This window comes from Ascaphus truei, chromosome 2, assembly GCF_040206685.1.
Source record: "Ascaphus truei isolate aAscTru1 chromosome 2, aAscTru1.hap1, whole genome shotgun sequence".
Taxonomy (NCBI): domain Eukaryota; kingdom Metazoa; phylum Chordata; class Amphibia; order Anura; family Ascaphidae; genus Ascaphus; species Ascaphus truei.
In genome coordinates this window covers 181,528,855-181,673,033 of record NC_134484.1, presented here as the reverse complement: position 1 = coordinate 181,673,033, position 144,179 = coordinate 181,528,855, and the positions used below count along the sequence as shown (strand labels likewise).

The following is a 144,179-nucleotide window of genomic DNA, read 5'->3' as shown; positions in this document are numbered from 1 at the left end:
ATTTCCAATCCGAGTTCTTAAAACTCTGCGATACCCATGCTCCACTACGCAAAATAAGGGTACGGGGGGCCCACCTTCCATGGGTTACACCTGACCTTATAGCACTCTACCAGTTCAGGGATGCCTTGTGGCAAAGCTACAAAGTAACTGGCACTACCAAGGATCTCAATCACTACAGATGCATGCGGAACATGTGCACAAGGCAAACAGGGCATGCAAAAGCACAATATTACTCTGACAATCTCCACCAGAATATATCAAACCCAGCTAACTTCTGGAAGGTTATCAATCATATATTCCAGCCTCCTAACCATCAACAACCAAGTAATATCACAAAGGGGGATATTACTCTGACAAACCCCACTGACATCGCAAATGCATTCAATGATTACTTTGTGGGGTGTGCCACTAACTTATTAGCGAAACGCAGCACAAACCCCAAACACGAATCTCATCCTGGGAGTACCCCTATAGCCCCAACCCCTCCCAACACTGCCCACAATTTTCGATTTGGCCCAGTATCTGAAGAGGAGATTATACAAGCGCTCCTCAAACTAAAACTAAGCAGCCAATGTGGACCCGACTTACTACAATCTAGGTTCCTACGACTTGGTGCCCCAGCCATTGCCAAACCAATTGCGTCCATAGTCAACTCTATCCTGTCTGCAGGCCATATCCCTAAGACCTGGAAAACTGCCAGAGTTGTCCCAATCTTCAAAAGTGGGGACAAAAACACTGTCTCAAACTACAGGCCAATCTCACTTCTCCCAATTCTATCCAAAGTCATGGAAAAATGTGTCCACTCCCAATTAAGCGATTTCTACACCAAGACAAATTTCCCTAGCCAATTCCAGTCTGGGTTTCGCCCCAAACACTCCACCGTAACTACCCTGCTAAAAGTTTGCAATGAAATCCAGTGTGGAATGGAACGGGGACAACTCACTGGTGCAGTATTCCTAGATTTTGCAAAGGCTTTTGACACAGTCGATCATGCTATCCTGCTTAACAAACTCCAGAGCTCTGGCATAGGGAAACATGCTTTAAACTGGTTTCAGTCCTACCTATCAGGAAGATCCCAACATGTGTCCATCTCAGGCTCTAACTCCAACCCCCTGGATATCACCTGTGGTGTCCCGCAAGGCTCTGTTCTGGGGCCCCTACTCTTCTCAGTGTTCATTAATGATCTTCCCACAGCTTGTAAGGAAGCCTCAATACACATGTATGCAGATGACACAATCCTATATGCACACAGCCATAGCCTCTCTGACCTTCAACACATACTTCAGTCTGACTTTTTGAGACTCGAAAACTGGATTTCCCAAAACAAACTGTTTTTAAACACTGACAAGACTGTAACAATGGTATTTGGGACCAAGACTACATTTGTAAAGCTTCCAGTGACTGAGCTCCTGATTAGAACCAACGCTAACACCACCCTAACACCTGTCACTAGTTTTAAATACCTGGGCTTATGGTTTGACTCCCACTTAACATTCAGAATGCACATTGATACCCTGACAACCAAGACCTATGTCAAAGTAGGGGTACTTTACAGGAACAAATCCTCCCTAAGTCTCCTGGTCAGAAAGCGTATCGCACAGCAGATGCTAATGCCAATTATTGACTATGGAGACATAGTATATGGCTCGGCTCCTCAAACCCACCTTAGCAAACTTGACACCCTCTACAATTCAATTTGTCGTTTTGTTCTCCAATGCAACTACAACACACATCACTGCGAAATGCTCAAAGAACTAGATTGGTCAACACTAGAGTCTAGGCGCAAAGTTCACCTTTCCTGTCTTGCCTTTAAATTCTTCATGGGCAAGCTACCCAGCTACCTGAACAAGCTCCTCACTCCTACCACCTGCAGCACTTATCACCTGAGATCAGACTCCAAAAGACTATTCATGGTCCCAAGGCTCAACAAAGTATCCGGACGTTCCTCCTTCTCCTTCCGTGCACCCCAAAACTGGAACAACCTACCAGAGACTCTCACATCCACCACCAGTTTAAGTTCTTTCACATTTTAACCTGGTCTGTAACTGTTTCATACGCTCATAATATATATTTTCTTTAACTGTGCACGCAATGTCTTGTATATAATGTATACCTTGTTCATTTATGTAACTGTACTTGTAACCATGTACTATTTTATTCTGGAAGCTAGAGGATCACGTGGTTATGTCTTAGCTCAGATAGTGCCAACTCGCCCTCTTTCCTAATCACGACAAGATCTGTTTCTTTTCTTGGTTTTATTGAGGGAAAACAGGATAAGGTACAGTCTCTTGTGTAGAGGTGTAGGTGTCTCTGTGTGTGCTCAGTGATCAAGGGAGGTGAAAAGATTCTCCTTCAGCACCATTACAGGGTTTTACAGAGAGGTACTCACGAGTCCTGGCAAATGGTGGAAAGGATGAAGCAGTGTATGCTGGGTGTCAGATAGTCTGGGGACAGACCATCTGTGGGCAGAACAGAGGGGGAGACAGCAGACTAACCCATTTGGGAGAAAGGCTGGGGCTGCCATGGCAACTCACAGGAGTGCCTGGAGAAGCTGCAACATGTAGCAAAATGTAGCATCTTAATGCAGCAGACTGCTGGAAAGGGGGAAATGGCTCTGTATTATCACACAAGCATTGGAGTTGCATGTAGAACCAAATACATACAGCTGCCACTAAGCATGCTGACAAGCAGGGCTGCAAGGACAAGGGGGGGGTGAGACAGAAATGCAGACAGGGGTATTCCTGTTCCATGACACTCCCCGTCTGGTATCTGTAGATACCACTATATGGTAGGTTATGTGGAACATATGTGCAATGCATACAACATAACAACATAATAATGCAAAGTCCATGTCCACATAACGAGGTGATACCGGCCGGCACCACTGGTATTGAAATCCCTTGGCAAAGTCTTTTAGCAAAGGATATTGGATGGATGAACCGCTCCAGGTTTGCTGGTTTCACCACAATGTCTTTCTGTGAAAGTCTCTGGCACTGTTTCCTTTCGACTTTGTGAGAGAACAGTCCCTTTGACTCTGTAGCTTTCTCTACAGAGTGCATCACCTCGTGGATGTGCCATTCATGGTAGTTTGTCATCCCATCACCTGGCGTTTGGCGGGAGGAGATGGCTTTAGGTTCCTTGCGGAAGCGGATTAATGTCCCTGGAGGACTTGTCGTCAAGTCTTGTCCAGTGAGGAGGGTGTCGTTCAGGGAGACTCCCTGGAGTTGAGCGCTAGGGTTGAACACTACCCGGATTTGATCGGGTTCCTGAGGGTGGTAGGCCCCAGGTGATTGGAGGTACCGACATTCTTCGCCTTCCCCCATTAGAGGTGCTGGCTTTGCGTGGCCGGTAAAGAATATCTTCTGGATGAAGACCACAAAGTTGTTTTTGGTCTCTGATTCCCTTTGTAGGCCGCAGAGGTGCGAGGTGAACCTAGAGATGGCATGTTCTCCATTGTTTGGGAAGCGCCTCCTTGGTGAACGGAATGGTAGCGGAGTCACCCGACTGCATAGTCCGTCTTTAGAGAGCTCCTTGACAGTTAACCTCGGGAATCCTCTATCTTCCCTCGATGGTGTTTGTTTGTCATCGTTCCTTGTTGTCTGGAACGCTCTGCACCGTAGTTCATCGGTACATTTCTCTTGCACGAGAACATCTCCGCGTAGTTTGGTGAAACGCTTTTGTGTTTCTTTGTTGACTGCCATCGGGAGGTTGTTTTCTCCCTGGACATAACGAAGAACAGTCTCTTTTGTCCTTGTAAACCCTTTTGGGAAATGTCTCTGCAACTGTCCCCTCTTGTGTGTTTGAACGAACAGTCTTTTTGACACTGTGGCTTCGCCTGTGGGGCGCAATCTTTTGCGGCTATGCCAGCCGTGGCAATTGGTTGCTCTGTTGCTTGATACTCTGTGGAGAGGAACAACTGTACGTCTTAATTGTGCCCTTGCTCGCGGGAGTATTGTCTGATTGTTTGTTGTTTTTAGGACGATCCTTTTGTCGGTCACCTTTGGGAGGTTACTCTCTTCCTTCGGTGGAGTCGACTCATCATCCTTGGCTGTCTGGACTGCTGAGCATCCTAAGCCATTGTCGCATCCCATCGGCGTGGGGATGTCTTTGTTGGTCTCAGGGGTATGACCTTGTCTTTTCTCTTCACTTGGCCCTTCGGTCACTTGGAGATGGCCAAGACATGGTTCGGAGAAAGATGTGTGTCCACATTCTGTCACCTCCGTTCTGCGGGCATCGACGTAGTCTTGCCCGTGCTCTTCGTTAGTGCACGAGTTGCCCACTATCACCCATCCTAGGTCGAGTCTTTGCGCGTATGGCGCGTTGTGGGGTCCGTTGTGCTGTTTACGGACTTTATGTACTCTCATGATGTCCCTACCGAGCAGCAGCAGGATCTTGGCGTCTTGTTCCACCGGCCGGATGTGGTTGGCTATTCCTTTGAGGTGGGGGTAATGGAGTGCCACGTCTGGTGTGGGTATCTCGTCCCTGTTTGTGGCCATGTGGTTGCACTCGATGAGTGTGGGAAGGGGCATGTTCACTTTGCCGTCTATTGAGCATATGGTGTAGCCATTCACTCTTCTCCCTGTGGTCTCCATTTGCCCTGCGCACGTTCTGAGAGTGTAAGGAGAAGCACCATCTTGTATGTTAAACATGTCGAAGAACTCTGACCTGACCAGTGATCGGTTGCTCTGGTCGTCGAGGATTGCGTACATCCGAATAGCCTTCTCAGGTTGTCCCTGGGGGTGCACTGCGACAAGGCATATTTTGGAGCAGGACATTTTGTCACCTTCTTTTCCGCAAACTTCAGTGCGCTGAGATGTGACGGATGTTGACTCTCCTTCTTCTTTCTCCCCGCCATGCTCCGCTATGGAGGATGGGTTCTTGAGTTGGTGGAGTGTCATCGCCTCTGGGTGTAACGCTGTCACGTGCTTGTCACTCTCGCACACTGTGCATTTGATCTCTTCCTTACAGTCCCTGGCTAGATGGGTAGTGGAACCGCAGCACTTGAAGCAGACTCCGAATTCTCCAAGTAACCTCTTGCGTTCCTCTAGGGACTTCATCCTGAACCCAAAGCACTTGTTGAGTGGGTGTGGTTTCTTGTGTATGGGACATTCCCTGTTTGGGTCCCTTGGTTCCCTGTCTCCGGCGACTGACTGATCGGGAGTAGTTTGGGTCGTGGGAGGCACGTCCGTCCTGCGGGCCGAGACGGGTGTTTGGGGGTTACCATATCTCGTCGCTGGTCTCTCGTTCTTCAGGCTGCTCGCACTGTATGTGGTTTGCGCACCTAAGATGAAACTGGGATCGTTTCTTGTCCTTGCCGCTTCGCGGATGAAGCTCACGAAGAATGAGAATGGGGGGAAGACGACTTGCTTCTCCCTTTTGTATTTGGAGCCTTGTGAAAGCCACCTTTCTTGGAGGTTGAAGGGTAGCTTCTCCAGGATGGGTCTCACTCCACGAGCTGAATCTAGGGCGTTGAGACCTATTAAAGAATGGTCTTTCCTTGCGAACTCCAGTTCTTGCAGCAGGTCTCCAAGATCCCATAACTTCGAGTAGTCTTTATTCGTGATCTTGGGGAAGCTCTCGATTCTTTTGAAGAGTGAATCCTCGACTGCTTCAGGGCTGCCATAGGTCTCTTCTAGCCTTTCCCACACTAGGTCCAGACCTACTTGGGGTTGATGTGCGTTTGCCGTCCGAAGTCTCTGCGCTTGCTCCCTGGATACGTTCCCCAGGAACTTGACTAACAGGTTGAGCTCTTCCCTTGCTGAGAAGTCCAAGCTGTCGATTGCATCTTTGAACGTGAACTTCCACGTCCGGTAGTTCTCAGGGCGGTCGTCGAAGCTGATGAGTCCTGCGTGCACCAAGTCGCGCCGGATCATGTACTTGGCTATGTCTGTCAGACCTGAGACATCGGCGCGTTTGCCCCGTTCTGAGGTAGTTGCTGGGACGGTCTGTGCGGTCGCCTCTTCCTTGGCGTAGACGCGTGATGGCTGCTGGCCAGTGTGAGGGGCTGTTTTCTCCCGCGTGGGTGTACCTGGATTGCGAGCCTGTTGTGGTGCATCCGTGTGCGCGCTGGCGTGTGGATCACTCTTGTGGCTGTGGCTATCCCAGGCAGCATGTACCATTGCAGGAGCAGCATTTTCTCCTCGTGGGCCTGGCAAGTCTTCGTTGTCTGTGGAGTTGCTCCATCCGTGTTGGGATGGTGCGCTGGTGTTTACACTGAAGAGGCTCCTTACATAGTCTTCAGTGCGTTGGGCTGGATCCTCTGAGGCAATCCGTCTGTAGGGTAGCTCCCCGCCGTCCTGTCTCGCAGCTGCTTCTAGGACTTCGGCTTGGGCTATGGCGGCAGCGGCGTCTTCTTCTTTGCTTAGAGCCTCTAGATCCGCGTCTAATTCGGCCTTTCTACGTGCATTGGCAGCGGCGGTGGTAGCAGCGGCGGCGGCATTGGCAGCGGCGGCGGTAGCAGCGGCGGCGGCATTGGCAGCGGAGGCGGTGGCGGCGACCTGCTCCTCCTCTTCTATGCGCGCCTTTTCTGCCCTTACGGCTGCTTCTCTCCGACCATATTCGGCCCGGGCACGTGCGGCCTCTGCAGCGGCTCTCGCCTTGGTAGCGTTTGTGCTTGCGCTGGACGCGTTAGACTGCGCTGATCTTGCTGATCTAGATGAGTGCCTGGATATGCTTGAGCGCTGCGATGCGGTCTCCAGGAGGAGCTCTTTTCTCACGCTTTGAGCGTCTGTGATGGCGGCCCGCACGCGGCTGTCGCGTGCGAGATCAATGTTATTTTGTAAGTCTCTTTCTTGCAGGCTTTCGCCGGTGTTGGTTCTGGTCAAGTAGGTGATGTATGTTTCTGACAGCCCTTGGTAGCACGAGTGATCAGACTTTATTTGAATAATTGCCTGCGCGAGCTGTTGTGCATTATCGCCAATACTAATGACATTGCGTAACTCCAATGCGGTTGTTTCCCAGGCCAACTCTAATTTAGCGCGGTGCGCTTCAATGTCGCTCTCATATTTTTCGCGGCCCTTTTGTGTCAGTGTGACTGTCCGTTTGGGCCTTGCGCCTGCCTGCGCCTGTTGCAGATGCGCAGCGGTCTCTGTGTCTGAGAGATCGCTTTCCTGCGTGATGTCTGGTGAGGCTCTGAGTTCTGCCATGCTGTAGGTGTGTGTAGGCCTTTTGCCGGTGCGTGTGGCGTGCGGTCTTTTACCTTGTCAGCGTAGGGCGTCTGTCTCAGATGGTGCCGAGCGGTGTCCTGCAGCGTGCAGCGTTGGGGTAGCTGTACTTACAGGTGTCCGTAGGCTCCTCACTGTGGGGCTGAGCAGCGGGTGGACTCAGACAGAGAAAAAGGCAGTTAGGAATTGTGAGAGAAGCACTGTTTGTTGCAAGGCTGCTGTGCAGTTTGAGCTACAGGTTGTCTGTGAAAGCTGCAGACTGTGTGCAGTTGCAGAGGCTGCTCTGTGTAATGGAGTCTGGAGTAGCAGCTCCTGTAAGTGTCTGTAAGGCACACGATTATCTTTTCACTATTCTGGAAGCTAGAGGATCACGTGGTTATGTCTTAGCTCAGATAGTGCCAACTCGCCCTCTTTCCTAAGCACGACAAGATCTGTTTCTTTTCTTGGTTTTATTGAGGGAAAACAGGATAAGGTACAGTCTCTTGTGTAGAGGTGTAGGTGTCTCTGTGTGTGCTCAGTGATCAAGGGAGGTGAAAAGATTCTCCTTCAGCACCATTACAGGGTTTTACAGAGAGGTACTCACGAGTCCTGGCAAATGGTGGAAAGGATGAAGCAGTGTATGCTGGGTGTCAGATAGTCTGGGGACAGACCATCTGTGGGCAGAACAGAGGGGGAGACAGCAGACTAACCCATTTGGGAGAAAGGCTGGGGCTGCCATGGCAACTCACAGGAGTGCCTGGAGAAGCTGCAACATGTAGCAAAATGTAGCATCTTAATGCAGCAGACTGCTGGAAAGGGGGAAATGGCTCTGTATTATCACACAAGCATTGGAGTTGCATGTAGAACCAAATACATACAGCTGCCACTAAGCATGCTGACAAGCAGGGCTGCAAGGACAAGGGGGGGGTGAGACAGAAATGCAGACAGGGGTATTCCTGTTCCATGACATATTTGTTTTACTCTGTGCCCAGGACATACTTGAAAACGAGAGGTAACTTTCAATGTATTACTTCCTGGTAAAATATTTTATAAATAAATGTTGCCAGAGCAACTAGGGGCGTGACAGACTGGAAGGAAAAAGGGCTACATAATGTATCCATTCCATCTGCACTGGGAGTAAACTGTAAGGAAAGTAACATCCAAATACAGCTAGCAGGCAGAACTGCCAAGAAAAGGGGGGCTGAAACAGAGAAGGCAGACATGGGTATTTCTGTACCATGACACTCCCCGTCTGGTATCTGGAGATACCACTATTCTAGATATATGTGGAACATATGTGCAATATAACATAACATAACAATGCAAAATTCATGTCCACATAACGATGGGATACAGGCCGGTACCACCAGCTTGAAGTCCTTTGCCGTCTCAGTAAGGTAGGTAGGCGGATGCACAACTCTAGGTTAGCTTGATGCACCACAATGTCTCTCAGAGTCCACAGAACTGGTAGTCAGTTCTTCCTTGTTATAGTCCGATTTAGGCATTAGGAGGATAGTCTCTGTAATAGGTCTTAAAAAGGTTTTAACGATCCCATTCTGGGTCACCCGAACTTCCACCTTGCGGACCTGTTCATCTTCGGTTGGGATGGTTTTGATAATAAGTCTGTCGATAGGTAAATCTGCCATCCTTTGGTCTTGGCTTTTGCCTCGCAGCATTCGGCACCTAACACATTTGTGGAGATTACTGGCCACGCACCTATTCATGCCCTAATAGCGCCTTCGGTGAAGTGTCGTCCCTGATGCATGACTTGTTCGTGGTAGTAGCACACCAACAAAGTAGCGATGTGATGCCGGCCAGGGATGATAAGAGGATTGCTTTCCTCCCTGCTCAGTTGGGACTTGTTGAGGCAGCCTCCTACTCTCATGAGGCCGTCATCGTCGATGAAGGGATTCAACTTCCAAAGTGGGCTGTTTTTGGAAACACTCTTCCTGCTCAGTTGGGACTTGTTGAGGTAGCCTCCTACTCTCATGAGGCCGTCATCGTCGATGAAGGGATTCAACTTCCAAAGTGGGCTGTTTTTGGAAACACTCTTCCCTCCACGAATGCAATTGATCTCTTCCTCATACGTTTCTCTCTGAACATGACGGAGAACAGTTTCCTTAGCCCTTGCGACTTCCTCCACGGTGCGCAACTCTTTGCAGATGTGCCAGCCGTGACAGCCGGTAGTTTTACCATCTGGTGTCTGACGGAAGGAGAAGGCTATATGCCTGAGATGGGCTACTGCTCGCAGAAGGGCTGTCCACCTTGAGAAGCGATGGAGTCGATGTGATCCAAATGCATTTCTGTGAAATACATTGGTGAGTAACACGGATACTTGTGGGGGCCTTATCTCTGTATCCTTCTCGGGATCCACAAGTTCAAAGTCGCCAACTGGGGTTGGTGGCATTTCCGCGGGCTGCGCAAGAAACGTTGGTCCTGTGAGCCATGACGTGTTCTGCAGTTGTGATGCGGATACTGATCTGGTGGCGTGATCTGCAGGATTTTGATCTGTGGGCACGTGGTGCCATTGTTCTGGTTGGGTTGACTTCCTGATTCTTTCTACACAGTTGGCCACGTATACGTAGAATCTCCTTTTCTTGTTGTATATGTAGCCCAGTACCACCTTGCTATCTGTGTAGGATCTGACGGCATCTGGTTTGCTGTCCATCTCGTTCTCGATGAGCACCGCCAGTTCTACCGCTAACACTGCACCAGTGCAGTGCACTGCATTAGCTCGAGTCTGGGTATAGTATGGTCGGGTTGTGGCGCCAGCTTAGCCTTGACAAGGATGAACCTGATGTGGTAACTTCCAGCCACGTCCGTGGTTTTTAGGTAGGCCACTGCTGCTATAGCCTTTGTGGAGGCATCTGAGAATACGCAAAGCTCTTTGCTGTGTGCGGCGGTGAGAGATATAGGTGAGTAGGGGCGTGGGATCTGAAGTTGCTCGAGGGCCTTCAAGGAGTTTTTCCACGTCTCCCACTCTTTCCGTTTTTCTGTGGGTAGTGGGGTGTCCCATTCCTGCTTTTCGAAGGACATTTCTCTGAGAAGAGACTTCCCTTGTATAGTGACAGGAGCCACGAATCCTAGCGGATCGTAAAGACTGTTAACGGTGGACAGGACTCCGCGACGTGTGTAGGGTTTTTCTTCGATGGCTACCTGGAACGTAAAGGTATCTGTTTTAAGATTCCAGCTTATCCCCAGGCTCCGCTGTATGGGAGGCGTGTCGGTCCCCAGATCCAAATTCTTGAGATCATTTGCTTGATCATCTGCGTGGAACGCCTTCATCACTATAGCACTGTTGGAAGCTATTTTGTGCAATCTTAGGTTGGCATTTGCTAACATCTTTTGTGTCCTTTTGAGTAGATCTATGGCTTCTTCTTCGGTGGGAACTGATTTTAATCCGTCGTCCACATAGAAGTCTCTTTCGACGAAGTTCCTGGCGTCTTTCCCGAACTCTGCTTCTCTGTCTTGGGCCGTTCTTCTCAGGCCGTAGGCAGCCACCTCAGGTGATGGGCTGTTCCCGAAGACATGTACTTTCATGCGGTACTCCGTGATTTCGTTTTCTATGTCGTCATCTTGGTACCACAGGAATCTTAAGTAGTTACGGTTGTCTTCTCGCACAAGGAAGCAGTGGAACATCTGTTGAATGTCTGCTGTTATGGCGATTGGCTCCTTGCGGAAGCGGATCAACACTCCCAGAAGACTGTTCGTCAGATCCGGCCCGGTGAGGAGAACATCGTTTAGGGAGACTCCCTGATGCTGAGCACTGGAGTCGAATACCACTCGAATTTGGCCAGGTTTCTGGGGGTGGTAGACGCCAAACGACGGGAAGTACCAGCATTCTTCGCCTTCTCTCTGTGGGGGCGCCGACTCTGCATGGCCGCTGTGAAAGATTTTCTGCATGAAGGCCACAAAGTGTTCCTTGGTCTCCGGTTTCCTTTGTAGGTTACGGCGAAGCGAAGCGAGCCTAGACATGGCGTGGTCTCTGTTGTTTGGGAGGCGTCTTCTTGGCGAGCGGAAAGGTAGTGGGGCCACCCTACTGCCTAATTCGTCCTTGAAGAGCTCCTTATCCATTAACCTCAAGAATTCTTTATCTGCCATTGATGGCGCCTGTTTGTCGTCGTCCTTTGTTGTCTGGAACACTGTACTCCCTAGGTCATTGAGGTATTTTCCTGCCACAAGTGCGTCTCCATGGTTCCTTTTGGTCTTGAGCTTCTCGTGGACCTGGAAGTGGTTCGGACAGGGTTTGAAGTGGGATGTACGACCGTTCTCCAACAAGTTTGTTCGTAGGGCGTCTACGTTGTCGGGTCCTCGTATCCTGTCTATGCATACTTCTCCCACTACCACCCATCCTAGATCGAGCCTTTGAGCGCTTGGGTTGTTGTGGTCTCCATTTCGCTGTTCGCGAATCTTGTGTGCTCTCATGATGTCCCTGCCAAGTAGCAGCATGGGCTGGGCGCCTTTGTCTAGTGGTGGGATACGATCGGCAATAGCTTTTAGATGGGGATGGTGTCGCGCCACGTCTGGTGTGGGGATCTCGCTCCTATCTTCTGCCATGTGATTGCACTCGATGAGTGTGGGAAGGGGCATGTTCACTTTGCCGTCTATTGAGCATATGGTGTAGTCATTCACTCTTCTCCCTGTGGTCTCCATTCGCCCTGCGCATGTTCTGAGTGTGTAAGGAGAAGCGCTGTCTTGTATGTTAAACATGTCGAAGAATTCTGACCTGACCAGCGATCGGTTGCTCTGGTCGTCGATGATTGCATACATCCTTTTAGCTCTTTGGGGTTGTCCCTCTGGGTGCACTGCTACCAGACATATTTTAGAGCAAGATCTACCGTCGTTTCCTTCTCCACATACCTCTGTACATTTGGTCGCTACCGACGTCGTGGGGGGTGTATCTCCCACTTCTTCCTCCCCGCCCTGCTTTGTCGGAGGTAAGGGGCTTTGCTTGATTTGGGCTTCATAGCTTCCGGGTGTAAAACGGCTATGTGCCTGTCGCTATCGCATTCTGTGCATTTCATAGCCTCTTTGCAGTCCTTGAATAAATGAGTTGTGGAAGCACAACATTTGAAACAAGCTCCCCATTCCCTGAGTAAGTTCTTTCGCTCCTCTATGGGTTTCATTCTGAATCCGATGCACTTGTTAAGCGGATGCGGCCTTTTGTGTATAGGGCATTCTTTGTTAAGTTCCCTTGGTTTCTTGTCCCTGTCGGCCGCCTGGCCGGAACTCGCGTGGGTCGTAGGGGGCACGTCCATCCTGTGGACAGAGATGGGTGTTCTGGTGCCCTTGTATCTCGCTGCTGACCTTTCGTTCCTCGGGTGGCTGGCACTGGATGTGGTCTGCGCCCCTAAGATGAAGCTGGGGTCGTTCCTCGTCCTTGCTGCTTCGCGAATGAAGCTCAAGAAAACTGAGAATGGGGGGTAGGCGACTTGCTTCTCCCTTTTGTATTTGGAGCCTTGTGAAATCCATCTTTCTTGGAGGTTGTAGGGTAACTTCTCCAAGATGGGTCTCACTCCACGAGCTGAGTCCAAGACGTTGAGACCTGTTAAGGAATGGTCTTTCCTTGCGAACTCCAGCTCTTGCAGCAGGTCCCCGAGCTCTCGTAACTTCGAGTAATCTTTAGTTGTGATCTTGGGGAAGCTGTCGACTATTTTGACGAGCGAATCCTCGACTGCTTCGGGGCTACCGTAGCACTCTTCTAGCCTTTCCCACACTAGGTCAAGACCTACTTGGGGTTGGTTCGCGTTTGCCGCCCAAAGTCTCTTCGCGTGCTCCCTGGATTCGTTCCCCAGGAACTTGAATAGCAGGTTGAGCTCCTCCCTTGCTGAGAAGTCCAAGCTGTTGATTGCGTCTTTGAACGTGAACTTCCACGTACGGTAGTTCTCAGGGCGGTCGTCGAAGCTGATGAGTCCTGTTTGCACCAGGTCAGGCATCGGCGTTTATTCCGTTCTGAGGTAGTTGCTGGGAGGGTCCGTGCGGTCGCCTCTTCCTTGGCGCGAACGCGTGGCGACTGCTGGTCAGTGTGAGGGGCTGTGTTCTCCCTTGTGGGAGATTGTGAGCCTGTTGCGGTGCATCCGTGTGCGCGCTGGCGCGTGGATCACTGTTGCGGCTGTAGCTGTCCCAGGCAGCATGTACCATTGAAGGGACAGCGTCTTCTCCTCGTGGACCTAGCAAGTCTTCGGTTTCTGTGGAGTCACTCCCTCCGTGTTGAGGTGGTGCGCTGGTGTTTACACTGAAGGGGCTCCTTACGTAGTCTTCAGTGCATTGGATTGGATCCTCTGAGGCTATCCGTCTGTACGGTTGCTCCCCGCCGTCCTGTCTCGCGGCTGCTTCTAGGACTTCAGCTTGGGCTATGGCGGCGGCGGCTTCCTTCTCTTGATTTAGGGCCTCTAGGTTGACGTCCACCTCTGCCCTTTTTAGTTTCATAAAGCAAGAAGAACAGGGGGAGCACAGGTTGAGGAACAATACAAATGTTTTTAATACTATGATGATTTAGGTCTTAGACTGTTGTGTATAATGAAGTGAAGGATGTGTAATATAATCAACACTTACACGGCCTTGTGTAAATGCTTTCACATCAAGGTTTCTTTGCTTTGCTCTTTCTGTCTTGTGTGTTCTCTCTTTCGGATCCTCTCCTTCGCTGGTCCAGAGGAAAGCTTCTCCAAATCCTATGGCAGGGCTGACTTTATGGTATTGTCCTCAAGATGTAGAAAAGAGTACAAGACGAATACCTGAGGGACAAAACGGATAAAGTAAATGATAACTCACACAGATAGTTTCCACTAAATCAAATGCAGAAAAATCTGCCTCCACTCACACGGGCAAATGTGAGTGTCCTCTGAGGGGAAGTGTCTTTAATTCACACTTCACTGCAGAGCTATCATGGAGTGTTCCTTTTTGAATGGGAGAAATTGGAGGTGAGTAAGGGTAATTGAAAGCAATAAAAAATTATACTCACACGGCCATGTGTGAGCATACAATCGAATTGGTTTATCTTCCTCCCTCTTTGGAGCTCCACAGGAACTTCAGCTGGGTGGGAATCACTCAGAGTGTTTGTAGTAAACACAATGGATATGAGGTAGAGTGATCGTAATCTTTATTAAACTAAACAGCTAACGATATACAATACCACACAGATAAAACAAGGGGGTTAAAAAGCTCTTAGTCAAAGACATAAGAGTTTGGTAAAATCAGAGACAGCCAGTCTTCAGGAAAGATCCTGCAGGATGCTTAGGTGCGCAGCTATCTCTCCACGTCCGGGTGCTGTATTGCGCTCCTATTTCCTGCTCCTGACGGTGGCTGCAGTAGTCCAAAAGTACTCTGGGATTAAAGCAACGCGTTTCGCCCTTCTTGGGCTTCCTCAGGCTCCGTAGCTACAAGCCCAAGAAGGGCGAAACGCGTTGCTTTAATCCCTGAGTACTTTTGGATACTACAGCCACCGTCAGGAGCAGGAAATAGGAGCGCAACACAGCACCCGGACGCGGAGAGTTAGCTGCGCACCTAAGCATCCTGCAGGATCTTTCCTGAAAGACTGTCTGTCTCTGATTTTACCAAACTCTTATGTCTTTGACTAAGAGCTTTTTAACCCCCTTGTTTTATCTGTGTGGTATTGTATATCGTTAGCTGTTTAGTTTAATACAGATTACGATCACTCTACCTCATATCCATTGTGTTTACTACAAACACTCCGAGTGATTCCCACCCAGCTGAAGTTCCTGTGGAGCTCCAAAGAGGGAGGAAGAGAAACCAATTCGATTGTATGCTCACACATGGCCGTGTGAGTATAATTTTTTTATTGCTTTCAATTACCCTTACTCACCTCCAATTTCTCCCATTCAAATAGGAACACTCCATGATAGCTCTGCAGTGAAGTGTGAATTAAAGACACTTCCCCCCAGAGGACACTCACATTTGCCCGTGTGAGTGGAGGCAGTTTTTTCTGCATTTGATTTAGTGGAAACTATCTGTGTGAGTTATCATTTACTTTATCCGTTTTGTCCTTCACGTATTTGTCTTGTACTCTTTTCTACATCTTGAGGACAATACCATAAAGTCAGCCCTGTCGTATGATTTGGAGAAGCTTTCCTCTGGACCAGCGAAGGAGAGAAGATCCGAAAGAGAGAACACACAAGACAGAAAGAGCAAAGCAAAGAAACCTTGATGTGAAAGCATTTACACAAGGCCGTGTAAGTGTTGATTATATTACACATCCTTTACTTCATTATACACAACAGTCTAAGACCTAAATCATCATAGTGTTAAATACATTTGTATTGATCCTCAACCTGTACTCCCCCTGTTCTTCTTGTTTTTCCGTTACTATTAAGGATCCTTGGATAGGTCCTTTTTGGGGTTTTGAGCTGCAGGAAGAGAGTTGGAAGTGGATGGGAATCTTATTCACTACATAAGGTGAATTTGTTCTATTTAAGAAATTCTATTTTCCCTTAAAATTATCAATTTTCGAGGGTCGCGCCCGGGCATACTCTATCACCATTCTTTTTAGTTTCATGACTGCTTCTTTCTGAGCGTATGCGGCCCTGGCACGTGCGGCCTCTGCGGTGGCTCGCGCCTTGGTGGCGTTTGCGCTTGCGCTTGACGCGTGAGATTGCGCTGATCTTGCCGACCTTGATGAGTGCCTGGATGCGCTGGAGCGCTGTGATGCGGTTTCCAGCAAAAGGTCCTTTCTCCTACTCTCAGCCTCCGTGATGGTGGTTCGCATGCGGCTGTCTCGTGTCAGGTCAATGTTACTCTGTAAGTCTCTTTCTTGTAGGCTTTCGCTGGTGTTGGCCCTGGTCAGGTAAGTAATGTATGCCTCTGACAGCTCGTGATAACGCGAGTGATCAGTCCTTAAGTGCGTTATTGCCTGCTGGAGCTGTTGCGCATAGTTGCCAACACTAGTAACATTGCGTATTCCCAGTGTGGTTGTTTCCCAGGCCAACTCTAATTTAGCGCGGTGCGCTTCAATGTCGGTCTCATATTTTTCGCGGGCCTTTTGTGTCAGTGTGACTGTCCGTTTAGGCCTTGCCTCTGCCTGCGCCTGTTGCAGTTGCGCTGCGGTCTCTGTGTCTGAGTGATCACTCTCCTGCGTGATATCTGGTGAGGCTCTGAGTTCTGCCATGCTGTAGGTGTGTGTAGGCCTTTAGCCAGTGCGTGTGGCGTGCGGCCTTTTACCTGTGTCAGCGATGGGCGTCTGTCTCAGATGATGCCGAGCGGTGTCCTGCAGCGGCGGCGTAGGGGTAGCTGTACTCACAGGTGTCCGGTGGCTCTGACCCGTGTCCTGGCGGGTGTCCGGTAGCGTGGCCCTTGATGGCGTTAGCCGTGGGGACGTGCGCAGGGTAAGGTGAGATGGTAATCCCTCACTATGGAGCTGTGCAGGGGGTGAACTCAGAGAGAGAAAGGCAATCAGGTTTTGTGTGTTATGGACTTTGTCTGCAAAGCTGCGTGTGCAGTGTAAGCTGCTTGCTGCTTTTCAGTCTGCAGAGACTGCTCTGTGTTATCATAAAGTCTAGAGTAGCAGCTCCTGTAAGGCTGCGGTCCCAGTACAGCCTGTGCGCACGGCGAGGCGTGCACTGTGCGTGTAAGCACCGCCCCTCAATGGGGCTGGGCCCACTACGCACCGTCACGCAGAAGGTGCAGCCGCGCCGTGCTGCAGGGTTTTCCCAACTCAATGAAATTGAGTTTACTCCATGCGACGGAGGCGTGGCCACGCCCACACCGGCGGTTCACCCAATGAGGGCGAACAAGCCGCATGACGTAATGGCCACGCCCCCGCAAATCCCCAACCACGCCCCCTACCGTCGCAAGATTCTCCTCTCCTCACAGACAGCAGATCGCGGTTAGCGCTGTGACTCGCGCCGCCCCCCCCGCCGGGCGCGCGTGTCACAGACATTACTGGGACCGCAGCCTAAGTGTCTGTAAGGCACACGGTATCCTTTTCACTATTCTAGAGGCCAGGGTCATGAATGGGATGATTAACCCAGATAGTTTCAACTCGGCCCTCTTTTCAAAGCACAACAAGTTCTGTTTCTTTTCTTTACTTTATTTGGGGAAAGTAGCATAAAAGACAGGCACTTGTGAAGAGATGTTTGTGGTTAGATAGTGTCTCTCTGTGGGTGCCTTGTAGTTAAGGACAGGTGAAAAGGGTAATCCTGCCACTAGAGCAGTTACAGTAGGGTACTCTCTCAGCCGGTGGTGAAGGTGGAAAAGGAAGTGAGGGGCAAAGGTCACACTAAAAGTGAAGTGAGGCTGCATAACTGTCAGCAAGGACAGGGGGGAAAATGGGAAAGCCCATTAACTGGAGGACTGGAGATGTTATTAGGATAAAATCAGAAGGACTCCTATTTGCACTCACTAGTACCGGAATGATCGGCCAGGAACAATTCAATCCTTGGGGTCTCCCCCATAGCCGTACAAAGAATGTTTAAAATCAAAGACTGGAGATGTTGCCAGAGCAACCAGGGGTGTGACAGACTGGAAGGAAAAAGGGCTACATAAAGTATCCATTCCATCTGCACTGGGAGTAAACTGCAAGGAAAGTCACATCCAAGTAAAGCTAGCAGGCAGAACTGCCAAGGGAAGGGGGGCTGAAACAGAGAAGGCAGACATGGGAATTTCTGTTCCATGACAGGGGGAGAAAGGGAGGAGAGCGAAAAGGCAAAAAAATGGAGGAGAGGGGAGGGGGGTGCAGTTTGATTTAATTTGTTTTCTAAATATTTGTAATGTGTCCATGTTTTTACGTTTGAAAATCTGGTCACCCGCATAGGCGGCCTAATGGGAAATCCGTCACTGTGTCTATGTGCTGCTAAAACACAGAAGTGCCCTTGTAATTATAGTGGAGAAAAAACTAAAACCAAAGGGAAGTTACACCTGCATGATTTTGAATATAACATAGAGATACAGAAACAAGCAGTTATATTACACATGCCATAAGCGCATATCGTATCCCAACTTATCCCTCGCTGTATAACTCCCAGCCCTCCCCCAGCCCTCCCCCAGCAAAGCTCCCAGCCCTCCCCCAGCAAAGCTCCCAGCAAAGCTCCCAGCCCTCCCCCAGCAAAGCTCCCAGCCCTCCCCCAGCAAAGCTCCCAGCCCTCCCCCAGCAAAGCTCCCAGCCCTCCCCCAGCAAAGCTCCCAGCCCTCCCCCAGCAAAGCTTCCAGCCCTCCCCCAGCAAAGCTTCCAGCCCTCCCCCAGCAAAGCTTCCAGCCCTCCCCCAGCAAAGCTTCCAGCCCTCCCCCAGCAAAGCTTCCAGCCCTCCCCCAGCAAAGCTCCCAGCCCTCCCCCAGCAAAAGCTTCCAGCCCTCCCCCAGCCCTCCCCCAGCCCTCCCCCAGCCCTCCCCCAGCCCTCCCCCAGCCCTCCCCCAGCCCTCCCCCAGCCCTCCCCCAGCCCTCCCCCAGCAAAGCTTCCAGCGCGCAGCGGGTTAATAACTCGTCCTACGTCACGCTGCACACGCTCCGCCCCTTAGCACGCGCATTTTGCGACGCTTGTAGAGGCGGCAGCTTGCCCCGGGCTGTGATTGGCTGCTGCCCTTGGTGACGTCGCCCTCCGGAGGGCAGTGCTGACGGTTGGTGGTGGCGGCGGCGGCGGCGGTCATGGCGGAGGCGGCGGCTGGAGGAGCCGGGCGGTCCCCGGCGGGCGGAGAGGCGGGTACTGCCGGACCGCGGACCCCGATGAGTGCGGCGGAGTATACTCGGCGGCTGCAGGAATGGTTGTGGCAGTGTTACTGCGGCTCCCTGTGCTGGCAGAGCTGCGCCACCGCAACCATCGTCATGATGAACGCGGCCTCCAGCGCCGGGGACCCGAGGAGACCCCCGAGCGGCAGAGCGAGCAGCGCCGGGCCGGCGGGGAGAGGTGGGGGCACGGCCGCCACTACTAGTAATAATAACACTACTACCGCTGCAGGTGACAAACAAGTAACAAAACGGTCTCCCCCTCCCTCCCTCCTCCTGTCACTCCCCCCCCCCTCCTCCTGTCACTCACTCCCCCCCCCTCCTCCTGTCACTCACTCCCCCCCCCTCCTCCTGTCACTCACTCCCCCCCCCTCCTCCTGTCACTCACTCCCCCCCCTCCTCCTGTCACTCACTCCCCCCCCTCCTCCTGTCACTCACTCCCCCCTCCTGTCACTCACTCCCCCTCCTCCTGTCACTCACTCCCCCCTCCTCCTGTCACTCACTCCCCCCTCCTCCTGTCACTCACTCCCCCCTCCTCCTGTCACTCACTCCCCCCCCTCCTCCTGTCACTCACTCCCCCCCTCCTCCTGTCACTCACTCCCCCCCCTCCTCCTGTCACTCACTCCCCCCTCCTGTCACTCACTCCCCCCTCCCTCCTCCTGTCACTCACTCCCCCCTCCCTCCTCCTGTCACTCACTCCCCCCTCCCTCCTCCTGTCACTCACTCCCCCCTCCCTCCTCCTGTCACTCACTCCCCCCTCCCTCCTCCTGTCACTCACTCCCCCCTCCCTCCTCCTGTCACTCACTCCCCCCTCCCTCCTCCTGTCACTCACTCCCCCCTCCCTCCTCCTGTCACTCACTCCCCCCTCCCTCCTCCTGTCACTCACTCCCCCCTCCCTCCTCCTGTCACTCACTCCCCCCTCCCTCCTCCTGTCACTCACTCCCCCCTCCTCCTGTCACTCACTCCCCCCTCCTCCTGTCACTCACTCCCCCCTCCTCCTGTCACTCACTCCCCCCTCCTCCTGTCACTCACTCCCCCCTCCTCCTGTCACTCACTCCCCCCCTCCTCCTGTCACTCACTCCCCCCTCCTCCTGTCACTCACTCCCCCCTCCTCCTGTCACTCACTCCCCCCTCCTCCTGTCACTCACTCCCCCCCCCCCCTGTCACTCACTCCCCCCCCTCCTGTCACTCACTCCCCCCTCCTGTCACTCACACCCCCCTCCTCCTGTCACTCACTCCCCCCTCCCTCCTTCTGTCACTCACTCCCCCCTCCCTCCTCCTGTCACTCACTCCCCCCCTCCTCCTGTCACTCACTCCCCCTCCCTCCTGTCACTCACTCCCCCTCCCTCCTGTCACTCACTCCCCCTCCCTCCTTCTGTCACTCACTCCCCCCTCCCTCCTGTCACTCACTCCCCCTCCTCCTGTCACTCACTCCCCCTCCTCCTGTCACTCACTCCCCCTCCTCCTGTCACTCACTCCCCCTCCTCCTGTCACTCACTCCCCCCTCCTCCTGTCACTCACTCCCCCCTCCTCCTGTCACTCACTCCCCCCCTCCTGTCACTCACTCCCCCCTCCCTCCCGCCTCCTGTCACTCACTCCCCCCCCTCCCGCCTCTTGTCACTCACTCCCCCCCTCCCGCCTCTTGTCACTCACTCCCCCCCTCCCGCCTCTTGTCACTCACTCCCCCCCTCCCGCCTCCTGTCACTCACTCCCCCCCCTCCCGCCTCTTGTCACTCACTCCCCCCCCTCCCGCCTCTTGTCACTCACTCCCCCCCTCCCGCCTCTTGTCACTCACTCCCGCCTCCTATCACTCACTCCTCCCCCTCCCGCCTCCTGTCACTCACTCCCCCCTCCCGCCTCCTGTCACTCACTCCCCCCCCTCCCGCCTCCTGTCACTCACTCCCCCCCTCCCGCCTCCTGTCACTCACTCCCCCCCCTCCCGCCTCCTGTCACTCACTCCTCCCCTCCCGCCTCCTGTCACTCACCCCCCCCCCCTCCCGCCTCCTGTCACTCACTCCTCCCCTCCCGCCTCCTGTCACTCACCCCCCCCCCTCCCTCCCGCCCTCCTCCTGCTGTCACTCTCTCCTTTTTGCTGCTAGTGTTGCAGGCCCATCTGGCAGCGTAGGGGTTAATTCCTGTAGCACCTCCTCACACACCCCTCATCCCCCTGTCACTCGCTGCTGTCACCGCCCTCTGCTGCAGGGAGTGGAGAGGGCATAAGGTTTATAGGACGGTCTGTGATATAAAGGAAAGAGCGACGAGATGGGTGGATTGGCAATTTTACTGCATCAGTAACCCAATTACATGGAGTCCTTATGCTATTGCTGGCGCCACAAAGTTTCCCCAAAATGCATCACAACCCACAACTAGCTCACATATGCTGTTACATGGGATGCTTTTATTTGGGTGGGGCGGGGGGGGGGGGGGAACAATGAAGCCTTTGAGTGGTGGGGAGTAGGCGGTACAGTGCGGCCACTCACAGTCATGTAATCGCTACGGAAAGCGGAGGGTCGTCTTTGGATTGCGTTCGCGATCAACCCTAGCAAACATGCAGGGGAAACAAGGGGTTAAAAATATTGGCGCTACTCGACTTCTCTTTCTCTCCGTGCCTGCGCCACCTCTCCCGCTGCCCTAGGTGCAGTTTGTGTCTGTTAGTAATATGCAATCTCATCTGAGCTTGCTCCCTTTTTTTTTGTAAGCGATACCTCGGGTAAAACTGCGTTTTGTCTTCTGTTGCAGGTCGTGAATATATTATTCCTACCTTGGCGCAAAGATTCAGGGCCGAGATGGTGGATTTTTTCATCCTTTTCTTTATAAAAGCGGCTGTTATTTTAAGTATAATGCATTTCAGTGGAATAAAGTAAGTAGATAGTATAACTTCTTTTTAAAGTAGCTATTCACCTTCAAACCTTTCAGGAAAGATGTTCTGTGGCAATGAGATTAGCCGTGGCAGTAAACATACGGTGTGCTATCTTTCTTAGAGGTGCAATATCCGTTACCTATAGTGTTGGTCACGGTCAGTCTGGCAGTTAGTTACAATGATGTGCGTTTAATCACCTTGCGTTGTTGTTTATGCACTGAAGGTTCTTTCTCAAGAACTAGGACATTCCCCTTAAAGCGGCACTCCAGGTGCCATTTCTTGCTTTGTTTATTTTAGTTATAGGGTTGAAGCAGGGGGTCTCCGGAGAGGAACTACATTAATTTCAGCCCTGGGGACCCCCTGCTTCCTGAGATACTGACCTCTGTATGAGGTGCCAGTATCTCCTTCATGTTTAAATGTCCTTTGTCACGCAGGCCAATAGGAAGTCACAAGGGATGATGTCACGGCTTCCTATTGGCCCGCAAGACGCTGGATGTTTAAAGTCACCATTTTTATGGCCCCAAGAAGCACCGTTGGAGCTGCTACGGAGGTAAGTATCTCAGGAAGCAGGGGGTTATCCGGAGCTGAAATTAATGTAGTTCAATTCCCGGAGACCCCATGCTTCAATCCCATAACTAAAAAAATAAAATAAAGCCAGAAATGCAACCTGAAGCGCTGCTTTAAAAGGTTTATCCATTTTGAAGATACTTTTTGGCACCAATGAGTTACTGAAGAAGGTAAAGCAAAGTAATATGTTCCCTAAACAGGGTTTTTTAGAGGCCTATAATGGTGCTTTTTGCAACCATGTATATATTAATACTTGTTTGTGCTAGTTGTACAAATTGCAGTTAATTCAACAATGGCAATTTTAGATCCGGTTTCAGTAGCCAAAAACATTACTCTACAGACTTTTAGCAAATAATGTGAGTTTTAGAAAACTATCCTCTAAATTTATCACACAACAAAATAGAACAAATAATTGACGATCAGTGTCACAAACTCCTTGAGTTGTATAGTGACCGTATTTTGCTGTCCCCAATGGCAGTTAAGCGAACATTTTCCCTACTATGCTCCTTTTTCCTTCCCATCCTATCTTTGCTCATCATTTCTCTTTTTTGCCCTCCCTACCTTGGAGTCCTTCGGAGAGATTTTAGTCATAGCAGCATTCATGAAAAGCCCCTCCCCTCTACCCAGAAATTGCCGTGTGTACCTAGCCGCATTGTGGGGCACAACAGCCGCAGCATTTGAGTGGCCGCACTGCCCTGGGCCCAAGTGCTGCACTTCTGGAGTAGCTCATTGCCTCCAACACTGTGTTTCTCCAGACTTCCTGTGGGGGGCGTGGCTGCGAGGCAGCAGTGCAGGGATCTTACCAGCTATGTTTTCTTGTTCGCCACTGGCGACCGGAAATGTTATGCACAGACTGCATTGTGAATGTATGCAATGCAGCACTTCTTTAAAGCGGCAAAACGTGACATCTTATGGGTTTAGGAAAAAATATTCATCTGTTCAGTAGTATTAGATAACAACAATGGCTTTTAATATTTTTTTTTTTTTCTTTTTTAAATTTTTTTATTTCAACTCTAAAACTCATTAAAAATGGTATGCAAAGCATCCTTTGATTTCTATAGCAGGTTTTGGCCTAACTCCCAAGCAGTGCAAGATATTTGCAACACTTTCCTGTTTGGGATAATTTGTTGCAAATGTTCCCACTAATATGAGCTGCAAACTGTAACAGATAATGTAACCTTCGTAATATCAGGCTACATTGTAGCTGCTGAGTTACACCGACTGAAGAATAGATTGAAACAAAAAGGCAGCCATTATGTTAGGCACACAATAAGGACTATTACCGATTTATTGCTGGAGCAGCAAACGATTGCCAGTTTAGGTAAGGAAGTAGAATGATTAAATAGTCACATGCTTTACATACACTGTACAAATAAGAAAAAAAATGGGGGGAGGGGGCATTTAGTATTGCTGCTTTAAGTTGGAGGTATTGCAGACTGTTGCATCTTATCGGAATCAACACTTTGCAAGCTCAACTATACAACCTTTCATTTCTGTTGCAATGCTCTAGGGATATGACCTTACATGCAATACATAAGTAAGCACAATACCAGCACGTCTTATTAACCATCGTGTCTGTTAATTGCTTCCATTCATTATCACAAACGCTTTCCTCTTTCTATATTCACTGGCATGCAAAGCCTGACCATCATTATTACTCATATTGTCAAAGAAGGCTCTGTTTTTTGCATGTGGTTCAACATTAACTTTCAAGAATACATGTTCTTCAGATACTACTTTTGTGGTCCTTAGAATCTCCTGTTTAACAACACAAGTTGTAGATTTCCCCCCCCCCCCCGTTTCTCCCCCCCCTGTTTCCCCTCCCTCCCCCCCCCCCCCCAAAGGTATTCCCAACCTAGAGGTAGCTTTCTCCAGAACTAATATGGCATACAGTGCAGGTAGTTTTGTGTGGGATGTTGAACATGAGAATTTCCTATCTCTGCTTTAGTCTATTGGTGAGCGTGGCCTCTCTCCTTCTTTTTTACAGGGACCTTTCCAAGTTTGCGATGCATTACATAATTGAGGAAGTAGATGAAGACACGTCAATGGAAGACTTGCAGAAAATGATGATAGTAGCTCTTATTTACAGACTTTTAGTTTGCTTCTATGAGGTGGGATATTCTCCCTACACGACAGCTTGTTCAAAATGCATTCAACATATTTAGTGCCCCTATGATCAGAAAACTATTGGATTTGTTTATGGCGTGATCATAACTTTGGCATCCACATCTGACAATGTTCTGAAAGGCCCTAAGGGGTGGTCAACCTCTTGTATTATTCTGTATACCAGTTATTTCTTTACTGCAGTGTATTTGATGCAGGGCCCGTGGCATCGCATCCTGTTATGTTTTGTTCTAGTCTGTTTTTAAATACTGTGCATGCCATGTATTCGATTTGTTCTATACTGATATCATTGTAAACCTCCTGAAAATGACCAGTTACTATAGTGAGAGCAAACACCTTATTATAATGTGCCTTTTCATTGAAAAAGAACCCTGCAAACACATTTCTGCACAGAACGGAATAAAACACACACATTGTTTCGGCGCTTTTATTCCGTTAACTGCCCAGAGGTTCAATGTAGCCTATATAATGCAGTGTTAGAAGTGTGAAAAGGAACAAAAGCGAGCACGTTGGCCACAAATGAATCTTCAGACACGATACCTTACTCACGAGAGCATTTTCTAAGCTTGATCTTGACCAACTGTATATTTCGGTTCCTAAAATAACACAAAATTGCAAAACGTGTGAATATTAAAAAAAAAAGAAAAACCCCAGAAAACTGAATAGGATTTTTTTTTTTAATATTACTAATTAAAATTTGATCTTTTAAAACTGTATCTTATTCACCCATACCTTTTCGTTATTTGTTTAACCCACAAATATCAGCACATACCTATATTCATTCAGCTTGAACCATACAGCATAATAGTTCAATACACAGGGAGACAGTAGGTGAAGTTTGTAATGGTGTGATACCCACATTTATCAAGTTAATAATTTTAATCTAAGTAGGAGAACTTTTGATTTGTCATCTACTGGTATTTTTTTTGGGTTCTGTGAGTTTGTCATTTCCCCCCCCCTTTGGGTAAAGTATGTATACTAATTGATTGCCCATATTCTCCCTTTTTATTATTTTTTGCCAGATTATTTGCATTTGGGGTGCAGGTGGCGCAACCCCAGGAAAGTTTCTACTTGGGCTTCGAGTTGTGACATGCGATACTTCCGTGCTGATTGCTCCGAATCGGGTGCTGGTAATGCCTTCTACGAATGTGAATATGACTGCGTAAGTGAACATCCGTTCCTCCTATGAAATTTTTTTATTCACATTGTAATACATTTTTGTTTGTTTTTTAAAGACAATGTTCACATTTCATACAGTGGGCTCTTTGTGCTTTTGACTTCCATAACCTTTCTTCTTGTATAGCGACGACAATGTGTTGCAGAAGTAAACGTACTCATCGTGTCTGCCCTGTAGAGCTTACAATATCATTTTTGACCTCTTGAAGGAGAGAATGACTTGCCCAAGGCCAGATGGAGAACTGACACTAAGGGGGTGTCACTGAGCTACTTATACTTGACACAATACTAGCTTCCCTGAGAGGGTTGTCATTACAAAACATGTTGGGCAACTCTAGCTCCATTGAGCTCAAATTGAATCCTTGACAGGAGGCTGTTTTGAAGCATGTTGAAATATAAATGCTTGTTGTGGACTTGTTGATGTACACACCAAGTGTGTCGCCTTTTAGCTAACAATACCTTTTTAACAGGAATCCTGCTGCATTGAGCAGCTTGTGTGGCCAATTCTGGGCTAAGACGTAGAGATTTTGGGTTCACCATGTTGAGCCAGGACCAGTATGAGACCTGTACATGTGTATTCCAACATTACGATGCACGGTTAAGATTTCTTCTTAAAATTGACAGTAACTTGTTGGACAGTCTAAATTCAGGAAGCAACGTACATTTACTATGCTTAAAATGTCCCTTTTTTTTTTTCTTTGTCTAGATCCACGATACGAGCTGTGATCAAGAACTTCTCCATAGCTTTCTTCTTTCCGGCATTTATTACATTGCTGTTCTTTCAGCATAACAGAACAGCCTATGACATTGTGGCAGGCACGATAGTTGTAAGAAGGAACATGAGATGATGCAGACAGTCTTCCTAGCGTCAGTACTTTGTGATGAATCATTTACAGCTGAATTCCTCTAAGAGGCAATTTATTCTAAAGGTGCTAAGTGAAACGTAATCTTGGTCAGCCTTGTACATAGTCATTCTACGTAGAAGATGATCTAACAGGCTCTGCTGTTGAATGCATGAGACCTGTAAGTGATGGTAACAATTTCAGATTATCAGTATTGGAAGACAATTTTGTAGATTGCATCACAGTGTTGCAGCTCTGTACATAACAAATCTTTGCAAATGTGGATTCTGTGAGCATTTCCTTTCAGATTGTTTTGCACAGTACAATTGGCTAAAAGTATTTTATGGTGCATTTCCTATTATGTTATGGAAGATGATTTTAATTGAACAATGAGTGAGCTGTTAAACTGGACATAATTCCGCGAAGTCATTGCTAATTCTAAGATTTATAAAACAATCAACACTTATATAAGCCTCAAGTTGAAATTAAACCCTGTTCTGTTCAACCATGGTTTGCACATGGGGCTTCTTAATATGATAGAACAGTAAATTAACATAAAAAAATACATCCATAATCTGAAATCAATTTGATTTCCAATGACTTCATGGCACCATAAATCTGAGACAGGCTGTGTTGACGAGTTAGTGGTATAAAATGAATTTAACAGGCTGGTGGCATATCGGGCACTTGTGACAGCTAACTCTCACATTTTCACAGACTCCATTAACCACAAACCCAAATATTGCACCCCCCTTAACAAATGGTCACTTGTTTCCTCTTTGATTTGAAAATATGTATTATGTTGAGTTAATGATGGAGGAAATAATGCATTGTTTAAAATTACTGATTATAAATGTTTTTTTTTTTCTTTCAAACTTGCTAAAATGCAAACAAACAAGTCCAGGAAAAGGAAGCAAGGCATTAGTTAACAAATACACATTTTACCTTTTGGTTGTCTGTTTTTCAATGGGCTTGAATGATTTGTTGATCTAAAAATGCACATTGGGTGGGACACAATTTCTATCCTATTAGATTTCACTTTCCCTCTACAACTTAACACCTGCTCTTCTGATCCCAATAAGGATTGTTATGCTATTGGTAGTCAGACAAAAAATGTCATTGACTAGAGGAAGGCAATATATGTATACCATGTGTACTGGCCAACTTTTGACACTTATTTTAATGTTTTTCCAAAAATATGTATTTTAAGTGAATTCTATTTGTGGGAGGGACTACATGAATAATTTAGCAGCCCACACACTAGTAGCAGTGACAAGTGGCAGATTATGAATTGTGTGTGGAGTTAATAATGCGTGCTGTCTAGGAACCTTTATCAGAAAATTGTACTGTTTCAAACGGAGGCAGGCTACAGTATGTATTGATGCAAAAAAAAAATATGACACTGATAAAGGTGTGCGTGGTACGCTGTTTTTTTTTTTTTTTTGCTCAAGAATATGCACCAATTTCCCACCAAGGAATCTTTGATACATAACTTGTAAAATGCTAGTGGGTTACTTGCAGTGACAACCTTATGTACAGTCATTTGATAATTCCTGGTGCAAACTCATTTATGGTCCGACAAGATTTTCGGGATGGTGATAAAGCACGCAGGTGACGTCAAATGTCTCCATTAACTGTGATTACTGGGCAGGAAAATATGACTTATTGCACATATACATACAATATACATTGCTCAAGAGGCATTATTGCCGTTATCCAGCTGGCACGGCTTTCCTTGTACTGCAAGACCCTACATCATACAAATAGCATTATGTATCTAAATATCTCATCATGGAAAAGCTTTAGTGATTAAGACGGGTGTTGTATGTTCATTCACTTCACTTCTTTTTAATAGCTGGGCTGTGCTGTGCTAAATACACTTTAAGAAAAGCATGAACACTTTTTTCAGTATTTAAAAAAAATTGTGAAATTGACATCTGACAAACTTTGGTATATCACACAGCAATACATAAATGATTTTTCATGACAAACATTTTTTTATAGCATGAACAATTTTGTACAGCAGATCACTTAACACCCCTACAGTATTGTGGCATAAATAGGTAATGGTCCACCCGGTTTATTGAACTTTTCTTTTCATATTAAAAGCATAAATATAAAGTATCTAAAAGATGTAAAACACAGTTTGCCAGTCACTGTTGTCTGTATTTTCCTCCTTAAATGGTATTACTTTTTTTTTTAAATTAAGTAATAAAATAATTTAAAACATTGTTTGACTTTGTCTGAAAAATATTCTGTCAATGATTAATATAAAAACATTGCCCATCAAATTTGTTATTTTACACGACTGTTCTCTTAGATAACATTTAACTGGCCTGCCGGAAGCTACCATTTGTTGTTTTTAAATGCTATGTATACACTACCCTCAGTCAAGTTTTATAGATTTTATATTTCCAAATGCATTTCAATATACAGGGTTATCAGAAGGTTTGAGACTTGTTTGTATATACAATTGTAGATCCAATATAGGCTGGGATACCGAATATTCGAGCGCTTCAGAAGGGAATTTAGTTGAGCTTTAAAAATCTCATACATTTCTTCTTAATGTAATAACACAAAGAAACCTGAAGTTTCAAGCTTTGTACACTATACTGTAATTTTATCTATGAGAAACAGTAACGGTTGTCAACTAAAAGGTATCACAACTTACTGTACATGGGTCTCCAAGACCAAAACCATTACAACTTTGATCAAAATATAATGGTATTTTATTCTTCATGTAATAGACACATTATCAACACTGTAATAAAATAACATCCTAATTTGCTAAATCTAGGGTCCGTCAGCACTATCACTACACATATATAGAAGTTAAAAGTGGTGTTTGCAGGTATGAGTCTCTCTAAACCCTCGCCAGATACAAAAATAAAAGCATACCCGCATCTCTCATAAACAGCTAGAATAGCAAATAATGTCAAACAAAAAACAGTTTAATGAGAAAGGACAATAAATCTAATTAAGCAAAACTTGCTAAACGGGGTATTGTCAGAAGGCAATCGCCCAAACAAATACTCCCCCAGAGATGGGTATAGCCAGGAGGAATGGGAAAGGGGACAGGCAACACCCCTCTACATACTAGAAAACATATAAACATTCCCTCCTCCTGTCTCTGTACGTTCTCCCTACCTACCAATTAGATTGTAAGCTCCTCGGGGCAGGGACTCCTTCCTTAATGTTATGTTTGTCTAAGGCACTTATTCCCATGCTCTGTTATTTATATTATCTGTTATTTATTCGATTACCACATGTATTACTACTGTGAAGCGCTATGTACATTAATGGCGCTATATAAATAAAGACATACAATACAATACAATAAACAACACAAACAAGTGCTACACAGTGCCAGAGGGCAAAATCGCAAAAAAAGGAAAACACAGTCCAAAGTCAAGGGTGGTGGCTACGTCTTGGGCACTCAGCCCTTTTTGGCCCGTTCCCTCATCAAAGTGGTACTTTTTTTCAAGAGGTCAAAAAAAAAAGTTCCGTAGCTAAAATGTGACATTATATACTTAATCCGCATGAAGGATCATTTCATCAGCTGCTCTGCACAGCATCACCATAGTGTCCAGCATGTAGGACTTGGCATCTTTTTGTGCTTGTTTTATAGTATGCAGATTTGTGTTACCGGTCCCCTTTGTACCCTCTCCCACGCCTCCTGGGTATACCCCTCTTTGAGGAGTATTTGTTTGGGTGATTGCCTTCTGACAATACCCTGTTGAGCATGTTTTGCCTAATTAGATTTGTCTTTTTCATTAAGCTGTTTTTTTGCTAGGCATTATTTGGTGTTATAGCTGCTTATGAGTGCTGCGGGTTACGCTTTTATTCTTTTAAGATCCTAATTTGATTCCACACCAGAAACCTGCCAAGGTAATCTGCCCTAATCAATAAAGAGTTTCATATTTAATAAAACAGGTAGAAAATTATTCAACATATGTATTAAGTAGGTTTGATCTCAAAAATAAAAAAATGTCCATAAAATAGTTGGGGGGAAAAAGGAAAAAAAGAGGATAGAACGTATCTTCCTATCTAGCACATCACGGTTAGCCTTCAAAATACATTAAATGACTTAAAAACTGCATCCGGGAGAAATATATATTAAAGTAATCTGTGCAGCTTTTTAAAATTTAAAACGTATTTGAAAGTATGGGTTTCCTGGAGCTGAACCGCGGCTCTCCCAGCGACGAGGACTACCCAGGTCCTGAAATAGTCCCTTACAAAAATTCTTATTTCGGAGAGAAAATAGGGCTGATTGGGTAAATCTTACTTTTATAGCCCATACAAGCTGAAAGTGGGCTGGGCACTCTTAAATAAAAAATATATATATTTTAATGGCAATAGAAAATAGCTATAACACTACAACATTTTGGTCTACAGATTGGACCTCCATGGCGAATGTCCAATTTGTGGACTCAAATCATCGATGTTATGACTAGTTTCTATTGTGACCATTAAAATATATATATTTTTAGAGTGCCCAGTCTTGCAGCTACCGTTCTTTGGTTTTGTAGAATGCCGAGATATTTGATTTTCTGAGCTGGAGGCACCTTCTACTTTTTATGAATAGATTTTCTGATATTTTTGAGTGCCAGGGCTTACTCTAATTTACTAAATTACTTTAGAATTATGAACTCATGTCATTACTTTTGTAGCCAACAGAAAGCTGTGGCATTGCAGCTTGATTGGGTGACCCAGCAGAAATCTGTTTTTCTTTGCAGATACTAACAATAAATAAATATACATCTTGACAATCAGGGGCTCCCTGGAGCTTTGAGTGCCACGGCCCAGCTACATAGGGCCCCCTTCTTCATATAAGAGAAAATAAAACTAGGGGGCATTGCTACTTTAAATTTCAGACAAATGGCACATTCAGCCAACACATGCAGCAGATTATTCAATAACTCCCTTAATGCTACCATCCGCAATCTCCCTCCTAGTTTCTCATTCTCTCCCTACTAGTTTCTCTGTTTCTCTCTCCTCGTTTCTCAATCTCTACTAGTTTCTCTTTTTCTCTCTCTCTCTACTCGTTTCTCTCTCCCTCCTAGTTTCTCTGTTTCTCTCTCCTAGTTTCTCTGTTTCTCTCTCCTAGTTTCTCACTCTCCCCCCCTAGTTTCTCTCTCGCTCTCCTAGTTTCTCACTCCCCCTAGTTTCTCTCTCGCTCGCTCTCCTAGTTTCTCACTCTCCCCCCCTAGTTTCTCACTTGCTCGCTCTCCTAGTTTCTCTCTCCCCCCCTAGTTTTTGACTCGCTCTCCTAGTTTCTCTCCCCCCCCCCTAGTTTCTCTCTCGCTCGCTCTCCTAGTTTCTCACTCTCCCCCCCCTAGTTTCGCTCGCTCTCCTAGTTTCTCACTCTCCCCCCCTATTTTCTCTCGCTCGCTCTCCTATTTTCTCTCTCCCTCCTATTTTCTCTCTCAATACGTGTGTAAAAAAAATAATTCAAAAGGAGAAGCGCAACAGAAAAGGGTGTGTGCGCGCGCGCACACACACACACACACACACACACACACACACACACATTTAAAGAATGCTAAAAAAAAAAAACTCATTTATTAATTATTTGATAACATTTAGTGAATCCAAGAAATTCATTATTTTAGTAATTAAACAAAAAAAATAAAGGTCTCACTCTAGTAAACGTATATTTTGTGTCCACAACCCGATTCCACCCACTTTTTTTTTTACGGCATTTTATATACAGATTTTGTACTTGATGAAATCTATAAAATGTTTATGGTTCAGGTATGACAATTTAAATCATGTGAAGCACTGATATTAGTAGGCATCATATTAGTAAGTATATAAGGGTCCTCATTACACACAATCACTGATCCCATGATGAAGCAGTATCTCCATGAAACATGCCGATGTAATCCAGGCTCACACCATTGAACACTGATCCAGAGCCCCACTGTTCCTTGCCCGTTTGTAAGCTACGCCCTAGGTCACTTGTCTCTTGCCATAACCAGTCCCGTAATCTCTCCAGATTAACAGAGCAGAGAAACAAGACCATCGGCCCGTTCACAAATTACTTTGCTAAGGGCATTAGGAGGCCTCGAAGGGAGATGTTCCTTCTCTTCCCATGCCTTGGAAGCAGAGTAATGTAATAGGCCGAGGAGGGTCATCCATGGTGCACACAACCTGCAATTTTTAAATTATATATATACACATCTATATAGATATATATATATATCTATATATCTATATATATAGATATCTAAACTTCGAGATTGCTACTCTATAACATTCAGAACCAAGGGTAGGCGTTGTTACACAGCTTTAACCTCTTCTGAAAGTCACAATCATGGAATCGCTCCTGAGCAATATATCACCACAATGATGTGAAAGAAATGGGTGTGTCCTCTCCCTTTTAGATTGTGTATAGCGCTCCACAAGCTATCTACCCTAGAAAACAAGCACCTGTAGAGTTGCTAGACATCCCATATTTTACAGAATTGTCCCCAATTTCATAGATTTGTCACGCTGTCAGACTCGATGGTCCCGTATTTTATTGACGTGAAATGCCTCAACTTAAAAATGGGTACTGAAATCGGTCATAAAAACGTAATGATTTCTACTTGCGTAATAGTTATCTTTTCCGATAGACGTCACCTTACTAAACTATTATCATAAGTTAGGACACTGCTTGGTCATCTTACAATACCATGACACCCACCCCTATCGGAGTTACTGTTTCTCCCACCGCTACTTGTTAGATCAGTGTGCGTCTTTCCCCGTCCGGAAAAGAGCAGAGACAAAATCCCCCCCCCCCCCCCCCAAAATAACTGAACATAGTGGTCAAGCGGGAGATACCCTTCAGCTCCGAGCATTTGCAAATCATTCGTCCCTCATAACGTCACACTTTCATATGGGATTTCAGAAAAGAAAAAATTTAAATGTGGCAACACTACGCAAGCGTGACATGTGGAGCGGGGCTGAACAAAGGCGGAAGCAGCATGGGCAGGTATATGGACTGCAAGAAGGGGACGAGGCGGCGAGAGAGGAAACGGGAGAGCAGAGAGAGGGGGGGGGGCAGAGAGAGAAGGGTGGGAAGGGCAGAGAGAGAGAGAGGGGGGGAAGGGCAGAGAGAGAGGGGGGAAGGGCAGAGAGAGAGAGAGGGGGGAAGGGCAGAGAGGGGGGGAAGGGCAGAGAGAGGGGGGGGGAAGGGCAGAGAGAGAGGGGGGGAGGGAATAGAGGAAGGTGAGGGAGAGGGGAGAGGCAGTCTCCCTCTCCACCACCCTCGGGGCACTTAGCGGGATTCTGTTTCCTTTTCTCTTGATGGGGAGAGGTGAATGGGGAATAGAGAGGGAATGGGGGAGATACCAGCAATGTTTACATATTTTTAATATAAAAAGCTGAAGAAAAATAAATAAGTGTATACATAGGTTATAGTGACTATTTTATGGTTTCCTGGTGCAGCCTGATTCTTGCAGTCGGACCTGAGAATTGGCCCCCAAGCTATTCGGAGTTTGACGAGCGTGCTTTAGGGCAACCATAATAATACTAGGAAAAATCACCAGCGCAAAGAAGATGTACAAAACCACCCCAGCATGTTTTGCAAGCAATTTTGATATTTTTGCATTTCTGAATGTTTGGCAAGTTAACATCTACAAGTTCTATAAAATATTGCCAAAGTAAAATTGTCAAACATTTCAGCAAGAATAATTCAATTTACATCAGAGGAAATATCGGTTAAATACCACAGGAAGGAAATAATACAACTTCAGATATTGCTACATGTAAAGCACCCATCTGTTTGCACTGATGATTTTTTACATCAATGGGAATTTTGGACCAAAAATAGCCTGCAAACTACGCCTACTGACTTCAAGTCGCAAGCTGAGGCAGACGGGGCAAAATTGATATATACTTGGTCCCCTAGTGAAGCACACTTTATAGTCAGCTTTTTGGGAAGCCATGTCACCACTGGCTGAGAATTAACTGCATTTCAATGTATAACTGATTTGAGTATTGGATTTTTTTTTTTTTACAATAAAGCATAAGATTTTGTTAATTAAATTACCGTAGTGCTGGGACAACAGATATGCTGTCTATTTTGTATTGTTTAGGTCACTTTTGTGGTGCGTGACTACAATAGAGTGTAACAGGACAATTTGGTTTGTAATTAGGAGTGCTATCAAGATTTGAGGGGGTGATACAAACAATACAGATTCTGCTGCTGTGCAAATATTGGGCCAGATTCACAGAGTTCCATTAATTTAAGGCTGATCATGTCACCAATATCAGTAATAGACATTATTTTCCATGGAGGTTATCGCAAAACCACAAAGCTAATTATATGCAACAAAAAAAAAACCAGTACCTTTCTCCCGCACGAAGGACCGAAACGTTGGATATGAGGTTTTGTTAATACAATATTTTTTTGACTACCTTTTGGAGTGCTGCCTCTTGATATTCGTCTCTAACACGGTATCGTATTGCCAATTTATTCTAGATAGGATTTGCACCCATCATCTTGATTTCCCCGACGGAGTGCCTACTGTTCTTGTTTATTCGAGAGCGCGCACGCACACACACACACACACACACACATACACCTTAACCGACCTGTGTGGATAAGCACTATGGGGACAACCTCTTTTACATCATTATCACGGATGTCTGTTACACTTAACACAATGCCATTTTACGGATCAGGACTAAACATTACATTATTGAGTTTTGAAAATGCACTTAATGGCATAATGTGACTAACTTAGGTCCACGTCAGCTTAACGCGCTTAAAGCTGCAATTCAAGCAATATCCTACATGTGGTTATTTTTTATTTTTATAAATCAGTTCTGTACTTAGGGGAAATACTTGTAGCATTTAACAAAAAAAAACACAATTTTAAAGAAATGTTTAATGTATTCTAATGTAACAAACATTGTTGTTGCTATAGCAACCATTTACAAAGTCACATCCCCTTCTGAAACACCTTTTTGAGCCCTGCCCTCTAGCAGTGAGCCAATTTTATCCAGTGCCTGCCTGGTCACATGATCTTCCACATAGAACTTTGTCAGTGCAGAAGATTACCCAAGATGCATTCAGTGAACTCCTAGTCAAATCGTCAGCGATCGATTACAGAAGAACGGAGCGATCAGCATCGTAGCTAATTACTTGTCAGTGTGTAGATTGTATTGATGCACATATTGAAATTGTTTTTGTTTTTTTTAACGACAGCGTTAACTGAACTTTGTGGATCTAAGCTATTGTGCCAAAATCAAAGTACTCATATGGCGCTTGAATTTGATGTATATTTCAGAGGAATCAGATGAGGTGGCACAGAGAAACCTATACATTGCCTGCTTTCTGGAGGACCACCTGCCAACAAACCCTCCTCCACAAGCTTCTCCAGTCCGTGTCCAGGGGATTCAGATACATGCATGCTATACCATTGATCAGCATTTCCATCCACGCTCAATCTTTTGTTTACATGGCAATCGAACATGGAATCCAACATAAACATTCCACACATCCCCACCAAGAAATGGGAAGCTCTTCTTTTACCCGTTAGCCAATAACTAAAACTATCCTCCTCAGGTCAAACATTCAATTGTTACAAATAAAAACTTTGCTGCATTCCTCGGTAAATACTCCCACCACATAGAAATTAGAAAATACATGTCAGGCACCAGCTTCAACACGATTGTAGAGTTAAAACAAATTGTATTTCATCATTTTTATTGATGGCATTTATCCCATGGTTTAACATGTTAATTATACTGTAATAAACATGGCTTTAATATTAAACTTACTTATTATCCAAAGTCACCGCAGTCCATTTGTGTAAATATAAAAATATATATACTTAATACTTTGTACAATACTGGTTTTTGGTCCAAAAAAAATGGATCAGAAAAGCCAATAAACTGACACTTTAAAGAATTCCCAATTTTCTTTAAAGACTAATTTTTTTATGGATTTAGGCAACTTTGAATAATGAGATTTACATAATAAAATCTGAGACAATTCTAAACAAAAATTTGCTGTAACACAAAAAAAAAATTAAAATTTCAAGTTCACAGATTTAGGTTATGCCGAAAGGTACGCAGAGAAACAAAATTGTATTTACATGAATATCATAAAATGAAAAAAAAAAAAAAAAAAGGCAAGACCGATGAGAAAAGTAGAATGAAAATATAGGGAAAAAAAAACAGCATATATCTATTAAATGATGGAGTACAGATCTAACCAGTCCAGAGCTAGGACCATCCTTCAAATCAATCTTCCGCTATCAGAAAAGGTTTGATACACAATACACAACTTCACACATACACCAGCACAAACGCGGCATAGAAATCAGTCATCATTCTCTACGCTATACAGAATCTCTCACTGGTAATTACAATTTCAAAGCGTCGGTAAAATAGTGGTGCAGATGAAAGAGGTATTATATGAAAGCCATTCGCTGTGCGGGCTTTATACACTTATATAGCCAGACCATGCCAAGTCAGTTAATGAAGGAGTTTGCTGGAATCTGATATTTTGCTTAAGAACCTCCCCGTCACCAAAGTTTGCTAATTACAAAAATAAAAATAAAAAAAAAATGTTTCAGCAAATGTTAAGTCCCTGGGCAGATCTGACTTCCACTAACACACAGCATGAGGTACAATCCAGTATTTGCACAATGCAGGACACCATTCCGTTTAATACAACTTCTGCTCCTAATACATTTACTTCCTTCGTCTAACAGCAGTCTTGATCTTCCTTTTGGAAACTGTAGACGCAGGAGCATTTCTTCCATTTGCTCTGAAAATAAAACAAAAAAAGTTTATATTTATACCGTACGGGACATTTTTGTTCACAAAATGTATATTTCTTTTAATTCCCATGCAGGGAAAACTGACAACTTGTAAGGTACATCTGTAAGCAACACAACACGGTTCCTTGAAAGATACTCAAACGAACTTCAGGACTATTTATATGGCAATAGTGGTCAGGATCTTGGAAAATATATTTATCTTTATGTACAGCAGTAAAAACCAAGTAAAAAAAAATTGGTAGATTGCAACATTCATGTAAGGCTGAGGCCCCAGTACCTCCGCTGCACGCGCGCCCGCGAGACTGGCGGCGCGTGCAGCCGATTCCCCGGTCTGCAGGGAGCTGCAGACCAAAAGACCGGAGGTGGGGGGTCGCGTGGCGAGGGAGTGACGGGGGCGCGGCCATGACGTCACCCGGCAGGTTCGACCTCATTGGCTGAACCGCCGGGGGGGTGTGGCTTAGCCCTCCGTAGCGAGTCCTGCTCTCAAGAGCAACTCGCGCCACAGCGCTGCGGCCCCCCCTCGCAGCGGGCCCGGCGCCATTGAGGGGAGGGCTCTCGTCCCTGCAGCGTCCGCCACAGCGGGCGCTGCAGTAGCCAGCCCTAAGGATTGGTTTGGGAGATCAAAACAGACATGAAAGGCAGCAATAGACCTCTTACCCCATGTTGAACGCTGGTGTCTGGTTAAACATAAAGCTAGGTGTAGGTGTCGGGGCAGGGGCAGGGGCAGGCTGCGCTGAGACTCCTCCTGCATTTGAACCAAAAGTGAAGACTGCAGATGAACTTCCACTGGCGAAGTTGAAACTTGTGTTGCTTCCAAACGGAAAACCAGGACCTGAAAATCAAGGATGACAGGTTTTCCCAATGTGTGATGGAAATCAAACAAGATGTCGCACAACCAATATGTACAGGTTCCTTCCAGAAGTAATTAAAACAAAAACGCTATGTAGCGATAAGTTACTTGGGGGGGAATTTCTTTTTGATCATGCCTAGTGCTTAAAGTTTGAAGCAATGCCAATGCAAAAAGGACTATGAATACTATAAAAGCTACAAATCTTCTGCCGTGCTGAGTGTTTAAGATTTGGCTCATGTGGAAGTACAGTAGATCAACACATTTTAAAGGTGTTCTGTTAAGAGTATAGTGCCACAAAGACGACCAGTCTACTTTAAGTCAAGGCCCATCATTGCACAAGGTCAGAAGGTAGTAAGGTGTTAAATATTTAAATCCTTAAGAGAAAATAACCGGTCTAAAGAAGTTCAGACCCATAAGGTATCAGACTTATTTTCTGTTAGGCCTACTTATAATGTGCAAATAAATATATCCTATATACTTTACAATAACCGACTTCTACAGCAAAATACCAGTCGTGGTATTTTTCTTACCTTCTTCACTGTTACCCTCCCCCCCCTCCCAAATAGCATATGTTCATTAAAAAAAAATAAAAAAAAATAATACTCCTTCTTGAACATTTGTTGTAACTACACTTCACATTTGTTGTGCTTTAAGCTGCTTGGCTCCTTAATAAGCAACGAGCGGTTTCTTGCATTTTATTTGCAAAACAACTAATCTGCACTCACTTGAAGAATGCCAAGAAGCATTTAATACTTACCAGTATTAGGAGGGGCACTGGGTCCAAACGCAGGCTGGGTTGATTGCTGCCCAAACACAGGGGGTTGGATGCTGCTTGTTACAGAGCCAAAGACTGGCGTTGAACCAGCAGGAAACATTGAAGTTGACGTAGAGCCAAAAGCCGGAGCACTGGGCTGACCGGTGCTCTGCCCAAATGCTGGCACTGGATTGGCACCAATAGTCAGACCAGAAGGAGCAGTGGGTATTTGACCAAAGATAAATGGAGAAGAGTTGGTGCCTAGGAGAAAGAAACAGGGATTCCATAACGAATACACTACGAGATTTCTATCACACAAGGGCACAACACTTGTGCGCTATGGTGACATTTTTCAGTCAAATGAATAAACCCTCTTTACCGAAAATCAGCTGAAAGCACAGACTAGTCGAAAGGGAAACTTATTTATATTTTCAAAACTAGCCAAGAAAAACGCAACACAAAAAAACCTCGACAATTACTTTAAATTGTACATAGACCATTCTGGACATTTTCAACAAGACTAAGGCAGGTATTCAATAAAGTTAAAAGCGAGGTAATGCAGCTAGCGATGACGACGCATTCATTTGAATGGTAGTCAATGCATTATTAACCGTTACCCCGATCCTTACCATATTACAAGCCAAAACTCCTCAAATCAGTGTTAAAAAAAAAAAAACTGCATTCAGTCTCCAGGACAATAAAGTTCTATCAATTATAACAATTCAAGTTAACCCTTTGAGTGACCGAGGGGTTGCGGTACCCGAGTTCCACAGCCCCTGGTAAAGTGCGTTCACACGGCAGACGACCATTCCAGGAAACTGAAGGAATCCGCCTATGTTTCAGTACTGGGCAGCCCACGCCCAGCCCAGCGATTTAAGCAGGAAAAACAAAAGTTTGGCCACGACAATCACAATGCCACGTGGCACCCGAAGTACCAGTCCCAGTCCCATGACGTGGTAACTATGACCTGTAACACCCAAAGGGTAAATAGATTGAAGCGAATGCAAGGTAGATCTCCCAAGCTTTAACGCACTGTGGATTTAATGGTCTTCTCAGGGAACCCTAGACACTTGATTTTAAGAATGACAAGGGATTTTACAAACATGAGAAAGCACATTAGACTACATACAAATATGCTTGGTTAGCCACAATGCATGGCCTGGCTGGAGTTACCGTGAGGGTTGACAACCATTGGAATGATTTTGCAAAAAGTTAGCTTCTAAATGTATTAGGGCCATGCCACCCTCCATTGGCTGATGGACTCTCCTTGGCATTTACTCTTTTTACCATGTTTCCAGTGCCATGTTCTCAGCCCCTTCATTGCAGCACACAGTTATACTCCAGTTTAGCCATACTCTTTCAAACGGTGCTATAAAAGTGCCATGTTATGAGCATCTCATTTATGTATTCATAGGCAGTAGGTTTCAATGTATATCATTTTTACTGTACAATGTTTTACAAGTGCTTTTGGGTCATGATCCAAATCTGAGTCGGTTCTGGACGCCAAGGTTAATCTAGAACCGACAGACGCCAAACCTTTTGAAAACTTGACCCCACATTTAAATAAAAACTTTGTGCACACATCATAACAGCAGCGCAATGCTCGATTGCTGCTGCCTGGAAAAAATAGTCAACCCCATCCCCGATCTCCCAAAATATTAATGAAATTACGGAGACAGTCACAGCATTCTTAAAACACAACAATCATTTTACAAAATCTGCGACTCCTGAATCAACTAGAAAACTCTTTGGATCTCCCTGTTGCCTTGTGTGGATATCTCCCTGCGTGGACCCTCCACCGCTGGTTATGCAGACCGTGAATCCTTTCCAGCACATCTTACACAAAAGTACAATCTGCTGTTTTTAGAAGTTTGGAACTGGCTGCATTACCTAAATGAGCCTATTTTTCCCGCTGTGATACAGGTTGATGGAATATTGCATTTTTGTTAGTCCCTCTTTATTTTGGTTTCCATCCCTATTCCCTTCAAAACATTTTCAATAAAATTAGTTTCAAACCCCCACCTTGCCAAAAAAAAAAAAAAAAAAGACAAAAAACAGCTACAGGACAAACTGCTTCTTCAACATGGAATCCGGGAAAAATGCAAATAAATGCACAAAGCAGCGCACTGCCCAGGGACACAGGTGTACAAAAATTGAAAAAAGGTTTATTTATCCGTCAGACATGACTTACCTCCCTGTTTGTCATGTCTGACGGATAGATAAACATTTGTGCATTTATTTGCATTTTTCCTGGATTGCTTGCAACTCATCAAGCGGCTGGACACGCCATCTGGATTATCACAAGCTCTAGGAGTGGGTAAGATTCTTTGATATTTACCAATATGGATCACCTTCCTTACTACTGATTGGGGTGAGTTCTGGATTCATTATACAGCTATTTCCAATGAGGTACAGCGGAGTGTGTTTTTACATACCTTTTCTGTTACCTTCAGGATACTTATGCTACCAGTTTTGATACTTCACCCACGCCATAATTGAGCAATATGTGTTATTCTCATCAATGAATTTAATACAAATTCTTCTGGACTGTTAGAGCACCCATTATCGCCATATGCTTCAACATGGATACTACCCTAAATAAACTATGTAAAACGTTTTTTCTGTACCTGTAGCATTTGATGTGTTTGTTGCGCCAAAGTTGAAGCCTGGAGCGGTTGTGTTTGTGTTTGTACTGGCAGCTCCCCCTCCAAACATAAATGGGGATGCAGTAGCTGTGCTGGAAGAGGTCACTGCTTTACTTTCCTGGGTGTTGAAGACAAAGGATGACTTCGCTTCAGGTGCACTGCCGAAAACAGAGCCGCTGCTCACAGTGCTACTGGGCTGTGCAAACATGAAAGTGCCAGTTGGGGGGAGATTGGAGGCTGCAGCAGAGTTGCCAAACATGCTGCTGGAGTTTGCCGACGTGCTCACGGGAGCCGTACTGCCAAACACGCTGCTGGAGTTTGCCGATGTGCTCACTGGAGCTGTACTGCCGAACATGCTGCTAGTGTTTGCCGACGTGCTCACGGGAACCGTACTGCCAAACACGCCACTGGGGTTTGCCGACGTGCTCACAGGAGCTGTACTGCCAAACACGTTGCCAGAGCTTGCAGGCGTGCTCAAGGAAGCCGTACTGCCGAACACACTGTTGGAGATTTCTGAAGAGCTTGCGGGGACAGCAATGGAAGAACTGCTGCTCAGGAAACCAAATGTCTGCTTCGATGCTCCAGTATCTGATAGGAGAGAGAAGAGATACCAGTTATTAGCTCACTCTGGATATTTAACATTCACACTTCGCCCACATGAATATATTAGTATTGCCAACTTGGGCTCACATGATTGTTGAACACAAAAGGTGAACTGGTGCTCAGCTGCTCAACTACAGGACGGACTAAGGCTGAGTCCCCTGTGCCGCTGACCGTGCTCATGCCTGGAGAGCGGAGACGTCACCAACTCTCCAAGCATGAGCGCCGGGTGTCTTTGCTATTTCGCAAGCGCACTCTGTGTGAGCGGGGACATAAAAATTGAAATAGCTAGAAGCAACCTCGTCAAGCACCTCACACTCAGCCTTACATTCAAATCACAAGGTATATCCCAGGACAATGTTTTTTCCCTCCGTATAACAACGCAGATACCACCATGTCTCATAGTAATCCAAACTATTACATTACATACCTGCTGGATAGAAGTTATTAAATCATAGTTACAGAAAAAGGTCAATTAGAAAAGCGGTCGCTGCATAGAAGAAATATTTCAGTCATCTCACAGGTACCGTTTTAACAACGGCAGGAACAAGATGAGACGCTGCATTTTCACATACTCTGCTGATATTACCACAATGGCAAACATCATGGCAAAGGGATATTAGCACCTTCCCTGCCAGCAACATAATACTCTGCAAAGCTGAACCTGAAGGAGCTACTTAAGGGCCTATATGAACCAGTTAGAATCTGTTTTTAAGACGTGCAAGAAGGTAGGTGCAGCCTGGTACAGTGTATTAAAGGTTATGCCCGCTAGTCACCAATACCCATCAAGATGGCGACCAAATGCCTGGTCCGCGGTAGCCCTCGAGCCACAAGATGGATGCCGGTTTAGGCATAATGTGTAATGTGAGGTTAGCCATCTGTTGCAAGTTAGTGTGTGATGTTTGCATTTGTAACTTGGTGTTTAAGTGTCGGTGTATTTTTTATGGGATTCATGGTGTGCTGGGCCCTTGATTAATTTAGCGAGGGCAGCCCACAATGAAACCAACTGCCATCCTTTGTACAGGACCAGCCCACCTGCTGGGAGGACATAACACCCCCACATGTGGAGGTGTTTCACCCAAACAGCGTGGAGCAGACATGAGGTATCGGGGCCTGGGAGATTCGCCCTCCATATGAAAAGAAATTTCATTTATAAAATGTTAAATATATATTAAACAGATTTTGAGACAATAAAAATGTCGGGGGAAAAAACCTTACGTTTTTAACATTTTCATAAAGGGTGAGAGTAATGGGATGAGGGGCGTGTTAGGGTGATGGATGCAGTGTAGGTGAGAAATGTTCAAGTGCAGGCATGGGAGCAGGGTTTAAGGGTTGCAGGTGGGGAGAGAGGATGGGTCCCATGGGGAGGGTGTTGAGATGGAGGGTTTAACAAAAGGAAAGCGAGGAGTTCCTACCTTTCCCTGCTGTGGCCCACTGGCTCCCCCCCCCCCTCAGCTCCTCTCCCTCAACAGCACTGCAGCAGCTTCAAAGCTACACCTCTGACGACTGGCATTCCGTAATATTATAACAGGTAATCTCCCATGTCGGCACTCTGGGAGGTTATGTTATTGTGATATTACCGACTACTTGTTTATCGCCCAAACCTAACTGGCCCTAGGGAATTATGCCCTGTTTGCAAAGTTGCTTCGCATCCGTGGTACCTAAACAAATGTCACTTCAAGGTTCTATATTGACTACCCAAATAGTAACGGATGCATATCTGATGCCCCGCATTGATCATCTGTTAGATGAGCGTGCAGGGGCTAGATATCTGACCATGTTGGATCAGTTTATGGTACTGGCAGATCCCATTGAACAGAAGCATTTGAGAAGTTGGTGTGCATCACCCCGAATGGCCTACACGAGTCTGTGTAATGCCTTCCAGCGCCTGGTCAGTCGATTACTGAAAGGTATGCAGGGGTATGTCAGGGCATACCTAGACTATTTTGCACACCTAGTGCACGTAGCAGCAGTACTAGACCAGATCAAGGAGGTGGGCCTCGCCCTTTAAGCCCCCCAAATGTCAACTGGCCAAGATGGAGGATCCATATCACAGCAGACCTGTTCCAGCAGCTAGCTGATCTCTTTGGACCCCTCCAGTGTCCTACGTGCCCTGATATCCACATTTGTGAGTTTCTAAATGTATTATTTCAATAATATTTTTATTAGTAAAAATTACTTGCACTAAGTATTTTCCTCTTATTCCTGAGGTAAATATGGAAGTCTCTGCATTTATCTAGACCCACAGGAAAAGGGTAATTCTCATTAATGCTGAAAATCATGCGACACGAGTGTATCAACTATAATCTATTCTAAAAAAAACACTATTATGATACTCTATTGAAAGATTTGTATTTTCTCTGCGTTTATCTCCATACATTACCCCGGGAGGACTTGCGCCCTGTCTCTCGCTCGTATGGGCAACTCAAGACTGAACCGGCCACAGTGTACGCCATAATCCGAAGCCAACTCCCCAAAACAGGTATTCGCTTTTCTGAGTCCAGCCAACTAACGGCTTGTACTATTGATCTATTGGTATGTCCCTGATCTGCAAGTCCTGTTTTAAAAGAATCACCCACCCGGCTTGTACTATTGATCTATTGTTATGTTTGAATATCAAAAGGTGGGGGTTTTTTTTTTTTGCTCTCAGCCCCACCCCCCCTCTTAACTGTGTGCTGCTAATTGACCAACTGGAACAAGCTGATTTATTGGGGCGGGGTGAGGGTCATGTGACTGCTTTGGATGTATAAAACTAATAACCCCCCTGCATTGGCATCTTAAGAGTGATGCATTTAAAGTCATCATTTTAAGTGACAATACATAGTTAGACTATTGTTTGACTAGAGGTGACTGCATCTTTCTGCAAACTCATTTACTCAAGGCAACAAACGGTGAGCTTATATGACCACACTATGATCCCATGCTTGTTAGCCTGCATACTTTAACCCCGCCCACCTTTACAACTTATTTGTAAATCCAGATACAACTCAAGTCACTTAACCTATCGCAACTCATTTCCCAACCCACACGGATAAACCTGAAATCGCATAACCATTCCTTGCTAGACTGGATTCTCTCCTCAAACCCCAGCAGAATCCAATCCTCTGGCATCCTTCCTGATATTTTCAGTGACCATGCAATAGTGTACTGTGTAAGGAAAATTAAACCGTCCATTCAAGACCTAAAGTTCTCCTCCCTAGAATATTTAGAAACTTTAACCCACAACAGTTTCTGGATGACCTTACCAACTGGACAGGGATATTGTAGAATATATAAGAAATGGGCCAAGATTCACATTTAGGAAGGCTAAAACTTTAGCATCACACCTGGCACCTAGCCATTTTCAGTCAAACTCTAATAAAATAAAAGGGATCCCTAAGGGCTTTTTTGCATGTGGAAATTGTTCTATGTGTAGGTATGCCCACAGTACCAAATACGTAAAATCAGAATCTAACACAAAAAAACATTTTATTAAGGAGTTTCTAAATTGCAATACGTCCTTTACTATATATCTTTTAAGATGTGGCTGTAATAAAATGTATGTAGGACGCACAATTAGACCTGTCAAAACTCGCATAGCAGAGCATGTAAGACTTATCAAAAGGAATGATACTACCCACCCTGTCCCTAGACACTTCTCTAGATGCCCCAAAGGAGGTATAAATAATTTCTCCTATACTGCTATTGAGCATATACCTTGTCATGCTAGAGGAGGACATAGGGAAGGTGTATTGAATAAACAGGAAATGTACTGGGTGTACACCCTGAACACACTTCATCCGGCCGGAATCAACCAAGACTGGGAGCTCAAGCACTTCTTGGTGGGGTGATGGCCCAGTATGATAGGTGTTCAGGGTGTGCTTACTGTCCAAATTATGTCTATTTGGGTATCATTACCCATTATAGAAAAATCATTAATATAAAATATCCACACTGTGTATTATAACATTTATTAAGTTTTGAGAATTAATTCTATGTTACATTATTCATTTATTTCTATGATTATGTAAGCTATAATTCCTATCCACTTTCTTTCAGATTGAATTAATTGATTAATTATTATACAATTTATTAATGTTTTATTTATACCAGTATTTGAACATAATGCTTTGTATGATTTTGATTTTGATTTTATACAGCATTAGGCTGTCATTTTAATATTGTTAACAATGTATGCAATATTTGCATGTCTGTATGTCCCTTCATGTAGTGAGCGATGTGATATAAACAGTCCTATAGTATAGCGAATCACCTAATTGATTTCAGCAGTGATAATTTATCTGACCTTAGGAATGATTGGCTGTTGATCTAGCTCTCTCCCTATATGAACTGGGACATTGTGCATGAACAGCACTCTTTGAAAAAGTCCTGGCTTGGACGAAACGCGTAAGAGTGTTCATGCTGTTGTACATTGCTGGTTACTAATAAACTTTTTTATATTCATACAACTGGCTGAGTGAAGGTGCTGTGAACCTCGGAAGCAATCTCTATTTTTTTCATCTGTGACGTCATATCCGGTTGGGGCACGCAGACGCCAGCAAGCAGAATCCCAGCACACAGAGCCTCCAGGATCAAGCTTGCAGCCGCAAACAGGAACGGCTTTCAAGGGACCTCCAGGATCAAGCTTGCAGCCGCAAACAGGAACGGCTTTCAAGGGACCTCCACACGATACACAGGGGAGACAGGTGAGGATATATTGGTAGCCGGGCCGTGATTTACTTGGGGACGCCCCCTTGGGAGGTGTCCCCTTGTACCTCTAACCGGTTTTCCAGTAACCCACTCCCCTTGTTAGTATCGGAGATACCCATATATTGCCTTATTACCTGCATCACCTACATACCGGCGTCAAAGCTTCTTTCCTAAACACACTCCATAGTGCCTGGTAGTGGCCTCGATAATTGGGGTTACCCTATTTTTTCCATACCAAGGTATCTGAACAAGCTCCTCATCCCTACCACATGCAGCACCTATCACCTGAGATCAGACTCCAAAAGACTGTTCATGGTCCCAAGGCTCAAAGTATCCGGCCATTTCTCCTCTTACCGTGCACCCCAAAACTGGAACAACCTACCAGAGACTCTCACATCCACCACCAGTTTAAGTTCTTTCAAATCTAAGGCTGTCTCACATTTTAACCTGGTCTGTAACTGTTTCATACGCTCATAATATATATTTTCTTTAACTGTGCACGCAATGTCTTGTATATAATGTATACCCTGTTCATTTATGCAACTGTATTTGTAACCATGTATTATTTGTCTCAACTATGTGCCCAGGACATACTTGAAAACGAGAGGTAACTCTCAATGTATTATTTCCTGGTAAAATATTTTATAAATAAATACTAATCGGAGAGACATTCATTCACTTTCTACCCCAGTGTTTAACTTGTATTGGTTAAGAAACCCTATAATTATATTGTGAAATTCTGAGCAACCCCAACCCCCTTGAATAGCGATTCTGAGATCAGGTGCATTGTGAGGAACCTCAACCCTCTCTTATAGCGCGTCTGAGATCAGTTGCATTATAAATACTTCTGTATTTGGTACAGTATTCAAATGACCTGAAAATTGCAGGGAACCAATGTTGCAATAATTTGCATGACTAAAAAGAAAAAGGTGCGTTTGGTAGTATAAACCAGGCTTACTAGGAGGTTTCAATGCCACAGTTTGCTAGAAAACCAAGAATGTTTACAGCCCAACTGGTTTTTCTAAAGATATTTAAAAAATAAGAATTGCAAAGGCTTGGCTGGTTTTGTATTTTTGGAAATGAGTTACAAGTTTATTTTTATTTTTTAGGGGCTTCTGCTTTACATGTAGTGTTTTGTCAATCAAGTGTTTTCTTTACCCTTATCCCAGTACTAATAAAGATAAGGGAAATGGGGAACTCGGGCTGTATATCCCGTGACATAACGCAAGGAAATCAAATGCTTCTCAAGTTTAACTTCCATAAATAAATACTTTAAAAAGGTGTCAGATTTAAGTAAAAAAGGTGTCACCCAGAATGAGACCCCTTAAAAGCAGATCACTGGAAGAAGTTCGCTTTGGTCCCAGGAGGGATTGTCCCTTTAAAGCAGCATACCCTCTTGCCCGATTTCATTTTTTTAAATAAATGCAGCAGTTCCTTACATTATCAGCAATACAAATATCTAAGCTGACGATCGATTGCCAAAGATCCTGTTTCCCAGAGCACTCAATATGGCTGCCTAAAAGAGGAAGTAGTGTTTCCTAAATAGGTGCTATAGCAACCCAAGGAAGCGCAATACATAGCAAAATATCACACTGAAAAACAAATGCTACCAAACTGATTTGTTAAAAAACACATAGGATATTGAATGAAAGGCAGCTTTAAAAGATGCTAGGCAATATTAAATGATGACTCGTCTATACACAAAAGGATAGTCTCGTAAGCCTTTACGTTCCTTTATTACCTGTGGTGTTAGTTTGTGATCCGAAAGCAAAAACTGGTTTTGGAGCCTGATCTGCCTCTTTCTTCCCTGCGGGTTTAACGACACTAAAAGCAAACGTGGCTGGAGCTGGATTATCTTCTTTGGATTGCTCGGTCATGGCGAATGAGAGCTGCTTAGTCTCCTCTCCCTTAGGTTTCATGCCAAAGAGCAGCGAGGGTCCCGCTGTGGAACAGTCAGATGATTTCTCCCCTTTCTCTCCAAAAAGGTAATGCGTGGGCACAGCTTCTTTCTGCGGTTTCATTTTGTCAAAGGCGAAGCCTCGCAGGGGTTCAGGCCTTTTCTCTTCGGGCTCTTTCAAACCAAAAGAGGCGGTTGGATTGGACAACTTATCCTTCGTGGTGTTGAACTGAAAACCAGCCCCCCCTGAGCTGTCGGCAGCAGGAGCTGGTGAAACAGCGTTGGAAACCGTGCCAAAGGAGAAACCACCAGGCAGAGGTTTGCTAAGGTTGTCCTTCTCTGTCTGAGCAGGGCTGGCTGTGCCAAACTGAAAACCTGCTGAAGATTGGTTATTGGTAGCAGCGGCAGTCGCAAATCCAAAGCCCTTCTCATTCTTTTCCTCGGTCGCCTTGGCGCTTACACCAAACGTGAACTCCCCGGTAGGTTTGGGGAAGGAAAAGCCACCTGCAGGTGTATTTTTCATAGAAGAGGCAGAGTCTGTAGAGAGACCAAATTTCACTTCTCCTGTGCCGACGGAGGACTGCACCCCAAACTTGAAGGATGGCGCCGTCGATCCAGTGGAAAGGGAGTGTGCACCAAAACCTGTCAACAGATATACAAATAAATATATTCGTGCAAACGAGATCACAGTATGGAAAAAGATCACACAGATTAGAAAATACTTGCATTTCATAATATAGCCCTGAAACATGAAGATGGGTAACATTTAATTCAGCTTGGTTGACATGGATCAGAAATGTATTTCTTTTGAGTCAAAGTAAAATTCTTAAACAGAGCAATAGCCAAACACAACCGTTGGGCCCTCCTAGGATCAAAGTGAACTAATGGCAGTGGCATGTTCTACAGGTTAAATGTAGGCCATTGATACAATTTACTTTTTTTACACAAAATCAAATACTTTGTATACGTAATAAATAACTAAGATGCCAATATCTCATTAGCAAATAAATGCTTTAGTGTCATCACAAGAGGTTAGGTAAAGATTGTATATACACAGACTGTTCTATATTTAGGAAGATGTCAGAGAGACTCTAGATGAACAGTTAGACCACTGATGGCAGCATCAGTTCTTTAAAGACTGGGGGGAAATAATGAAGTGACAATGACCTTTGGGGGAATTCACTATTTAGAGAAGGAGAAATGCATCGATAATTGACAACAAAAAAAATGTTTTTGCATGCTGTGTGATTGCCTTATTCAATCAACTGTTTAACCCTTCAACTAATGCCCAGCTCTGCAAATAAGCTGATAATGTAAGAAGACTACAAATACCAGAATCTGGATGCTGTGTTTATACCTAGATTACATCAGGAAACAAAGTAACTGAATTGAGCATAACTGGTAAACTCCTTGAATCCATGTGTTTCTAAATAGTCCAATTAAAAATGAAGGAGACACATTAGGGGGGTGTTCAGGAGGACTCCAGCAATACGGATAATCATATTTGGTTATGTGGGCCTGGAATACCTATAATGGTATATTACATCCCCACAGTACCCATGTTATCTTCTGTATCCCAATTGAAAATTGCCAATAAATATTTAAGTTGGGGGGGAAAAAAATGGGGACACGTGGAGCTGAGGGACCGCGGATTTCATTAGCAGAGCTGTCAGTCACTACTTTGCTTGCTGAACTCACGCCCCATAATGTCTTGCCAAGCACTACGGAAGGCATTGTGGGGTTCGACTTCGTAAGCACAGCTGCCAATGCCCGCTTCCTGAAGAGCTCCTGCAGCAGCCGCAGCCTTCTCGCGCTGGCTCCTGCTGTCGCTCCCCATAGTAGGCCAGTGTATGTAGGTGAAATGTTTCTCTCAAGTCCGATTTGGTATGGTTATCTACAGTAGCATACTATTTCAATGAGCAGGTCGCTTATATAGAAGACCGTTAATTTGGCCATACCTTTTAGCTCCAGTTTGGCGCCCGGCTTTGCATTGTCGCAGCACACACATTTTGTGGATTCGGCCTTGTTTTGCACTGCACAGACATCACAGTCCCAGCTTCCACCTGGCTTCTTAAACTGATCTAACAATCCCAGTTGTCCAGAGGAAGGAGGCGCAGCTAAACCCGAAGTTGGAATCGTCACAGGAGCAGAAGTACCTATCAAGGTAGATGGGAAAGTAAAAAAAAAAAAAAAAACCTTCAATTTTAACCACATGGCCTATAAAATCAGTTAACAAAAATGTCCAATTTGAGCTAAATTAATTTTCATGCCGAATTACAGAAGCATTTCATTTTAACGGTCCCAGGATGGATTCATTTCTAGGTGAAGGAATAGGAGATTGGACTCCTATGCAATGCTCACAGGGAATGTCCATGTATTGATTAAAAGGATTCAATGGTCTTTCCAAATACACACAGCGTTGTTAATCAGTATAACCATGTCACTTGTAGCCTATTAAAAGCCACTCTGTGTGGACTCCCACGAACCTTTGTAAGAGGTACATTTTGTATGGGTGTCACTGGCTAAGTTATAGTGAAACAAATGGAATACAGCAAGAATAACTCACAAATCACTGAAGATCCAGGTGCTGTGGGGCGTGCTCCTACCGAAGTGGTATGCAATGCAGAAGATTCGTGGATGGCAGTGCATCTGCCTGGGAAAAATAGCGTAGGACCAAACTTGCAGGATACTGGGTACAAAAAAAGATTTATTGGCACATAAAAACAGCAACAGCAAATACTCTGACGCGTTTCAGCCGCAACGGGCCTTTGACAAAGGCCCGTTGCGGCTGAAACGCGTCAGAGTATTTGCTGTTGCTGTTTTTATGTGCCAATAAATCTTTTTTTGTACCCAGTATCCTGGAAGTTTGGTCCTACGCTATTTTTCCCAGGCAGATGCACCGCCATCCACGAATCTTCTGCATTGGATTCATTTCTAGATGGTGTGTGTTATGAGATGGAAAAAATATTCTCAGAGAATACAGAAGCGAGTGACAGGAGATTAGGTAATATTGATAGAATGGGAAGTAATTTAAAAAAAATGGCTTTTACAAATGAAAACATGGAGGAACATCTACAGTTTTGACAAATGCAGAAAGAGAAGTATAGTCCCACGTATCCGACCATTGAAAATATCGAGGAGAGACTTAAGAAAAGATGGAAGTCTATACCAACGATATTCATTAGAATGAATGGATGTCTGGATAGATAATAAAAACATGCAAATTACAAAAAAATAAAAAATACAAGATAGCCACAAGACAGGAATTAAAGGGACAACTGAATCCTTTAATAATCTTAACTAACAAGAGAAAACAGAGCCTGCAGACAGCAATGTAAAAAAAAAAATTAATTTATATTTAAGAGACAAAGGGGTATGGTATATAAACGGACAATTAACAGAGGCTGTAAATAAAAACCAAGTCCAACTAGAGACTGCACTACAGCTTAATGAATCATCAGATGCAAAAAACATAAAGGCACTGACTCCTCTGAGCTTTTTTTTTTTTTATCCAAGACCCAGTCAAGACATATATCATAGGTACTATGGCAGAAAGAACACCAGAAGAGGTTGGAAGACTGAGATAGACAAATGGGCGTATCGATGGAGAAACATGGATTTGGAAACTCCGACATTTAAGAACAAAATAACAGTCCACCCCGTCGCAGACTGGGGCGTCAAAGAGCCTAAACACAATGAATCTATCCACGCATGAGCCAATGGAGGATCAATGATTAGTCCTCACCAAAGGTCTCAGTTTCACCTGTACTGGTAGATATGCTAGTTTGGAAACCACTGCAGATATCCTATTTACTAGAAAATTATTGCAAAAGAAATTATGAATTTAAGACAATTAATGATCAAGTATGTGCAGAGAAAGAATCTGAAGCCATATCTAACCCGGAAAGGGGGAAGCACAAAGAAGTTGTGAAAAGTTTAGACCAAACTCAACATATAACCCACTGTTTCAGACCGGTTCTGCTATAGAGGCATTGTATAAATTAGTTGCAGAGGACAAAGATTTTTGAGAGATTAGATAATTAAGTCAATTTAGGCAGAGTATTAAATCCTTGAGTTGGAAAAATGGGGCTACTTAGTCTTTTAAACCCTCTCATATTTGTTAAATATCATATGGCCAAAAGAAACATCAGATACAAGCAATGTCACAGTTGACCAAAAAGTAAGGTTATAAATAATTCTGGGGGAATACAACAGAACATTATAAAAAAAATTTAATGAATGAAATACTATTGAAAGCAAATCAACAGTTTAGTATACATTTCCGGAAGCGGATATAAAAAAAATTCTTACATTCTATCTAGTTCCGAGGATCCATAAGAAAGTTATGCTCCCCCCATCCCCATCGTCTGAGGCTATCAGGGATGCATGGTTTAATGAGCCACTGAATTGATAGATTCAAAACTTAGACTGCATGTTGAAAATGTATTTTCATATGTATGAGATTCATCAAATAGATTGAGGGACTCTACTGGTGACTTGCAATGTAGTGTGTCTTTGTACAAGCATATACCCTAAGGCTAAGGCCCCGCTGCCTCAGACCACGCGCCCGCACTGCAGACAGGCGGCGCGTGGAGAGGCACTTGACCGCTATCTGCAGGGAGCAGGGGGTGTGGCCACAACGGGTCGGGTGGGCGCGGCAATGATGTCGGGGGGCGGGTCCATCACTGTGTCAGGAAGTTCCCTCCCCCGCCTCCCCGCTCCCCAAAGCCTCCCTGAGGAGAGAGTCTGTGGGAGGGAGCAGGGGGTCTCCCTTGGTGCTGCAGCTGCTTTCTCCGCTCCCCGAAGCCTCCTCTCATTGCCAGGGGTTCCCTCCCCCTCGTGCATCTGCAGACACAGAGGAGAGAGTCTGTGGGAGGGAGCAGGGGGGCTCCCTTGGTGCTGCAGCTGCTTTCCCCGCTTCCCGAAGCCCTCCCCTCCTCCTCTCCTCATTGGCTCACAGCCACACCACCTAACGCGTCGCCGCTTGGGATTACAATTCTCTTGCATCCCCTGGCGGCTGACGCGTCACAGCGTGTAGTGAGCCGTGCAGGGAGGAGGGACTGGGACCTGCTCGGGAGGATATCATCAGTGTGTAAGTAGCGCGCACTGCCAGACGCAGTGGGACCAAAGCCTTAGTCAGGGCTAGTAGCAGAACATTTTTTTAACATCAGAAAAAGGAGAACAATGGATGAGTTTATTCTGAAATGTCTTGATTATGTACTAACAATTATTTTGGTTATCTATGAGTCTATTTTCAGCAGAGGGGAACCACCATGGGCGTTACATGCGACAATCTGTTTTTTGGATAGTGGGAGCATGAAAAGGTATTTACGGAAAGATCTAGGACAGCGTTTCCCAAACGGTGGGTCGCGACCCGGCACCGGGCCACGGCACCAAAATTGCCGGGTCGCAGCGAGGCTGGCCGCGCGGTGTCTCCCGTCCCCCCTGCTCAATTTTAAAAAAATGCCGGCGATTTCCCCCTGCGGTCCCGCGCGCTTGCGCAGGGCAAGCAGGGCCTGCTCCCTTCCTCCCCCCCGCTCCCAACGTGGGACGGAGGAGGAAGTACCAGCACCTCTGCGGCCCGCACGTTACGTGGGACGGAGGGGGAAGTTCAAGCTCCTCTGCGGCCCGCTTCCCCCCGCAGCCAGCTTCCCCCCGCAGCCAGCTTCCCGAGCTCACCTCCCGTGGCACCCCCTCCCGAGCCCACCTCCCGTCCCCCCAAGCCCACCTCCCGTCCCCCCAAGCCCACCTCCCGTCCCCCCAAGCCCACCTCCCGTCCCGGGCAGCAGGGGATATCGGGGGCAGCAGGGGATATCGGGGGCAGCAGGGGATATCGGGGGCAGCAGGGGAAAGCGTCCGGCGGCAAGGTAAGTCACCCCACCCAGTCACTGCCTCCCACCCAAGTGCCCCTGGTCCCCCTCCCACCCACCCAAGTGCCCCTGGTCCCCCTCCCACCCACCCAAGTGCCCCTGGTCCCCCTCCCACCCACCCAAGTGCCCCTGGCCCCCTCTCCAGTCACTCACATCCGTCGTTGCCTGTAATTCACTGTTTGTGTCTGTGTGGGTATAGGGGAGAGCGAGTGTGTGTGGGTATAGGGGAGAGCGAGTGTGTGTGTGTGTATCTGTGTGGCTGCGTGTGTGGCTGCGTGTGTGTCAGTGGCTGCGTGTGTGTGTCAGTGGCTGCGTGTGTGTGTCAGTGGCTGCGTGTGTGTGTGTCAGTGGCTGCGTGTGTGTGTGTCAGTGGCTGCGTGTGTGTGTGTGTCAGTGGCTGCGTGTGTGTGTGTGTGTCAGTGGCTGCGTGTGTGTGTGTGTCAGTGGCTGCGTGTGTGTGTGTGTCAGTGGCTGCGTGTGTGTGTCAGTGGCTGCGTGTGTGTGTATCAGAGGCTGTGTGTATGTATCAGTGTGTGTGTCAGTGGCTGTGTGTGTGTGTATCAGTGGCTGTGTGTGTGTGTGTGTGTGTGTGTGTATCAGTGGCTGTGTGTGTGTGTGTATCAGTGGCTGTGTGTGTGTGTGTATCAGTGGCTGTGTGTGTGTGTGTGTGCAGGCCCTATAGGCCAGTATAGGCGATAAAATTTTTAGTGGGTCACGAAGGAGAAGTTCAAAAATAACCGGGTCACGGAAAAAAAAGTTTGGGAAACCCTGATCTAGGAGAATGTACAATGCATACATCTGTGTTGTTACGGTTAATTGATGATGTGCTCTTCCAACAGGAGGAACTTTTTTTATCATAAGAACATACTTCATATTCACCTCACATCCAATCTCCCCCACCTCAATAAGCGTTTTAGAGATCACAATATGTAAAGACTCAGATGAAGATTTGGCATGGATTTGTACCATAAGAAACACAGCAAATTATACAGCGGTCACCCTAAACATCAAATCAGAGCTACTCCAACTAGCCAGGTGTTCTCGGCTCTTGAGATCTGTTTAAATAATGTTTAAACAAATTTACATGGACCAGATCTTAAACAAGGGAATGCACAGGACAAATATGATAACCAGAGAACGTCTGCTAAACCCCCAAACAGGTCAAACAGACCTCGGTGACGTCGAAGCGGAGAAACATTGTGCCATGCTTAGATTATGTCTATATGATTAATTCTCATCATATATTGAGGTTCTGATGATAGTAACTATTTGTAATTGTTGTGTGAGGATAATATATGACTAGGAGTTCGACATATACACTGTCTTTAAATACTATTGTGAATTTAATCTACTTTTTCTATGCATACCTTTAGTACAGAGGTATTTTTTTATAGTGCCCCAATGTTGGATTATTCTTCACCACTTCTACTTCATGAATTATTTGTACTTAATCGATGCTAGCACCATATAGTAGAATGAACTATTTGTAAACACGTGTTGTACCCTCATGGTTGACAGACTGTGCTCGAGAGTGAAGTTGGTACAGCATGTGCAAATGCATATATAGGAGATATTTCCCCCAACCAATGTCCAATGCTTTACCTGGTTTCTCAGACATGCAGGCCACACACTTGCCATCTTCTGCTTTATTTTGCACGAAGCACACAGTGCAATCCCAGGATCCATGAGGCCTTTTGAATATGTCTCCAAACCCAAGAACAGTAGGAGCAAGCAAAGAGCTAATAGGAGTAGCCACTGAATTCACTGCCTTAGTTGTTTGAGCCAACAGCATGGCAGGTTTCACTCCAGTCCCAGGCTTTGGTGTTTCACAGGCCACACATTTTGTCACTTCAGGTTTGTTCTGTACTAAACAAGTGTCACAATCCCATGTCCCTGATGCGACTTTAAATTTGTCTCCAAATCTTAGAGCACCAGTAAAGGGAGGTGTGCTTTTCGTACTAGGTGTTGATGCTGTAGGCTGCTTTGGGGCAACTGTAGTAGGCAGGTCTTTGGCAGCACTGCAGGCTGTACATTTGCTATTCGAAGCCTTGTTCTCAACAAGGCAGGTGTTGCACTGCCAAAGTCCCAAAGCCTGTTTGTTGCCTTCCCCGAATCCCACCCTGCCCAGCGAGAAAGTGCCCTCGGCAGGCTTTGTAAGGGGTGCTGTGCTTTTCGTAACGGTCTGTGAGGTGGTCTGTGGGGAAGCTGGCGGAGATGAAAAGCCTAGGGTGCAAAAATTACAATGGAGATTAAAACCTGGCATATAACGGTTTGTGCAAAATACTTCCATATTCCACACAAAGTAATACAGATATGCATGATAAGAAAATAGGCTTATGTAATATATGCATACTTCAAATGGGCCAATATGTATCTCCAAAAAATGTGCACAATTACTGTTGATTGTAGTAGCACAATTCTGTTTTTGTGCAGCTTAGATACATAGGCTACAAACAGTAACAAATGTATCTCCTGTAGTACATTCTTCACATTCAAATGGTGATGGGGAAAGCAGTTATAACAATTGAACACAAGTTGCTCCTGGGAATACTGTGGAGGGTATAATTTTGCCTAGCTTGAACTTACTCTTTACTTCTACTGCTCAAAAATAAATTGGGCATTTGACAATAGCGGTTGGCTAATCCATTTAGTTTAGTCAGATTCATAGTCACACACATCTACAATACACTACCATGTACACAAAGAACAGAGCTAAGAATTGAATATCTACGTCAGACAGGTGGCCTTTGTAGCGCTCAAATCTCAAGCATGTGGAAAATGGCATCACACGGAGAATATTTAACTGTGTACATACCCGGCCCTCTCAGAATATCCAGCACACTTCCTTCTTTTAGGGCTGTTGCAGGCTTGCAGAAGCCCCCTAATTCCTCCTCTTTTTTCTTTGCGCTACTGTTATTCACTGCAATGGGACTTTTAGCTTTGGGATTAAAAAAAAATAATGTTTTTTTTTAAACAGAATGTAACACCCCTCCACCCCTCACTAGAGATGGGAGGACTAGACTCAATCAGATTTGCAGATTTACCTAAATCCGATCCCCACACCAAAATATCTGTGGGTTGGGTAATGAAAATATCCAAGGAAAGGTGGTCATCAATTTAGGGGGGGTTGTGGGTACACCCTCCAACTCCCCTCCAAATCATTTAGAAAAGTACATTTGAGGTACCCTGAGAGATATGCTAAGGGTTATGCAAAGTATATTTAAATAAGTAACATTCAACACTAAAAGTATTTCCATGAGAACTACAGTATACAGAGTTAGCAAGCCGAAGGCACCTAGTGACTAGAATGGTGAAGTGGCGTCAGACCCAACAGCACTAGAAACCACAACCCCAGCTTTTCTAGGCAGCAGCTCTAGCAGTGTGAACGAACCCAGCTGATGGCTAGCAGTGCCCCACTGTAACCGACTACGAGCACATCTCCAAGCGATATCTATTTTGTTGGTTGTAACCTTGAAAGGACTTCAAGCACAAACTAATATTCTGTGACAGTGATGCTACCCAGCAGCTGGTTTAGCTCACAATGCAGTGTTTGTGGGTTATAATCCTGTTAGGTCTGGCCCCAGTACACACCATTGCACTCACTAGGTGCCTAAAGGCTTGCTAAGTCAATATAGTTCTTATGGAAATCTTTTTAGGAAGTGTGGGGTGTGACTCATTTAAACAGACTTTGCATAGCCATTAGTATCTCTCTGGGTACCTTCAGGTGTGCTTTTTTTGAGCATAGGCAACACACACACACATATTTGAACTCTGATTCAGATTTGCAATCTGTCAATTGGATTTTTACTAATGGTACAAAATCCGAATTTGATTTTTGAGACAGATCCACGGATTTCCACAGATAAAGGAAAATGGGCAATTCGGTGTTGATTCAGATACACACATCTCTACCCCTCACCCCATGGGAGAGCCTATGAAGTAGCAGAGACTATAACAAAGTCAGTACACAATTACTGCTCTAGAATGGTGAAAATTGAAAACTGACAACCGTACAATATATTCCAAAATTGTAGAACACTACTGCGCTGAAGTATTTAATAAGACCACAGAAAAATAACTGCTATTATACGAGCAACAGGCTGACAGCATTAACCTGGCTTGGACAGAATTGCACTGCATCGGCTTGGAATTAAGGATACTTTTGGAATCATTTACTTCGTCCCTTTGGGTTCATTCTAACACTGCTACAAAACCACGTTGAAGTCAAGACTAGAGTGGATCGATGAGTGAAAAATAGAACAAATCATAGTACTTACCAGGGCTAATCCCAGCAGACATCTTGCCATCAACAACGGTAGACTGAGAAGATGCTTTCACAGCTGGTACACTAAACGTGAAACCAACCTGTGGACAATAGAACAATGTACTGCTCTTGTCACTGGTCTGAATAAACATTAGACATTTAACGGAATTTAAATCTACTTCCCAACAGACTACCAGATCCCCGGACTAGTACTAGGAAGGCATGCAAAATCATACTAGCGGGTGTTAAATAAACCCGCTACAGAAATAATAACACGGTTTAAAAATTTGAGGCAGTCAGCATGCAAAGAGATTCTTCATAGATGTCATGGGTAATGCAAAGCTCCAGCATAAATACATATCATCGTTGTAGAGGTAAAAAGGTCAATAATTACATTCATGGAGTACTGAGGGAAAGGCTATTAAATGTTCTTTTTGACATCATTTCAAAAATCATACTTAATGAGTTATGGTTTGGTAACTCTGAACTATGACAAATGGGCAATTGATGAGTTTTTCATTAGAAATCTCAAAACATTAAAAAAAAAAAAAAAAGTCAGGAAGTTCATTTAGTGAGTTTTTGCCAAAAATGCACTTAATGGAGTATTACCTCTACGATGATGCTATTTACCCAAGTAACACTAATTAAAAGGGACACATTGCAGTATATTAAAAGTTCTCTTGCATAATTACTTACAAATGACCCAGGAGATTGTGCGTTGGATTCAGTCGATTTCACAATTGGAGATGAAAATTTGAATTCTGAGCGGCTATTAATCAAGGTGGTTTCCTGCGTCTGACAAAAACAATTCAAGAACTAAGATAGAAGAGCTAGATATGGAACTGACAAAGGTTTTTTACTGGAAGCACAAACAGTATTCTGCAAAACAAAATTGTACGCTCACACCCTTGAAACCAGATTGAAAGTTTGTATATTACCCCATTCTACAGGCAAGAGACATAAAAACTGGTCACTTTACACCACCTATGCAATGTTAATTTAAAGTGAAATATGTACTAGACGCACTATTCGTTACCTGCATGGGAGTCTATAGTCTTTACTGTTCTATAGAGCTCAAAGTAACTTAAATTCAAAATAAGTCTACTGTAGCAACACATACTATTTGTATTTCAGCAGACAGCCCAATATTAAAGCAGCAGTTTAAGCAATATACTACATGTGGGTTTTTTTTTTTTTTTTTTTGTAAATAAATCAGTTCTGTACTATGAGAAAATACTTGTAGCATTTAAAAATAAAAAAGTTTAAGACATTTTTAATGTTTCTAATGTGGGAAGCATTTCCAAAGTGACAGCCCCATTCCCATCTGGCTCTAGCCCCGCGCTCTGTAGCAGTGAACCAATTGTATCTAGTAACTGCCCAGTCAATCATATTCTAGAACTACATTGCCCAAAATGCTGTGCAAGAACTGAATTAAATAACGAGCGATTGATTACAGGAGAACGGATCGATTTGCAGCTTAGCTAAATCACTTGTCAGTGCGCAGATTGTAGAGTTGCACACATGGAATGGGGGGAAAATATTAAATTATATATATATTTTTTATATATATTATTAACGGCAGCTTGAACTGTAGCTTTAACAGTGAAAGTACTGGCTGATTTGAAGGGTTTTAGCTACATACATATTACAACACATACGTCTTGGAGTTTGTGTTAAAGAAGCAGTCCCTTCCTACTCTACCACCCCACATTTATTTTACTGGGTTTAAATCTCCCTGCGGGGAAGCATGGCTGCCAAATCTCAGGCCAATAGAAAGCTGCAACATCTGTTGAATAGACATTTAAATCCCCTTTGAAAACCAGGAAATAATACTGGCAACTTCATCAGTATCTTAGGAAGCAGGGGGAGCTAAAGATAGTGTGGTTCAGCTCTGGAGGACCTCCGTCTCAGTTGCAATCCAAAATGGAGCTTAGTTAAGGGGATGGGGATTGTTCCTCTAAAATCCCTCACAAGGAGAGTTTAATTCATATAAAGGTAATATCTTGCTCGCCGAGCATGTCCAGCTTTTTATTTTAGTATTGTTTTCTAGTGTTGAAAAACATGATTTTCTCTCTCTCTTGATTCCGAGGTAACCATGGTAACCTTTAGACGGCAATGGGCCATGGAGAGAGCTTCATTTTAACCTCTTGTAAGAGAAGAATCCAATTTAAAAATTAAAAACAGCTTTGGAAAGGGCAAAACGAGATCCCTTAAATAAAAAGCAAGCGCTGAATGTTTTACAGCATAATGAAACAAGTGTTATCGCTAACCTAAGTGACATTAACCCACAAATCAACATAGCACTAAGAGTAGCAAGAACAGAATGTCTAATGATTTGCATCATTTCCCCAACTCACCTTGGTATCTGCAGGTTTAATAACAGTTATCGGGGGGGAACTAGGCAGAGAAGAAGTGAAGTTAAAGCTGGGAAGTGCTGAAGTGCTTAGTGGCAAAGATATTTCAGGCAAAACTGGTACCTCTGCCTCCTAAAAGAAAGAAAACAAGCCATGAGCTACTGTGTATATAATGACAATCAGAGATTGGCCATAGCTGTACGGAGCATGGAGTAGTTTACACCAGAACCGTGTATGATGGATTATGTTTCATTACACAATGGTCTAATAGATAGAAGGGAGGTGGTCCTCGCTCAGCTGTTGATTAGAGAATTTATTACGTACTAGAGGGGTGCTGTGTGACGCACGACTAGTGACAGAGGCGCGACGGAGAGACGAAGACGCTAGGTCTCCGCTTGCTGCATTAGCAGCTGAATCCACAAACATCTCTGCTACAAACTAGCAAGAATAAACTAAGATGTGGGCCCTAGGAGGCAACCACTAGCTAGTGAGAGCACCGATACCTGCCTACTGATTATACCTCATGCACATTGGCATGCGAGAGGCATAAGTATAAACAGGACAATACAACAGTCCCTGCATATGCACGGTAGCACCACGGATGTACAAGTGTGTTTCTTTTAGTTTTAATGGGTAATACATACTCAGTTCATTTAGCATTTTGGTATTAGGTATCACTGTTTTGTATACATGTACAGGTCACTTAAACAACCACTAATGCCGAGTAATCTAAATAATTCACAATATTTTTTCACTTAGTTTATTCCAGTTATGGCAGCTTATATGTGCTATATATAACACTGCTTACACCCAGAAGGGAGATAGATAGATCTAGATCGATTAACATCTCATCAGAGGGTAATCAACAAACAGGAGATCTCCAAATTCAACCCCCTAAGGCTTACCATAAGGTAAATCATAACCACAATATGGGAGTTTGTTGCATTACTAAATAAATATGAAATATACAAGATAGTGGATTCAATAAGGAAAATCCATACCATTTGGGATTCAATATACCCAAGGGGGGACCCTTTCTTTACCTCTCCCAAACGCCCAATTAGGTTTTAAAATTTTGTCGTTCTTTCTTTATTCTCTCATCTGCTATAAGAAAAATAAAAGTATTCTAGTAGAGGCCGAGTGCTCACAGTAGGGAACTCTGTGGATATACGTGTGTATAATTACACAATGGTCTCCTTAACGTTAATGGACTTTACAGCAGCAGTTACCCCATTTATTTATTTTTATAGCATGGGAACCAAGGCAGCCTTGGAGTTTAACTGCACCATTTTGCCCTCCCAAGCCCGCCTCCCGAGATCCTGGTGGCGTTAACATAGTCTGTGCCAGACCTCATGGAAACAAAATGGCACTTAACATTTTACGTGTTATACAGGCCAATAAGTAGCCACCATGTCATCAATTGCGGCTTCCTATTGGCCCACTTGACGAGGGGGGTTTAAATAAATACTAGAAAGTATTGCCGGCACCATTACTGATAGGCTATTTTCAGCTTGGAAGCATGTCCTGACCCCCTCCCCCCCAGGAAAGAGGGGGGAATGGGGTGTGTGTTGGTGGAGGGGGGGGGGGGGGTGAATACCGCTTTTAAGCTCAACTGGTGCTTAACACATTTTTAGGACATACCAGACCCAGAAATGAAAATAAATTAGGTTGAATACTCAGCCATTAAAATGTATATCCCACAATAGATATCCGAGGATATGGGAACCATGGGAGGTCTACTGCAAACTAAACTAGTCCAATACTTGATAGATTGTATATACTGACTGATTGAAAAGAGAAATCTGAAATGTTGCAAATGCATATTCTCCAAATGATTGTAACTGGGAAATGGATCCCCCTCCCCCACCCATCTTTCATTTCTGTAACCCTCCTCCCTTCCCAACTTATACGTTGTAAAACCAATAAAATACAAGTTAAATAAAATGTATATCCAGACACATGGTCAGTATTTATATATCACATTTGGAAGACCCTCATTAGCTTTAGTTCTGATAAAGTGGACTATATAAGAGAGCTTAAGAGCGAAAACTACAGTATCCAACAAACAAGCCAACTGGCTTCCTTAAACGCAAAGATTTTATTTGGAAATGGAACCATTTCATTTACTATGGGGACTCGGTGAGTCCCTTATCCCACTCCTGAACTTACCATAGAGCCAATAAAAGTAAGGTGAGGAGGGTGAGGAAAGGGGGTTGCTTGTGCTGTCTTGAACCGTTACATCGCATAAAAGATAGCATCCAGAGCAAATCAAACTGTTCCCAAGCCTCAGCTCACCATATGTGCAAAGTAAAAAATGGTTTGTAAATATACGTAATGGATATTGGTTCAAAATTTTTTTTTTTTTACAATATACTGTATTATAATTAAAAAAACAAAACAAAAACAGCTTAAACCATGTTGCCATTTTAATACCGCCCAGGGAGAACTAAAATTGTACAATAGTGCTAGGGCTGTACGCGAAAGCTAAAGACAGAAAAGCCCAATGCTACATCCAATGTGACAAAAATAAAGAGTGAAATACTTATATATTCTCTTGAATAAGGGTAATTTCATTAAACCCTTTGGCCAAAGCGTAATAAGCCTGCAAGCCACGTCAAGGCATGACCTGTTAGCAGGTCCCACACTACCTATGCAAACCCTCATTTACCTCTGCTGGAGGGAGAATGACCACAATGGACCTGTACTGCACAAGAACATGAACTGCCCAAAATGAACATCAGGGGCTTATACTTTAAACGGGCAAATGGTAGAGTAACATTTAAGTACACTAACACAGTGCCAATTCATTAAAATGATGCATAAGTGTATCTGCAGCAGCTACAGATGCATGCTCACCTCATCTGCTGGCTGCGTTACATAGTGAGAGCCTCTTTCCCTCATAATTTTGCCCCCACCACCTCCTGACGACAGCCCGTTGGATGCAGGCGTGCTGAACTTGGGGTAGGAAAATCTGGAGGCAAAAGAAAACATTTGGTCGGTCAGCCGAATCCCTCTTTAGCCGTCATAACCTTCCTGTGTACAAATGCACAAGAGGCGGTAAAGCTACAAAACCCAAGCACCTGGGGAATGTAGAGAAGCAGGTTGCGAGGACCTGTGGAAACATGTAAATACACTTGGTTTCTTTTCTTTGCTCTATTCTGGTAGAACAATTATTCTAGATATGTTTTATCTGACTTCAACTATCTTGGTATCCTTCAATTCAAAAGAGCATTGCTCACAGCAGCGCAATTTCATTCAGCGTACAATGCTGGAAAGTACAGAAGCTATTATGTATACATCTGCAGTGCATTTGGGGGTAAATAATGCAAATCCACACTTTCAATGATGTAGGAGGAAACGTCTAGCTTTTTTTATACACTTCTAGCACAATCAAGCAGAAAAAGATAATTCAGCTCTCCTGTTACCACTTCTCATTGCGTATTTCCATTCATGAACAATAGGCACATTATATATTTGGAACAAAAATGAAGGGCATCTGGCCACACCCACTTCAATAAATCTGATATTATTTGGGTTACTACATGACCTGCAGCACTCCAAGCAAAGTTCATCATTCGCTAAATTCAATCCTGCATTAGCCGCCAATGAGTTGAATAGCAGCTAATGCAGGATCAAGCTGCAATACCGCATCCCAGCTTAGTGAATTTCCACCAAAAGGAGGATATATCTCAAGCAGCAGTCCCGCTTAACATTATAACTTAAAAAAATATTATTATTATGATTATTATTGATGCTGCCTTTAAACAAGTGCTTTTGTTCTAAAATGTAAATTAATGCAAAAAAATTATCAATTTGTCTGCATTCTGCTAAAATATGAACATTTAAAAAATATATATATTAACACAACTGCTTCGATTTCCTGCATTTTTCTAATTTTAATGCGTCTCTTGCTTCAAGTTTTATTGCGCCAATACTTTTATTTCTATTACATCCCTTATACACACCCACAGATACTATATAATCACTGACATTACGCGCAGGCCTGAATACTGAAAGTAGCAGACAGACCTGCTCGATAGATAGATATATATTTTAAAGATTAGCTCTGTTGAACCCCCGGTTTAGGCAAGGGATTCAACATTTATTGGTTTCAAAACAAATTAAAAGACTGGGAGACGGAGCAACCTTGTGAAAATGTCAGCACTTACTTATAATTAGGTATGCAATATAAGGTCGATATCTCACCGTGCGCCAGCGTGCATAGCCCTGCGCACTCCTGCTGCCCCAGCGATCTGTGAACTTGGCTGCAGGAGATTGGGGAGGCGTTGGAGGTGTGGCGGGCGCGTCACCAAGCTATTGCGCCCTTATTGGCTGAACCGCTCACGTGAAGCGGACGTCGCGCAGCTGCGCTTGAAAAGACAATATTTGTCTCTTCAAATTGAGGTTGCGCTATCGCGCTCTGTTGTGAGCGCACACTAGGAGCGGCCTCAGGCATTAGGCAATGTGGTTGGCGCGCACGTGAGCTGTATAATCGCGGCCTACGGCACACAAAATGCAACCAGCACGCACAGCAGCTACATGGGAGAATCTCTGCACAGATTTCATTCACACACACACCGTCAACCCAACATGCTAAACCGGAGGCCATGTTAAAGCAAACAGGCAGGGTTATTGCTATAATAAATAGACACAAAAATGTTCCACCATCATTCATCACAGTAATAGACTGAAATTATTTACAGCAGGCTGGGTACTGACCTCTTAAGTGGTGGTTCTACTTCCACTTCTGGAACGTGATTCTTTCTTGCCTCCTGCAAGTAAGAAATCTCATGTGATGTCTTCAATTGGGAACAATTTACCAAAGCACCCCCACTCTACTTTGTTGGACTTTCCTAGCTTAGCACGTGTATGAATCTGAAGGACGAACCAGTTCAGCAAGTACTTCCACCTGTCTGAAAATGGGAATATTTCTGCAGTTGCATCATGAAGCTTTTAAAATGAAAAGTGCCCTTTGCAGGGATTGCTTTGAAACCAAGCTTATGAGCATACTAAGGATCTGAAAGCAAGTGTGCATACAATGTAGTACACCTCCTGGGAAGGAGGCCAAAATGTCTGAAAACAGAAGTAAAAAGAATCTTTGTGCTCACAATGTGGTACAGTATTTACATAAATAATCGTGACAACAGCAGACGCATGCGATATAGCATACCCGCATACATGCAAGTTGTCAGGGCAAACATTTTATAACAATGTTGTGTTACATTGCATCACTAATTACTTCTATGACATCAGCTGCAAAATACAGATTTAAATTGTTACTTTAAAATAATGTTGCTATACTAAGCAGCATTCCACACTGGCTATTGCAGCTAACTCCAACTGGTACACACAAAGATAAAGGCACTTGGAGCCAATAATTCACTGAACCAAGAGCCACCGATGACCAGACTGCTTTGGGAAGCAACCTTAATTGAAGAAAAACGAAGTCACTGGTGCTTTAAAGTAGGATTTGCATGACCAAAGAAAATGCACTAGAGATGCCTAGGTATATCAGATTACTTTAATGTCAGATTCGGTCAGGATGGTGTTTGTTATTTATTTATTTTTTAACAGCGGAGAATGTGATGAGGATCAGTGTGAGGTAAACAATTGTAGACATCCTAACATTCAATATCAACTCCCACCATGTAGAAACTACTAGACAGAGCGGTGGAGTTCTCCCTATAACCATTAGGGTTAAGGGTGGCATTGCTAGAATGTTGCAGGGCATTCCAGGGGCTTTATCCTTTTAATGCACGGTGGCCTAGATACAGGAAAGAAGGGGTCAAAAAACACGGCCTTTCCAATTCCTGGATCTAATTAACATGGAGCCCTATTGTACTAGAGGCTTGACCAGCAGTTCCAACCCCTCTATTCCTAAAAGGGTAAGTACACCAAGCCACAGGAAAAGGGCCAGTCTCACCATTTAGGCACCTACTGCACATCTATTACCAGTAGCCAATCGCATACTCACGTTGTGCTTTGCCTCTACTCTGCGGCTTGTGTTTACTGTAGAAGATGGGGTCAGTGAAGGTTTGATGTACAAGGACCAGTTTCTAGAGACCGACATTGCTTGTGGCGTCACGAGCTTCTGCACTGGAGGATACGGCGAGTCCACCTTGAAAAAAAGACAAAAAGTGATTTATACTTCCTGCCTAAGCTTGAGAAAAACCAGTGGAAACCGGCACACAGAAGCTGCATGTTTTGAGACTGCTGGCTGGATACATTACTGCAAGCTACTAGGCTACTGTGGCAGGGAGGTGTTGAAGCAGGATATAGGCATAACTGATACAATTATTTTGTCTTCCGAGATTTTTAAATCATACTGATCATGCAAGAAACAAAACACTGGGGAACAATAAACAGCGGAAATAAAAATGTTAAACACTCAAGAGCAATTTCTCAGTGTTCAAGGACAGCCCTTCAGGCGGCAGAAATGTTGACCAAATTAATAACTGTAGCTAGAGTGTCACACTATTTTTGATTTTGAAGGTTTGGCATTTGTACCATAATATTAACTTTGTCCCATCTGCATTTCTTGTTATGGAAATTGAGTTATGAGAGAGAAAAAAAACCTATTCCATGCAGAGGAAAAGCTGGGGATGTCATAACCGAAACCATCCTATAATATAAACTATACAGTTGGCATTCATTCAAATAGAAAAACAGTATGGCAATTAACATATAGTACAGACAACTTTAAAACCTTAATATAAAAGTGAACACCCAAAATCATGTGCATTATTCAAGCAATTCACAAATACAAGATCAGAAAAATGTCTTGATTAAAAAAATAAATAAAAAAAAATAACAACATCTGCAGTCAAAACAGCTTCTGTTGCTCTCCAAATATCACCAATCTATGAATAGACAATCTGTTCCCTTTCACCCAGCAACAGCTGTGAGCAAGTGTTGTACACAACATGCCTGGGTTCATGCTTGCCAAATTGCAGCAACCTTTTAAATCCCCTTCCACATGTGTTTTAGGGGAAACATTGCTAGACATCTGTCTGTGAAGTACAGTGCAGGTTTGTTTCACATACCAATAGTTACTACAACAAGACAAGCTAAGGCAGATCTAAAGCAGGCTCAATTAAACCCTAAAAAGGAGGAGACATGCAAAAGGCATGATGTAAGGGAACAAGGGGAGAGCCGGCAGGAAGCGGGTAAACCATGAAAATCTTTATGCCAGTAGCAAGTTATCAGAGCTAGACAAAAAGGAAAAAGAGGCAAGGGGGAATTGCTGAAACAGTCATAGGCAGAGGAGTTAAATATTGAACACAGGGCCTAAATAATTATCATTACACCAAAACCACTAGATGCTTTATAACAATAAATATAAAAAAAACTGCTCATTCATTTTTGAGAGTGAATATGTATTTTCTTCAGTGTCCACCATGACAGCCAACAGCTGGGATAGAACTCCAAACATGTGTAGGACAAGAGTACCGACGGATCTATAAAGGAGGTGTGGACGGTTCCCGCTGATGTCACTTCAGGTCGCATGGGACAGCAAGACAGACGCCAATCCTTAGATGACCAGTCTTTTAAAGAACCGATGGAACGCTTTGCTGAAACAATACCCCGCTCTGGGAACAATTTGAAACGAGTTTTCACCATGGCCACTATATCCAGAACGGTAAGAATCTGGACCACCAATATGGAAGACCGAATTGAAACAGGGACTTCCTGACAACAATTGTTGCAGGATTTTCCGAACTTCAGGTGCAATTTATTTTTTGTGCGAGGCACCCATGAACGTCATCCGTTCTTCGCGATACTTCGTGTATGCATGCAGTAGCAGACAGGGGGGTGCAGTGGTTGAAGCCTTGGGCAGCAGACATCTTTCTATGACATTTGGTCACGGCCCTTTCGTTGCAAACAAATGCCCGCTGGCACTTAGCGTTTGGCGGCGGAGGATGTCGGGGCTAAGGTAAGTAAACCCCCTAAACTAAAAGTCCCTACCCCAACCCCCCCTTATCCTAACCACTAAAACACTTACATTAACACCCTACCCCAACCAATAATAAAAGTTACTTTCAAAGCGGCTGGAGTCTGAGGTTCCAGCAGCGAATCGGCTGCGGCGGAGGCTCAGTCTGCAGCAAAGCAGCAGCCATTCGGTCACGGCAGCAACCAAAAGTCCCATTCATTCATTGTCCAAACTGAAATTAGTATCCCTGCCCTATAATGGTTCTTATACTTTGGATTACATCCTTACCAGACTCTCTAACACCAAGGGGCAATATCTGCCACTAAAAAAAAATTAAAAAAATAAAAATGTCTAAAACATCCTTTGAGACCACCAAGTCGTCTTTTGCAGAAGATTAGAGCCTACAGACCAGGTAGGCCTTTTAACAGAAACTGGGATAGGCAGCCTCCCAGCCACTCTGCAGAACCTGTCCCAGATCAAGCTTCAGCCAAGAGAAGATGAAGAAGCAGATCACCTTAAACTTTGCAGGCCCAGATGGGAAGCATACACCAGTTGAGGGCAGAAAGGCATGGTTTCAACAATTGGGTCCACACTACAGAAGATTCCTGGGTTCTTCAGATCATGGCGCACAGTTATGCCCTAGAATAGGGGCACGCATCATTTTCAGGGGGTAGGGGTGTGTGGTGTGGCACTTAGGAAGCATAGACCAATGCCTCCACCCCTCTCCCCCTGCCTCCCATCACTACCCCTAGACTGTACATTGCGGCTTTCATCCGTGCACGTGCCACCAGGCGCGTGTGTTGCAGTGAACACTGGGGCCTTAGACTTAGAAGTGACCAACAATCTGGGAAGTTCACTTTCCCAAGGATCAAACATCCATCCCACCCTACAGTTTATGCATTTTGTTGTGCTTCTAAACTCAGTTCTTGTTTCATGGGCTACATACCATCTCAGATGGTTACAGGTCAATTTTATTCGACACACATGGACCATGTTTCCCACACAGCAAGACAGAATTCCTCAATTGGCATCTACATTGAAGGCCAAGGAGAACCTTCAAAAAGGCAGGTCCATGACTACACATGGAACTGCCTTACCACCAATGCCAGTCTGACAGGATTGGGGGCATTCTGTGAAGATGTTTTCAGTTGAGTCACCAGCAGAAACCTATCCAGAGAATGAGCTCAGCCTTGAAGGACCTCTCAGAGCTTTGGTCAGACAATGTCACAGCCATAACCTACATCAACCAACAAGGGAGCACCCAAAACATAAAAGCTCTGAAGGACGTAGGCAGAACAAGCAGTACATCTTTCAGTGACCTACATTTCAGGGGACAAATGTAAAGGCAGACTTCTCGAGTACGCAAGCAGTTCTAGAAGGAGAACGGAAATTGTGTCCATAGGTATTTATGGATAGAGTACATCGATCAAGCCTTTAATTAATTGACTTGATGGCATCCAGAGCAAACAAAAATAGTTGCTAATTTGGCTCCAGGTGGCAAGATACCGAAGCCAGGGTTAGGGATGTCATGTCAGTAATATGGACATGCCCTCTCATATTTGTTTCCTCACTTTCAGTGAACTCCAGATGGTGATAACCAAAATCTAGAGAGACAAGTCAAATGCTATACCAATAGTGCCGCATTGGCCCACATGGGCATGGTTCAAGGTCTGATAAATTATTCCATAGATACTCCATGGAACGATTCTCTATTACAATCCTGGTTTCCGTCAGTTGACGGCGTGGAGGTTGAGCGATCTTTGAGAACAATAGGGTTTTAGGGAACAGGTGATTAATACATCACTTCACTCCAGGAAACAGGTCACCTCAGCTATATACAGTATGACAGAATATGGAAGAGATTATTTAAGTGATCAATCATCTCCAGACGACAACTCCACAGATCTTACAGTTTCTACAACAAGAGTTTCAAAAATGGCTGAAACCTGCTACACTGAAGGTACAAGTGTCCGCATTGGGCACCTTCTTACTAAGAAAATTGCTCTCAATTTTATGGTCGCCAGATTCATCAGGGAAACCATCCGAATCAAACCACTGATAAAGGCTCCCAAACCCTCATGGGATCTGAATCTGGTCTTGGAAGCTGTCACTTCAGCGGTTCTTAAACCTTCGAGTGGCCGATCTAGTAAAAACACTCACCATCAAGGCTGTATTTTCTCCCAGAATTCACTACAGCACACCGATTTGGAACATTGCAAGCATGATCATGACAGGTACCGTATTTCCCAATTCTTTAGCATAAAATACTGGCATGTGAACAGTTCACCTAAGTGCTACGGTAGTATCAGTTTGCCATGAATCAGGATATCGCGGTCCATTCTTTTTGCCCTCACCCTTCTAACAAAAAGGAAAGAATATTACATAATAAGGATGCAGCTAGAGCATTATACAGCCTATACCCAGAAGACAGACGAGTTTAGGAAAACCGCAAGGCTTTTAATTTTTTTCCAAAGTCCCAGAAAAAGGGGTCAACTGCCTCAGCCGCATCTATTTCAAGGTGGATCAACCATCAGCAACGCTTATACTTCTGTAGGGAAGGTACCACAACAGACTATTAGGCCTCATTCAACAAGGACTGTGGCAAATTCTTGGGCAGAGAAAACACAGGCCACCTCCGCACAAGCCATCTGTAAGGCAGCAACATGGTCCTCATTGCATACCATCTAAGCATTATGTTTGATCTCAAGGCCTTGGAGGAAGGTTTTACAAGCCGTACTTCTGCCAGCTACTAAGGAAGTACCAACTCAGTCTATTTAACTGCTTTGGGACATTGCAGCTGTTACTGGCTGCCATAGAGGATTCTGAAGAAAATTGGAAACTTACCTAATGATATTTCGGTTTCTTCAAGTCTTCTAGTCTATGGATCATACTTCCTCTGGTATTTTGATTCATTTGTGCTTTTTGGATAACAGACCAGGGAACAGGCGACACCTCCTTTATAACCGAGTCAGAACTCTTGTTCTACCCCAGCTTGGAGGAGTTACATCCCAGCTGTTATTGGCCACCATAAATGACTAAGAAACCAAAATATCCGTAAGTAACATGTTTTCTCTTTTTTCTGGTTCCCATTATTCCTTAGAAAGTCAATAAGCCACACACTGATAAAAGCAGCAAGATATGCTCAGTGTCATGTTGGCAGCTTCAAAGCCCCAAGACAAATACAAGACAGGCCGATTTTTAATGCGTGCATGGTCTTGAGAAAGCAGGAAGGTGCATTCTGTTAATCCATACGCTATCAGCTGTCAGTAGCATATGTATAGTTAGTCATTCTTTTAATATCCTCAACCACTATCGACGAGTATCAAGTATATGGGAAAAGCACAGGAACCATTTAGGCGGCAGGACGCATAATATCCGATTGTGTTTTAATACATCTCTAGATCAATTCCATCTCTATTGCTTTCCATTACACTCCCTTTAAATCCTCCACACACCTCCTCCCCGCAGCTAAAATCACCCCTACTTTCCCTTCAGTGGGAACACAATGGTTGCCAAATCTGACCATTATGAAACTTTCTATTAAAGGGTCATTTAAATCCCACCACACAAAAAAAACCAGGAAGTAATACTGGCAACTTCACAGGTAAGCGTCTTGGGAATCAGGGCGCCCACAGCGCTTATGTTAGCATGCGTCATCTCTGGAGGGCCCACTTGTTCCAGTCCTGGGAGGGCGAGAGAGAGAAAAATCTCCACGGAAAAGATTGCGGCTTTAAAATAAAAGGAACGTTTTAAAGAAAGTAGCACACCGGCTGTCAGTTCCTTATTCTGAAACACAGACATCACAGAGATGGGGAAACACAGCAGCTGTCACAGAATCCTTTACACACTGGAGTCGTGTGTGTGTGTGTGTGTGTGTGTGTGTGTGTTACACACAGGCCTTTAATTGATGCCGTCCAAATTGAACCAACGCTATGTTTAATAGGTGAAACAAAGATTGTAGTTTTCTAAACATAAAATCTGAAGATCGATCTAGATATATACACACACACACACACACACCATTTAAGACTGTACCTTTTCAATTGCCTTTAGTTACAGCAGCGACTTTCAGTGGGAATGATTGGCAATCTTTTTTTGATTCCACCCCAACGATAAGATTGTCAGATTTATGCACACAACTAGCATGTCAAATAAGCAAATGGAAAGAAACCATAACAAGGAAATGAGATCAGGCCCATAAAACGCTCGCCTGGTTTTTATCTACAGGAGTTATCCACACGTTAACTCCATAGCATGTCTTTTTAACCATCTTGAGACAACGATTAGTTCCCGTAAAAACGATCAATCCCTTTAAATATGCAGGCACTTGAGTTAATAAAATTATATAGAACTCTAGTTTTTAAAAAAAGTAGACTCTGAAAACAAAAACACTGTAGATGTTTGCATGAGTGTGTGTGCAGGCTTCACAGAATCCTGACTGAAGCCTTTGATATTCTATTCTGCACTTATTATGCATCTAGTGCCACAAGAAAAAGGATGAGGCCATGTGCGGAACGGAACAAATTATATGCTAAAGTAAAATGTTTAATGAACCCTTTCAGGCTGTAGGTCCCTTTGAGAGGAAGGGAAAAAAAAAAAAAAAAAGTGTTAAGGGAACATGCGAGCCACAGGACAAAATAGTTCAAAAAGTTGCACTCAAAGCAAACTTTGTTCTGCTTCTGGCATTTTCCAGAATATAAGTGACCAGGAAAACTAGACTTACTACAAAAAGTGTGTATTTGCAATGTACACACATAGGCTGAGCTGTAGACCTGCCTTCTCACGGTCTTAAAAGATCCACACACGTAAGGGACAAAAATGTTAACCTATTAATAAATACCTTATTGATCAAGTCCCCTGGGGTGCCTGTGACAGTCATAATGCTGACGCAGACATTGATCGGGCGATGACAGCATTTTATTACTGGCATGATCTGATAAATAGCTAGTTCTTGGCCCTACACAGGTTTTGAGTAACTCTGACCCCTTCATAGTATTGAAGGATAATAAAGGAAAACGGCCATTGAATTTACCATGAATATGAAATTAAAGACAAACAGAGCAAGTACATTATTTATAGAGAGCCCCCGAGAACATATGAAAGAAGTAAAAATTAAAAGTCTGCATTGAAAATATCTAAGCCCGTAATACTGGATGATTTATATATGACAAGTACACTGTAGATCTGCAATAAAAACAGTGTGGTGTGATTCTCTACATAGGACACTGCAAGATCAGCTAGAATGGCATTAGTACTTCTACTATTACTCCAATGGTTAAAAAATACAAACAGTTTCACATGACCTAATGGATTTTAATTAAGCGCTGACAATACTGAAGTCTCACTTTTTTGCCCTCTCCATTTACCCTTACAGGTGTGTTTGTCTTCAGTTTTCTTTTATAGTAACTACAGTTTAAACTTCTTACAATCTATTAGACCATACATGTACATGTAACATTTTATTTATACATATGCCAACCTCCACTTTTTTATTTCTGTACCTCAAATTTTCGACATTCGTGCATGGGGGGCAGGGGAAACAGTAGGAAAACATTCTTAAGCTGCATTTTAAAATGCAGACTAATGTCAGTCCATGTAAAGTATAACCAGGATTGGAACTGGGTGTAGATGCATCCCTCGCCCGTCCGTTTAAAAAAAAAAAAAAAATAAAAAAAATGTATCTGCTACCTCCTTGCAGAATTCACATTGGCAGTCATGGTATTTGCATCAGCTGCCCTAGCGAATGTGGGGTATACGGGAATGCTATTGCCTACATTATTGTTTTGTTTCCTCTTTATGCAGTGGCAAAAATAGAAAACCGTACAAAATTGTTAAGTAGGACCTGCCGATATAGTATATATACACCGTGACATGGTTGCAGGCTTGGTATGTTTTGGCCAAAGGATTGAACTAAATGATCCAAACTTATGCGGGGAAAAAAAACCATAGTAATGGACTAAATAATTTGTCATATTGGATGTGCATTGGGGTTTTTGTTTATTGTAGAATACAGAAGGGGTGTGCAAACTTCATCTGCACTCCCCCCCCCCCCCACACTTACCTGTTCTCCAGCGTTTTCTGACGTCTTCAACATCACGTTGCAATAGCAACATGATACCATGAAACAGCACATTGCCATGGTGACGTGTCGCCAGAAGCCGCCGGAGACCAGGTAAGGGACTTCAAGGTCTCGTGCTGCCGCAGCATTTAATTTAAATGCTTTGGGGAAGAGCACGGTGCCTCCCTAAGCGCCACCCCCAGAAAATTTAGCGTTCACAAGTTTGCGCACCTCTGGACAGGAATGCACCAGCAAGTTCAGCTTCTAGAGCAGACTGTTTAAGTTTCAAGAGAATAACCTTCAGTTAAACCTATAAATGCAAAGATGCAAGCAGACAAAACGCTTAAAATAAAATCTTAGTTACCGTATATGTTTACCTTTTTTTTTCCCCTTAAAAAAGGTAATGTTTTCAAACTCTCAACCATAATGTTCTCACTCGGTGGACAAACTTGGTTGCCATTAATCTGTAGACTTACCCTTTTCCTTTTGGGTGGCATCTCTGAAACATCCAATAGGCTTCTCTCTGGTGTCTGCAGATGAAAAAACATTTATTTTTAACAGTACAACAATGAAAAGTTAAGGGTTACAATGCAGTGTGGTGTTTTTTTCTGGTTCAACCCAATCCTGAGTCCTTTTGGACATCACAGCTAAAACCAATAAACAGAAATCAAGAACTAATTCCCTGGTGAGAACCGCCACCTGAAGCACGCACAAAGCTACAAAGTAAACATGAAACCCCTCCCAAAAATAGCAGCTAAACACTGAATTCACATCCATTTGTTTAATTATTTTCACTTAAACATTCTGTGAACCCCCACTCCCCCCGTAAAACTGATTTTACACAAACGCACACAAAAACCTGGAAACTGGATCCCGATATAGGTTACACTGCTCGTGAAAGTAGCTGGATTTGAATGAAACAAGAGCCCTGATAACCATTTCCCTACTAGAGGGGCAGAAAAGGATTATTAAAGAGGAGACAAACTCACCAAATACAAAGATGATGGGATTTTCTTGGCATCCTGAAATGGAAGAGCATTGACATTGTCAGGTGAAATCAAGTACATATAACTTTAGAAACAGGTGCCAGTGTGCATACCAACTACTCATTTGTGGACAAAACAGCTTATGATCAGTTTTTGTGCATGGACTTTACAAAATACTAGTTTCCCACTTCAGCATGAATTACACGGGCTACCATCTCGCGTGGACTGGTACCCTACCTACTGTAATTTGGAGCGACTGGATCACATTTAGCAGTTTTAATTAACACCGAAAGGTCTGCTGCTTTCTATTCTCTGCTGCTTTAAAACAACGCCACCGACTGCTAAAGTGAACAAACAGGAAAATGCTCTAGCTTCAATATCTTTGCATAATAAAAAAGGAAGCAAAGTTACCGCCAAGGGACTCGACATTTTCTCCAAAGCATCCATGATGCGCCGTGCGGCTAAACTTGTAACCCCGTAAGACTTGACATTCGCCGGCTTTGCTTTAACCTGTATTCTTAGCGGTGCCTGGAAACAAGAGAGCACATCTGTGTTAATTGCCTTTGAACAGAAGCAAAAGACCCAATTAAAAAGTTTTTGGCACTACCATGAAGTGACAAGAGGGGTGTCAAACAATGATTTAACGTCAAGTGAACAGAAGTTACCGCAAAGGTTAGCAGACAACATTTTGCTCACTAGATGAGCAGGACCACGAGTGCAGCCTATTTAAGTTACGTCCCCAAGTAAGAGCATTTTGCAAATATAATGGGATTGCTGCATTAAGTGGGAAAACAAAGTAGTGTTATGTAACTAAGCAATATGTGAATGTTTTGTGGATGGTAACACCTTTATTCCTTTGGTTTTGTATGTTTAAAAAAAATAAAAGGTTGCAGTTTTCTTTTATTGTGTAACCTTTTAGGTGACACAGATTTATGTTAACATGCAAATTAAATCAAATCTTTGAATCAAAGGTATTTGGGTTCTGGCAGAGATTCTCCCTGGTAAGTAAATGTGCTAGGTATGTATTCAGACTGGAATGCATACACGTGGTGATCACTCCAAACACCAACCATTCTGCCACTCTAAGCTAGTGGTTCCCAAATCCACATGAACCCCCAACAGGCCAGGTTGAAAATATCCCTGCTTTAACACAGGTGGCTTAATCTACTCAGTCATTTTGACTGAGCCACGTGTGCTCAAGCAGGGATATCCTTAAACAAGCAGGGATATCCTTAACCTGGCCTGCTGGGGGTTCTTGAGGACTGGAGTTGGGAACCACTACACTAAGCTTTGAGCCTACAGGCATTTTTTGAGAGAGAATTTTTTTTTTAAATTGCTTTGTTAATCGTGAACTTTGTAACAATAAAGCACTAAGAGGTTCATCATACAAAAAAGCGCCTTAAAAATCAACCTGCTGCATTGGTACACAAGCATTCTCACAAATTAAGAGGATTTGTGGCTGCCAGAACTCTAAATTCCCAATACTTTTTTATTTACACATGCACTATTGATTTTCGCTGGTGTGTGCTGACAGACACCTCTCTGGGACAAGTGGGTTTCAGACAAAAGATACATTTTACCCCATCTAGTGGTCCCCACAGTTGTGTTAAAAAATGACTGAACCCGGGCACAGCAATCATACGCCACAGGTAAACTATTTTTGTGAATTTCCACCTAAAGAAAGCACCGCTAGCTGACATTTCAATTCTATAGTAATACTCCATAAAGCTGCAAATGATCATTGGATGGAATTAATGTTCATCGATTTGTAGTATTACAAGTTCCTTTCCATGGCAAAATAGCAACACTGGTGTTTAATACTAAAGGAATAAAATGATTCGTATTGGCCAAAAAGCAGTCGGTCTGACTGAACAGCCGTTCAACAGCACCCATTAACGGATTCGAGACCGCTCCCTGGGGCCAACTAGAACAAGCCATGCTGTTTACAGCCGTACTGATCGCTTGCAGGCGAAAGCAGAACACATTACTCATTCCTTGCACACAGCCATGCAGCAGGCCGACTAAACTCTGCTTTAACAAGCAGATAACAGGTGCTCTTGTCAAGCGCGTGTACTTTCTGCTCAAGCATGTGGGAAGTTGAAAATATTGTGTAATCAAATGCCACAGTACATCGCTGGTTAATGCTACTGCTACACCATTACTAAACAGAAGGCATAGCAAAAGTTACACTCTGCATGCTGTCCTATTTGCATACCCTGAAGCAAGAGGAGACCTACAGAAATAAAAAGACAAAAATAATTGTCTGGCCTGCCCCCTCTCTAACCTATTGCACGGTTTCTTTGCATTATATGTAGCAAACTAATGTTTTGCTACTAAAAGCCATCACTACAGGCATTTTTTGAGAGAGAATTTTGAATTCTGATAGATGAATATCAGAATTCTGATATGAATGAATAGATATTGAATTCATAGATTCAATTATATAGTTTACGGAGCTTTCCAAACCTCAGATTTCTTCAATTCCACCATTATATCTGGTAAACCAGGCCCAAAGGCACAGCGATCGCACTCCATATAAGTGTGTGTGTCTGGTAACCACTACTCTAAGTGGACACCACCAGAACATCATAAGTACATATTACAAATGTTTCACATTTGGTAATCTATTAAATGCCCACAATTTTCTAAGAAACTGCATGAACAAAATGCGTTGCAATGTGCCATGTGATGTGCGACATAGCAACCTGGTACAAGCATCTTTCCCACAGTTTAACAAAAAAAAGTTAGAAAGGGCTGGCTTCCAACCATGTTGATGTTTTAGCTTTACGGATTTCTGAATAAGAAAGATTTATTCAGAAATCCGTGGAGCGCTGGATCCCTTCTTTTCCTCAGTGTACTTTGGAGTTTATGGCAGGTACTTCCTTGAACCAGCAGCACCGGTAAATTGTATGCATTTTCTTTTTTGTGGAGTGCAGCCTTAACCCCTTTTACGATGTTTTAGCTTTGCCGTTTCACCCTTGCCACTGAAGTATCCAGCAAAGGGGCTGAAATAACAGACAAGTGGCAAGGTCTTGGAACAGTAGAAGGGCTAAATGAACTGAGAATGGACGGCTGTGGTCACTGGGACTCGAAGATTGCAGTGTCGTGGAGAAGCAGGTGGAATCAGGACGTTTTGGATAGTAAATTAATAGGGCTTCAGATCAAGGGCAATAGTGGTTTGCTGAAGATCAGGTTATAAAAGCGAGGCCTTACCTGATAAGGAGTGCCGCGCACTTTAGAGGCTCGGCCTCGGGCTCCAGCTGCCCCTCCATAAGCGGTTTTGCCTGGATAAAAAGGAGAATCCCCGAGCTGACCACACTTTAAGACTGAAGTGTTTCTAAGAGTCTGAAAATAAGCACAAATAAAAGCTGCGTTACAAAACACTGGGAGGCTCCGTCTTTTATTGTATTGAAAGGTCATGAATAAAAAGTCAGAATTCCTTAATGCAAATCAGACAACACCTCATAGCAAATAAAAATGGATTAAAAAAATAAAAATAAATATAAATATAAACATTGCAGCGTTGATCAGGCAACAGTGTTTCAGGAGGATGCAAATAGCACTTATTAAAGTATTTACCGGTGACAACGCTCCAAAGGCAGACAGGTTAAATGATGGTTTCTTAAAGTCCATAGAGGTGTTATGTGATGGCGTGAGAGAGCGATCAACCTCTGGAGACCACAGAAGGGGGACACTTTTTATAACAGCTACATCTAAAGGGGTAAGGAGAAGAGAACAGGTCAATACAGATGGCTGCGCACACCGTCTGAAAAGACCAGGTCAAGTTTAACCGACATATGCTGGAAGACCGAATGAGCAGCATTAAAGGGGAGAAGCAACCTTACCTTTGTCAGACGCCCTAGAGGAGAAGCCGCTGGTGGTGGAGATGTTATCGTCATCGTGCTGAGAGGTAGAGTCTTTTATTTCCTTGACGAGCGAGAAGCCGGCGCTGCCAATGGGGAAGGCAGAGGAGGTGGTGGGCTGGCAGTGAACAGGCGAGTCCAACATCTTGAAGTTCAGATGAGACCGGTGGAGTGACGGCCTGGTCAGCAGGTCAGGGAAGTTTAACGCTGACCGACTTGTTGATGGCTCTAGAAAACAAAAAACAATGGGACCATTAAGTAGAATTGCAACTTTGATGCTGTACTTGCCATGCGAGGGACGGGTGTATTTCTTGCATTCCTAAATACCTAAGCAAGAAAAAGTTACATTTGTGGCCAGTTTGTTTTCTCATGCAAGTTTCTTTTTTGGCAATCATCTTTTTGCGTTCCTAGAATAACTAGACATGAAAAGTCGTGTTTAAATTTTAACCGTGGGGAGAAAATACAAGACTCCTTAATGGTTGTAGAGAAGCAATCCTAGTACAATCCAGTAAATAAAGTGTGCGGTCGTCTGAGTCCCTCCCCTGGCGCCACCACTCAAATAAATACAAGTTACTGCACTTTCTATACTAAACATGGAGCAAAGCAATAGCACCGGTGATAATCACACACAGCAGTTTGTTACTGAATGTTGGTGTGACTATGGCAGGGAGCACAGCACTTCAGCAGATACGATCATAAAACAGGATCACTTTTCCATGAATGGTACAGGGCAACAAGGGTCAGGTCAGCAACACAGCATGTAGAGAAGCCACTGTGGGAGACCACCACGTACCGCAAGAACAATGTCAAACCCTAATATCACACTTGCAGTTTGACGGGTCTCTAAGGCCCCGGCCAGGCTCCCTGCTGGCGCGCTGAGGCTTAGGGAAAGCGGGTGCTTTCCCTGGCCTTGTGGTTGCTTACCGCACGCGCTGTCAGCGGGCCGTCGGGGGGCGGGCACCTCACTGGCCAGGGGCCAGTGACATCACGGAGCTGGTTCGCCCTCATTGGGCGAACCGCTCACGTGACCGGCCTGTCGCGCCGGCAAGCGGGGGAATTTTAAATTCCCCTGAGACCTACGCTTCCGCGCGCTTGCGGAAGCGTAGGCGAGCCCCTACTAAAGCCGCTCTAATTGCGGCTGTAGGGGCTCAGTGCTGAGCGGGAGCGCGCGTCAGCACGCTTCCGCCAGCAAGCGCCAAACATGGCCGAGGCCTAAAAAAATGCAGAGGTTCTGGGAAATTTTTGTTATTGGATTATGAATCTAACAGGTAACATTTCCCATCATTTTGGGAAGGATAAACATTTGAAAAGCATTATAAACCCACAGTTCATATTCTCGGGTCAAAGAGGACTTTTTATCCAAAACTGCTATTGCCAAGGGCAATTCAAGAGCCCTTTTTTTCAACCAAAGCACGTACTTCTTTCTACCAGCCTCATTATGTCTCCAACTCTATTCATATATCTCCATCACTCCTTCCTTCACCAATTCTCACTTCACATGAACTCCTTTCTTACTTGCGTCCTCTGTCACCACACAGCTATACCCCCTGCACTAAAACACACCCCTACAAATCATCCTCTCACATTCTCTTTCTGTCCATGCTTCTCCTCCTTGCTTCTGTCCCTGACCCAGTCTTATTTCTACTTGATCTCTCCTCACCTCCCACATGCAACTTCCACTCCCTCTGGTGTGAACCCCTCTAACCTCATACCCATCCCCTCACCCTCCTCTCTCCCTTTCTCCTGTGCCCTTTGGAATGCTCTCGCTCCCTTTCTAACAAGTTCCTCTCTGTGCATGACTTCTTTCTCTCTCACTCCCTGCTTCTCTTTGCTATAACTGAGACTTGGCTTACTCAGTCTGACTCTGCTCTGGAAGCTGCCCTCTCTTATGGTGACCTTTCTTTCTGCCACACTCCTCGCCCTGATGGCATGGGTGGAGGTGTGGGGCTCTTGCTTTCCTCTATCTGCCCTTACAGGACCCTTCCTATTCCTCTCTTGCTTTTCCCTCCTTTGAGGCTCACACCGTCCAGATTGTCTCCACTCCCTGTCCACGTGGCGGTCATCTATCGCCCACCTACCTCTACTCATCCCCCTTCTGTCTCTCTCTCTCTCTCACTTTGAATCCTGGCCCTCCTTCCTCGACTCTGACTCCCCTGTTCTCCTTGGGGAGTTCAACTGCCACATTGATGACTCCCCTCTCCCTTGGGCTTCGCGCTCTCTCTAACCTCTTCTTTTGGCCTTCAACAGTGGACTGCAGCCAGCACCCACAAGGATAGCCACTACCTAGACCTGGTTTTCACTAAAATTCTCTCTGATTTCCCTATTTTCCCCCTTCCTCTCTGACCATCATCTCATTTTCTCTCTCTCGCTTCTGCAGAAACCTGCACTCTATTAACTTACCCGCTTTTGATTCCACTTTACGCTCCTCCCTCTCCTCTCAGCCCTGCTCCAGACAGACAACCTGATCAAGAACTACAACTTTGCCCTATCCTCCTCTCTTGATCTACAGGGCCGCTTTCTCTCCGACGTTCTCGCCCCTCTAACCCCAGACCTGGCTAAATTACCACAGCTGCGTTCTTGCACTCGTTCCTCTGAAAGCCTCTGGAAGAAATCTCACACACTCGCAGACGTCCTTCACTACAAATGTATGCTATCCTGTTTCAACTCTGCCCTCTCTCAGGCTAAACAAACCTACTTTTCCTCACGAATCAACACGCACAAGTCTAACCCATGCCGGCTCTTCTCTGTCTTGGACTCCCTACTCAGACCACCCTCAGCTGCCTAGTCTTCCTCCTCCATCTCACCTCAGGACTTTGCGGACTATTTTAAAGAAAAAAGGTGAAATCCATACGTCAGCACATCCCCTCTGTTTCCTCCTCCCATCTTACACCTCTTCCTGCCTTCCTTGATTCTTTTTCCACTGTCACAGGAGGAGGATGTGGCACTGCTGCTCTCCTCTTCTCCCTCTACCACTTGACAACTTGACCCCATTCCCTCCCATCTCCTAAAACCTCTTGCTCCTACACATTTTAAACTCCTCCCTCTACTCTGATACAGTCATACCATACATCAAAAACAGCAAGCTTGACCCTACCTGTCTTCCTCCTGCCTTTTGCCTCTAAACTCCTTGAATGTCTTGTATTCTCTCGCTTGACTTACATGTTGCCAAAGACAGAGGTCATTACACTCTGCTCATACTACTCAACTTCTCTGCAGCATTTGCTATACTGTGGACCACCCTATTCTTCACATTCGTAACAAAGCTCTATCCTGAATCTCGTCTTACCTCTCCCATTGTACTTTCAACGTCTCTTCTGCCAACACCTCCACCTCTCTGTGGGGGTACCCCAGTTCTGTCCTAGGACCTTTCCTCTTTTCTCTGTACACACTCTAGGTGACCTAATCACATCTATTGGGTTCAAATATCACCTCTATGCTGACGACACACAAATTTACTTTGACCCCTGACCTTACACCTGCTGTACAGACCAACATTTCTGAACGTCTCTGCGATATCATCCTGGATGGCCCATCGCCAACTGAAACATGGCAAAAACAGAGCTCATGACTTGCTCCCAAACCTGGCCCAACTACCTCCTTCAACAGTTCTGTCATACACCCAGTAGCACAAGCACGATGCCTAGAGGTCACACTACTCTCTCACATTCAAAACGTATCTAAAACCTGTCACTTTTTCCTCCGCAATATCACAAAGATACACCCTTTCCTCTGTTGCTCGACATGCCCTCATTCTCTCCCGTCTCGATTACTGTGACCTCCTGCCACTCACATGTCTACCCTAAAAATCTATCCTAAAAAGCTGCTGCCAGAATCACACTATTTCCTAAATCCGTCAGCGCCTCCCCTGCTGAAATCCTTCTCCTTTCCCATCAACTCCCGTATCACACATTCAATTCTCCTCCTCACTTTTAAAGCTTTACACTCTTCTGACCCTCCTTACATCTCAGCCCTAATTTCTCGCTATACACCATGCTTGTGTTCCACTCAAAGATGTCTTCTCCCTCCCCCCTTGTATCTAAAGCCATCTCCCGTCAAACTTCTGACTGCCGCAAACCTCTGGAATGCCCTTCCCCTCAATACCCGACTAGCATCCTCTCTATCCACCTTTAAGACCCACCTTAAAACACATCTGCTTAACGAAGCAAATGAGTAGCTCTGTGGCCAACACTATACACCTAATTCATAAAGCTTGGCCCCTTGCAGACACACTTACCAGAAAGCCCTCCTACTGTATCTTCCTCCTACCAATTAGATTGTAAGCTCTTCGGAGCAGGGACTCGTTTTCCTAAATGTTACTTTTAAGTCTGAAGCACTTATTCCCATGCTCTGTTATTTGTATTTGTAATTTATATGATTGTCACGTGTATTACTACTGTGAAGCGCTATGTACGTTAATGGCGCTATATAAAGACATACATACATCCAACCAAGTGCACCATGGTATGCAGCCTAAATCTCAACAAGCAAGGGGAAGACTACTTCTGAATAAGGACACAAGTTTAAAGATAATACAAGGCTTATATGTTGGGACATACCACTACTAACCAGGTTATAGATTTTTCAGGCATGTAAAAATTGTCTCACAATCATTTTACCTTTTCAGTGAACTTACTTTTAGTCGGCAGTGATACCAGAGCCGTGACAGCCTAATGGTTGTAACATGTGAGATACTTGGTTGGTTTGGTCAGCAGCCAACATTTTCAACCACAATACAAACTGTCAGGCACTACATACAAGATTCGTAGCAGACTAAAAACAGACCCTTAGGCACATCAACATTCTCTCTAATAACAATAAACGTTTATTTGCTCAACCTTTTAAGTCAGCAGTGAAACAACAGTGAACCCCCATAGTAAGACATGTAAGCCTCATGCGGAGGAGAACCAGATTGCCAAGCTACTCCATTTCATATTAGGAGGTATTGAAAAGAAAGCATGAACAACTCAGTCTGAACATCTTCTGTAACATTTGTAATAGATTAGGATGAGTTTTTATAGTTTTTTCACCGTATTAATCTCAATCACCAATGCAATGGCCTTCATGAATAGCCGCTTCCATGAATGGGGGCGTGCACACCGCAGAGGAAAGACTGCAATGTTTCCACACGTACAGCAAACAAGTTACTAAGCACTTAAGGCAATTCAAAAGGGAAAAGTTTTAAAATGACTGAAAGAAAAGGACTAAAAAAAAAAGTGCACTAGAGTATTTGTATAGTAATATGCAATGAAGTACGTGATTAGGATGAAAAGGGAAAAGTACAGATCTGCACAGCAAAATCTAATTGTATTAATACAACCAAAACAGACCAGCATATTTAATCTTGCAATTATATGCAGTGATAGAAAGCTAAAAGCAGCTACACCACTTGGCGAAGAATAACAGCTGGAGCAGGATTGTAGGCATGCGATTCGTGACCAAAACTCACAACCCGATGGACATATTGTATAATTGAGGAATCAATGCTACAGCATAGCTGGGAGCATCTGATAAATGTATCAAAGAAAAGGAATAGATTAAAACTTGGTGTTCGATACCTGCAACCTTGAATAAGTAATTCTACCCGTCTAACCAACAATTAGTATTCAGGGTACTCATTGCGCGCAATATAATATGGATTAGAAAACAAGTTTGCAAAAACTCACAAGTGCTAGCCAGTGTCCTTTCTACACTTAACATTACATTTCTCTAGACTGACTTCATCCCTCATCATGTCAAATTTTCTTGCAAAGGCCGCTGGAATATGTTTTGACCAAGTCACTGAAACCACCGCTGCCTCGTTTCTCTTATGTCTCTGTACCCACCTTCTTCTGCCAGCCGGAGCACGGACTCAGGGGTTGCTCGGCCATCAATGGGAAGAGGTTCTTCATCCTCTCTATATAAATGGTGGTGCAGGTCATTCTCCCCACTTGCGGTGTGCTCCGCTTCAGGTTCACTTTCTTGCGTCGCCCCGGCAGGTGCCTCGTCTTTGTTGAAATACTTCTGCAGCCACCCAGGCACAATGCTCCTCACAGTATCTGTCACACGCCTGATTATTCCCTGAAGGAGAAAGTGACATCAATGCACAGAACAGAGAAAACCTTTTTGAGGGAGCTCGATACCATGAATCTGCTAACCGGATCATTTTGAGATTAAGTCTTTAAAACCAACATATTTGAAATAAAAACGTACACATCCTCAGGTGTTACCATGCATGAAATATGTGGAACTAGTTGATTTGCTGATATGGACAGCAAAAAAGCACAATTAACATCTGTAGTCATATTAACCCCTTCAGTTCTGGAGGGTGCTGCCACCCAGGGCTGCAGACAGATGGGAAAGCCGGGACAAGTGTCCCGGGCACGTCTGCTGTAGGGATTCCCTGGACCCAACCAGAGGTCGGGCCCAACCTCTGCATCCAGCTGCCGGGTCCCTGGTTGCTGCCGGGCCCCGGCTCTCCCAAGCTGGTGCAGGGACTCTTGCTGGGCCTGTCTCTCCCACGCCGGGTGCCTCTCTCCTGCAGGAAACTAGCCTATTACGATGGCGTACAGGGCACGTGGTAAGGGGCCCACCAGCGTGCGTGCCCTCATCACGTAGACTGTCCGCCCATAGGGCACTTACAGGGGTTACATCTATGAGAACAGGCAAAGTGAAAGTGGGGGTTGGCGTGTGATATTGAAGTGTAACATTGCCAAGTGGGCATTACAGCACAGAATCTCACATCCGTGTGCGGTAGCACTGCAATGCGTTGCTGGCCTCCCTGGCAGTGAAGGGGTTACTCCCGTCACAGTACTTTAATAACCTATATATACAGGGTTTGGGCGGACTTGGCTTTAAATAAAAAAAATATTAATATTTTTTTTTCTTTCGATATTTAGTGGTACTGCCAATCCAACTATGGTATTAAATTACAGTCCAGTCTGCTCCCCGGTCTCTGTTCTACGAAAATCAATAACAGGGCACCAGACTTTGCTGGAGTCACAGCAGTGATGGGCGAAACTGTAAAAATCCGATCTGTGAATTTTTCATCCTGTTTTTACCAAAATCCCATCCACACACAAATCCGAAGGCGCATTGGGCACTAAAAGATCTTGTGAAACCGCCATCCTATCTTAAATCCAAATACATTTGAAGATGAATGAGGGAGTGGGGTGGGGAGGAAGGAATGGCCTCTTTTAGAGAGTCTCAAGCACTCTCTCAAACGTTCCTTCAAAGAACATATGGAGACACCGCATGGCTCAAATAGGAGCACAGCTTAGATACAAGGGAGGTATGAGAATGAGATATACTTTGTATATTTAAATGTCATCCCACACACTTCCTATAATGACAGCTCCAAGGCACCTTGTGAGGAATGGGGTACTGCTATTCAGCACATCAGCTCTAGCCCTAGCCCTCTACAATTCAATTTGTCGTTTTGTTCTCCATTGCAACTATAACACACCACTGAGAAATGCTCAAAGAACTAGATTGGTCATCACTAGAGTCTAGGCGCAAAGTTCACCTTTCCCGTCTTGCCTTCAAATACTTTATGGGCAAGCTACCCAGCTACCTGAACAAGCTCCTCACCCCTACCACATGCAGCACCTATCATCTGAGATCAGACTCCAAAAGACTGTTCACGGTCCCAAGGTTCAGCAAAGTATCCGGACGTTCCTCCTTCTCTTACCGTGCACCCCAAAACTGGAACAACCTACCAGAGACTCTCACATCCACCACCAGTTTAAGTTCTTTCAAATCTAAGGCTGTCTCACATTTTAGTCTGTAACTGTTTCATACGCCCATAATATATATCATCTGTAACTGTGCATGCAATGTCTTGTATATAATGTAGACCCTGTTCATTTATGCAACTGTATTTGTAACCATGTATTATTTGTCTCAACTATGTGTCCAGGACATACTTGAAAACGAGAGGTAACTCTCAATGTATTACTTCCTGGTAAAATATTTTATAAATAAATAAATAATAAATAAGTAGTATGAGCTAGATCAGCAGCTGGGAAGCACGACTGTCACTGGCTAGTAGCACATCTACAAGGTCTCAGGTGTGCTCCTTTCTGTGCACAACATTGAACAGGCAACCAGGAACTGGAAGAGGTCTGCTTTTAAAGGAGACCAGCGGGAGGGTAATACAGGTGTGAGCAGTGAGACACAGAGCTCATAGTATGCTGTGACAGGGGTGCTACCCAGCAGCTGCTTTAGCTCACACTGCCAGAGCTTATGTCCTGGATAGCAGAGCTTGTGGGTTCTGATCCTATTAGGCCTGACACCAGTACCTCCCTTCTTCACAAGGTTTGTCAATATAGGTTTTCTAGAAAAGGCTTTCAGAAAGCGTGGTGTGCGAGTATTTAAATATATGTTGTACGTCTTCCTTAGCATATCTCCCAGGTTCCTACGGTGTGATCCAGGTCTCTCACCATGTTATTTGGAGGAGAGGTTTGAGGAGAAAGATTGTGCTGGAGACTAAAATCAGCGGGCGGATTTCCAGTAATTAAAAACAAAAAAAAAAAAGAAACAAGAATCTGCCTTTTTGAGACTGATCCACGGCTGAAAACGTGCAAATTTTCACCCATGTCTAAATAGTAGTACAGTACTGACTATGACACGAATTCTGGTTCTACATTAGATGTGACAATATTTCCTCAAGCAGTCACCTTTCACTGTTCAATGCAATTCTAGTTCAGTTATTAGAAAGATGGGGGATTATTTGTGCCCGAGAAGGTACAAATGCAAATATTATTACAAGCACACCATTTTACATTCCATACCAGAAATAACTGTAGCTTGTGTGTCCAGTGGGGGCTGCCACCCCAGCAAAAGCCACCAGTCTGTTCAAAGCCGAAACAGTCCTAGATTACATAACATACCTAAAAACAGCAGCAGAGCACAAAACACAGGCTGTCTTGTGTTTCTGTAAATGGGTCACGGTGACACAAGCAGCATGGGATGGGGGTGAGCAGTTTTCAGAGCTGAAACATTCGAAACAAAATGTTGCTAAACCTTGCGGTGACAAAAAAGCATGGAAAATGCGCCCGTCGCAAACCCCACCCCCCTCCCCCTCCACCAGGAGCTTTTTCGGAGTTGAAACGCTCTATTTTCAACTCCGGGACTCCCCAGTTCCAGCTATGCGTAATGTGTCTACATAGCTGAAAATAGGGCGGTCCAGTTGTAGGGGACACTCCAAAATTAGAGCATGAGGTGAGGGGAAAAGAGAAACCACTCTCCCATCCCCCACAAAAACCAAGGTCAGGATTACTGCTTCAAGCTTGCATTAATAAACACCAATAACGGGTTACAAAGTTTAAAGATTAAATAGTTTTAATCCTCGATAGAAGGAAAACACATCCATTACATCTTTAAGAGTAAAATCAGGTTTTACCAGAAATATTCTCCAAGTCATCAAAGTCTAATAGACATTTTTTATTATGCTAAAATCCAGCATAGCAAAGGCAACTAGAAAAATATATTTTTTTTTTATATTTGTATGCATCATTCATTGTCCTGAGATTTATACTGGTCTATTATAAGAAGCTACAGTTTGAACGCCATAAGAATACACGGGTTGGCTCAAGATCGGAAAGGGCACACGCCAAGGATGCATCCTGTCACCAGCAACATGTCAACATGTATGCAGAAGCTGTCATGCGGCGAGCAGGCCTGGATGAGTCCCAGATTGGCGTGAAAATAGGCGGCAGAAACATCAACAACCTCCGATACACCAACGATACTACCCTGCTGGCTGAAAACAAGAAGGATCAAGAACATCTGATCATGAAAGTCAAAGAAGAAAGTGAGAAAGTTGGACTGCACCTGAACATTAAGACAAAGATCATGACTACAGCAAAAAAATGTGAACATTAATATCAAGATCAATAATGAAGAAATTGAAGTGGTTAACGATTTCATCTTCCTTGGCTCCAAAATTGATTGCGATGGCGACTGCACCCCTGAGATTAAGAGACGGTTGGCACTTGAAAGAAATGTGATTATCAGTATGAAAAACATCTAGAAGATTAAAGTGATCAGAAACTAAATGCAGATTGGTCAGTGCAATCGTTTTCCCAATAGCAACACATGGCTGCGAAACCTGGACTTTGAGAAAGGCAGACAGATTGATGCATTTGAATTGTGGTGCTGGAGACGTCTGCTGCGTATTCTGTGGACAGCCAGAATAACGAACAAAGAAGTCCAGGAAGGGACCAAACCGATAATCTCATTGGAGGCCAAAATAAAGCAAAAGCTCTCCTACTTCGGTCACATCATGCGAAGCAAGTCGCTCGAGAAGGACGTCATGCTTGGAATGATCGGTGGTAAGAGGAAGAGGCCGCCCAAGAACTCGCTGGCTAGACACCATCAAGAAAGATACTGGACTGAACATAGCAGAATTGAAAGAAGCCATGAGATATCAGAAGACATGGAGCACACTGATCCATAGAGTGGCCGAGAGTCGTACTCGAGAGCGAGAGATATACCCAGCAACAGAAAAGCTTGCGTAAACTGTACATCTAACAAAAATGCTGCATGTAAATCAAAACACACCGATATTCAGCTATTTCTCCACAAAAACAAAATGTTACGCAAATGTATTGGATTTGCGAATTATGCGGCATGTGATGTGCCCCGCAAAAAAAAATTCTCAGTCAGCAATCACAAACTGCCTCTCACTTAAATGTGTGGCTGCTCTAACGCAAAGCTCATCACCTTTGTGATCGGACATGAATACACGCAGCACGCGCAGGAATAACATACCACACAAAGTGAAAGCCTATTTTGCCGTTCATCAGCATCTCATCTGTTTTCACAGGACTGACAAATGCTGCTGTTAAGCGACTCAATGCAGTGCTAATCCCAGGAGATCATGAGTCAATGGCCCTGTCTCCTAATTAGGAGATCTAGAGACCATAGTAATCGGGTTTATCTCACCATACAGATCACTACAGACCCCATTTCACTACAACAATGAGCAAGATGGATATAAATTCAATAAAGCAGCAGTGGCACCTGCACAATATTACACTAACTGCATGACAAAAACCCACAACCCTTCAAAGTACAGTGACAATGAGAAAGAGGGGCTCATGCGTCCCCTAGTCTGATCTTGACCATCATGCAATAAGTTTTACTTTGTATATGTACTTTAGTACAAAAGACTAAAGTCCAAGAGCAATCGCCGCAATGGGAGGGAATGGAAACCTTATTGTGCTCATCAACACAGCTCGACAGTTCCAAAATACAGCCTTAGGCCGAGCTCATGGTGGCGGCGTCGCTGCGTCCGCGCGCACTTCCGGGACTCTTACCTCATTGCTTATGGAAGTTCCTCAAGTGCCCGCGGCGCTGCGAGCGTCGACGCTGCTACATTTTGCAGGGACAACTCAATTTGAGATTTCGGGCTGCAGTCGTGTGACGTCAGCGTCATGTGAGCTGGTTCAGCCAATGAGGACGAACCAGCTCCATGACGCGCTCCCCAAATGCTACGCCGGGGTTGCAGGAGTGCGCGCGCCGCCACCATGAGCTCGGGCCTTAGTGACAAGAGCTAAATGATTTCTATGAAAGAGGTTTGCCTATTTAGCACAGGTTCCGCATGTAACCCCTACTTTTATACATTTGACAAATCACAATGCAAGATAGGTTTAATAGTTGTTCAAGGGAAGGTCTGGAAACCAAGCTCTGGAAGGAAAAAAAATAATACTATAAACTATAGTTGAGTGCTCATAAGTGCGACTTGATATTGAGAACTAGATGGTCCCACTACTTAAATTTAACACGGCTGCAGCACTAAGCAGCTCACTGCTGCAAAATGTAGGTAACACTTCTGTGATTAAAGAACAGCTTAGTGATGCAATCTGCAAAGGATCCCTCAACATTGATCTTCACAATAAGGAAAACATTTACATTTGCTGTTCACGGCTTGCCATTCCCACTTGGGGTGGAAGGCATTGGTGCTCCAGATTTGACCCCGTAGGATGAACCGTCGCTTAAATGCAGCAATATAGGTTATTTTTTAGAGATTGAAGCAGGGCATCTCCGGAGCTGAACAGTGTTAATGTCAGCCCTGGGGAGCCCCTGCTTCCAGGGAAACTTACATCTGTTGCGATGCCTGTGAAGTTTTAATGTCCGTCACATGGGCCAATAGAAAGGTGCACCGGATTACGTCACTGCGTCCTATTGGTCCGCGGGACATGTACATGCTGCCATTTCATTAGGCACACTATTTCCCTGGCTACATAGATATCCGCACCGCTACAGAAGCAAGTACCTCTGGAAGCAGGGGTTCCCCAGAGCAGTAATTAACACAGTTCAGCTCCGGAAACCCCCTGCTTCAAACCTGTAATAATTTTTTTTTGTTTTTGTTTTTTAAAACATCTGTATTGCTGCTTTAAGTAACAAATGTAAAAGTCTTAGTGATACAGATCTGCTCATACTAGTGTGCATCCTTAGGAATGTTACTAAACCGCACTCCCTAGCTATTTAGGGCTATGATGTTGCAAGAAGTAAACCAGACAACGCAGCTTGGACATAGGAAAGGTGTGTAATGCACTTTCATGCAGCACAAGGCGGATAAATGTTTAGAGACAGTGGAGGGAGCCTGAAGCCCAAGTATTGTGGTTTATGGAGAGATTTTTCAACACAGGGCACTTCCATCTTCTGCATTTATCCTTCCCTAGAGCAGAGAAAGTGTGACGTAGCCCTCCGCCAGGATGTGCAATCTAGTGCTTTCCCCATTTCCTTTTAAAAAGTGCAGTGTCCTATAGGGTCAAACTGAACTACTTGAGATTAGTCGTTTCATAGGATGGAGCAGGGTGAATAAAAGCATTAAAATATCAGGCTTGGTCCCAACAATGTTTGTTAACACCACCTGGAAGTTTAGGGTGGGTTTTTACTGTAAATTGATCTGACATGGAAGGGGCCTGAGAAATCTGATTTTGGTGGGACAATTATTCAGATTGCCGCCTCCTCGTTTATAGAGTCCCTGTTGTAACCAAATACAAAGAACTGTTCAGACTTTCAAAGAATCCATACACTTGGGAGAGTGTACCGTGAGGTTTGAGAGAATATTAATACTTTATCAGCACATTATTTATGGAGACTGGACATATGCAGCCACTTTCAATAATGTGTCACTTTGGAAAATGGAATGGAGCAACAATAAAGTAAAAGTACTCAAACAAGCAACATTTTCTGCCATTTGAAATGGTTACTAGATAAAGTAAGGCGCGTTTAAAAGACTTGAGAGCCTGTGAAAAAAAAAAAAAAAGTTGCATTATAGTCGACCCCCTTTCTTTTATGTTACAAAGCATTGAAAAAATGGGGTTCCCCGGAGCAGAATCAAGCTTCGCCTGATCCAGTACAAAAATGGAACACGTCTTTAGTCAATTCCCACTTATTCAACTAAGCTACCAAATGTTCCTACTGTTCTAAATGTTAGCGCACACCGCATGGACTGTCTGGTGTTTTCCAGGAAGGATTAGAAATGATCACTAACCAGTCATATGCATGCTCTGTTGCTCATCCGCAACAGTTTCCTCTGTGAGCATCTCCTGAATGGAGAGTGGGCACCCCACACCCCCCTTTACTAAAAGCAGCAGACAGCCTGTCTGGTCATTAAATACCAAAACAGAAAGAAATCAAAACAGTAATACCTATTCTGCAACTTTGCACTTTAACCATTTGTCAGTGAGTTCAATTCCACTTACTGACAGGGTAGGGTAACACAACCGACACACACACACACACACACTTCTGAAGCACATCACATGTAGGTGATGCCAGACGCACCCAACATACGTTTCACCTGTTTCAACGGGGGATGGGACCGGTTGTGTTTTCCTGAACGCGTAGGAGACTGCACCGAAATCACAGGCAGCACAGAGTTCGGTTTGCTGGGGGTGGGATACCACTTATTGTATACCTTTATCTACCGAAATTAGCAAGTTATCTGGGTTCTAAGAGTCAGAACTAGAAGCTTCATCTATTAGACAATATCACAGGATTGATACACTTCCTAATAGACTAACCACCCAGTTCTGCTGTGACCTGCAGGAAAATTGTAGATCTGAACCCCTCCGAGAGACAGCCATTTAAACTGATCCCTATCAATACAGGTTAAGTGGCATCTTTTCTCAGGTAACCTGCTACCCTCACCAGCAACTAAAGGGTTAACAAAGATTTCCAAGACTGATTAGGACAACACCTGACTATACTCGGATATTGAAGTGGTATACATGTATATTATGCCTTTCCCCTGTCTGACAGATCAGACTGACCCATGAGATTTCATTTTGACATGCTATTACGCCATTTTTGGCAATAGATTTAGCTACATTCATAGCAGGACCACACCTCCGCCCTGTGTTCACTCAATTGTTTTTAAGTTTGCATTTTGTTTCTCCGCCTTTAGAACCTACTGTTTATTTTAATTTTATACAATAAAAGGTTTTTTTGGTTTTTTTTACATATGTTCTGGTGTTCATTTAGACATTTAGTGCAGCGATAAGGGGGTTTCCTTCTCTCTCCCTGTGCACTCAAAATCAAAGTTCCTTGCTAGCACCAGCCCTGGGTGCCAAACTGATTAACACCATTTATCCACAAATGTTCAGTAGAGCAGAATCCCCAAACTATCTAGGTTCTCTCAGCAATACCAATTCTGCAACTTTGTGCTTCAACCATTTGGCATCAAGTTCCATTTTAATCCACTTGTTGACCGGGTAATGTCCCAGACCTCACGCCGAAAATAGGATGCAACTCGCGTCAGACAATTTTATATTCAATAACTCCGATCTGAGAGAAAATTCAGACGATTGACAACTTGCGTGCGGCGACAGCTATGTCACTTTACACTAGATATGAACAGTTTTACGGCCTACCGTCTGGGACTAGTTTAATTTGAGTTAATCAGAGTACAAAATATTCCTCAACTCTCCCACTATAGGATTCATTGTACCGGAGTCATGTGTAGTGTAGCCTCACAGGCGTACGTACATGCATTGTACTAGGCTTCTTTGACATCTAGAGGGTGAACTGGACTATCTGATAAATTGTCATAGGAGTGCCATATTGCTTACGGCCCTCTCTGGACCCATGATTGTCACGGTACACAAAGTGTCACGAAAGGTTGTACAAAACTAATATAAACACTTTTTCACGTTTGCTGTCACTGACCAAGATATCATTAGTCAGTTATGTTGGCCGTTAACGGTTCTTCAGGTAACCCTTTAGGTTCTTGTTTCAAAAAGCTTTTACGATTGCCTTTAAATCTTATGCTATCTAACTTCAGTTATCCAAAAGACTGCTCCCCCTGCTTCCTAATGTCATCAATCATTAGCAGTCAAGACAGTGGGTCAAAATATTTTGTCACGTGTCTTCTGCTAGAGTATTTTCTTACTGTAAACTTCAAATAACAATCCCTTAAATTTCTTACACCTCCCCCCCATTATATTTACAGAATGGAAACCATGGGTAACCTCGAGTTTACACGTGCTATTTTCAGATACAAGAACCCACAGTCTCCGAAGTACATACAGGTGAAGCTACCGGATTTTAATTCCCCACCAGGGGAACCAAAATGGCTATCAAATCTTAGTTTCATAAGTAGCCGCATAATCATTGGTTGAGGGCTCGTAGAGTACTGCCATTTAAAATCGCTGTTAAAAAAACCATGAGGGAATAACGGTAGCATCACTGGAAAGCGTCTTGGGAACCAGGGGGTTCATGTAGATGAAAATAATGCGATTCTGTTCTGAAGGACATCCAAATCCATTCCTGAGATTGAGCTATAATATATATATATATATATATATATATATATATATATATATATATATATATATATATATATATAATTATCACTTGTGACAAAAAAACCTCCACCGTAAAGCATATAGCAAATGGAAATATTACGGTGTGCTCATTTGCATGTCTTAGACAGGTCTGCAACCCTGCCTTTCACCATCACCCAGCACTTCCACTGCAGCAAGTGATTCTGGGAAATGACATGCAAATTAGCACATCTTTCACCTTTTACTTGAAATCCATTTACATGAAACCCATATAAGCAAATGCTATGCTATTCACACGGCTTTAAGCACCGCATGGGATTAGATGCAAAGCCAGTCAAACCACTCTCAGATGTTTCAACCTTAATGGGTCTTATCAGTGTGAGGGTTGGTTGTACTGGCTTTGCAATTGTCAAGGCTGGGTAGGTTTACCATATACATTAAGTTATGGTGGGTGAAAAAGGCAACAAACATTGGAGGTTTTTTGTCGCCTTTTTCACCCACCATAACTTAAAATGTGTATGACAGAGATATAGAGATAGTTTTTTTTGTTTTGTTTTTTAAAGGGGGGCTTTGCTGCTTGACCAAGGTTAACCATTCCGCTACAGCATGTTGGACCACAAAAACCCTTTCTGGTCCATGCCCTTATCGGAGCACCTGCTAGTAGTGCAAAATACCACTCATGTACGGATAAATTATATAAATAAAAAAAATCACCAGCCAAATATACAAGCCCATGATCTTTACGCAGCTCACCACTGCAGATGATGGTGATTTTACAAGCAAGGGTGATAGAGCCAAATTAGATATATAATGAGGTGCCATCCAACGTTGTCACTGATAGAAGACAGACCTGGTGTAACAGAGCATCAAGCTCACACCAAGATGACCACAAACAACATGTAACAATGTAAATACAAAAATATACTGTCCTCTCAATTTGTCTGTATCATGTTTTATCTGTGCTTAAAAGATTATGGCTGGCTATGCACTGCAGACATCCAGCAGGGACATTTACAATAAGAATGCCACATGGAAACTTGTGCACCAGTATGGTATATAGCGATCTGATATTATTGGTAAACATTATGGATTAAGGGAGTAAGGTTAAGTTTTGGGAACAGAGAAAGTAGCCAAAACGTGTGTACAGTACAGAACAAGTTCTGGGCAACCGCTCGTCAAAATGATGTAGTTTGTGTCCATGGAATCAACGTGTGGCCCCCAATCAACCAAAGCCGAACTGTAGTATCACGTGTGGGTGTCTGACATGGAAGGAAGTAGTACAAGCCTGATCATCACTGGCGGGATTGGTCTGTCTGAAAGGTGCAGGGTGAGACTGAAATACATTGGATTCATGTGGATGTGTATTTTTTTAATATATACTTTTATCATAAGAGACGAACTCTGTTCTGCACAATGTATGCGCGTGTTCATCCAACTTCAACTTTGACACTAAATGAAAAGATAATTCAGGCGCTTCAGAAAACAAAGTAGTATGCTGGGTATTACCTGAAGGAGACAGGGAAAAGAATGAATGGGGTCAGAACACACAAAAGCTTGTGACATCACAAGTGTGAAAGAATTAATATGGTAGTGCGCCGGACAGTTCACAAGAAGAAATACTAGGAGGTACCAAAAGACAAGGATCAAAAGTGAAAAGGGGCAGATGACATTAGGACCTTTTTTGGAGCAATGCAGAGAAGAGTCTTGCAACTGCAGTACCTGGAAGATCACAGGGGAGACCACTATCCAGCTGTGGATCTAACAGGGCTGCTGCCATTATAGTGTGTGCGCACACACTGACAGGTCGGCATAGGAGGGAATACCAACCGTCTGACAGATGCAATACGACAAGGAAACATACATAAAAACCGTGACCACTACAGCCTTCCCAAAAAAAATAAAATGACAACGGTCAATGCTTTTCCTAATGCTACATTACGTTTTTACTGGTCCCTTCCAAAGAGCTACACTTCTTTTCTCATCCCTGCAGTGCAACTCTAATTGCACTATATTACTACCTTTCTGTGCTCAAAATGGTCTACCCTGCCCCATATCTTTGTGTTCTCTGGAAATATCTTCTCTCCCCTATCTTGCCAAGCTCTCCATCAAAAGCAAGCCGAAAAGTCACATTTGAGGAGAAAACAAATAAATGCAACTGCCTCTCACCCACCTTCTATGCCAAACACCGACTGTATCTTCTTGCTGCTTCTGTATCCCGCAACAATACCATCGAGTGTTACACTACATGTCTGGTCAGACATGCAATGTATTCCATTTACATTCATATTTGATTCCTTTTGCTCAAGTTATACATGTAACTTGCTGCACCTTATATTGTCTGCATATTCCTATTGTAAAGCGCAGTGTACATGGTCGCCCCTTTCTAAGGTTAAGTAACAACAAAAGTTTAATGGTCATTAAAATTACATTACTTTTGACACTGGACACACAGCCCCCTTTGGGTGATACAAGTTTAGATAGTCACGTGTTCGCTTACTTCCCGCATCTCCCTACTGCACAGTTAGTGTTTCCCCAGATGTGTGTCAGGGAGCAGAGGATGATCCCTGTGGGTAGCGACTGATGTGACTTTAACCTGACCATGTGCAGAGAGAGCAGCCACATGTCTGCGGAGGAGCCACCCCCAGATCACACAGCAGCCCACACACCCCCTCCCCGGCCCGTACCCCCTCTGCATGGAGCACAGAGACCCGGCAGCTACATACAGTATGATGAGGAGGAGGCCGGGATGTGTCAGGGGGTTGTATTAACGTTTATTTAGTGTCACATTTGCTCTTCCAGCGGCTCTCCTCCGCGCCAGTCTTACCGTTACATGTACCAGGAAGGTGGTGACTTGCAAAATAGGAATAAAACATTTATTTTTTTATCATCTACACATAAGGGACACATGAGTATATGCATAGCGCCTGCGCACTTCTGGGCACACACCTATATCACTGTCGCATCTGTGCGGGAAAGCAAGCACCCCAACTACCCACGATATACATATATATATATATATACACACACACACATATATATATATATATATCCCCGTGTGCCGGGCTCTCCCGGGGACACACGCAGGGACACGTACCTGCTGCTGCTGCGGTTGGCGGCTCTTGGTATACGGGGTCCTGCCGGTCAGGTGATACCTCCGAGTCCTGATCTTACCCCCGGGCCCGGCTCCTCCAGCCGCCGCCATCAGCTGAACCGGCGCCGCCGCCGCCGAGGACCTGTGCGCCGCGTATACCCTGCTCTGTATGTCAGTGTGTGCGTATGCACACCCCGCGTGTGTGAGATGTCACTATGTATATACTGTGTGTATACCCCCCTCCCCCGTGTCCGGTGCTCGGGGCCTACACTCCACCGTCTCGCGCTCTCGCCAGCCTCACTTTGCGCGCGCGCGTCGCCGACGACGACAACGAGGGGGGGAGGAGACCTATACGTCACCGACACGCGACGATCTCCTCGATATGAGAAATGGGGAGGAGAAAGGGGGAGGGGCGTTTAACGTATGATGCGTCCGTGACGCGAGGACGCTAAGGGCGCGCTTGTCGACGGGAAATGTAGTCCCGGTGGGGAAGGGGAAGGGAAAGGGAACGCAGACTGAATGCTGTATGTGACGTCACTGACTGCACAGAAGAACGCGGGAGCGGACATTCTTTTCTGATTCCAATGATAATGGGTTGCCCTGAGATGTGAGTGTCACACACCACTACTAACCTGCCCGCCTCATTAGGTATGTGTAAGCACATGCTACACGTATGTGCTGTTATCTCCACTCGCATTGCTTCCGTGCCCCAGTGTTTGTGCACAGGTATGCATGAGTAAAGAAGATAACTACTTCATGATAAAAAGGTAGAAGGCAATGCACACTTACAAGATGAACATAAAGAAATGTCACATAAAGGTATCTTTGGAGGTCTGGGAACACAGCTCGTAGGGATGGAAATGGGGGCAAGCCGAGACTCGCTGTGACCGCAAAGGGTGGGTGTAATACGGCTGATCGCGCCTCTAGCACAGTTCCAAACCGGTGCTCGATGGTAATAAAGCAAATCAGGAGCCAAACCGGGAACCAGCGCCGGGCTGCAACAAATACCAGGCACCTCAAAGACCTCTAGTATGCTTAGGTCTCACCGAGTAGCGCGGACACACCGCGAGAGTACCACTGACGTCAGCCCTACGCGTTTCGTCCGCGACAGCTAACTTCGTCAGGTGCCTGGTATTTGTTGCAGCTCGGCTTTGGCCAAAGGGTTAAACTAAATGACCATTGTTACAAGAGATATATAGGTACTGCACTGTGTATTTTTGTCACAATGGAAGTAGCTTTGGGCATTTTTGTTTTTTGTTGTATACATTTAGCCACGCCCACTAGCACTCCTTTTGACACTTTTATGCATATATATTATGTGGTAATGGTTGGGGTTTCTCAGAGCTTGTTGGGAATCTGTATTTTGCAAACTGCAGCTGGTCTCAGTTGCTTATGGGAGGGTAGTGGCCCCTCCCCCCCAAGGTTTAAGCTCGCCCCACCCCACTTTCCAAGTTGGCAGGTCAGTTTCATTTTGCCAGGTTATGACAGATCCAATGTGATCATTCTTCCTGTAATTATATAGGTAAATAAGAATTTTAACCCAGGTGAGTGTTTGGACCTGCTTTCGGTCATGCCTTGTCAGGCTAAGGTCCCGCTGCCTCAGACAGCGTGCCCGCACTGAAAACAGGCGGCGCGTGAAAGTCACTGCACCACGATCTGCGGTCTGCAGCTGATTTTTTTTGGCGCGGGGAGCGTGTCCAAAGCGGGTCGGGGGGCGCGGCCATGATGTGGGGTTGGGGGAGGAAACGCGTGTACGCAAACCCTCGCACCCCTCTCCTTCAACCGAGGAGGAACTGGGGGAAGGAGGGGGAAGCGGCGCCATGCGGGAGCCCTGCTCGCCCACAAGCTGGCCCCTTCACAGCTCACCCGGGGGATCGGGGGCTGGGGGACACCTCCCCGCGCCAGCCACTGAACCACCAATGCAGCGCCAGCCTCTCCCCGTGCGCACCAGTCTCTCCCCAGCTTCTCCCCCCCCCCCCCCCGCACACTCTACCCACCCAGAGCGGGCAAGTATGGGGCCAGCCACGCTCCCGTCGCCTGCCAACTCTGCTCCCCACCCCCCCGCGCTTACCTCCCACCCGGGCAGCAGCCACAAGGATCGGAGGCAGAGGGGGGAAGCCCAAACAACCAACGACTGACACCGCTCCCACTTCCCTGTCCGAGCGGGCAGCAGCCGCGGGGATCTGGGGGGGGGGGACCCGGGCAGCAAAAAGGGAAAATAAATGAGGGAGGTGGAGAGGGGCTGTAAGAAACACACAATATATATATATATAGAGAGAGAGAGAGAGAGACATATGGAGACCAGGGGATCCTGATAGCCAAAAAGAGACAGCACACTGCAGGTATGGTATCAAAAAAGTGTATTCAGTAACACAAGGCCGCCAACGTTTCGGTCCTCCCAACGGGACCTTCCTCAGGGCAGGGTGTTACTGAATACACTTTTTTGATACCATACCTGCAGTGTGCTGTCTCTTTTTGGCTATCAGGATCCCCTGGTCTCCATATGTCTACATACTCTCTATGGGACAAGCATCTGCCTCCTGCAACAAAACCGTGAGTGCTAATCTCCATACCTGACTATATATATATATATATATATATATATATATATATATATATATATATATATATATATAGTGTTCGACAATCCTATTCATTTACACGCCTGGGGCGGGTGGATTTAACCCCCGGGCGAGTAAATATTGGCCCATGCAGCTCCTTATGGCCGCCCAAGCAGCGCACGTGTTTTTTTTAAATTTTCCCTGCCTGCGCTGAATTTTAGAGTAGCAGCACGTATCTGAAGCATTTCTGTTCCTGGTGTTATTACACATATCTGCCGGAAGGTGTCGCTCTCCCATGTTATTACACAGGTCTAGCTCTCCCCAGAAGAGCACACATGTGCCGGTCATAGTGGTGCGCCGCCGAGCAGCGATACACCCGCGCGCCCTCCCTCCTACAAATCTCTTGTGGCTTGGACCGGAGTCCGGCAGTTGCACACGTGTGTGTGTGTCCCCTCCCGAGTCTTAGCGGTGCCGCCGCAGGTCCTAGCGTGGAGCCGGTGGCCGTGTGAGCGATGCCGGGCGGCAGCCTGTTACCAGACAGGGGGTCCCGGGGGGCGCGGAAGCTGTGGGGAGAAGTTTGTGCTGCTGGGCCGCGGTGAGGAAGCCGTGGGGAGAAGTTTGTGCTGCTGGGCCGGGGTGAGGAAGCCGTGGGGAGAAGTTTGTGCTGCTGGGCCGGGGTGAGGAAGCCGTGGGGAGAAGTTTGTGCTGCTGCTCGGCCGGGGTGAGGAAGCCGTGGGGAGAAGTTTGTGCTGCTGCTGGGCCGGGGTGAGGAAGCCGTGGGGAGAAGTTTGTGCTGCTGCTGGGCCGGGGTGAGGAAGCCGTGGGGAGAAGTTTGTGCTGCTGCTGGGCCAGGGTGAGGAAGCCGTGGGGAGAAGTTTGTGCTGCTGGGCCGGGGTGAGGAAGCCGTGGGGAGAAGTTTGTGCTGCTGCTGGGCCGGGGTGAGGAAGCCGTGGGGAGAAGTTTGTGCTGCTGCTGGGCCGGGGTGAGGAAGCCGTGGGGAGAAGTTTGTGCTGCTGGGCCGGGGTGAGGAAGCCGTGGGGAGAAGTTTGTGCTGCTGCTGGGCCGGGGTGAGGAAGCCGTGGGGAGAAGTTTGTGCTGCTGCTGCTGGGCCGGGGTGAGAAGTTTGTGCTGCTGCTGGGCCGGGGTGAGAAGTTTGTGCTGCTGCTGGGTCGGGGTGAGGAAGCCGTGGGGAGAAGTTTGTGCTGCTGCTGGGCCGGGGTGAGGAAGCCGTGGGGAGAAGTTTGTGCTGCTGCTCCGCCGGGGTGAGGAAGCCGTGGGGAGAAGTTTGTGCTGCTGCTGGGCCGGGGTGAGAAGTTTGTGCTGCTGCTGGGTCGGGGTGAGGAAGCCGTGGGGAGAAGTTTGTGCTGCTGCTGGGCCGGGGTGAGGAAGCCGTGGGGAGAAGTTTGTGCTGCTGCTGGGCCGGGGTGAGGAAGCCGTGGGGAGAAGTTTGTGCTGCTGCTCCGCCGGGGTGAGGAAGCCGTGGGGAGAAGTTTGTGCTGCTGCTGGGCCGGGGTGAGGAAGCCGTGGGGAGAAGTTTGTGCTGCTGCTGGGCCGGGGTGAGAAGTTTGTGCTGCTGCTGGGTCGGGGTGAGGAAGCCGTGGGGAGAAGTTTGTGCTGCTGCTGGGCCGGGGTGAGGAAGCCGTGGGGAGAAGTTTGTGCTGCTGCTGGGCCGGGGTGAGGAAGCCGTGGGGAGAAGTTTGTGCTGCTGCTGGTGTTCAGCGGCTTCGGGGCCATCTTCTTCCTGCCGGACTCGCCCAAGCTGCTGAGCGGCGTGTTCTTCCAGCAGCCCCCGCCACCGCTTCAGCGCAGCCCTCCGGGGAGGAGCAGCAGATCTGAGGCAGCCTGGCCCGCATCCGGGAGGAGCACGAGAGGGCGCAGAGGGAGGCCAAGGGCACCCCCCACCGGCAGCCCGGGGACAAGGAGAGGCTGGCGCAGGACAGCAAGGCGAGGGAGGCGGGGGCAGGGAAGCAGCTGCCCGGCATGGTGTTCAGGCCGCCGGTGGGGGCGGTGGGGAAGGAGCCGGAGGACCCAGCAGTGAGGGAGCAGAGGGACAAGATCAAGGAGGTGAGTCGGGTCACTCGTTGCATGCAAGTGGTCCTAAAGGTGTTGCTCTTACCCCTGAGGGGAGAATGTAGTGGTCTTAGTGGTTATCTGGTGTATGTGTTATTAGTCTGGGTGCTGCTAACGTGTGTGTGTGTGTGTGTGTGTGTGTGTGTGTGTGTGTGTGTGTGTGTGTGTGTGTCAGACAGTTGTGTGTGTGTGTGTGTGTGTGTGTGTGCGCATGTGTGCATAGGACACCAGAGGTACCCCCCATTCAGTCACCCCCCCCCCAGTCAGTCAGTCACCCCCCCCCAGTCAGTCACCCCCCGCCAGTCAGTCAGTCGGTCACCCCCCCCCCGCCTAGTCAGTCACCCCCCCCCAGTCAGTCACCATCCCCCCAGTCAGTCACCATCCCCCCAGTCGGTCACCACCCCCCCAGTCAGTCACCACCCCCCCAGTCAGTCACCCCCCCCCCAGTCAGTCACCCCCCCCCCAGTCAGTCACCCACCCCGTCAGTCAGTCAGTCACCCACCCCGTCAGTCAGTCAGTCACCCACCCCGTCAGTCAGTCAGTCACCCACCCCGTCAGTCAGTCAGTCACCCACCCACCCCGTCAGTCAGTCAGTCACCCACCCCGTCAGTCAGTCAGTCACCCACCCCGTCAGTCAGTCAGTCACCCACCCCGTCAGTCAGTCAGTCACCCACCCCGTCAGTCAGTCAGTCACCCACCCCGTCAGTCAGTCAGTCACCCACCCCGTCAGTCAGTCAGTCACCCACCCCGTCAGTCAGTCAGTCACCCACCCCGTCAGTCAGTCAGTCACCCACCCCGTCAGTCAGTCAGTCACCCACCCCGTCAGTCAGTCAGTCACCCACCCCGTCAGTCAGTCAGTCACCCACACCGTCAGTCAGTCAGTCACCCACCCCGTCAGTCAGTCACCCACCCCGTCAGTCAGTCACCCACCCCGTCAGTCAGTCACCCACCCCGTCAGTCAGTCACCCACCCCGTCAGTCAGTCACCCACCCCGTCAGTCAGTCACCCACCCCGTCAGTCAGTCACCCACCCCGTCAGTCAGTCACCCACCCCGTCAGTCAGTCACCCACCCCGTCAGTCAGTCACCCACCCGGTCAGTCAGTCACCCACCCGGTCAGTCAGTCACCCACCCGGTCAGTCAGTCACCCACCCGGTCAGTCAGTCACCCACCCGGTCAGTCAGTCACCCACCCGGTCAGTCAGTCACCCACCCGGTCAGTCAGTCACCCACCCCGTCAGTCAGTCACCCACCCCGTCAGTCAGTCACCCACCCCGTCAGTCAGTCACCCACAGCGTCAGTCAGTCACCCACAGCGTCAGTCAGTCACCCACAGCGTCAGTCAGTCACCCACAGCGTCAGTCAGTCACCCACAGCGTCAGTCAGTCACCCACAGCGTCAGTCAGTCACCCACAGCGTCAGTCAGTCACCCACCCCGTCAGTCAGCCACCCACCCCGTCAGTCAGCCACCCACCCCGTCAGTCAGCCACCCACCCCGTCAGTCAGCCACCCACCCCGTCAGTCAGCCACCCACCCCGTCAGTCAGCCACCCACCCCGTCAGTCAGCCACCCACCCAGTCACCCTCTCTCCCCTCTCTCTCTGTCTCTCTCCCCTCTCTCTGTCTCTCTCTCCTCTCTCTCCCCTCTCTCTGTCTCTCTCTCCTCTCTCTGTCTCGTCTCCCCTCTCTCTGTCTCGTCTCCCCTCTCTCTGTCTCTCTCCCCTCTCTCTGTCTCTCTCTCCTCTCTCTCCCCTCTCTCTGTCTCTCTCTCCTCTCTCTGTCTCGTCTCCCCTCTCTCTGTCTCGTCTCCCCTCTCTCTGTCTCGTCTCCCCTCTCTCTGTCTCTCTCCCCTCTCTCTGTCTCTCTCCCCTCTCTCTGTCTCTCTCCCCTCTCTCTGTCTCTCTCCCCTCTCTCTGTCTCTCTCCCCTCTCTCTGTCTCTCTCCCCTCTCTCTGTCTCTCTCCCCTCTCTCTGTCTCTCTCCCCTCTCTCTGTCTCTCTCCCCTCTCTCTGTCTCTCTCCCCTCTCTCTCTTCTCTCTCCCCTCTCTCTCTCCCCTCTCCCCTGTCTCTCTCCCCTCTCCCCTGTCTCTCTCCCCTCTCTCTCTCTACCTCTCTCCCCTCTCCTCTCTCTTGGTCTCTCTCCCCTCTACCCTCTCTTTGTCTTTCTCCCCTCTCTCGCTCTGTCTCTCTCCTCTCTCCCCTCTCTCCCCTCTCTGTCTCTCTCTGTCTCTCTCTCCTCTCTCTGTCTCCCTCCCCTCTCTCTCCCCTCTCCCTCTCTCCCCTCTCCCTCTCTGTCTCTCTCCCCTCTCTCTCTGTGTCTCTCTCCCCCCTCTGTCTCTCTCCCCTCTGTCTCTCTCCCCTCTCCCTCTCTGTCTCTCTCCCCTCTCCCCTCTCTCTCTCTCTCTCTCTCTCTCTCTCTCTCTCTGTCTCTCTCCCCCCTCTGTCTCTCTCCCCCCTCTGTCTCTCCCCCCTCTCTCTCTCCCCCCTCTCTCTCTCCCCCTCTCTCTCTCCCCCCTCTCTCTCTCCCCCCTCTCTCCCCTCTCTCTCTCTCTCTTTCTCTGTCTCTCTTTCTCTGTCTCTCTTTCTCTGTCTCTCTCTCTGTCTCTCTCCCTGTCTCTCTCCGTCTCTCTCTCTCCCCCCCCCCCCCCACACCTCTCTCACATTCTGGATCTCTTATTTACCCTGTATATCTTAACTTCCCTATACTACACCGAAATAACCTATACTGCTTTCTCCAGATCTGACTCAAGCTTCACACGGAAGACATCGTAACCCCCACTAACCCAGAAGACAAGTAATGAACACCTCCCCTCTAATGTATTAGATTGTGGGAATGAGGGCACCTGGACATTGAGGGACTACGGATCAGGTAAGATCCCAGGCGGGATTGCTGCTTTAGATATTGTGAAGCGGCGACGTCCAGACACTGGTTAAGGGGTTCAGGAAACTAGTCATTCACATCTGGCTTTTATTTCTATATCCGACATTTACACACACATACACACACATGTAACAAGGACTAATTGTAGTATAATGTAATACAATAAATACATTTATGTCAAAAACGAATGTTGTTCTGACTAGGAATTTATTAAATGTATTTTATTTTAAAGTGGGGTTGGGGGCGGGACTATGGGCAGGGTTGGGGGCATGACTAGGGTTGGGGGCAGGACTAGGTGGCGAGTAGATTTTTTGGGTGGGCGAGTAGATTTTTGGGTGATTTGTCGAACACTGTATGTATGTGTGTATATATATATATATATAAACAACAGAGGAAAAGCAACCTTTAAATAGCACACGGACATAGATGGAAGTGTAACATCGTGTTACTCTGAATTAGCCTGTGACCCTACACTCAGATTTAAGACTGATCTAGAACGCATATTGCACAATTCGCTAGATAATAAGACCATAACAAAATCTAACTATGACGGTTTATTGCCCAAATTCCCTGTAATCCCCACCTTTTACCTATTACCCAAAGTCCACAAGAATGCCTCCCGCCCACCGGGACGACCTATTGTCTCTGGCATAGGGGGTTTGTGTGAACCTGCCTGCCGCTTCCTAGATTCATTTCTGTGCCTCGCAGTTGTTAATTTACCGTCTTATTTACGTGACACAATGGAGGTGCTGTCCAGGGTCGACTGCATCACGGTCGACGGGGATACTATCCTTGCGACCTGTGATGTAGAGTCCCTGTACACTTGCATCCCCCATCGGGAAGGTCTCCTGGCATCTAGATTCTACCTGTCTATGCAGGACATTCCGGTTGACCTTCTCGATTTCCTTATGGAATTATTACAATTCATACTCGCCCACAACAACTTTATTTTCAAAACTAAATTTTATTTACAAGTCAGAGGCACAGCAATGGGAGCGGCATGTGCACCCTCCTATGCCAATTTATTTTTGTGATGGTGGGAAAGGAAGGTAGTCTTTTCAGACCTCCATCGCCACTTCAGCGACTTGGGCTTGTTGTGGCTGAGATACATTGATGATATCCTGGTTGTCTGGCATGGCACCAGTGATGCATTTGCAGATTTTATCCATGCACTCAACCACAACAAGCTCAACATCAAGCTCACTCATTTTTGCAGTCCCACCTCTGTGGTGTTCTTAGATGTTCTGCTCAGCATTAATAGAACAGGTATGATTGAGACAGACATTCAACGTAAAACTACTGCGACCAATTCCATTCTTCACGCGTCCAGTTTCCACCCTCAGCACCAAGTCTCAGGGATTCCCCGCAGTGAATTCCTGAGACTAAAGAGGAATTGTTCCTCTGATGTCACATTTCAAACCAGAGCTAAAGAATTTAAGACCAAATTTCTCAAACGTGGGTATAGCAATTCCAAGATTCAAAAAGGCTATAACAACTGCCGTAAAGTAACCCGTGAGAGCCTTTTGCAAGTAAGACCCAAATACAAGGGCAGGAAACAAATTAGGTTCATTAGCACTTTTAACCGCCAATGGTCAGATCTTAGGGGTATACTTCAAAAACATTGGGGGACCCTTATGATAGATTATGAACTCAGGAACACACTTGGCGACCGCGCGAGCCTGACAAGCAGGCGTTCCCCGAACCTAGGGGACAAATTGACACGCAGTCATTATGTGCCTCAGATTAACCCTACCTTCCTGTTTCAACATCGTAAGCTGGGCTTCTATAAATGTGGCATGTGTTCAGCATGTAGACACATGCATCAAACATCTACATTTACGAATTCCAACAAAACACACACATACAAGATACTCTCGTTCATAAATTGCAAAAGCAAGGGAGTAGTATATCATCTTGAATGTCCCTGTGGCCTTGCATATGTTGGCATGACCACTAGAGAATTCCGCTTTCGCGTGTTGGAACATACTCGCAACATCAAAAATGCGCAAAGAGATGTAGATTCATGCAAGAAGATCAGCTCAGTTGCGCGTCACTTTTTGCGCTGTCATGGGTCTGACAGTGCGGTCCTTTCTGCATTTGCCTTCCACAGGGTCTCTCTCGGCGCCCGGGGTGGCGACCTTGAAAAGGCTTTGCTGAGGAGGGAGTGCAGATGGATCGTGCAGTTGGGCACCATGATAACACGTGGTCTCAATGACTATCTCGGATTTGCTATGTTCTTATAACTATTGCCCCTCTGGTTTGATTTGTTTTTTTAACACCCTGGCCTGTTTGTTCTCTAATGCTTGGTTTTTCACTTTGTTCCTCCCATACATGCTTATACTGTGAACCAGCATTCCTGTTCTACACTGAAGATCAGTGATTGCTGTGGAACACCGTATGGAGATCATCTTTCCTACATTAAGAAAATCCATGGAAATTATTCATCTAATACGGGACCCGTGACAAGATGCATCATGACTATTCCTTCTACACTTATGGGAATTGCTCCGTTACTACAATATTTGTTTGTTCATCCAGCTGTGGACACGGATAACTCCATATGGATTTTGGTTAGTGCAATAACTTTGCACACCGACAGATTAAACATGGGTGATGTTCTTTCCAGGACTTTTCCAGTTCCACTGTGTTCATGTTACCCGTTTGAAAATGCTTTCGTACATTTATTGGTCTGCATTCACTCTAAGAGCCGCAGATTGCCTCATCTTGTGATATACACAAAATTTATGTGACTTTGTCACTTTGGTTGTGGTGCAGTCTCAAACATTTCAGATCTGGATTACCTACGGTTAAATAATGTGATGACAGTCGGGTGAGATTACAGTAATATGGTACGGTCGTTAGATAATTTATCTGTTGCGGGCTCATGCCCAGAATAGTGGAGATGTATTTGTACTTGCCTGCTTCTGTGACTGACCTGTGCCCTCTTACTGTGTAATTCAAATATGTGGAACATTGCACACATGCATCAAAAATTGGACCACAAATGCATATGGACATGCCTTAATCAATAAGTCCCCTGGCTCACCATATTTTCTCCTATTTAGGAGAATGACAGCATATATCTCTTTCTGTTATAATTGTTTCATCACAATTTTTATTTCATCGTTATTGACATTGCTGCTATAACACTGTATTGGATTAACTTGATCTAATGGCAAATGACATCCATCAAGCATGTATTTTCCTTGTTTAAGCAACAGACATATAACATACTGACGTTTGTTGCATATATGTTTATATATATATATTCTTTATTAACTCAGGATATCATGCTTATTAATGTTTCTCTTACTAGCAGCTTTTTCATTCATTGTCTAGGGCTTTATAGAGTGCCTTTTACCTTAATCTGGTGTAAGATCGCCCGTCCTATTTGTTTACACAGTTGCCATGACAACCGCATGTAATGAGTCGCAAAACGTGATGACGTCATGCGCATTTCCCCTAGATCTGGCAAGCAAGGACATTATAGGCAGTCTCTTGCAAATGGTAACTTCTGCCATTCTCTCCCTTACTTTTGGCTGCTTCAGACTTCAATGGGAGGTGATATGATGGCCATGCGCTATGATGCTCGTAACGCGATGACTTCACACGCGTCATCACTAAATTTACATAGGGGCTGACCAGAGTGTGCCCATGTGATGAAAATAGTCCAATGAGATGCGCAATCCTCACACAACAGACCCTATGACGCTGCCATGTTTGCAGATACTCCTTTCCTCCACAGCTGCTTGTAATTCTTGATTTTTTGGCGCGATTTTTGTTGTTATGATTTCACTATAAATGCTAGCTCATTTCTCCCCTCACCACTCCCCGAAGAAGACAGTTTCTCGTCGAAACGCGTTGGAGTGGGAGTCTTGCTGAGGGGGGCCCCTACCTTTTTCCACCTGACATGGAGTTTTGACCTACCTTTCTGCCCGTGACATCTACATACTGAGCGGTGACGTATTTTTCACTCTGTTACCTTTACAACTTGTGTACCCACAACATGTAACCATTGTATTAACTATATGGTATAATAATTTTTCATGTGGTCACAAGATCTCAGTGTAGGTTGATTGTTACACAGGTGTGCTTAGACAAAGCCACCTGTGTCCTGTGCATGTCTTGCTTTGGATCTTAATTTAGACCCTTGCCTCCAGGTCCACATTGTCTAGGTAGTGTTGAGCCCCCCTCACCTTTTAACTTCATCCCCTGTTTTATTCACCTTAATATATTTCTTTGGTTACACTTCCATCTATGTCCGTGTGCTATTTAAAGGTTGCTTTTCCTCTGTTGTTTTCATATTCATTTAACCTTTAGCACCACTGTTAAGTCTTACTATATATGACTCATTTACAGGTGTTTTGGACACAATTTATTTAAGTGTAGAGCGATATTTCTGTCTGTCACAATATATATATATATATATATATATATATATATATATACACACACACTTCCCCGCCCCCCACGAAGCTCTGACAGCTCCAGACCCGGCACTGATTGGCTCACCAGCGCACCACGTGACGCGTCACCGCTCGGGATCTCAATTCTCTTGCATCCCCTGGCGGCTGACACGTCACAGCGCGTAGTGAGCCGTGCAGCGAGGGGGGACTGGGACCGGCTCGGGAGGATACAAGGTGATGGTGAGTAACGCGCACGCGCCGCCGGACGCAGCGGGACCAAAGCCTAAGTGGCAGCAGGCTTAAGACGCTTTGGCCAAAGGGTTAAACTAAATGACCCTTTTTATACGAGATATATAGGTATTGCACTGTGTGTTTTTGTCACAATGGAAGTAGCTTTGGGCATTTTTGTCTTTTTTTGTGTGTATATATGTGTATATGTGTAATATATATATATTTAATGTATGTGTATATTGTATTAAATGTATGTATGTATATTGTATTAAATGTATGTATGTATGTATATTGTATTAAATGTATGTATGTATGTATATTGTATTAAATGTGTGTGTGTATATATGCACCATTGCCTGGTAACATTCTTTATATCGATAACATGCTTAAAATGAGTTACGGTGTGTAAATATAGAGATATGTATACACACACTGCATTGTCCAACTCCCCCCTCACATCTCCTTACTGTCTAGCTCGCTTCTGCCATACTTGATGAAGGACCCTGAGGTTCGAAAGCTTGTAACATTTTAAGCACCTGTTGGTCCTCTCCCTTCTTTGTTACTACATGGAAAAAAGGCCAAACGCAGATACCTACCACTCTGCTGATAATGATGATGCTTTTTTGAGGGTTATGTCTGATCCCTTATGTAAGATCCCTGGTGAGAGGAGGTAAGGGAGACATTGTGGTCATAGTGCCATGTGCTAGAGTAGCTGTCAGTGTGACAATGCAGGACGGGCACAGGTACGTTATTCAATATTAACTTATTTTATTGATTTGATGCGGTCATCTTTATTTATTTTTTTAGCTTTTGCTAATTTTATCCATTGTTCATTTTATGTGTTACTTTTATTCTATATTACTTTTATTTTAGATGGTAATGTCTCCGGGGCAGGGATTTCTTTTTCAATTGTGTGATTTTCTTTGTTGCATTAGTTGTATTATAATTCCCTGTATTTCCTGTCTCTTTTGTCAAGTGCTGAGTACACTGTGGCCGTTATATAAAGAACCTTATACATACTTATTGCATACTAGCGTGTTTATTTTACTTTACGGTAGCTTGTACTTCTGTAACGCATGATTTATTTTTATGTACTAATCACATGTTAACATATAACATGTCAAGTAGGCCATGGCCACACCTGGGTATGCGGGGAGGTCTGAGGTTCCAGTAACGAGGTGGTGAGTAGTATGCTGGTAAGGACCTGTCCGACGCAGTTGGACCCATGCCCCCTAATTTTAGCCTCACACCCTTTTCCCTGTTCCCCCTTTGAAGCTACTAGCCCTGGACCAGTTCTTCCAACTACCAGTCTGGGAATCCCCGTACCCCGCACTCCCTCCTCCCCCCCTGTATTTTAGTCACCCTTTGCCACATGATTCATATTTTAAAAGTTTATACAACACACCAACACTCCTGGTCCAAGAAGTTAAATGGGGCTGAAAATTATATCCCAAAATGTTAGCGGTGTAAACACCTCCCAAAAGCGCAGATTGGTAATTACGGAAATGATTAGATTAGGTGCCAGGGTTGCTATGCTCCAAGAAATCTGTTATCTAAAGATCAAAAATTGTTAGCTAGTACAGACTTCCCCTCAATAATACAGGCTTCGGCGGAAACGAAAAAAAGTGGAGTAGCGATACTATTCCATAAAAAAATTAATTTTTAACCCGATGAGATCAAAGCGTATAGAGACGGCCGGTTTGTAACAAAACGGGCCCAATAACGTACTCGTCAACAAACCGAAATCTCAGAAATGTATTCAAAGACTTTTCTCTCTTGAAAAACTTGGAGAACCCTTAGGCGTCGTCCATGCTGCCGAATACCGCACGGAGGCGCGACCACATTGCCTTAAGGCATTGATCGCTCCCATAGACCACGCTGGCGCGCGCGACTGCAAGAGGGGGCGCGCGCGTTGTGCAAGGAATCAGTTGAAACTGATTTCTCGCCGTGACGGGCAGGTCACGGGAGCGGTTTACCCAATGAGGGTGAACCAGCTCCATGACGTCACAGACCCGCCCCTAGACACGCCCCCCATGGCGCGTCTACTATGTCCAGAAAACGCACCCACTTCACGCTGGTGACGTCACGGACGTGCACGCCTCCGCGTGGACGAAGGCTGTATGGGCGCAGCCTTAATCCGGAGGTAAAAGATTACTCTTTTTTTTTTTTTTATAATGCCCATGGAACATTTTCTATAATAGATTATGTAATGTTGAATCCTCACTCTGTAATTGTTGTGGCAAAGATATGCCCCTCTGCCTGGTCAGACCACAGCTCAATTGTAGTAAACTTCAAAAACTGGGGCCCCACATACAAACCCACAACCTGGAGACTAAACGAATCCCTACTCTGCAACCCATAAGTGGTAGAATACATTAGGGAAACACTTAGGACCTACTTTTGCAAATAATGATACTGACTCAGACCCTGTGGGAGCCCATAAGGGTGTTATAAGGGGCAAGCTAATAGCGATTGGGCCTGGAAAAGGAAACAAAAGATATAGGATATATATAGACTAACCCAAGAACTAGAAAAGGCAGAGAGACTGCACAAGCAAACCCTTCAGACCCACATTTTAAACATATGACCCAAGTTAAGGAACGCCTTAACTCGCTATTACTAGACAAGATAGAGAAAGCTATGCGTCGGACGCCGCAAAAATACTATCAAAAAGGAAACAAGGCGAATCGTCAACTGGCAAATAAGTTAAACCAGAAAAGGAAGAGATCCCAAATACTCTCAATCCGAAACAAAATAGGACAAGAAGTATACGATCCAGCCCAAATAGGAACAGAATTTAAACAATACTACGAGAAACTATGTAACCTCTCTAATATTAACAAAAAAGTACAAAACAGATCGGGCCTGTCCGCCTCTTTTTTTTACATAGATGTACCATACCAAAGATAACTAGTATAGATGGAGAGAAACTTGAGTACCCAATTACAGGCCTAGAGATAGTGGATGTTATTAAAACACTGAAAAACAGGAAAACCCTTGGGCCGGATGGGTTTTCGACTAAATATTATTAAAAAAAAAATGTGCTTAATATTGATCCCTCATCTGACAAAACTATTTCATACATTCCTAAAAGGAGCAAGACCCTCAAAAGAGATGTCCCAAGCTACCATAGTATTAATACATAAAGAAGGGAGAGACCCTCTGAACTGTGACAACTACCCCCCATTTCCCTGCTCAATTCTGATATAAAAAATATATGCCAAGGTTTTGGCTAACAGATTAAAATTAATTATGGGCCCATAATCCATCCTGATCAAGTGGGTTTTATTACTGACAGGCAAGCCTCCGACAATACCAGGAGGCTTGCTAATATTATGCATATAGTTCAATCAAATAAATCGCAACTGGTGGTCTTAAGCCTGGAGGCAGAAAAGGCCTTTGATAGGCTAGACTGGCAATTCATGTTTAAAACACTGGAGGAGTTTGGTTTTCGCTCAATTTTTATGAATGGGGTGAGGGCCCTCTACGAATCCCCAATAGCAGTTAATGGACAACTCTCCAGCCGATTCCCAATAACAAACGGGACTAGACAGGCCTGTCCCCTTTCTCCCCTGCTATTTGCGCTCTCTATAGAACCACTTAGTTGTACCATAAGAAATGCTAAGGATATATCCAGGTTCGAGGTAGCGAAAGAGGAATTTAAAATAGCTCTATTTGCTGATGGTTTAATTGTAAGAATGTCTAAGCCTTTGACATCCCTTCCTAATCTTTTCAGTCTTCTATCCGAATTTGGTATGCACTCGGGATTTAAAATCAATAATTCAAAATCGGAGGCATTTGGTATTAATCTTCCCCATCATTTGACAAAATTGTTACAGATTAACTTCGGCTTTAAATGGGACCCAAAAACATTAAAATATTTAGGCATTCAATTCTCAAAAGATATAAGCTCACTATACAGAGTGAATTATACACCCCTGCTCAAAAAACTGGAGAAAGAGATTATACAATGGTTAGCATACCCAATCTCCTGGATAGGTCGAATATGGGCAATTAAAATGAATGTTCTGCCACGGCTTTTGTACTTGTTTCACATCTTGCCGATTCGTGTACCACCTCAGGATCTGGCTGACTTCCAAAGGGCGCCTATTAAGTTCGTATGGAACAATAAAAAACATTACAAAAAACAAGTGATAGACAGCAATCCAAAGAAGTAACAGATTATAGTGCAGGGTGCAACGGAACCTAAGGGACCCTAATTCCCCTAAAATCATATACAAACACACACAAATGTCCGAGCACTCACTGTCTAAAATAAAAAAGCTCAACTAGAGGATTGTGTCAAAAATAGAGAAATTAATTTAATGTAAACACAAGAAAAAATAACTTGGAGTTGTGTACCACACTGGAAGCAAAGTCTCAGGGATGGGAAGTGGTGAAATGACACAGGGAAAGGAAATAACAACACACAAGGAGGGAGAAAACACAATAAAGGGAGGAGGGTATGTTAGGGGGGCAATAATCGTTTCGAGGTTGGAACCTCTTCAGGCCCGTTCCCTCTGGTCCAAAGGGACCAAGAGGTACTTCCCTATTTCCTCTCTCCCCAGCACAAAATCCAGCCCTGTCCTTCAGTATAATCAACTGTGTAAACATTAACAAACATTGAAGCCGAAGCTAATCCTGAAGCAACAGGAGTCCCAAAACGAAAGCAATATAGAGCAAAGCAAAAGGCAAACCGTCCTTATTTGTATCAAGTCTCTTCTGTACTCCTGCTGGTGGAGAGTGCAACTGCTGCCTATGTTTATAAAGCAAACTGCGCGCCTCCACACTGGGAACAGCTGAGAGGGTGTCCAGTGATGTCATGTCCAATCAGCGCGTCTCCGACGCGCGTGTCTGTGTCTGTGGATGTGGCACTGTTCCAAGATAGCACAGTCTCTGCGCATGCGTCCCGGTCTTCCCTGTCCACACACCAGTGACTGCTTGCGAGGATCATTCCAGTGCATGCGCCCTGCTGTATAGTGCCTTTCCTCAATAGCTGATAGTAGAGGCTCTCCGGTGCAGCAGCTGGGAGTATCATGATAGCGCCTCACATTGCCATGGATACACCCCGGTATGGAGATGTCAAGTCAGACCAAGAAGAAACTTCATAAGCAGCATCTCCACAGGGGTACACAGAAGATATATAAAAAAGAGAACATTAATTTATGAAAAATAATCTATATATTTATGCATGACAACCATCCCATCAGTGAAACATAAAAAATAAAAATAAAAAATACATGAATTAAATGCAGACCACATTAAAAACCAAAATAAGACCCAAATGAAACCAGGATAAAATACAGACCAAATTTTATTTATTTATCAAATGTTTTACGAGGAAGTAATACGTTGAGAGTTACCTCTCGTTTTCAAGTGGAGACAAGGGATAGACGTGGGTGAGGACGACCCCATCCGAAGGATGGATCACTGACACAAATCCACCACTGATGACCCCAGTCTAGGCTAGCCACACGATTCAATGTCACAGGGCAACCCACGCCACAGATGATGGATGAGATGAGGCGGTGCAGCTGCCTTGTGAAAAAGATGCAGACCGGGACTGGATTTCAGGTAAGTGCAAAGGCTTTAATGGCACATAACAGCAAAGAGATACACTCTTAAAGTCTGCATCTTTTTCACAAGGCAGCTGCACCGCCTCATCTCATCCATTCTCTGCTACTCGCGTCGGTAGGAGCACGCCGGTACCGTCAGTGTCTGTAATCCACGCCCAAACAGTGAGTCAATTTCGGTTTATTGCTGGTGCTGCTCATATAAGACTTACCTCATGCTAGAGGCTATTGGGGGGACCTGACCACTGTTATACATTGTGGCTACGTGGGACATTCTTTATATAGACGGTCATTGTGATCAAGGAACATCATGTTTATTCATTTACAGTGTGGCATTCACTGAGAAGCACCACTAGGGGGTGTGAGACTCCCATCCTTCTCCGCACGCCACAGATGAGCCAGTGACCCAGGTCTGGTGAGGAGGTATCTAGCAGCCATGTATATACTAGGAGGAGAAACACCATAGAATTCTGCAGAGACATTATCTGACAGGTTACAAATAGAAATAACAACAGTCACGGTGGACCCAGCTTTCTAAGACTTTTAATTACCGGGATCATTGATTAAGCAAGCAGAGAGATAAAAATAAATTGCGTTTATTCACCTAACGAACGTACACAACTATATGTTACACAAAAACACAGTAAAAAGACACTTACTTTGGAAACTGGGATAACAAAACGAATCTTTCCTAATTGCAAACACAAAGCAAAATATTCCAGGCTACTTCTCCTTCCTGTAGCCTCTTGCTGTTGAATTCTGGTCACTTATCTTCTGAGAAATGTAGATAATTTACTCAGAGCTGGAACTTCTCAAACGGGACTAAATCTCAGGTGAATCACACAAGATGGAACTGATGGACTCATGAAAAACTTAGATGGATCTGATGAATCTCTCTCTGTGACTGACCGCATGACTTTTTAAAAACTTTCACGTCCCATTTTTTCAGTCTGCAGCGTGGGAATTTCCTCCCTGGCCACTCGCATACTTTTGACAGGGGGATACTCCTGTCCTCTCTGGCCTCAGAACAGTGACTGAGCATGTGCAACAAAATTCATCTCCCCCCCCCCCCTTGACACTCGCATAACTAGACATCTGTCAGGCCAAAATGTTCACCTCTCCTGCTCCCCAAGTAACACCTTACAATGTCTCCCCAGACATGCCAGAGTCAACTCCACGTGATGCCTTAGGCCGCGCTTATAGTGCCGGCGATGCGACGTCGCCCGAAAACAAATACATTGCCGCTGCCGCGTGCGCTTATAGTGCGCGCGACGGAGCAGAAACAAAGCCGGCAAAATTTCATTTTTCAAGGGCTGTCACGTGACGGCCCTTGAATAAATCAAATTGCCGGGACCTCGCCGCCCAGCGAAACATAACTTTCGCAGGCACGGCCTTAGAAGTCCTGAACTTAAATTATGACTCACTGCTAACAAAAGGTTTGACGCCTCTACGTCCTGGCCTTTGAGGCTGAGATGAGCAGCCCCCTATACTTCCTATGTAAATGGGATTCATAGCCATACTCAATGACTTCATCTGACATTCCTTCAAACATATCAAGCTTGGGGGATGGTTAAAACCCATTCTCTTTTCCCTTATTCAAAAACATTGTTACCATACTTCATACGTTTAACACATTATATGATTTTCCCCCTGAACCCTATTTTAATAAAACAAACCTCCGTCTTATACCTGGCTGGAGTGTGGGGATATACATTAACCCCTTGTGTCCCATTTTTACCTTTTCCTGCTCTGTGCTGAAGCAGGGCGTCCTAGTGGTGAGTCGCAAGAACGGTTTCAGGTGGGAGGTCTACCTGGAGCACTGGGCTTCCATGTATCCGAGAATCTCACTTGATTCCCAGATACATTTCTGGGGTAACTCATAACTTGAGAACCCCGATACCTAGCCGCAATCTGTAATAACTTTCTCTGACAAACCCACCCTGAAACTTACCTCCTGAAAATCTCCCGGTCCCAGCCCCTTAAGAAAAAGGTAAAAACTCAACTGGCTGGCGTTATGCCCAGCCTGTGTGAAATGGTGGGCGACAGGCGCTTCTGGATCACCCCTTCGGATGGCAACCTTGTGCTGTCTGATCCGATTCTTCACCTGTTGTGTCGTCTCACCGACATACCCCAACCCACAGGGGCACTTAATCAAATAGATTATATTCTTGGATAGGCAAGTATAAACGTTTTTAATGTGGTATAATTGCCCTGTATGGGGGTGTTGAAATGTGGGACCCTCCTGTACCCTGCCACATTGGCTGCACCTGAAACAGCCCAATCTCGGTACGCCTAAAAAGTCTGTCTCATCTCAGACCCTCCTATGTCTGCCTTTACTAGCTTATCTCTTAGATTCATACCTCTTTTGTAGGAAAAGAGTGGTTTAAGTGAGAAGACAGGGGATGGAAGGGGATCACTTTGAAGTATTGGCCAGTGGCGTAGCACAATATTCTTAATCCTACCACTCTGGGTATTATAGGTTGATACAAAGGGTATGGAAAATTGTTTGAGGAGCGACCCCCTTGGATCTACCCTTAAGAATGTTGTCTCTAGAGGGTGCTTCCGCCTTAGTCCGTTGAGCCATCAATAAGTCATTCGGATAACCCATACTCCTAAATTTAGCCTGCATAATGTCAAGACTATCCTTAACACTCTCGGGGTTGCTAATAATTTTCCTTGTCCTGAGGAATTGGCTATAAGGCAAGCCTTTGACAGTACCTGGTGGATGGAAACTAGTAAAATGCAGGAGATAATTTTTATCAGTTGTTTTAGAGTACAAGTGGGATTCTAGTTTGTGATTGACTAATGAGATGGTGGTGTCAAGGAAATGTGTCAAGGAAATGTATAGACATACTATTGTAGAGGCATGTCAATCAAATGGTGTCCCATGCCTTATTAATGTCCGATACAAATTCTGCTAGTGACGTCTCATCGCCCTGCCACACCAGAAAGATGTCATCAATGTAGCGCACCCACATACGCCCATGGTTGATGAACTCAGGATAAGGATACATGTGCTCATCCTCAAATCTGGGCATGTATATATTGGCATATGTGGGTGCGACATTGGATCCCATGGCTGTCCCCTGCACTTGAATATAAAAAGTATCCTCAAAAAGAAAATAATTTTCACGGAGAATAATCTGGAGTAAGTCTACAATCAGCATCCTCTCCCTTGGTGTGTATAAACCTCCGATATCCAATGCCTCCTTGACTGCTCTAATAAAAATAAAAAACACTGAATTAAAAGAGAGTATATCGCCCAAAGGAGCTAGGTGGCCTAGCTATGCCAAAAATCTTAAATTACTACAAGGCAACCCAAATGGGACAGGTGATGCAGTGGCATATCCCTCCATCATCCAAAAGATGGGTGAAGTTGGAGGCTAGTCTGACCTCACCAATACCATTGGCAGATATAGGCTGGCTAGACAAAAAGACCAGCCAAAGATAGTATCATAACCAGATCTTAAAGCACTCCTGTGGTATATGGGACTCAGCCAGGTTCAAGCTGAGGCTCACACAAAAAGGCTCCCTGATGATCCCTCTAGCAAACAACCATAACATCCCTCCGGGATATCATGAAACCTATTTAGACGTCTGGAGAGGTAAAGGTATTTCAAAGGTTGATTTATTCTCACAGTCCAAATTACAAATGTACCAAGCACTACAAGGACAGTTCGAGCTGCCAAGCACAGATTTTTATCGTTACTTGCACGTCAGACATTTTGTTAAGGAGAAGTTTGATCAGGATAACATCCCAGATCTCACGTATTTTGTGAAAATGTGCACACAGGGCTCCGACAAGGTTCAAATTACAACGTCTCTATACTATTATATCAATACACTAGGCTCCCAGGACAAGGATAGATATATGCTGCCTTGGGAGAGAGAACTAGGGGAGGAACTTGACTGGGAGGACTGACTGGACATCTGGGAGGCAGTGGCCATAAGTTCCACCTGCATTTTAATAAAAGAAAACTCCTATAAACTTCTGTAATGTTAGAAGTGTTAAGAACAAGATAAATAACTATATTGATATGTTGAAGCTGTTATGATTGCAATATGTGGTGACCTCCCCCCAACCCAGGTTTATATGTTCGTGTGTCCTTTATTTTCTGTTTTCTGTTTCTTCTTATTAAACTGTATCCCCCTATTATAATTTTTTTTGCTCCAAATGCACATTACTATTAGTCTGTGTTAAGAGTTGCTTACACTTGACAATGTATCTGTTTAAAATGGATATTTATGTGAAAATAAAAATAGAGATTAAAAAAACAAAAAAAAGCACAAAACTAATTGGCTAATTGTACACTCTCGCCAGCCAAAATGCCTATTTGTATACATACCGTTTTCTTTACATATTGGGATAAGCAATATATAATCAGTATTACTATAGTGCATCAAAGTACAGTATCGTCTCATCTTGTATCTTTTCTTGTGTTTGGTCTTTTTTATAACCTTAAATGTTTTCTTCTTTTTTCCTTTTAGTAATTGTGAAGTGTTTTTGAGTTCTATTGGGTGAAAAGTGCTATATAAATAAAGTTGTATCTACTATATATATTTTGGAAAGTTGATTGTATGTCTGCTATGCATTTGGACAGCTCTCAAGCTATCATAACCAAAATTGTGCATGATGGTTTCTGAGATCAAGGAGCAGGTTTTTGTCTGGTTGGATGCAATTCACAAATGACTTCAGCAATGACATACAGTAACCGATGACATCACAAATGAGATGATCCCATCACACAAATGCTTAAGCTACCACTTTATCTTTGGTCACTCTGAAAATCTAATTTGCAACATTAGCAAAAATACAGGAGCAGTCAAAGATCTTCAAGATCCTTGTTTGGGACAATAGTACAATGTCCCACAAACACGCATTAGAGGCTCTTGATCGAACACTTCTGGACATCAGAGACAATTAAACTATTTTGGGTGAAGTTGTTGTTTTAACATGAGATTTCGGATTAAGAAACTAAAAAAATGAAATGATCCACTTATAAATCTCAGTATTTTTTGGTTTCATAGAATTCCTGAGCAACGCCGGGAACTTTTGCTAATAATAAAGTTAAAAGTACACTTTAGATTAATTACTGCCCAAAGGAACTTCAATTATAATAGATCAGAGACTTGCAACGCCCACTTTTTATCTTCTCTGTCACTGAAGGAGTTTAAACGTGGTTTAGATCTTTTTCTTGCAATGGCATTTGTAGTCTCTTAATGTCGGCGAGCCCTGCAAGATATTTCAGGACACATAATGTGTTAATCAAATTTGTAGCTTCTGCGATAGGCTTTGCAGGACTTGTCAAGTTTTTTTTTCTCCTTCTTATGGGCTTCTAACAATATAGGGCTCACTAGCTTCATTGTCCTGTAAATGTTATATTTTCATATTATGCAGCTTTCAGTTATTTGATTTACTTATTGATGTACACTTAAAAATAAAATGCAATGAAACAATCTGTCACAGTCCCAGTCCTCTATCCCAGACATTTAAAAGCAGGAACGATTGTGTTTACAGAGTAGGAACCCGTGGGTCCTCTGGAGCTGAACCGCTTTATTCTTGGTTCCAAAGACCCCCCCCCCCCCAAGATATTGACCTTTTTGTGTCCAATAGGAAGCTGCGATGTCATACTTTTGATCACAATGTGGCTTCCTATAGGCCCGTGGGAGTGAGGCTTAAATAGGAGCCAAATTGAGTTCCTAAAAGGGGCTAGAGACACGATAGTCCCTGTACATAAATATAGCGCAGGTCTACACCAGGAGATCTCCTGGTTCCTTTTTTTTAATTTGAGACGAGCAGATTGCTGCTTTAAGGTATCAACAAATACACATCAGTTTGCACCTAAGTTTTGGAGAGGCAGTTTCTGCAAATGTTTGCATGGCTGGAGAACGAGTCGTGGTGCTGCCGAATCTTACATGAACCTCCTCCCTGGGATATATCATTGGCAGGATATAACTGGGAGGTAGCATCTCCGCTTAGCCTGCAAGTGGCAGATGGCTATTTCCTGTCCTGCTTTGGTAAACTATAATATATATATATATATATATATATATATATATATATATATATATATATATATATATAGTAATTGCTTTCACAGCTTAGGAAGGCTACCATGTCCGTCAATAAAATTGGAAAAAATATGTATTGAAAGTGGTGGAAATTTTGCACCCGGACGTGGTAATGGTTTTTACGTGTGTGTGCGCGCATGCCAAGGTGAAGATTTAAAGTTGGCATACAACACGACTTTGAGGGTAATCAGGGTGCACTGAGCAGGCTTTTCATTTTGCGGAACGAAATATGTAGCAAGAATCTGTTTTCTGAACTAAGTAATGTGCCATTTTATCATCTTAAAGCTGCAGTTCAAGCAATATCCTACATGTTTGTTTTAGTTTTAATAAATCAGTTCAGCACTAAGAGAAAATACTTGTAGCATTTCTTTTAATTTTTAAATGCTGTGTGACGGGGAAAAAACAGGCGCTAACACTATTAGTGACCACTTAAAATATAGTGATAATAAATAACTCAATAGTGAACAGTGAATAATAATAGTGCAAATACGTGAACAAAAATTATATATATAAGAATTATAACCCCCTGCTCAAACCCATCTGGTAGGGCCTGTTTCCTCTGGTCCCCAAGTCGTGGAAATGTATTCGCAATCCAGGGGGAGGATAAAGGGAAATAAAACAAAACAATCTAAGTGCAGACAATATAATAAAGTGAATATGCTCTGTACAATTTCAGTAAAAAATCCTGTGAGAAGGCTGCACATAGGAGCCATGAATTCTACAGAGCATATTCACTTTATTATATTGTCTGTACTTAGATTGTTTTGTTTTATTTCCCTTTATGCTCCCCCTGGATTGTGAATACTTTTAATTTTTAAAGACATTTTTAATGTATTCTAATGTAGCAAGCATTTTGTGTTTCTATAGAAACCATTTACAAAGTCACACCCCCTTCTTCTGAGACAGGCTCTGGCTCTTGAGCCCTGCCCTCTCTAGCAGTGCACCAATTTTATCTAGTGCCTGGCTGGTCACATGATCTTCCACATAGAGCTTTGCATCGTGGGTACTGTGGTACAGCAATAACTGAATTAAATAATCTCCAGCAAAGCGATCGATTACAGGAGAACGGATCGATCTGCAATTTAGCTAATCACTTGTCAGTATGCAGATTGTATTGATACACATATCGAATGGATTATTTTTTTTATGGCAGTTTGAACTGCAGCTTTAACAAATATCTCTATGCAGCATATTACAGTTGATTTTAAAATAACACAGTGCAGCGTTATTAAAAATAAATAAAAAGGCAGGTTAAAGCTGCAGTTCAGTCTTTTTTTTTAAATTTTTTTTTTTTTTTACTTCAATAGTTTCATGTGGGCAATCTCTACTTACCTAAAGAACTGCATAGCTGCCGGTCAATTCGTTCTCCATGTATTGATCGGTGAAATTTGGTGACTCATTAGAGCTGGCATATGTTTTTCTTCTGCTTCTGTCACTCAGTGGAAGCTCATGAATATTCATGAGCACTCCTGCACTGACATGTGTTAGAGGGAGGGCAGGGCTGACAAAGGGGTGTGCCAGGGCTTGTGACAGGACATGAAGGGGCAGTGCCTTAGCAAATGCTTGTTAAAATAGAATACAAGAGAATGGAAAAACAGACGGCATTCCTTAATCACTCAACGGAGCGGTTCTACCACATATGGGAGCCCTGGCTGACCCACTAAAACTTAAGAGATAACAGCCTCCTCTTTAGCCCAGTAACCAGACGAGACGCTCGGATCAAGTAACAGGTGGCGACTCCAGGGGAGGGGAAACCTATCATCCCCCCCCCCCCCCCTCTTTCCCACTTTTCTCTCTCTTTTTCGGGAGTCTAACCACAGGGAGCACTGAAGGACCGGAACGGTCGGCCACCCCCCATGGGTGGGTAATCAGGGACCCCTCCCACCTCCTCTCCCCCCCCCTCCCCTCTCTCGTCTTTCTACCCCCATTCTCATAAGGAAAAAGGGAAAAAAACAACTGTTATGGTATTATGTTATGCTCATCTGACAATGCTTGTAAAGTGATGTTTCAATACTTAATAAAAACGTTTGGAAAAAAAAATAGAGTACAAGAAAATTGGTCTTTCAAAGTTGTTTTTTTAAAAACAGAAAATGCTAAAAGTATTTTTTCTTACTACAGAACTGATTTATTAAAAAAACCACATGCAGGATATTGACTGAACTGCAGCTTTAAAAGGCTGTACGTCAAGCATGTCAAACTCAAAGGTTAACACGGGCCAAATAAACAAGGTTTAAGTTTAGGTGGCCGGCAAAAACACAAAAACTTAAATTTTCATAGAAACGTAGGTTTATTTAGAAAAGTACAGTATATAAAAAAAAAGAACAAGAACAACGATAAAATTAATGTTTTCTTCCTGACACTTGGCATCTCTGACTCTCTCTTTCTCTCTGACTGACTGACTCTTTCTCTCTGACTGACTGACTCTTTCTCTCTGACTGACTGACTCTCTCTCTGACTGACTGTCTCTCTTTCTCTCTGACTGACTCTCTTTCTCTCTGACTGACTCTCTTCCTCTCTGACTGACTGACTCTCTGACTGACTGACTGACTCTCTCTCTGACTGCCTGACTCTCTCTCTCTGACTAACTCTCTCTCTCTCTGACTGACTGTCTCTCTTTCTCTCTAACTGACTCTCTTTCTCTCTGACTGACTCTCTTTCTCTCTGACTGACTCTCTTTCTCTCTGACTGACTCTCTTTCTCTCTGACTGACTCTCTTTCTCTCTGACTGACTCTTTTTCTCTGACTGACTCTCTCTCTCTCTGACTCTCTCTCTCTCTTTCTCTCTGACTGACTCTCTTTCTCACTGACTCTCTTTCTCTCTGACTGACTCTCTCTCTCTCTTTCTCTCTGACTGACTCTCTCTTTCTCTCTGACTGACTCTCTCTCTTTCTCTCTGACTGACTCTCTCTTTCTCTGACTGACTCTCTTTGTCTCTGACTGACTCTCTCTTTCTCTCTGACTGACTCTCTCTTTCTCTCTGACTGAATCTTTCTCTCTGACTGACTCTCTCTCTCTATCTGACTCTCTCTGACTGTCTCTCTCTCTGACTATCTCTCCCTCTCTGACTTTCTCTGACTCTCTCTCCCTCCCTCTGACTCTCTCACTCCCTCCCTCTGACTCTCCCACTCCCTCCCTCTGACTCTCTCACTCACTCCCTCTGACTCACTCACTCCCTCTGACTCTCTCCCTCTGACTCTCACTCTCCCTCTGACTCTCTCTCCCTCTGACTCTCTCTCCCTCTCAGACTCTCTCTCCCTCTCAGACTCTCTCTCCCTCTGACTCTCTCTCCCTCTGACTCTCTCTCCCTCTGACTCTCTCTCCCTCTGACTCTCTCTCCCTCTCAGACTCTCTCTCCCTCTCAGACTCTCTCTCCCTCTCAGACTCTCTCTCCCTCTCAGACTCTCTCTCCCTCTCAGACACTCTCTCCCTCTCAGACACTCTCTCTCAGACACTTTCTTTCTCTCTCAGACACTCTCTCAGACACTCTCTCTCTCTCAGACACTCTCTCTCTCTCAGACACTCTCTCTCTCAGACACTCTCTTTCTCTCAGACTCTCTCTCTCTCTCAGACACTCTCTCTCAGACACTCTCTCTCTCAGACACTCTCTCTGACACACACACACACACACACACACACACACACACACACTCACACTGATACACACACACACACACACACTGATACACACACACACACACACTGATACACATACACACACACACACACACACAGATACACACACACACACACAGATACACACACACACACAGATACACACACACACACACACACAGATACACACACAGATACACACACACACACACACACAGATACACACACACACACACACTGATACACCCACACACACTGATACACACACACACAGATACACACACACACAGACACACACATACATACACACACACACACAGATACACAGACACACACACGCACAGATACACACACACACACACGAGCAGTAGAGAGCAGAGGCAGCAACGGATGTGAGTGACTGGGGGGAGGAAAGGAATGCAATTCGTGCTGGACAGGCAAATGTACAACTAACCCCCCTACCTTCTCCTATCACCCGGGGCAGAAGGGGACGGGACACCGCGCAGCCACCAGCAGGCAGAGGAGCCAGGAGCGGGAAGGCAGACACACACACACTCACCGTGTGCTCTGCACAAAGCGGAAGCCCCGCCACCGGCTTCCTCTCTGCCTGCAGCCAATCCCCTGCGGCCCAGCCGGCATGAAGGAGGGATAATGGGGAGGGATAATCGCGGCACCCCTCTAGGCAAGCCACGGCGCACAGATTGGGAACCACTGGGCTGGGCCGTAAATATGTTCGTTGTGGGCCGCATGCGGCCCGCGGGCCACGAGTTTGACATGTTTGCTGTACATGAATGATGTTTTCTGTTACTCTTGTGTATAAGGCCACACATATAATGAAACAGAATTTCCATACTCTATCCTAACCTGGCCTCCAAATACTAAGACCCACATCTACAAAATGGTGCTACACTTAAGCACACTTTTACTTCCATTCATATGAATGGGAGCGGAGGCGTGCTAAAGTTTAGCACCCTTGTGTGAATCTGGGTCTGCGTGTAGTTATGCATACCATGTAATAATTAGTTAAACATGAGGTTTTAGCTGCGTATTGTGGTCCATGCATGATATGATTACCCGCCAAAGTCTAGGTAGCATATTGTGTAAGTCCCTAACCTGAAACCCCAATCTTTCTTTGTGTCTCTGTAATAGAGGTTCCTACAAGACAATGCTGCAAGCTGAATGAACTAAAGGCAGATTCAGTACATCACATGCAGGATACTATATATTTTGACCAAAATATGCAGCTAAAATATCAAATGTAACTAATTTATAGACCGGATACATAATCACACCTAGTATTTATGGACCATGTTCGTCTAGAGAGTGGAAATCTTTGTTTCTATTACATTTGTGGCCACAAATGTTTTCCCTGCAGCCAGCATTAAAAAATAAATGATGTGTGGAGCTCACCCACCAACTCCCCAAACCCCCCTTTTTATTTCTGTCCCCAAACCCACCTTTCATAAAATCTTGAATAAAATATGAGTTAAAAAGAAATGTACTGTATATGGTGATTGAAATACACAAAACGAGTGAGGTATTTGCAGGTAGAGCTCATCAATTTACTGTAGTTTAAAATTGTATTTACTGGGGAGGTTTTTCCATTTCTTCTTTTTGGTCAGTTCATTAGAAGTACATGTAATGTATATTTTTTATTCATACAACATCAAATGGCTTTCAAATAATAGTCAGAATACATGGCAATTTTATATAATATGTGCATTAAACAAAAGCACACACACATGACAACACACATCGAAGGTAAGGAAGGTTTTTGACTTCCCCTACAGTTTTATCTTTGTTCTCATAATTTCCCCCTCTCATCCTAGTAATTACTCTTGTGTAGCCCTGTTTACCCCTGAACACAGAAAGCTACCGGTGCTGCCCTTTTACCTGTTGACTCCCAGGAGCCTAAGCCTCCGCCACGGAGAGCCTGAGGCGATTTACTTACAATACGGTGCAGCGCCTCCACCTGTGAGGGATCCCAATGGAGTGGGAGGAGCCCTTCACAGGACGCAATCACAATGAACACACACACTTGTAAAATGAAATGAACTTTACTATACATGGATAACTCTTAACGCACTATACTCTATTATGACTAAGAGTACAACTGCCCATGCACCATGCAAGGCGTATTCCAGTATCCCACCACCGTGTATCCCACACCGTGTCCACAGTACAACCCGTCCCACCCTGTCCTGTGGTAAGCACTGCCACTATGTGTATACTTTGATGGTGCATTTATTAACAATACCTACTGGGCGCTCCAGCACCCGGGCCCGCAGATATCTACACAAAGGATCCACGATCTTCTCTGCGACGTCCTGGGCTCCGCTTGGGCTGTTGTCCCTTAGGGTGGTCCCACACTGAAGACAGTCTCTCGCTACTAAGTAGGCCTGGTCCCAGACCTCTCACCGGGGTATTCAGCTCAGGCTGTGTCCCTCACTTCCTTCAGCACTAAAAGGACAGAGTCCCTATCCTAGGGCCTTTCCCTATAACAGCAACAAGCTAAGTACTGACTCAGGGCCTAGCTGGGGGCTAAGGGGTTTTCTGGCCTAGTGCAGAGGCTACTTGCCTTTCTGCACCTGCACCTCCTTCCCCTATTCTCTCCTGGCACCTACTGACAGTCATGCTCTACTGTCAGCTTCCAACTTCCCCTCTCAGGAGAACCCTAGAGCTCTATTGGCTGGCATGGTCAGGTGGGCATTGCTAAGGCTCATGGGTCTTGTAGTCCCTGCCGAGAGTCTGCTACTGATTGACCCTGCTTCACGCACTTGCATTGCGCATGCGTGAGCTGTCTGAGCGCCGCCGCTACTCCCGCAATCCCCACGCATGCGCAAACCTCGCACAAAATGGCGGTGCCCTGCATTTGATGCTGCCGGGAGCCCCCGGCCACGTGCCCACCCCCGCAGCTTCCCGGCACTCAGCGGAGGTAAGGGGGGAGAACTGGAGGGCCTGGCTACACTTGTAAATTGTGTGCAGAGTATGGAGTACAGCACTTTTTTTTTTCAGTTGCATGAGACACCTAAAAACATTTGAATACACAGATGTCCAAGCTGATGATCTCATTGAATGTATTCTATACATATTCACACACAATTTTTTCTTATTTGAAGAACATTTTTATTTACAAGTCAGAGGCACTGCCATGAGACCAGGTTTGCTCAGAGCTTCACCAACCTGCTCATGGGACATTGAGAGGATCTTTCCATCTGGTCCAATAGTGAGCTCAGCGCAAACCTGGTGCTCTGGCAGAGATATATCGATGATATCTTTTTTATTTGGAATGGTGCTGTACAATCTTTAGAACAATTTTTGAATTCTATTAGTGATAAAATTCAAAGTGGTATTTACTTCAATTTATAGTACCAACCATGTGGAATTTTTGGATCTTAAAATATATATAGAGAATGGTAAGTTTGAAACGAAGAAAATCAACAAGTGGACTGTAACAACTATATCCTAGCAGATAGCAATCACCATCCAAGATGGTTTTCGAATGTGCCATATGAGCAGTTTCATCGCATGAGATGAAACTGCTCAATGGATAATACATTCGAGGAGCAAGCTAGCTCCTTAAAGGAGAAATTCAGGAAAAATAATTATACCTCCATTATAGTTGAGGAAGGTTAGGAAAAATCTATAAAAAAAAAACAGGAGAGGAAGGATTTGATAACATATAAGGATATGGATTTGAGGAAAAATAAATACTGTTTATTACTCCGTATAGTAGCCAAGCATCTGAAGTGAAAAAGATCAAGTACTAAAATACTTGCCCCCTAAACCTAATATTGTCTGTACAAAAGCAAGGAACTTAAAGAACCAAATAGCGTCAAGCCAAATTCCTACAATTGTTAGGGACAAGGGATGGTTAGGGAGCATACCAAAAGGATTCTATAAATGTCTGGGATGTAAAGGATGCACTTTTAACAACAAAATATCGAGATGCACTAAAGAATTCGCATCAAATATTGATGGTAAAAAATATTAAATTAAAGACCACACCATGTAATACTGAACAAGTGATATATTTGCTCATTTGTCCTTGCAACAAATACGATGTAAATACGATGTAGGTCAAACCATGCGCAAGATGAAAACAAGGATGGCAGAACATACTCGTAATATCTTCAATGGTCTAGAGACGCATAGTTTCTCCAGATACTTCAAATTGGAACACAGTCAAGATCCAGCAGGTATTAAAGTTTTTAGGGATAGACAAACAAAAACCTAATACTAAAGGTGGTGATAAAATCAGAGCCATGTCGCAACTAGAAACATCATGGGTTTTCAATCTCAAATATCTGGCCCCTGAGGGATTGAACATCGATATTGACTTAATTTCTTTTTTATAAAGATACTTATGTTACAAGTTTCAAAAAATTTTTTTTTGATGATGGCCATTATTGGTTTTATCCAAGTTCTATTTAAGATTTTGCTTCTCCATGGATTAAGTTTGGGAATGGTTTGACTGTTCTTTCCATCCTATACATTGCTAGTAGGTATATTTGTGTGGTACTCCCCTTGTATACAAGTTAGTTGACTATATGTTATTCTACTGGATATTTGTCTGGTTGCACCCAATTCTATACACCATATAACGAAGACCCATTTTGGAGTTTACTTGGCTAATGTTAGCCTGATCAGATATGTAATCCCCCTCCTGTAGATGTTTTTTTAGATGTGATTTCACAAATATTGTTACAACATTAATAATTAATTATTCTAAGATTGATTGTTCATTTGTTTTAAAATTGTTTTGTAGATATGAGCCTATAAGGGGGGTGGGGTGGGGGTGTGCGTGCGTGTAAAAACATGAAGTCTGCAGCACACTCAATAGAAAAAGGATTATTTAATCTCAATAAATCATCAGGCAATCGCCAAAACTCCAGAGCGACGTACGTTTCAGACCACAAGATATTTTCTCGTGTGTGTGTGTGCACGCACGGTGCGTGCACATATATATATATATATATATATATATATATATATATATATATATATATATATATATATATATATATATATATATATATATATATATATATATATACCACTGTCATTAAGGTTATGGTGGGTAAAAAAAGTGACTAAAACCCTCCACAGTAAAGCATAAAGCAACTGTAAATATTACTGTATGTTCATTTGCATGTCTTAGACAGGTCTGCAACCCTGTCTTTCACCATTGTCACCCAGCATACAGCGCTTCCACTGCAGCAAGGGATTCTGGGAAATGACATGCAAATGAGCACTCAGTGCCACCTTTTGTCTCAAGCTCGTATTACACAAGCCTCTATTTAAAAGCTGTGTTTAAAACAGCATGCAGTGGCTTGAGGATTGGCTTGTGTAATACGAGCTTGAGACAAAAGGTGGCACTGAGTGCTCATTTGCATGTCATTTCCCAGAATCCCTTGCTGCAGTGGAAGCGCTGTATGCTGGGTGACAATGGGGAAAGACAGGGTTGCAGACCTGTCTAAGACATGCAAATGAACATACAGTAATATTTACAGTTGCTTTATGCTTTACTGTGGAGGGTTTTTGTCACTTTTTTTTACCCACCATAACCTTAATGATATATATATATATATATATATATATATATAGCAAATGGAAATATAACTGTATGCTCATTTGCATGTCTTAGGCAGGTCTGCTACCCCGCCTTTCACCATTATCACCCAGCACACAGCACTTCCACTGCAGCAAGGGATTCTGGGAAATGACATGCAAATGAGCACACAGTGCCACTTTTTGCTTCAAAACCATTATATATAGTCATTGCAACATTTAGACTGCATTGGATCATGTAATGAGAGCAGTCAATACAGGCATACCCCGAAATAACGTACGCAATGGTCCAGACCATGTATGTAAAGTGAAAATGTACTTAAAGTGAAGCACTACCTTTTTTCCATGCTTCGGTACAGGTAGGGAGCCGGTATTGCTGTTCAGGACGTGCTGACAGGCGCATGCGCGAGCTGCTGTTTGCCTATTGGGCGTGGGGAATCAGCACGTCACTATTACGGCAGTCTGTAGGGCAGAATAAGTGTCAGTACTCCCAAAGCGAGCGTACGGACACATTGAGTATGGGGCTATTGAAAATATGTCCTTACTCAGGAGTGTACTTAAAGTGAGTGTCCTTAAACCGGGGTATGCCTGTACATTGTATTTTGTATTATTTGTTATTGAAGTTAATCTTTAGGACTTATATTTAATAACTTATCTTAATTTATGAAAACTGTTTTTCAAAAATCATCCAGAAAGGAATATGCAGAATACTATATAAAGCGCGGTATATATTTTGTGTATGTGTTAATGAGGCTTTAATTTCTTTATTACTCCAGTAGAAAAGTCATTAATATCATGTTACACTTAGAGGTATGGCTTGTTAGCAGAAAGTGATTTAGATCAAGGGTGGCCAACTCCTAGTCCTCAAGAGCTACCAACAGGTCAGGTTTTCAGGATATCCGTGCTTCAGCACAGTTGGTCAGTCAAAGACTGAGTCTCTGATTAAGCCACCTGGCCTGTTGGTGGCTCTTGATCTAGACACTCGCTAAATATCAGCATGGTGCACTCTTTAATGATGTTGAGTATCTCCGTACACTTTGACAAGAGAATAGAACTTTGCTTTGTCTCACATGTTCATTTTATAAGTTTACTATGCTCTACATAAGCAGTAGGATAATTATTTGGACAGTCGGATGTTCCAGTTGGAGTACTCGCTGTTATATATACAGTAACTTTTATATGAAGAATTTAACAATCTTCCTTAAATGTAACCACACTTAAAGCAAAGATTTGACTAGTTTTATTTGTATGCGAATTAAGAGTGATTTATTTATCTGTGCAGAATCTGAATAGGGTAGTATTTGTCACTCAAGTCTTTCCTCTAACCTTATCGCACTCAAATGTATTTATAAAATGTTTTACCAGGGAGTAATTTTTGGTGTGTTCATGTTTTTACTGTTTAGATACACTTACAGTAGTACTATACTACTACTATACTAAAGGCATTTAAATATACTGTATATAAATATCTCATTGACATATATATATGTGTGTAAAAGCTGTGTTTAAAACAGCATGCATTGGCTTGAGGATTGGCTTGTGTAATACGAGCTTTAGACAAAAGGTGGCACTGAGTGCTCATTTGCATGTCATTTCCCAGAATCCCTTGCTGCAGTGGAAGTGCTGTATGCTGGGTGACAATGGGGAAAGACAGGGTTGCAGACCTGTCTAAGACATGCAAGTGAACATACAGTAATATTTACAGTTGCTTTATGCTTTACTGTGGAGGGTTTTTGTCACTTTTTTTTACCCACCATAACCTTAATGACAGTGGTGATTACCTAGTCTAGTCTCAAACCTGCTAGCCATTAAGACCAGCCTTACACTGATGATACCCATCAAGGTTGAAACATGTATGTGAGTAGGTCTAATGGCTTTGCATCTCATCCCAGTCTCTGTTTAAAAGCTGTGTTTAAAACAGCATGCATTGGCTTGAGGATTGGCTTGTGTAATACGAGCTTGAGACAAAAGGTGGCACTGAGTGCTCATTTGCATGTCATTTCCCAGAATCCCTTGCTGCAGTGGAAGTGCTGTATGCTGGGTGACAATGGGGAAAGACAGGGTTGCAGACCTGTCTAAGACATGCAAGTGAACATACAGTAATATTTACAGTTGCTATATATATATATATATATAGATATATAGATATATATATATATACACACACACCAACACCATGTAAAGCATTTCGATCAATCTGTGTTGTGTGTGCCTACTATATCCCTAATGATATTGGTATAATTGGTGATATTTCAATTTTTATGATATTCCCTTTGTCTATGCACTGTCACTTTTCATTATTGATAGATTAGTGTATAAAGGGATAGTTGGATGCAGCAATGCAATACCCTTAAAGAACCTGTAGCAAAACACATAGGGTTTTCTTGCACATGAGCAAACATCCAACTGACTGGATGCTGACGGTTAATATCGCAAGACGAGAAAAATATCACGTGACCCGGAAGGACGCTGCAACAACCGCTGAAGAGGAGATGTGTACCCGGTGCCACAGTGGTGGGAATACATCTTGGTCCCCCTTCATATTGAGCCAGTTATGCTCTGAAAGCGCATTTTAAGCTGATTGCATGTGAGTGCAATAGGCAGTTGTATTATGTTTTAGACATTTTTATTAAACAGGATTATTCTGTGTTGGGGAGAAAGCCACATCTTACTGTACATGCCTTTAATGCTGAATCCAAGCACCACCAGAAGAATTCTTATAAGGGATACAAGAAAGAGGATTCCTTTTAAAAGAACTGTTTGCCGATATTTCAACCAAGGTCACTCTTTGTGATGAGTTTTTCATACACTCTAGTGGGGGTCATTTATCCGCACAGACAACACCACGATTTTTCCTTTCCATTGCGCTTTAGGTAGTTTTGTGTGAATACACAGCTGACTGGATAGACAGGACACCTATTAATGTCAGGTCAGCTGTATGGACTACATAGGTTAACATATGGTTTCAGACGCCCAGTATAGAATATTCAGATGAATGGATATGCAGATAAATGGAAAGCAGGTTTTGCTATGTGTTTACTAATAGAAGTTGCTTCGCGGCACTCGCACAAGTCCGGACGATCTGCTGGGAATATGAAAAAAATGGGGTCCCCAAAATAGTGACAAATGATAAGGCTTTATTGGAACATACAAAAGTGGTGAACAAACTGGTCCTCCCAAGCGTTTAACGCAGAATATGCGCTTTCTCAAGGAGTTATGGAACAACAGGAAATGAGCACTCCTAGGTGCTGGGTAATTACAAAAACTGCAAACAGACTTGGCTGACTTGAGGAACAGTGCTACGCACTTATATAAAAATAAAACATGTTAAAAGAACACAAACGGAGATCCGAAAACAAAATAGTATGCATTCATAGAAAGACTATACACTTGCAATAAAAAGATACATTGAATGTATATCATATCTCTTAATCCTAATACTGTGACAGGGTCATTGACTCCGTGTATGTGAATAGGAGATGGCAGTATGCATGCTATCCAGTAAACGAGGGGTTAACTCAGCTTGTCAAGCAGACCACAGGTGATTTGAGTTAGCTCCTTCGCCTGCTTTAAAAACAGGAAGAGGAAATGCCTCTGGGGCGGCAGTCTCTCTCTCTGAGGCATAGAGGGAAGACAGAGGGTGTTGAGATAGACACAAGCTGCTCAAAGCGATCCTGTCCCAAGAGGGAAGAATAAAGCTCCCAGGTAAGGAGCCAACTGCGTTTGCTGTACATTATTGGGCTTGAATAGGTTAGCTAGCCAGCCAGATAGTTAGCCTGCACTTTTGTTTAGCTAGTACCCCGACCGGGGTTAGGATTTTGTTTCGTTTCAATTTTAAAGGTACAGTGTACCCATTGTTTAGTTACCGTTTTTGGACAAATAAACCCAACAGCATTATTTCACCGGAAAAGACGTGTTGTCTCCTCACTTACCACGGCCATCCTGCCACAATACCTAACAATAGTTGTGTATTCAAAGTCAAACAAGTCTAATTGCATACAGCTAAATGTCAAAACACCTGATAATATTTTTTTTAAAAATCATGAAATCATGATTTGATAATGCAGAAGCTTCTGATTAGATAAGAATAATATGGTACAAAATTAACGCACTATATATAGAAGCATACATCAATAAACTGTAGGAGAAACAGGAATGTGAAGAAAAACTTCATCCAAACCTACCAAACACCGAAATTAACTATGCAAATATGAACACTATGAAGTGACCTAATACATAGGAAAAGATAGTGATGCCCCAAAATGTAGTCTCCATATATCACATTTGTATGAAAAACAAAATAGTATATGTCATAAAGCCATCCATACCCTGGCATACTACTCAAATCTATGATTGAAAGAATCAGACAATGAGTGTCCCTTCACAATTACATATACATTAATATAATAAAACAAGAACAAATGTGTCCAAATATTGGACTAGATCTGAAAAGATGTGATCCCCTCTGTGTTACAGTAATGGATATTTCCAGCAGTAAAAAAACAAAACACACAGTTACTATTAAAGGTGTATGATTTTTGCAGTGTAATGGTTAAAACTAGTGCTTACATGGATCTAAAAGATCCTTAAATGGCCATTAAAAGAATCTGTAACAGAAGCCACGAGTGATGTATATTCTTTTTCTGAGGTGATTGGAAAAGAACATTCCCACAGATATAAACGGATGCTTTGTGTGCTGATGTTCAGTGCAACTATGTGTTTTAATATACAGAGCCAACAGTGTACGCAGCCCTTTACAAAATTATAATACAGGGGAAATAAAGTGCAAACCGTTACGTTAAAAGCAGCACGTAAATTACAATATAATGCAAAGGCATAACCTGCTCTGAAGTGTTCACAAACTAAATGATTTGTTGGGAGACTTAGACACACTAGGAGTAAAAGTGCATTTATTATAAGTGCAAGTCAGGGAGGTCAACTGCATCTATAATCAGTAGTGTACGAGTAAATAATTTAGTGAGATGCTTCTTTAAAGAGTTTAATTTTCAGCTGAGTGGAGTATGGGATCTAGTCCCGTATCCGGTGCTCTATGTATCCAAAAGGAAAGCAATTGTGCTTCATATAAAGAGCATAATAAATTGAAATGTCTTATCATGAGATCACAGGACTGTATAAATGAGCATGAATATTGGGCCAAATGAAGTGTGGACAAAAAACACAGGTAGAGGGAAGAAGGGTAACCCCGCACCGGAGGACCCACTGTCAGGTGAGTCGCACGATGCAGAACAGACCCACACCCCCAGCCCCCAAAGTTCCTGCTGTCACACACTGGCCTTAATCCAACACTAAATATATGAAAAACCCCACTGCTGAAGAATGTCCGTGTTGGGTAACGATGCAGCTAAAAATAGCAGGAATGGCGTTGCTCTGCAAACCCGGTAATGAAAAGATTCTGGACATGAACTGTTAAAAACGATTTATTGATGCATAGAAAAATCACATATCTTCAGAAAAATACTCCGACGCGTTTCATACCGCGAGTGGTACTTTATCAAAGGGTAGCTGGATATGTTCAGGGGGATCCTTTTTGTAGCGGCTTCCGGCGTCTGATTCAATCTACTGTATATAGATTCAGGTGAGTGCAAAGCAACATGCCCGAGGAATAATGAATGACCACAGAACGTTTTAAGACATAAAAAGGAAGCCGCTACTCTGTGATGCCACCTGACTGCTGATACAAATATATATACACACTAACATATATGGCTATAGTTACATTTCTAACCAAAAGGTATCAAGTGTGGCACGTCGCCTCTAACTGAGAAACCAAAAATAAGTAACAAAAAGAAAACATTCAAATCAAATTACAACTGGAGATATGTGAAAATATAACATGTTGGAGCAGACATATACAGAAAATCTATTATATATTGATGAATATACAGTAGATATAATAATAAAGACAAAGAACATCCTAATTAACACAAAATGTATCAATAATAACGTGGAACCAAAATAAATGTTACTCTATTAAGTGGTGTATTAATATAAATAAAAATAGTAATATGAATAAAGCTATGAATAATAATGTGTATAAAGCTATGTATAAATTAGTAATGATAATAATACTGTTGATAGAAAGACTGTGATGATATACAGATGTGATCAAAATAAACAAACTATATGTATATATAAAACAACATACATAAATAAATATCTATATCTTGTGTACATAGATATATCTATAGTCAACCAGTAACATAATACCAGAACCGTCCATATACTGGCACATCAAATAACTGTCCGGATATAAATGTCTGATATAATATAGAAATAACAGATCATAAAAAGTCACTACTTAAACAGGGAACAATATATGATTAAACCCACATAATCAGACTTGATGTAACAATAAACAGTAATAGAAAAATGCTGTTATAAATTAAACTATATCAAAATTATATAAAAGGGGGAGAGAGATAATGGGGGTTATATACCCAGAACACTTGATAGATAATGATGGTGACTTAAGCTGTAAGAAAATGCTTGAGCTCCCACTCAACTTTTATTCCTGTAGGGGTCAAGGTATACAACCAGAACATCTCTCTCTTATTAAGATTGTTCAACCTATCTCCCCCTCGTATATGTTGTGGAACATGCACGAGTCCTCTGAAGGAGAAATTACATAACACACCTAAGGAACAAGTTGAAAAATGGCGAGATACTGGATGAGTCATATCTTTGTTTCTAATCAATGTGGCGGGGAAGGGGTTAACTGGGCTTATAATAAAGTTCAGGCCCACTTGGTTAACCCTGACCCGTGTGTTAGGGTCTTAGAGTGTCAGCTCTGGGACACAGATGTCAAAAATGTATTACTGCAACTGTATACTGATTTTGCAACATGAAAGAATGATGTGATTTTATTTCCTTTCCGGGGATGCTGGGATCGGGAGATTTCTAGGCTGTAAGTTTCAGGGTGGGTTTGGTGGAGAAAGTCTTTGCAGAATGCGTCTATGTAGCGGGGTTCCGGGTTATGGGATAACCCAAAAGTTGTATACGGAGATTGAGTGATATCCTCTGATACTGCTAAGCGCATTACTCCGCCAACCTTGTACCCTGAAAACGCTCTTACGACTCACTGCCAGAGTCCCTGCTGCAGCATCTTCCAGACAAGGTAAATGGGTATGAAAGATATCTGCAGGTATACACAGAATCCTTAGTATAGCATGGGGCTCCCCAGTATAGCAGAGGTACCCCCATTCTGTACATGCCCAGGTATCCTGAGCCTAGAGTAGGGGTTCAGGAAGGTGCTCACGCTAAGGTTATGAAGCTGAGCAGATTTGCAGTGTTTAAAAGTATGTTTCTAATGTGTGCCAGGAATGAGGCTAGTGATTTGTAGGGGATATACACCACTCCATTCAAGACACGAGAATAGGAACTCATAACTTTTTGCATGCAGCAAACAGGACACCACATCTTTTATTAAATGGGAATAGTTTAATATGTATCGATATTGCTGACCAGTATATGAGCTGAGGGCTTTCTAAGTTATAGACTCTGGAAGGCACAGATGGTTACCAGGCTCAGCTCCATTGTGTCTGTCCAGGGGCCATACTTGAAAGGGCTCAAAGATGCCTAGGTGTGAGGCCATATGGGCCCTGCCATTATTATAGAGCACCATATCCTGGCATGAAACAAGGCAACCTAACATCCTTTGCTAAACAGCCAGCCGCTGTGGAGCCTCGCACCGTGGGGGGCGAAGGGGCAGAGGGGGATATTTCACCTGCCCGGGGAAAAGGCTCAGGGGTGGGAAACCCTGTATGAGTGTTTTAGATTGGTTGCTAGGCGGTTGCTAAGGTTTTTTGATTGGGCTGCAGGTTTTCTGGGACCTGGACACCAGAGGTTTGAAAAGCCCTGACACAGGTCTGATTCTTCTGTTCTAAGAGTTCCATCTAAGAGTTTCATCAGTTCCATCTTGTGTGATTCACCTGAGATTCAGTCCCATTGGAGAAGTTCCAGCTCAGAGTAAATCATCTACATTTCTTAGATGATAAGTGACTGGAATATTCAACAGCCAGAGGCCAGAGGAATGAAAAGTGGCCTGGAATATTTTGCTGTATGTTTGCAATTAGGAAAGATTAGTTTTGTTATCCCAGTTTTCCAAAGTAAGTGTGTCTTTTTACTGTATTTTTGTGTAACATAGTTGTGTGCGTTCATTAGGTGAATAAACGCAATTTATTTTTATCTCTCTGCTTGCTCAATCAATGATCCTGGTAATTAAAAGTTCTAATAAGCTGGTTCTATCGTGACAATTGCACATGTTCAATGATTCTGGATCTTAATGGTCTAATAGTATGTCCAGAGAAAAGATTAATGATCCAGGGCAACTTTGGATTTTCTTAAAGAAATTTAATCAGCACAAAAGAACACAACGTTTCATCCCTCCTAGGGGACTTTATAAAGTGACTGGCTTGCAGAGACTACAGAAATGTCCAGTATAAATAGCTAAAACACCCAGGTGGAAAGACTTAACACCAATTACCCCCAGTAGTCACACGATGGTCAGCAGTTGACATCTTGATCCTCCATGCGGTATGCATTCCGGTCCGGTCTCGCTGACGTCATCAGATGGTTCCTGCACGTTGATGTCATCACCAGGTCCCTCCGTGTAGTGCGATCCGGCTGCCTGATCAGGCATAAGGTCACGCTGACGTGCTCCCCTTGCTCGTCCTTTAGATGTTAGTCCTCCGTCGTCCCGTGGTCTCGCGATGTTTCCCGAGTTGTGATGATGTCATCTGTGATAGGCTCAGATCATCTCTGTCTCCTTCACTGGTTTTGCCGTTTTGCACATGCGCAGTGCGTCCGCACTTCTGTGTGATTCTTTTGGCTGTGATACGAGGGGGAAGAGGGCTTAGGCTGGCTTGTGGATGAAACATTATTCTGGGTGGAGTAATGAAGAGAAGAGAGAGCTTATTCAGTGAGAATACATATATATAGTGCCACTATACCCTAAATAAAAGATTAAAATATGGAATGCTTGTTTCTTTCATGACTTAAGATGTATGAGAGCAGCAGCAGCAGCAGCAGCAGCAGCAGCAGCAGCAGCAGCAGCAACAGTGAGAACAGTGGTGTGCAGCTTCTCTTGTTATATTGCTAATAGTATGTCCAGACATATGAAGTGAATGCTGCACACCTAGAAAAGTATATCAATGATACAATTACCGGCGCTCCCGTGCTTGAACGAAAGCTCGTTGTCAGTCCTAGATCAGTAGTGGAAGGAACACAGGGCACAACGGATTTAGAAAATCTAAACTCATTTATTGAGCCAACACAACGTTTCGACCTCAGAGGTCTTTATCAAGTGACATAGTGGCATGATGTCACTTGATAAAGACCTCTGAGGTCGAAACGTTGTGTTGGCTCAATAAATGAGTTTAGATTTTCTAAATCCCTTGTGCCCTGTGTTCCTTCCACTACTAATAGTATGTCCCACATAACTTTTTTGGCAACCACATTTTAAAAGGTAAACCACAAAACTCGTATGGCAATTGATAAAAGTTCTAATAGAGTATTCAGATTTCGAATGTACCATTTTCTTGCCTGGACTAGCATGTTGATACATTGAGCATCAACCACAACTGAAGAAACCTTTGGGTATTCCCCGTAAATTAATATTAGCATGGTTAGAATCAAAGGGACTCGGTGACAAGTGGGAGGCCAACGTTCTCGCTCTTTTAAAGGACAAACCTTGGACCCCCCAGTGTCGTGGGTCCTATATCTTTGTCTAATGAAAGTGTCCCAATGTTTTTGCACAATGGCATGAATTTGTTGTGCTTGTCTATTATACTGTAAGTTGTGATGAGCATGGGACAAACCATATCATCTCCTCCCAAATTGTGACCCCTAGGGGCATGCTTTCTGTTTGTTGTCCTACACTGAATAAGATCTTCCCTATCTAGGATATTAGCATATAAAAATGCATCTTTGATGTCTTGTAATTTATAGCCTCTAGAGATAAATCTCTGGGCTAGATCATTCCATTGTGTAACAAAGGCATCTCTGTTAGAACACAATCTTTTTAAATGAATAAATTGTCCTTTGGGGGTGCCCTTGATCAAAGGCCTAGGATGGCTACTTTGAGCGTTAAGGAAAGAGTTGCTTGAATACATTTTTCTAAATATATCAGTTTTGATTTGACCCTCTATGTCTATGTACAGGATTACATCTAAATAATTAATGTGGTGCATATTGTGCTCAAAAGTGAAATATAAGTTCAGGTCGTTGGTGTTAAGTGTTTGAATAAAAGTAAATAGTGTAGTGTATCACCATCCCAAATAAAGATCAAGACATCTATGTAACGTTTATAAAAAAATAATATGATCCCGAAATGCATTAGTGTCACTAGAAATGTTTTTCATTTCCCATAATCCCATAAATAAATTAGCATATGAGAGTGCAAATTAAGTCCCCATAGCCGTGCCACATTTTTGTAATTAAACTGGAATCAAAAAGAAAATAATTGTGAGTAAAAATGTGATAGATTCTAAAAGAGAAGTGCACTGTGAAATAGAAAGGTCTGACAAATCTAAAAAATGCTGTACCGCTTTAAGCCCATGTGTATGTATAATGATAGAGTATAATGAAGACACGACCCACCTGTAGTTAGAAGCCCATTGGATACCCTGTATAGAGACAAGAAGATCAGTAGTATCTTGTATATACAATGACAAATTCAGAACCAAAGGCTGAAGAAAGTTGTCCACATACTGTGACCGACTATCTCCCAAAGATCCAATGCTCGCCATGATGGGCCGGCCAGGAGGGCTAGTGAGCGATTTATAGATCTTTGAGAGATGGTGAAACACAGGTATGACGGGATGTGGGCAACTCAAAAACTCAAATTCCTCACTATTCAATACACACAACATTTTCTAAAGAAGAGTAAATCCTGAAGTTCTCCCAAGAATGATATAGTAGGGTCCTTCTTAAGACATAAGTAAGAATGTGTATCTCTTAATTGCCTAAGAACCTCCTGTTGGTATTGTAAAGATGATTGTAACACAAGGGCACCCACCTTATCTGTGTGTTTTTTATAACTATCGTACTGTTATTTCTTAGAATATCGAGTTGTTGAATCTAATATTCTTAAATCCCTCTCAAATAGTTTTTCGAACGTAGTGATAAATGGTCCTCTAGTGGAATTGGGATTAAAAATGGATTTATTCCTTAGTCCTGAATACTGATGCCCCAAAAAAGTCTGAGTGGATGTAGCACATGATTGTCGCTGTTCATCCAGTAGCCCATCTAGATCTGAAAGAGAACAAGATTCTTGAAAAGTCAATATATGTGGGGGAGTATCCAAAATAATTTTCAACTGAGATTTAAAAATGAAAAGAGAAGGTTCTTGTCGAATTTTGAGTTAGAGTTCCATTGGTAGGGAGAGGGAAGTGAAGGTTTAAGACATTAGAGGGATGCAGTGGTTAAAGGTTAAGACATTGTTGGGTTGAGTGTAAGCGGCGAGTAGTGGTGTAATGAGAGATCAGATTTGGGATACATAGAGTTTCAGAGGACTGTAGAGCCTTAGGGCTGTTATACAGTGTGTGCGGCCGTGCCCGCGCGCGTGCCCGTGTGAAGGCGCGTGCATGTGCCGCACACGTTTTTGTATATACTGTGCGCGACTGTGTGTGTGTGTGTATGTGTATGTATATGTGTGTGTATGTATGTGTGTGTGTTTTAAAATAAATAAATAAAACCTGAAATCATTTTTTTAATACGTTGTACATACATACACATACACACACACACACACACATACATACATACATACATACATACATACACACATACACACATATATACACTCAAATACACTCATACACTCATACACACATATACACTCATATAATTACATTTTCAGCGGCGGAAGCAGCGCAATTTCTTTCTTTTTTTTCTTCTTTCCCCCTGTCGGCCGGTTCTACTCTCCCTGCCGTGCGCGCGTGGCGCCATTACAGAAATGCAGACTAACGTCAGCCAACTAAAATTCCGCGCGCACGGCGTAGCGCACGCCCGGCTCTATAGAACGGGCCTTATAAAGGAAAGGAGGATAATTTTGAGGTTTATATGAAGATTAATAGGAAACCAGAAGAGATTTCAGGAGGTAAGAAGGAAGTATGAGGAGCAGAAGATTATTCTAGCAGTAGTATATGAATCGGTTGTAAGTGAGAAATGTGCGAGGCAGGGAGAATGTGGCAGTAATGAATGGAAGAGAAAATAAGGGGATGCTTTAATGTTTTAGTGGCAGAGGAACAGAGGAAGGTGTATAACTTTGCAATGTTGCAGTGGAAGAAACAGCAAGATTTAGTAACCGTGTTTATGAAGAGAGGGAGGAGTCGAATTCAACCCACAGGCTACATACTTGCGAGACTGGGTGGGTAGTGGTGTTATTGACTGTAATGTAAAA

General features: G+C 44.2%; 2 protein-coding genes and 1 long non-coding RNA gene across 4 annotated transcripts; 2 read left to right on the top strand and 1 right to left on the bottom strand.

Annotated features, from left to right (window-relative positions):
* Positions 1–18,557: 18,557 nt before the first annotated feature.
* Positions 18,558–28,613, top strand: FAM8A1 (family with sequence similarity 8 member A1). Its single transcript, XM_075585641.1, has 5 exons — positions 18,558–19,045; positions 21,553–21,673; positions 24,228–24,351; positions 25,387–25,526; positions 26,247–28,613. The coding sequence occupies exons 1-5, from the start codon at positions 18,736–18,738 to the stop codon at positions 26,386–26,388; spliced, it is 837 nt and encodes a 278-aa protein (XP_075441756.1). The 5' UTR covers positions 18,558–18,735; the 3' UTR covers positions 26,389–28,613.
* A 6,630-nt stretch (positions 28,614–35,243) lies between these two features.
* NUP153 (nucleoporin 153) lies at positions 35,244–99,159 on the bottom strand. Its single transcript, XM_075585640.1, has 22 exons — positions 98,791–99,159; positions 85,743–85,977; positions 79,903–80,148; positions 79,637–79,770; positions 79,271–79,402; positions 76,469–76,585; positions 76,061–76,093; positions 75,548–75,601; positions 67,058–67,201; positions 65,803–65,855; positions 63,940–64,054; positions 61,087–61,215; positions 59,426–59,524; positions 58,743–58,830; positions 57,281–57,403; positions 56,068–56,688; positions 50,554–50,751; positions 48,440–49,237; positions 41,392–41,997; positions 38,768–39,025; positions 37,818–37,992; positions 35,244–37,147 (listed from the first exon to the last, which is right to left on the bottom strand). Exons 1-22 carry the CDS (start codon positions 98,896–98,898, stop codon positions 37,072–37,074), a joined length of 4,542 nt encoding a protein of 1,513 aa, XP_075441755.1. The 5' UTR covers positions 98,899–99,159; the 3' UTR covers positions 35,244–37,071.
* Positions 99,160–99,214: 55 nt separating this feature from the next.
* Positions 99,215–111,949, top strand: LOC142487008 (uncharacterized). 2 transcript variants are annotated; one of them, XR_012799107.1, is made up of 3 exons: positions 99,215–99,435; positions 106,151–106,281; positions 108,645–111,949. It is a non-coding gene; the product is annotated as an uncharacterized LOC142487008 (long non-coding RNA). The 2 variants fall into 2 exon arrangements; XR_012799108.1 differs by lacking the exon at positions 99,215–99,435 and adding an exon at positions 102,370–103,412.
* The last annotated feature ends 32,230 nt before the right edge of the window (positions 111,950–144,179 follow it).

Coding starts and splice junctions, on each gene's coding strand:
- FAM8A1 (XM_075585641.1), top strand. CDS start 18,736: ATGGCGGAGGCGGCGGCTGGAGGAGCCGGGCGGTCCCCGGCGGGCGGA. Junction 19,046..21,552: donor TAACACTACTACCGCTGCAG/GTGACAAACAAG, acceptor CTTCTGTTGCAG/GTCGTGAATATATTATTCCT. Junction 25,527..26,246: donor ACGAATGTGAATATGACTGC/GTAAGTGAACAT, acceptor TTCTTTGTCTAG/ATCCACGATACGAGCTGTGA.
- NUP153 (XM_075585640.1), bottom strand. CDS start 98,898: ATGGCGGCGGCTGGAGGAGCCGGGCCCGGGGGTAAGATCAGGACTCGG. Junction 85,978..98,790: donor GCCAACCGCAGCAGCAGCAG/GTACGTGTCCCT, acceptor TTTCTCCTTCAG/GGAATAATCAGGCGTGTGAC. Junction 61,216..63,939: donor TAACGCAGCCAGCAGATGAG/GTGAGCATGCAT, acceptor TCTTTCTTTTAG/GAGGCAGAGGTACCAGTTTT.